At 42.8% G+C, this 121,264-nt stretch overlaps 6 protein-coding genes and 1 long non-coding RNA gene across 12 annotated transcripts; 4 read left to right on the plus strand and 3 right to left on the minus strand.

Annotated features, from left to right (window-relative positions):
• The first annotated feature begins 13,852 nt into the window (after positions 1-13,852).
• LOC110489688 (ribosome biogenesis regulatory protein homolog) lies at positions 13,853-15,300 on the plus strand. Its single transcript, XM_021562457.2, has one exon. It carries the CDS (start codon positions 13,891-13,893, stop codon positions 14,950-14,952), a length of 1,062 nt encoding a protein of 353 aa, XP_021418132.2. The 5' UTR covers positions 13,853-13,890; the 3' UTR covers positions 14,953-15,300.
• A 7,777-nt stretch (positions 15,301-23,077) lies between these two features.
• Positions 23,078-26,932, plus strand: LOC110489689. The gene is made up of 5 exons (XM_021562458.2): positions 23,078-23,237; positions 23,812-23,855; positions 24,465-24,635; positions 24,981-25,057; positions 25,807-26,932. Exons 1-5 carry the CDS (start codon positions 23,168-23,170, stop codon positions 26,063-26,065), a joined length of 621 nt encoding a protein of 206 aa, XP_021418133.1. The 5' UTR covers positions 23,078-23,167; the 3' UTR covers positions 26,066-26,932.
• Positions 26,933-29,335: 2,403 nt separating this feature from the next.
• On the minus strand, positions 29,336-52,834 carry LOC110489690 (myb-related protein A). 3 transcript variants are annotated; one of them, XM_036943865.1, is made up of 16 exons: positions 52,390-52,834; positions 47,004-47,103; positions 46,564-46,635; positions 42,826-42,918; positions 39,976-40,196; positions 37,498-37,696; positions 37,327-37,401; positions 36,838-36,948; positions 35,732-36,073; positions 33,351-33,701; positions 33,079-33,218; positions 32,833-32,947; positions 32,599-32,712; positions 32,404-32,508; positions 32,090-32,281; positions 29,336-31,701 (listed from the first exon to the last, which is right to left on the minus strand). In XM_036943865.1, exons 1-16 carry the CDS (start codon positions 52,410-52,412, stop codon positions 31,570-31,572), a joined length of 2,385 nt encoding a protein of 794 aa, XP_036799760.1. In that variant the 5' UTR covers positions 52,413-52,834; the 3' UTR covers positions 29,336-31,569. The 3 variants fall into 3 exon arrangements, with proteins under 3 accessions (XP_036799760.1, XP_036799759.1, XP_036799761.1); XM_036943864.1 differs by having other exon boundaries at positions 33,351-33,719; XM_036943866.1 differs by lacking the exon at positions 36,838-36,948 and having other exon boundaries at positions 33,351-33,719.
• A 3,700-nt stretch (positions 52,835-56,534) lies between these two features.
• Positions 56,535-93,001, plus strand: LOC110489691 (serine/threonine-protein kinase Sgk3). Of its 3 annotated transcripts, none has more exons than XM_036943867.1 (17): positions 56,535-56,773; positions 67,623-67,840; positions 68,037-68,120; positions 68,431-68,503; positions 68,826-68,901; positions 70,354-70,429; positions 72,219-72,268; positions 72,444-72,501; positions 78,716-78,799; positions 78,896-79,027; positions 85,198-85,310; positions 86,866-86,902; positions 90,006-90,092; positions 90,257-90,352; positions 90,478-90,633; positions 91,228-91,317; positions 91,435-93,001. In XM_036943867.1, exons 2-17 carry the CDS (start codon positions 67,763-67,765, stop codon positions 91,600-91,602), a joined length of 1,458 nt encoding a protein of 485 aa, XP_036799762.1. In that variant the 5' UTR covers positions 56,535-56,773; positions 67,623-67,762; the 3' UTR covers positions 91,603-93,001. The 3 variants fall into 3 exon arrangements, with proteins under 3 accessions (XP_036799762.1, XP_036799764.1, XP_036799763.1); XM_036943868.1 differs by having other exon boundaries at positions 56,537-56,773; positions 67,626-67,840; XM_036943869.1 differs by lacking the exons at positions 72,219-72,268; positions 72,444-72,501.
• A 70-nt stretch (positions 93,002-93,071) lies between these two features.
• On the plus strand, positions 93,072-103,171 carry mcmdc2 (minichromosome maintenance domain containing 2). The gene is made up of 13 exons (XM_021562461.2): positions 93,072-93,263; positions 93,522-93,652; positions 93,747-94,002; positions 94,091-94,213; positions 94,441-94,542; positions 95,111-95,239; positions 96,886-97,123; positions 97,321-97,526; positions 97,729-97,895; positions 98,383-98,562; positions 98,694-98,836; positions 100,907-101,016; positions 101,478-103,171. The coding sequence occupies exons 1-13, from the start codon at positions 93,167-93,169 to the stop codon at positions 101,645-101,647; spliced, it is 2,052 nt and encodes a 683-aa protein (XP_021418136.1). The 5' UTR covers positions 93,072-93,166; the 3' UTR covers positions 101,648-103,171.
• LOC110489693 lies at positions 102,103-105,645 on the minus strand. Its single transcript, XR_002468613.2, has 6 exons — positions 105,494-105,645; positions 104,117-104,178; positions 103,869-103,918; positions 103,412-103,647; positions 103,130-103,170; positions 102,103-102,912 (listed from the first exon to the last, which is right to left on the minus strand). It is a non-coding gene; the product is annotated as an uncharacterized LOC110489693 (long non-coding RNA).
• Positions 105,646-108,114: 2,469 nt separating this feature from the next.
• On the minus strand, positions 108,115-111,977 carry LOC110489694 (transcription factor 24). Of its 2 annotated transcripts, XM_021562463.2 has the most exons (3): positions 111,736-111,977; positions 110,398-110,860; positions 108,115-109,918 (listed from the first exon to the last, which is right to left on the minus strand). In XM_021562463.2, the coding sequence occupies exons 2-3, from the start codon at positions 110,839-110,841 to the stop codon at positions 109,811-109,813; spliced, it is 552 nt and encodes a 183-aa protein (XP_021418138.1). In that variant the 5' UTR covers positions 110,842-110,860; positions 111,736-111,977; the 3' UTR covers positions 108,115-109,810. The 2 variants fall into 2 exon arrangements, with proteins under 2 accessions (XP_021418138.1, XP_021418137.1); XM_021562462.2 differs by lacking the exon at positions 111,736-111,977 and having other exon boundaries at positions 110,398-111,703.
• Positions 111,978-121,264: the final 9,287 nt, after the last annotated feature.

The following is a 121,264-nucleotide window of genomic DNA, read 5'->3' on the forward strand; positions in this document are numbered from 1 at the left end:
TTCTTGTTCTACAGCTGTTAAGCTCTCCAGCTGAGATGATTTTTATGATGGTTTATGTGGGTGTAAGTGTGTTTAGTATGATGGTTTATGTGGGTGTAAGTGTGTTTAGTATGATGGTTTATGTGGGTGTAAGTGTGTTTAGTATGATGGTTTATGTGGGTGTAAGTGTGTTTAGTATGATGGTTTATGTGGGTGTAAGTGTGTTTAGTATGATGGTTTATGTGGGTGTAAGTGTGTTTAGTATGATGGTTTATGTGGGTGTAAGTGTGTTTAGTATGATGGTTTATGTGGGTGTAAGTGTGTTTAGTATGATGGTTTATGTGAGTGTAAGTGTGTTTAGTAGGTTACACACACAAGTCCAGTCATCTGAGTTGTGAGTGTTTTGATATAACATAGTCACACTTGCCACTGGGGTGCTCGTGGCTTAGTTGGACGGAAAGGCAGACCGAAAAGGAGACAAACCAAACCAACCAACCAACCAACCATGGATACAGCACATTGCCCCAGGCCGACCTAACGACAAGGAATAACGGCCGCTGCTTTGTCACAACCCTACCACACTCCTCTTCCCAGCCCATAATAATATCCATACACCCCAAATAGGAACGCTGGCACTCACTAACTGTTCCCACTCATCTGTAAGTATGAATCATCAGCTTTTATTTGCAGTACAAAATGCAAATGAGGCCTTGCGGCCATCACTGAGCGTTCCCTCCCTGCACCTCTGTTTGGAGACAATGAGGAAATGAATCACGTAGCTCAACTATAGGGTGAAATGTCCGTTAAAATACCGAGCTTCATAATGAGAAAGAGAGAGAGCCGAAACAGAAATAAACCTGTGAATTTGATTTGCAGCAGGTGCAACGAAGCAAACCCCTGGTGATGTCACAAAGGGACTGGCGGAGTGTTTACGTTATGCTGTTTTGATCTCATGATTGGGAATAACATAAAGCAAACAGATTTTTTATGTTGAATTAAATTCAGTGCAGAGCGCTTGTGAGTGTTCCCACGGAGATAGTTGTTGCTGGCGCCAAATAGTTAAAGTCTGTGTGTTGTTGTGTTTTCATGAGAGAGAATCCTGAGGTGTCTTTGAGTTTGAAAAGGAGCTAACGTGGACTCCATGGAAACCAATTAAACAATAGGTCAAACAGATGCGATTCTTGAACAGGTCTCTCTTTCAAAGTCCCATTGTTCAGAAAGAAGAAGACGTTCTTGTTTCTCTCCTCCCACCCAGTTCACTACCATGCAAAATCCAATTTGAATTCCAGTGAGTTCCCTCACTGACCACACTATATTTTAATTGCCGTCGTCCGTAAGTAGGGAGACCCCCTGCTACCCTCCCTCTAGCTCTCTCTCTCTCTCTGTCTTTCTCTCTCTCTCTCACTCTCTCTATCGCTCCTTCTCTCTTTCTCTCCCCCTGCCTCTCCTCTCTCTTTCTGGTTATGACAGTCCATTGTTCCACTGTGTGTAATTGTTAAGACTTCTCCCATCCCTGGTTTCTACAATGACCAGTCTGCATGACGGCCGGAACCCCACATATTTCCTCCCAGATATAGTGAGGAGTAATAAGTCTCTACCTCCCGTCCACCCCCACACTGACCTCCCCAGAGAGACGCAGTCAGTCAACTGGTACCTCACAATGTCAAAATGTATTTCACATAGCCTGTAAAGTTTATTCCAAATGATTTCTGAGGCTTGTGGTTATGGTAACTCAAGAAAATTATGTTGTCTGTATTATTTAGAGCCAAGGAAAGTGCCTCTGGATTTGTATTTTGGGCATCTGTCATGTTCAGGGAGGAGACAGTGGTAGAGCGAATGTCACCAAGACGTGTCCCATACTGTACTGTCTTCGTATGGATCCGAGCACACAGACATGGCATGTGTCGTTTAGCAGTGCCCGTCACGTAGGCTAGCACGGCATTGACACCCTGTTAGGAATGAGTGACAGGGAGCAGTCTGGGTGATAGCCACTGGAGGAAGTTTACTTCAGCCCTTTGGCTAATGAGCATCCCTAGCTCTGACAAGCCACAAAAACACATGGTGTAGGAAGGAAGCCACAGCGCTTCAGAATGACACATAAACTAAGATGCAATTCTGGACTCAATGGTGTAGGGGGACTTTATTTACCCTCACAAGCCGCCTTATCTCACGAGCTTACATGAATGTTCACTGTATGGATATGTACCCTGACTATACCAAACATCAGGAACACCTTCCTAATATTGAGTTGCACCCCCCCCCCCCCCTTTTTTTGCCCTGAGAACAGCCTCACTTTGGCGGAAGGTGTTCCACAGGGATGCTGGCCCGTGTTGACTCCAATGCTTCCCACAGTTGTGTCAAGTTGGCTGGATGTCTTTTGGGTGGTGGACCATTCTTGATACACACGGGAAACTGTTAAGCGTGAAAAACCCAGCAGTGTTACAGTTCTTGACACAAACCGGTGCATCTGGCACCTACTACACATACCCTGTTCAAAAACTCTTAAATATTTTGTCTTGTCCACACATACACAATCCATATCTCAATTGTCTCAAGGCTTAAAAATCGTTATGTAACCTGTCTCCTTCCTTACATCTACACTGATTGAAGTGGATTTAACAAGGTACATCAATAAGGTATTATAGCTTTCACCTGGTCAGTCTATGACATGGAAAGGTGTTCCTAATGCTTTGTATACTCAGTGTGTATGATACCACAGTGGTATTCAGTCTGGTAATCAGGAGGCTAGACTTTATTAGAGATCATTTAGCAACTGTACCTTTCTCTCTGCATACACACATTTCAAGTTACATCCCAGATTTTCTTAGCAGGTAAGTTGACTGAGAACACATTGTCATTTACAGCAACAACCTGAGAACAGTTACATGGGAGAGGGATGAAGGAACTAATAGAAAGCTGGGGATGATTAGATGTCCATAACTGTATGAGGGCCAGGAGACTGGGGTTGACACCCCTACTCCTATAATAAGTGCCATGGGATCTTTAGTGACCACAGAGTCAGGAAATCCATTTTACTGTCCATCCGAAAGATGACACCCTACACAGGGTAATGTCCCCAATCACTGCATCGGGATCTTTTTTTTGAACCAGAGGAAAGAGTGCTTTCTACTGGTCCTCCAACAACACTTCCAGCAGAATCTGGTCTCCCATCCAGGGACTGACCAGGACCAACCCTGCTTAGCTTCAGAAGCAAGCCTGCAGTGTGATGTAGGGTGGTGTGCTGCTGATGGTTCAACATGTGAGACAGGGCTTAAGCCACAGGATGGGGTGTGTGGCTATGGAGCTTGTCAAGCCTTGCTTCCTGTCCAAGCTGGCCAATGGAGGGTCTAGAGGAGGGGATGAGAGGGTCAAGGGTTCAGGTACAGTAGGGGTTCCACTGGAACAGCAGTGTTGGGGATGATCTTGAGTTAGGGATCAAATCAAATTGTATTTGTCACAGGTGCCGAATACAACAGACCAGTAGACAGTAGACCTTACAGTAAGCCCTTCCCAACGATGCAGAAAATATAAACACGAGAAATAAAATACAATTTAGAGAAGATGTTTAAGAAAATGGCAAGAGCTCTTCTTTAAAGCCAACCCCTGTGCTAACATGACCAAGCGCAGCTATCCTCAGAGTTCTTATTTCTGTTACCAACCATCACTGAAACTGCGACAGCATATTCCCACTAGCCTAATAGGCATCTTTCCGTTGACGTTCACAACTGATTAGGCCGTTTTAAAGGTAAATGAACAGATGAAAAAGTGTGAAAAATGTCTGCTCTCTTTTAATCCTCAAAGGTAATTCCCACTTGTACTTATTTAGCTTTTTCACAGTGAGTTGCTGAGGGCTTGTATTTTAAAGTGTTTCAGCTTTTCAGCCCTGTCTTCACACGCATGTCGCACACGTCAGCACCGTCCAGAGCTGCTTTGAAGAGTCAGAGAGAGAGAGAGAGAGAGAGAGAGAGAGAGAGAGTGAGAAAGAGAGAGAAAGAGAGAGACAGAGAAAGAGTGAGAAAGAGAGAGAGAGAGAGAGAGAGAGACAGAGAGAGTGTGAGAAAGAGAGAGAGTGAGAGTGAGAAAGAGAGAGATAGAGAGAGAGAGAGAGAGAGAGAGAGAGAGAGAGAGAGAGAGAGAGAGAGAGAGAGAGAAAGAAAGAGACAGATACAATTTCCCCCTTGGGGAAACACCAGAAGAACCTACATAAAGTCTTCAGTTCATCTCTCAAAATACCAATTTGTCACTGTAGATTTGGTGAGAAACAATTTGTATTCGGTTTCTGTCTTGTTTTCCTTCCCCATGGTCCAACGTCGTCAAACCGGATAGCGTCACATTGAGCAGCACTTTGACTCTTAAAAGCTTCACTGTCTTTGAGGAACTGTGTGAAGGTTTTGTCAGAGTGGGAGCATGCCGTGTGTTTCTCCAAGCGATAACTTCAAGATACGGTTCATCGCTAGCTCTTTATGGTTATTGATCTACCCCGACAAAAATATATTTTCAGGAATAATCGTTTCATAAATGTTTAACAACACATTTGTCGTCTGCCCATTTCTAATATATATATTTTTTTCTCATACAAACATGTAGGGCTAATATTAACCGGCCCTTGTGTAACATTTAAACTCTTCCCCCTTGTGTAAACACTCCGCCTTTACTTTTCAACTATTCCCCTTTGTGGTATCAGGCATAGTTTTCATTAGGCTCATTATGCACCTATGAGCGAATTAGGAGAGGATCAATACCGACCCTGGATGCCCCTCACAGATAACCCAGTAAAGGACCAGATCATAACCAGCGCTTCCAAGCGGCTTCAAAAGGGATTTCTGCAGGCCACACCCACTGGGTTATGATGGGGATGACCCATTGTAAAGGTTTTGGCAAAGTTGATATTTCCGTTTCTGTGTATTCTGATTCTAGAATCCGATTGAGGGTTGGAAAAAGATGGTAACCCCAGGGCTGTTTGGAAGGATGGGATATTTACAGACACTTTTAGAACTACTGAGAGCCAGTGAAGATTTGTCATGCTGTCAGATTTAGCAGCTTTATGAACTGGAGTAGGAAAGCTAAGGGGGATTTGTGATGAATGTGAACTAAAAGGGGGGCGTACTGTGTATGAACTGAAGGAGGGTTGTGGAGTTGTGTGTGGCATATTAACTGCCAGTGGGGTGGTTGAAATAATAAACATAGAAACAGAACCAGGGCTGTAGTTTTAACACATAAAGAGGTAGACGAGAAGTGGTATCATAACAGCTGAGCTTGGAGAGGGATTTTATCTTACATCAACTGAACTTTGACTACAGCCAGTGGATCCTAATGCGTTGTAAGGGTATTGACTGAGGTCTGTGGGTGTCCCTTCTATATGATGTCCTCCAACTCAGCTCCCACAGTGTAGAGTAGCGGGCTGAGGGATGACCTCTGTTAACTGCTGTGATCCCAGCCATTGACCAACTCTCTCTCCGCTTCCAAGCCCCAGCATGGAGTCAATGGATAATACTGCAGTCCACTCACACACACACACACACACACACACACACACACACACACTCCTTTACACACACTCACACAAAACTCAAAATGTTATCTCAAGGACTCTCCATTCCATGCTGTGTGTTTTCTAGGAACCAGGCCAGGTTTGGTGAGAGGCTGTCCATGGCCGGAGCAGCTTCTGTAGTGTTTACCGGACCCACAGTACTTAAGGGAGACCCCAGCTGTTTGTCTCCCAGCACCTCCTACACACAACCAAAACAGAACAGTGACACACCACTGTGACCGGGGCAGAGAGTGGTGTAACCCTCTCCGTTTAAAATAAAGGTTTTCCAACCAAACAGGTTCACCTTCAGTCCCTATTTGTCCTGTAATATGACATTATGCTTGAAGTCACAAGAGCTGGAACAATGTACCTTGAATCTGTGAAATGTATGGAAAGCTGTGTGCTTTCACAGAGAGAGGGCGGAATGTGTAGGAGGTGGTTTGTCTTCTCGCTCCTCCCTTTCAGGGCGTGAGCTGTCGTGCCGGGTTGAAAGTTGTTTGGAAGCAGCAGGTAGAGTCATGAGGTATTGACCAGAGTAAAACGAGGTCTCTGTTCACATCACACTAGCTCAGTACAGGCCTTGACCTCAGCTGTCATAGAGCCAACGACTGGCTCCCTTCCGGCACAGTCTGCTCATTGACTTAAGTCAAAGATGCAATTAGAATCATAGTCTAAGGAATTTTGGTCTGATATTGATAACAGCGCCACTAAATCAGTTTGCCATGCAGACCTAAGCCATTGAAGTTATTTAGTTTTTTTTGCTCTAATTCTCCTGAGAGCCATCCAAGGAGTGGATTTACAGAGTGACACTACAGTAGTGTTCTATTTGACGCTACTGACGCCACTGTACTGTTCTGTTCTATTTATGAAGGTGAGGTGCAGAGCACTGTGATGGATTGGGAGCTTTTCTGTATGTTGACCTTGCAAGCCGAGGGAATAGGAGAGATAAGCTCGCAGTGTGTCTTCACTTCCCTCTTACCCATGACCCACCAGGATGCGTCCTCCATCACTGACTGTCATCCACTATCTGTTAGTCTTGACAGCAATGTCAGACCAGTAGCTAGGAGACCTGACTGGCCCCAGCATACAGACTGACAATCAGGCTGGCAAAGCAGACAAGAGAAAAGTCAGCTCACCTTACTTTCAGAGACATTTCGAGAAAGTCAACTCCTGAAGGACCGATGGTTTACCTTCTTTTCAATTTAATTCAATTCAAGTGGCTTTTTTGGCATGGGAAACATATGTTAACATTGCCAAAGCAGGTGAAGTAGATAATATACAAAAGTGAACTAAACGTTAAAAATGAACAGTAAACATTACACTCACAGAAGTTCCAAAATAATAAAGACATTACAAATGTCATATTATGTATATATACAGTGTTGTAACGATGTGCAAACGGTTAAAGTACAAAAGGGAAAATAAATAAACATAAGTATGGGTTGTATTTACAATGGTGTTTGTTCTTCACTGGTTGCCCATTTCTTGTGGCAACAGGTCACAAATATTGCTGCTGTGATGGCACACTGTGGTATTTCACTCAGTAGATATGGGAGTTAATCAAAATAGGGTTTGTTTTCAAATTCTTTGTGGCTCTGTGTAATCTGAGGGAAATATGTCTCTAATATGGTCAGACATTTGGCAGGAGGTTAGGAAGTGCAGCTCAGTTTCCACCTCATTTTGTGGGCAGTGTGCACATAGCCTGTCTTCTCTTGAGAGCCAGGTCTGCCTACGGCAACCTTTCTCAATAGCAAGGCTCTGCTCACTCAGTCTGTACATAGTCAAAGCTTTCCTTAAGTTTGGGTCAGTCACAGTGGTCAGGTATTCTGCCACTGTATACTCTCTGTTTAGGGCCAAATAGCATTCTAGTTTGCAGTTTTTTTGTTAATTCTTTCCAATGTGTCAAGTAATTATCTTTTGTTTTCTCACGATTTGGTTTGGTCTAATTGTGTTGCTGTCCTTTCTCTTAATTTCTATCTGATTAATACCTGAGAAACCAACTGTGTGGACTGGACTCCTTAGCCAATCACTAGTCCTCCAGGACTTTTACTCTCCCGCTGGTGGCTTCTCTCAGGGACTGTTCTACTTCTCTCGGGGACTGTTCTACTTCTCTCAGGGACTGTTCTACTTCTCTCGGGGACTGTTCTACTTCTCTCAGGGACTGTTCTACTTCTCTCTGGGACTGTTCTACTTCTCTCGGGGACTGTTCTACTTCTCTCGGGGACTGTTCTACTTCTCTCGGGGACTGTTCTACTTCTCTCGGGGACTGTTCTACTTCTCTCAGGGACTGTTCCACTTCTCATGTCTATTAAGTCTCCCAGCCAAGTGGGCGACAGTGGTTTATACAATCCATAAATAAATATATAAGCTTCACTTACACACAACCAGCTGGTTTTGTGTAACTCTGTCAACAGCTGTTCTCTTCCATTTAGTCAAGCCTGCGATTATGCAATCATATCACTTGCTATACCATCCCCTACCTTCTTTACTCTATTTCTCTCAACTCCTGGAGGACTTCTCTCGCTCCCTTCCCCCCCTCCCTAACTCACTTCCGATCTTTCTCTCTCTCTCTCTCTCTCTCTCTGTTTTTGTGTCCCCCTCTCTCTCCATCTCTCTCTCCTCATCTCTCCGGCTGATACTGGGTCAGCTGTGACATAGAAGTGTAAAGCAGCAGGCTAATTTAAACTAAATGCATGCTCTTCAATCGATCGCTGCCCGCACCTGCCCGCCCGTCCAGCATCACTACTCCGTTCTGACTTAGAATATGTGGACAACTACAAATACGTAGGTGTCTGGTTAGATTGTAAATCCTCCTTCCAGACTCACATTAAACATCTCCAATACAAAATTAAATCTAGAATCGGCTTCCAATTTCGCAAACAAGGCATCCTTCACTCATGCTGCCAAACATACCCTCGTAAAACTGACCATCCTACCGATCCTCGACTTTGGAGGCAATGACATTGCCAGCAATCTACTCAACAAATTGGATGCAGTCTATCAAGGTGCCATCCGTTTTGTCACCAAAGCCCCATATACTACCCACCACTGCAACCTGTACGCTCTCGTTGGCTGGCCCTTGCTTCTTACTCGTCGCCAAACCCACTGGCTCCAGGTCATCTACAAGTCTTTGCTAGGTAAAGCCCCGCCTTATCTCAGCTCACTGGTCACCATAGCAGCACCCATCCGTAGCACGCGCTTCAGCAGGTATACAGTGCCTTGCGAAAGTATTCGGCCCCCTTGAACTTTGCAACCTTTTGCCACATTTCAGGCTTCAAACATAAAGATATAAAACTGTATTTTTTTGTGAAGAATCAACAACAAGTGGGACACAATCATGAAGTGGAACGACATTTATTGGATATTTCAAACTTTTTTAACAAATCAAAAACTGAAAAATTGGGCGTGCAAAATTATTCAGCCCCTTTACTTTCAGTGCAGCAAACTCTCTCCAGAAGTTCAGTGAGGATCTCTGAATGATCCAATGTTGACCTAAATGACTAATGATGATAAATACAATCCACCTGTGTGTAATCAAGTCTCCGTATAAATGCACCTGCACTGTGATAGTCTCAGAGGTCCGTTAAAAGCACAGAGAGCATCATGAAGAACAAGGAACACACCAGGCAGGTCCGAGATACTGTTGTGAAGAGGTTTAAAGCCGGATTTGGATACAAAAAGATTTCCCACGCTTTAAACATCCCAAGGAGCACTGTGCAAGCGATAATATTGAAATGGAAGGAGTATCAGACCACTGCAAATCTACCAAGACCTGGCCGTCCCTCTAAACTTTCAGCTCATACAAGGAGAAGACTGATCAGAGATGCAGCCAAGAGGCCCATGATCACTCTGGATGAACTGCAGAGATCTACAGCTGAGGTGGGAGACTCTGTCCATAGGACAACAATCAGTTGTATATTGCACAAATCTGGCCTTTATGGAAGAGTGGCAAGAAGAAAGCCATTTCTTAAAGATATCCATAAAAAGTGTTGTTTAAAGTTTGCCACAAGCCACCTGGGAGACACACCAAACATGTGGAAGAAGGTGCTCTGGTCAGATGAAACCAAAATGGAACTTTTTGGCAACAATGCAAAACGTTATGTTTGGCGTAAAAGCAACACAGCTCATCACCCTGAACACACCATCCCCACTGTCAAACATGGTGGTGGCAGCATCATGGTTTGGGCCTGCTTTTCTTCAGCAGGGACAGGGAAGATGGTTAAAATTGATGGGAAGATGGATGGAGCCAAATACAGGACCATTCTGGAAGAAAACCTGATGGAGTCTGCAAAAGACCTGAGACTGGGACGGAGATTTGTCTTCCAACAAGACAATGATCCAAAACATAAAGCAAAATCTACAATGGAATGGTTCAAAAATAAACATATCCAGGTGTTAGAATGGCCAAGTCAAAGTCCAGACCTGAATCCAATCGAGAATCTGTGGAAAGAACTGAAAACTGAAAACCAATTTTTCAGTTTTTGATTTGTTAAAAAAGTTTGAAATATCCAATAAATGTCGTTCCACTTCATGATTGTGTCCCACTTGTTGTTGATTCTTCACAAAAAAATACAGTTTTATATCTTTATGTTTGAAGCCTGAAATGTGGCAAAAGGTCGCAAAGTTCAAGGGGGCCGAATACTTTCGCAAGGCACTGTATCTCACTGGTCACCCCCAAAGCCAATTCTTCCTTTGGCCGCCTCTCCTTCCAGTTCTCTGCTGCCAATGACTGGAACGAACTGCAAAAATCACTTTGCACCCCAGTATCTCTACTTGCACATTCATCTTCTGCACGTTCTACCATTCCAATGTTTAATTGCTATATTGTAATTTCTTCGCCCCATGGCCTATTTATTGCCTTATACCTCCCTTATCCTACCTCATTTGCACATGCTGTATATAGGTTATCTTGACCAGGTCGCAGTTGCAAATGAGAACTTGTTCTCAACTAGCCTACCTGGTTATTAAATAAATAAAGGTGAAATGTAAATATATATATATATATATATTTTTGGAGGAAGTGCTCTTTAGACAAGACCTATCTGATGTCCATGTTTCTGCTGTGAGTAATACATCATGATGGCTGAAGGCTCCTGTACGGTGCAGCCTCTCATAAGATATTTAGGTGAGAGACTGAGGAAGGCACTGTAGGCAACACATGGCAGTCTGAGCCTTAGTTCGTCGTCCTCGTCTGAGGAGGAGAGATCGGACCAATATGCAGCGTGGTACGTGTCCATGTTAATTTATTCAACAGAACACTATACAAAATAACAAAGGAGAATGAAACGAAACAGTTCTGAAAGGTGACATACACTAAACAGAAAACATTCACCCACAGAACACAGGTGGGAAAAGGCAACCTAAGTATGATTCTCAATCAGAGACAACGAACGACACCTGCCCCTGATTGAGAACCATACCAGGCCAAACACATAAACACAACCTAGAAAAACGAACATAGACTGCCCACCCCAACTCACGCCCTGACCAAACTAACACAAAGACAAAATAAAGGAACTATGGTCAGAACGTGACACTTAGGGGGGTACTGTATAAGCCAGCACACACGACACTGATCCTCAGCAGTGATGCTCATACATGCGAGCTATACTGCAGCGTTCAGGCTCTGACAAAACTTGTACACACCAGTCCACCTTTTATTTGCACATGATTTTGAAATGTAATGATGCTGGTTTACATCAACTAGTGAATAATCAATATGAACATCCACGTTTTCTATTTCCATCTTATTTACCTATATTATTCGCTATTCAAAATAAAAAAATAACTGTCTCATTACAGAGCACCCTGTGGTAATTACAGAGCCCCCTGTGGAAATTACGGAGCACCCTATGATAATTACAGTGCACCCTGTGGTATTTATGCTGTAGTAGTTTATGTGTCTGGGGGCTAGGGTCAGTTTGCTATATCTGGAGTACTTCTCCTGTCCAATTCGGTGTCCTGTGTAAATTTAAGTGTGCTCTCTCTAATTCTCTCTTTCTTTCTCTCTCTCGGAGGACCTGAACCCTAGGACCATGCCTCAGGACTACCTGACATGATGAATCCTTGCTGTCCCCAGTCCACCTGGCCGTGCTGCTGCTCCAGTTTCAACTGTTTTGCCTTATTATTATTGGACCATGCTGGTCATTTATGAACATTTGAACATCTTTGCCATGTTCTGTTATAATCTCCACCCGGCACAGCCAGAAGAGGACTGGCCACCCCACATAGCCTGGTTCCTCTCTAGGTTTCTTCCTAGGTTTTGGCCTTTCTAGGGAGTTTTTCCTAGCCACCGTGCTTCTACACCTGCATTGCTTGCTGTTTGGGGTTTTAGGCTGGGTTTCTGTACAGCACTTTGAGATATCAGCTGATGTACGAAGGGCTATATAAATACATTTGATTTGATCACCCTGTGTTAATTACAGAGCACCCTGAGGTAATTACAGAGCACCCTGAGGTAATTACGGAGCACCCTGTGATAATTACAGTGCACCCTGTGGTAATTACAGAGCACCCTGTGGTAATTATGGAGCACCCTGTGGTAATTATAGTGCATCCTGTGGTAATTACAGAGCACCCTGTGGTAATTACAGAGTACCCTGTGGTAATTACAGATCACCCTGTGGTAATTATAGTGCACCCTGGGGTAATTACAGATTACCTTGTGGTAATTACAGATCACCCTGTGGTAATTATAGTGCACCCTGAGGTAATTACAGAGCACCCTGTGGTAATTACAGATCACCCTGTGGTAATTATAGTTCACCCTGTGGTAATTACATTGTACCCTGTGGTAATGACAGTGCACCCTGAGGTAATTACAGAGCACCCTGTAGTAATTACAGATCACCATGTGGTAATTATAGTGCACCCTGTGGTAATTATAGTGCACCCTGTGGTAATTACAGATCACCCTGTGGCAATTACATAGTATCCTGTGGTAATGAAAGTGCACCCTGTAGTAATTATAGTGCACCCTGTGGTAATTATAGTGCACCCTGTGGTAATTATAGTGCACCCTGTGGCAATTACATAGTATCCTGTGGTAATGAAAGTGCACCCTGTAGTAATTACAGAGTACCCTGTAGTAATTACAGATCACCCTGTGGTAATTATAGTGCACCCTGTGGTAATTACAGAGCACCCTGTGTTAATTACAGATCACCCTGTGTTCATTATAGTGCACCCTGTGGTAATTACAGAGCACCCTGTGGTAATTACAGAACACCCTGTGGTAATTACAGAGCACCCTGTGGTAATTACAGAGTACCCTGTGGTAATGACAGTGCACCCTGAGGTAATTATAGTGCACCCTGAGGTAATTATAGTGCACCCTGAGGTAATTATAGTGCGCCCTGTGGTAATTATAATTAAATTAATTATATTAATTATATAATTATATATTAATTATATTAAGCCACTATACAATTATTTTAGAGAGAGAGAGAGAGAGAGAGAGAGAGAGAGAGAGAGAGAGAGTGTGTGTGTGTGTGTGTGTGTGTGTGTGTGTGTGTGTGTGTGTGTGTGTGTGTGTGTGTGTGTGTGTGTGTGTGTGTGTGTGTGTGTGTGTGTGTGTGTGTGTGTGTGTGTGTGTGTGTGTGTGTGTGTAGCCACTTTAGCTCCTCATTAAGATTCCCCTCCTCACACTACCTGCAGTACATATAGCAATGTCACTGGTAGGCTCATTTCCATAGCTGTCAGAACCTTGACTCTCAGGGTGAGTCTCACACTGGATATAATTAGTGGGGTCCAAAATTATTTTGAAAATAGCAGTCTGTATGTATAGAGGTTGATAAAGTCTTTATAAAGTCTTGATAAATATCAACAGGTACAACTTGATAAAATGTAATAGATATAATGGCTCAACATTGTTACCTGTTTGTCCCTCTATTCTCTCTGCTCCTTCCACAGAAGACCGCTGTAAGATTGGGTATTCATATGCAACATCACAGCCAAGCTCTCGGAAAAGAGACAGTCTTATTGAGCATCAGCTATTCTGCCAAAAACCAATACACAGACCCTGAAAAGAAAGTGAGTTGGTTGTGCCATTCTTTAGTTTAGAGGTCTCAAGGTACATCAGGTATACATTAAATAATATTCTACTTTGATAGTGATAATCAAGTAATATAACTCAACTATTCACTTTCTTCAAGTGAAAGGCTGTATTTAAAATATATATATATATGTTTTTTGTTGTTGCCATGACTCAAGTAATACAATGACACCACCTAGTGGACACAAGTGGGGAAAAATAAATCAGAATGTGGAAATTTGAACCCGGAAATAAATGAATAACCTTTTCACGTGACCTGAAACACACGTGGGACCCGTTCTTTATTATACCTCAGTGCTTGAGACCGACATGCTTTCAGAAATCCAAAATGGCTGCGTGCAGTATAGAAGACTTGCTTGCTAAAGCTGAACAAGATGAGGCTGAAAAACTCAAAAGTATCACCGTTCAGAAAGAACTGGACCTCGAGTTTGACATCGGAAACTTGGTCGCATATGACAAGAACCGTATTGACATTCGACAGTTTCGTGAACAGAAGAAAGAGGATTTCCTGCGTTCGCTAGCTCGTGACAACACGCAGCTTCTGGTCAACGAGATATGGAAGCATCCAACTGAGAGGGTTGAGGAGGTAATCGTAGTCAAACTACCCGAGCCGACCACTCCACTGCCGAGAGAGAAGCCCCCGCCAAAGCCCAGGCCTCCAACCAAATGGGAGGAATTCGCCAAACTGAAGGGGATCCAAAAGAAGAAGAAAACTAACCTGGTATGGGACGATGTTGCCAAAGAGTGGAAGCGGCGTTGGGGCTACAAGCGTGTCAATGATGGCACAAAAGAGTGGCTGATTGAGGTTCCCGAAACGGCAGATCCTAACGAGGACCAATTCGCCAAACGCAACAAAGCAAAGAAGGAGAAAGTGGCAAAGAACGAGCTGCATCGCCTGAGGAACATAGCCAGGGCACAGAAAATCAAAGTACCAGGTGTTGGACTCACACCGATCGCCCAGCAATCCAAATCTGACCTGGCTAGGGCTGTCAATGTGGCCAAGTCATCCACCGCTTCCGCAGGTAAATTCCAAGACCGCTTACCTAAGGAGAAAGCTCCCAGAAACACCGGGAAGAAGAGGAAATTCCAGCCGGTCATTGGGAACTTTTCCAATGAAAAGCAGAGGCAGCTGGATCTGTTGAAAGTGATGGACAGTAAGAAACCTCGTCTGGACGTCAACAAAGCTGTAAACAAACAAATGCGAGAGGTTGACCGAGAGGAGGCTGCAGCCAAATTTAAGAAGGGGGGAAAGAAGGGACGCAAGGGTGGTAACTTCTCTGGAAAAGGAAAGGGTGGTGGTGGGAAGGGCAAAGGTAAAGGAAGAGCAGGGGGTAAGGGTCAAGGACCACCTAGTGGTAAAAAAGGAGCTGGGAAACCAGGGAAGCGCTAAGGAGGACCTTTTGGAACTTTGCATGTCATTCATAATAAGTGCCTTGTCTCAGATGTATCGGACTGCACAATATGAACTGACTACTTCATTATGTCTCCCACCTGCACTGTCATATTGCTGGGAGCGATTCCTGTTTTGTTTCTCTTTTATGCAGGTCAGGTGCAATAGGAGTGTAAGAGGGGAGGTGTCTTCTGTCCCATCATGCAAATTTCTAAATAGCTCACCCAGGAATACGGTCTTTATTTACCTCATCAGTCCTCAATTTGTTATAGATTTGTCAATGCAATGTACAACTTTTTGGTACAGGGTTATGTTTGATATTTCAAATTAAAATCAACTTCAAAAATATATGCTGTGTTTAAGATTTTCTAAGAATGTAGGGCACAGTGCATTGTTACTGCACACAATAGCAAGTGCACAACTTCCATGCAATGGTTACAGTAGGGCTTTCCATTTAGTCAATCATTATGTAGATTTTCCCACTGCACGTGTATGACAGACTGGATGCGTACAACACTTGGGGGCAGAGAGGAGAGGGAGGGGTGAACACAACTCTTTTTCATTATGCTCCTGTAGAAAAGTGCTTAGGAATCCACAAGTGTGGCTGCATATCAGTATGAATGTGCTCTTGTAGTAGACTGCCTCTCAGTCCCATCACTCCATAAGGGCCAGATGGAATTGACTGAGGCCTGCCCAGAAATTATGTAAAATATTAACAAATACAATTGTACTGAATACAGACAATGCTGTAAAGTAGTTAATTGATACGAAAATGTTTCCTGGAATCAGATTAAGCCTATTCCTACACTAAAAAGCATTTGAATATACATTTAGGCACGAGTGGACAGTTTTATTTAACTAGGCAAGTCAGTAAAGAACAAATGCTTATTTAAAATGACCGCCAAACACTAACGACACTGAGCTAATTGTGCGCCGCCCTATGGGACTCCCAATCGCGGCCGGTTGTGATACAGTCTGGAGCTGAACCAGGGTCTGTAGTGATGTCTCTAGCGCTGAGATGCATTGCCTTAGACCGCTGTGCCACTCGGGAGCCCAAAAGTTTTGCTGCCCCATGTGAGGATCATGGTCTGGGAAACTGACCCTGTAAGTAGTGTCATATGATGATATAAACAGAGAGCCTGTCTGTCTCTAATGCATTGCATGTAGACCTAATGACCAAGAATAGAGGTGATGTAATTGGACTTTCTTAGAAACATACAGTACAGGAGCTGGGCCTGCTTATCAGATTAACTGTGCTGTTGGTTATATAAAACTGGCTTTGGCCCCAGTGAGATAGGTGCCCTCTCAGGTCAGCTTTCCATTCACCTGGCCAGGACATTACACCTGGCCCACACAGGGAAAAAACAACCACGTGAGCCTGGGATCTGAATTAGTAATCTGCTGCTGCAAGGCAAAATGTGAAACCAAATTATATTTTCAGTGAATACGAAAAACTTACCTCGATTAGCAGCTCTTTATTATGCATAGCCAAAGTTATTTTCATAATGCATTACGTACTGTACATCTAGTCAAAATGACATCAAATAACTATCCACGCAGAAATAGTGGGGCAAGCTGAATTGTACCCTATTCCCTCTGGAGAGTACTTTCATCCAGAGCATGATATGCCTGTACTCAAGCATCACTCGGCGATAGTCTAGGGCAGGGGTCCCCAATTCAATTAATCCGTGGTCCCATTTTTGCTTGAGCGGGTGGTTGGAACATAGTGTTAAATCATTTGTACACTAGAATCAGATATAGTATTTGACAAAAACAGACTCATTTCAAACCTTTATTACATTGGGATCTGATCACGTGCCTCTATGCGTGGGAATACTTGGGAACAGATTTCCTAAATAAGAATCACTTTGAGCTGATTTCCTAGTGATTTTTCTGTCAGTTATGTCCAACAACAAAAAATGTAGCTCAGAAAACTTTGGGGACAAATAAAATGATCCGTGGGGGGTCGCCAATTATAGAACTCATGGTCTAAGACAGGGTTTCCCAAACTGCACCTGGGGGGCCCAAGGACCGAGTTTGAGAAACCCTGGTCTAAGGGAACAAAATCCTAAACGTGTTGTGTGCAAAACAAGGGAAAACTGAGGAGAGATTGAATTGAAGTTAGAGTTTAGTGTGTGCAATCTATAGGTACTTTAACACTAATACAAGACTAAGGAGGACAATGAGGTTAATCGTCTGTCAGATCAATTTACCAGGTGTGTCTTAACTTCTGCTCTGCTACTAAACTACACACCGCTATCACACACCACGTTTCCCCATTTGAAAGCAGAGCTATTTCTCAGCCCTTTTGGCTCCAGACAGGCAGCCATAGTCAGATCTATTTTCCCTCCCTATCAGGCCAAATACACTGGAAATAGGCAAATCAGGACGTGAGTTCTAGAGCTCTCCATTGTGAATGCAAGTGTTCTTTCATTTCTCTTGCATATCATGCCCAGAGACACAAATGGATCTTAGCACTAGATATACTTTTTAATGTCTACTCATTTGACCAAATTCAATGGAGAGTTGACAATTAATTTGCTCGTCACATCAACTTTCTCAAGCAGTTACCCTTACAAAAAACCTGATCGATTGCACTTGTCAATACAAGAACATACTGTAATTCTTACAATAGACAGATTGGGCACAACGTTACAGATAGGGTTGTATATACAGTATCCACCACATTATTGCTCTTTCATAGATGTGGTTGTTTTGTTTCTGACTGACTGCATAATCTCCCACATTTTTGATGGATGGTGTTTGACTGCTGTCACAAGCCAGCAGCAAAGCCCCTATGCACTGGGGAGGGAGGGGGCGAGGCAAAGGGTCTAACTAACCACCATCTGTTGACTGACTGGTCCATCTCCAGACCCACCCAGTCAAAACCCCATTCATCTCATGCCTATCCTGGCCACTGCTGGGACACACCACACACATCGTCATTGGTAAAAATCAATCAACCGCCCTGAAGTGAAATTATGAATTCTGTTGGGGCAGGGAACCAAGGCATCAATCCCGGGCCACCTCGTGCCTGTAGCCAGATGGAGGGAGGACAATAGGCAAATCAAATATAATCAAATCAAATATATTTATAAAGCCCTTTACACCAGCAGATGTCACAACGTGCTTTTGCAGAAACCCAGCCTAAAACCCCAAACATCAAGCTATGTAGATGTAGAAGCACGGTGGCTAGGAAAAACTCCCTAGAAAGGCAGGAACATAGGAAGATATCTAGAGGAAGCAGGCTCTGAGGGGTGGCCAGTCCTCTTCTGGCTGTGCCGGGTGGAGATTATAAGAGTACATGGCCAGATCGTTCTTCAAGGTGTTAATGTAGTCAAGCACCATAATGTAGTCAAGCACCATAATGTAGTCAAGCACCATAATGTAGTCAAGCACCATAATGTAGTCAAGAACTATAATGTAGTCAAGCACCATAATGTAGTCAAGCACCATAATGTAGTCAAGCACCATAATGTAGTCAAGAACTATAATGTAGTTAAGAACTATAATGTAGTTAAGAACTATAATGTAGTCAAGAACTATAATGTAGTCAAGAACTATAATGTAGTTAAGAACTATAATGTAGTTAAGAACTATAATGTAGTTAAGAACTATAATGTAGTTAAGAACTATAATGTAGTCAAGAACTATAATGTAGTCAAGAACTATAATGTAGTTAAGAACTATAATGTAGTTAAGAACTATAATGTAGTTAAGAACTATAATGTAGTCAAGAACTATAATGTAGTCAAGAACTATAATGTAGTCAAGAACTATAATGTAGTTAAGAACTATAATGTAGTTAAGAACTATAATGTAGTTAAGAACTATAATGTAGTCAAGAACTATAATGTAGTTAAGAACTATAATGTAGTCAAGAACTATAATGTAGTCAAGAACTATAATGTAGTTAAGAACTATAATGTAGTTAAGAACTATAATGTAGTTAAGAACTATAATGCAGTCAAGAACTATAATGTAGTCAAGAACTATAATGTAGTTAAGAACTATAATGTAGTTAAGAACTATAATGTAGTTAAGAACTATAATGCAGTCAAGAACTATAATGTAGTTAAAAAACTATAATGTAGTTAAGAACTATAATGTAGTTAAGAACTATAATGTAGTTAAGAACTATAATGTAGTTAAGAACTATAATGTAGTCAAGAACTATAATGTAGTTAAGAACTATAATGTAGTTAAGAACTATAATGTAGTTAAGAACTATAATGTAGTCAAGAACTATAATGTAGTTAAGAACTATAATGCAGTCAAGAACTATAATGTAGTTAAGAACTATAATGTAGTTAAGAACTATAATGTAGTCAAGAACTATAATGTAGTTAAGAACTATAATGTTGTCAAGAACTATAATGTAGTCAAGAACTATAATGTAGTTAAGAACTATAATGTTGTTAAGAACTATAATGTAGTTAAGAACTATAATGTAGTTAAGAACTATAATGTAGTCAAGAACTATAATGTAGTTAAGAACTATAATGTAGTCAAGAACTATAATGTAGTTAAGAACTATAATGCAGTCAAGAACTATAATGTAGTTAAGAACTATAATGTAGTTAAGAACTATAATGCAGTCAAGAACTATAATGTAGTTAAGAACTATAATGTTGTTAAGAACTATAATGTAGTTAAGAACTATAATGTAGTTAAGAACTATAATGTAGTTAAGAACTATAATGTAGTCAAGAACTATAATGTAGTTAAGAACTATAATGTTGTCAAGAACTATAATGTAGTCAAGAACTATAATGTAGTTAAGAACTATAATGTTGTTAAGAACTATAATGTAGTTAAGAACTATAATGTAGTTAAGAACTATAATGTAGTCAAGAACTATAATGTAGTTAAGAACTATAATGTAGTCAAGAACTATAATGTAGTTAAGAACTATAATGTAGTCAAGAACTATAATGTAGTTAAGAACTATAATGTTGTCAAGAACTATAATGTAGTCAAGAACTATAATGTAGTCAAGAACTATAATGTAGTCAAGAACTATAATGTAGTTAAGAACTATAATGTAGTTAAGAACTATAATGTAGTCAAGAACTATAATGTAGTTAAGAACTATAATGTAGTTAAGAACTATAATGTAGTCAAGAACTATAATGTAGTTAAGAACTATAATGTAGTCAAGAACTATAATGTAGTCAAGAACTATAATGTAGTTAAGAACTATAATGTAGTTAAGAACTATAATGTAGTTAAGAACTATAATGTATACACAGATGACTGAAAGTGGCATATATCACCGTGGCACATTTTTCAGATGTACGTGGTATATTTTCAAAACTCTTAGTACAAGATTCTAAACAGATAACACTTGTAATGCCTCCAATCATATGTTCAGAACCTTTGATTGTGCATTCATTGGTGTTTCACATATCTTTCACCCGTGAGTCATTCATGCAAAAACAAAGTTTTCTGTGAAATACCATGAGAACATTTAGTTTAGTCCCCAATACATCAGATAATGATAGGAATACCATTTTAACTAACATTTCATCTAATAGCAAAAAATCCAAGGTAGACATTTCAAAACGGTTATTTCTGTAAAGCATTCGGAAAGTATTCAGACCTTGACTTTTTCTCCATTTTGTTACGTTACAGCCTTATTCTAAAATGGATTAAATAAAATGCTTTCCTCATCAATCTACAACCAATATCCCATATGACAAAGCAAAAAAAGGTTTTTAGAAATGTTAGCAAATGTATTAAAAATAAAAATGGACATTCAGACCATTTGCTATGAGACTCGAAATTGAGCTCAGGTGCATCCTGTTTCCATTAATCATCTTTGAGATGTTTCTACAACTTGGAGTCCACGTGTGATACATTCAATTGATTGGAGTCCACCTGTGATAAATTCAATTGATTGGACATGATTTGGAAAGACACACACCTGTCTATATAAGGTCCCACAGTTGACAGTGCATGTCAGAGGAATTGTCCGTTGAGCTCCGAGACTGGATTGTGTCAAGGCACAGATCTGGGGAAGGGTACCAAAACATGTCTGCAGCATTAAAGGTCCCGAAGAACACAGTAACCTCCATCATTCTTAAACGGAAGGAGTTTGGAACCACCAAAACTCTTCCAAGAGCTGGCCACCCGGCCAAACTGGGCAATTGCGGGAAAAGTTCCTTGTTCAGGGAGGTGACCAATAACCCCAAGGTTTAAAAATAATTACTTAACCTATCTCCTTCCCTTCATCTACACTGATTGAAGTGGATTTAACAAGTGACATCAATAAGGGATCATACACTACATGGCCATCAATTTGGTGGATTTGGCTACTCCAGCCACACCCATTGCTGACAGGTGTATAAAATCGAGCACACAGCCATGCAATCTCCATAGACAAACATTGGCAGTAGAATGGCCTGTACTGAAGAGCTCAGTGACTTTCAACGTGGCACTGTCATAGGATGCCATGTTTCCAAAAAGTCAGTTAGTATAAAATTGCCCTGGTCAACTGTAAGTGCTGTTATTGTGAAGTGGAAACGTCTAGGAGCAACAACGGCTCAGCCGCGAAATGGTAGGCCACACAAGCTCACAGAACGGCATTGCAGAGTGCTGAAGCGCATATCGTGTAAAAAATGGTCTGTCCTCGGTTGCAACACTCACTACTGAGTTCCAAACTGCCTCTGGAAGCAACGTCGGCACAAGAGCTGTTCGTCGGGAGCTTCACGAAATGGGTTTCCATGGCCAAACAGCCTAGACTAAAATCACCATGCGCAATGCCAAGCGTCAGCTGGAGTGGTATAAAGCTCGCCACCATTGGACTCTGGAGCAGTGGAGACACATTCTCTGGTGTGATGAATTACGCTTCACCATCTAGCAGTCAGAAGGACGAATCTGGGTTTGGCGGATTCCGGAAGACCTGCCCCAATGCAGGGGGCCAACTGTAATGTTTGGGGGAGGAGGAATAATAGTCTGGGGCTGTTTTTTATGGTTCAGGCCCCTTAGTTCCAGTGAAGGGAAATCTCAATGCTACAGCAATACAATGACATTCTAGACAATTCTGTGCTTCCAACTTTGTGGCAACAGCTTGGGGAAGGCCCTTTCCTGTTTCAGCATGACAATGCCCCTGTGCACAAAGCGAGGTCCATAAAGAAATTATTTGTCGAGGTCGGTGTGGACTTGACTGGCCTGTACAGACTGGCCTGTACAGAGCCTTGACCTCAACCCCATCGAACACCTTCGGAATGAATTGGACTGCCGACTGCGAGCCAGGCCCAATTGCCCAACATAAGTGCCCGACCTCACTAATGCTCTTGTGGCTGAATGGAAGCAAGTCCCTGCAGCAATGTTCCAACATCTAGTGGAATCTCTTCCTAGAAGAGTGGAGGCTGTCATGTCAGCAAAGGGGGGGACCAACTCCATATTAATGCCCATGATTTTGTAATGAGATGTTCGACGAGCAGGTGTCCATGTAGTTTTGGCCATGTAGTGTAATCTTCACCTGGATTCACCTGGTCAGTCTGTCATGGAAAGAGCAGGTGTCTCTAATGTTTTGTACACTCGGGGTATATGACCTAGGCACTACATCATTTTGGTGAGGTAGTTATCAGTTTTGAGCAGATTGATGAAGTGATTGTTCTTTGAATTGTTAACAAATTACAATAAAATTGTATCAAAATTAAGTGAATACTGCATTTTAAAAAGCAGATACTTATATCGAATATGTATCTAAATTGGAAGAGTGATTTGGTGCAGCGAACAAGTGACTTTGTGAATTTGTTTGTTGTTCTCAGTCAATTGAAAGTGTGCTTAGAGTTTTGAAAAATGTGTCATTTTGATGGTTTGTTAGATTTCTTTGCTTAGAGTTGCGAAAATATGCCACATGCTTGTGAAAATGGCACCAAAGTGATTGAAAAAAACTAGATGGAGATAATGCCCGAATAAATCTGCCAGTCACAATTTGCTTGAACTATGTAACGTATGTGTGTGTGTGTCTCTGCTTAACTTTGTTTGTGTTTCTGGATATATGCTTACACGGGGGTGTGTGTGTGTCTGTTCCAGTAAGTGCTGCAGTGGATTAGTCACCTGGTTTATTTAAGGCAGAGAGAGGGTGCAGACACATCAGTGCATAACTGCCTAGTTGTACATAGAGTACATAGTTAATGAGAGACTGGGTTGCTTAGTCAGTTAGTCAGTGTGTATGACTTAGGTCCTAAGTCATTCAGTCAGCATGCAGAGCAACATCTACAGGCAACAGAATGAGCACTTTGAAGTCTTTACCACTGTCCTCTCCCCACAAGGTGAGTAGCACAGTAGCAAGTTACTGCTTACATCAATATGCATATATAGATATAGATATAGATATGTGTGTGTGTGTGTGTGTGTGTATATATCTATATATGTATGTGGGTATCTGCAGTGGGCTAGATGGGAGAAGCTTGGCAAGGAAATACACCCTTCTGAAAATAAGATGCTGCAATTACTGCATCCAAATTACCACAGTTGACTGTAGTTACTGCACTGTTACTGCAGTTTCAAAACTGACATCTTTTTTTGAAAGTGCGGTGCTTAACTTGTGTGTGTGCAGCACATTATTAGCACATTATTGTAATTATTAGCAACATTATTGTAATCATTAAGATTCATGATATTGACTTTTCAATGATGATTAAAATTCCATTCCATTTGATTTGTAATGTATACTGCAGTTGTTTATTTTGCATACTGTAATGGTCCTGGGTATTGATGGCAGACTGAAATACATCTAGAATCATGTTGTTCTTTTTTCCACCAACTTTTCATTCCCTGATGCTTTGCTATAGTTCTTTGTGATGGGAGCTATTTTTTGCTGATTCATCTCTCCTTGTTTACCAGTTCACCGGGGACGATGCCAATTCAGACAGGCAGAGGCTGACAAGGCAAGTTATTTTCCTGTTAATGCTCACTCTCAGATCCTCAATATGTATTAACTATGTTGAATGAAAATATGCTTGGATGAATTCAACTTGTTGATACAATTGGTAGATTTGCTCCGCAATTCACCCTCATATCCCCTGGATTCTGTTCATGCAAGCATGAGATATCTAATGTAGATTGTTTTTGTGTCTCCAGCTACACTTGTCTGTAGAGACAATTGCATTAGTTAGTTCAAATTAGATGCTGTCTGTTATGTCATTCATTACCATGAGACTAAAGAGAACAGATCATGGAGAACAGCAGGTGATTTGGTTTCTTTTTAACTGTGAGCCAGGTAATCCAGAGAGTTTTAGCCAGCCACCTAATCCTCTTCATTCATTCAGGCATAGACTCAATGTGAACGAGCTGCGGGAAAGGAATGGAACAATGAATTGGACATGTCATGACACCTCTTTGATCATCACAAGGCACACTATATCATATAAACTTACTGCAGAGACAAGCATATACTGTGACCGACATATGGAACACCGCTGCATGTGCTCAAATACTGCATCTGTCTTGTTACATATAAAATGTGTTGAAGTTGCATTTCTCGATTAATCCACTAGATGGTGGTAAAGCGCAGCTACAAGCCCCACTGGCCAGATGAGCTGGCGCTGACCCGGGGGGAGTTCATCCTGGTTCTGTGTAAAGATGATGAGGCCCGGTGGTTTGGGCGGCTGCAAAACGGACAGCAGGGATACTTCCCGGCCTCGCATGTTGTGGAGCTGAGCCACCAGGTTAGTGGCAAGTGGAAATGGTCTTATGCTAGGCAAAAGCAACATTCCGTCTCTGAGTGTGTAACAAGGCTCTAGTTCTACTCTATTCTATTTATAGTCATCAATCAAGACTTTGATTTGTTAAATCAATCGTGTTGGTGCTTGGCTGGAACAACAGCCTGCATACACACCTCGTATGCCCTTGCACTGCTCGCAGATATAAGAATAGCTCTGCTGATTTACAGAAAAGTATGTCTGGTTAGAATAGCATACCTGAGTTTTTGACAGGACAGAGGGATAGCAATACAGAACAGTCCCAGCAGTAATCCCACCCTGTCATTGACACACCTCTGTTTGTGTTGTTAGGACGATGAGCCAGCTAAAGACGTCCACCGCTTAGCGAGACGGGGTTCAGCTCCGGCCACGTATGCAGGTGGTACTGGGTGAGAGCAGCGCGCCCAAAACACACACACAGATACACACTCAGAAAGACACAAACACACACTATCCTCAATCAAACCCCCCTCCACAAGTGCGTGTACACAACTCATACACACACCCCAGCAGCTGCTCTCCACACACACACACACCCCTCACTGCCTCCACCTCCTCCAGTTCCCCTCCGCCCAGCACACCCTGAACAGGTGGCCCCTCTCATCCCTCATTAGTTGACAAAGCACACAGATTACACCCCCCCCCCCCCCACCCCCCCACCCCTCCCTCCCTGATCAATTCCCACTCACTGCACTGCTGCTCCCTCACACACTGGACCACAGTGGGGGCTCACAGTCACAGACCTGTGTTCAGGGGAGTAGATGAGGGCTCCCTCTTTCCCTCAAAAAATATTGTCTTTCATAATGTCAAACAGTGGAACAGAACTGTCTGTATAATCTGACTGAAGTGCCCTCAGTGAACGTGGAAATGTAAACAGTAGTTGGATGTTGTTTTAGAGATGATCCAAGATTATATATCTTAGTTGTGCCGTGTGACTTAGGCCCCTCCTAATGTGTGTAGAGGTGAACGTAGCTCCTTGAGCTGCAACAGCCTGCACACACACACACACACACACACACACACCAGAGCGAGCCCCCTGAACAGCCCTGCGCTTGTCTTGTCTGCGCTGAGCGCTGGAATTTGGGTCAGCGGGAATAAACATGTCCTTTGTGTTTGTTGTGTCTTCTTTGTTCTCCAGCGCACTCAGGCTGCAGGCCCTCCGCAGAGCCAGCAGAGCAGCGGCAGGAGGGGGGCCGGAGGGGGCCGAGGGGGAGAGAGAGGGCCCCATCCTGATACTGAAGTCCCAGATCTCTCTCCCTAACAGGCTGCCCCAGCCCCTGCCCCAACCCCAGCCACAGGCACACAGCTCCCCAAGCTTCCTCCACAGGATCCTATCCAAGCACCGTCGGAGGAGTGATTGTCATGGGTCCAGCAACACGGGCTACATGGCCGACTAAGATGCTACGATGGACGGTGGTGTGTGGGGAGAGAAACAGGCACAAGAGGGGAAAGGAGGGAAGAGAGAGGAGGAGATTGAGTATAGCGAAAAGTGACTACATTTTGTGCCCACCCCCAATGGGGCCAGGTAGGGTTGCCATAGTTACATCACTAATGCTAGTCTATGACTGAACTGCTGGCTGCATCATTGGAGAGCTGGAGTGATGGTAACTACTTCCCTGCCTCCTCTGTAAAGTGTTTAAGAAATATCAATGGTGTACCGTATATACATTTTCCGGGATTAAGATGTGACATTAAGCAAGCCGTAAATTGAAGGGTTGAATAGGGGGATCAGATTTATGACTATATTTTATGAAGCTAACTGTGTTTACTTCAGCCAAATAATGTTCCATGAGTCTGCCTGAGCTTTCTGTTCCATGAGTCTGCCTGAGCTTTCTGTTCCATGTTGTCATCCATATTAGGCTGTATTCTCTGCAACTACGACGTTCCAGAGCAGCACTAAATCATTGATATATTTCCTTTTGACTGTAAATTGTTCAATTTAATTTGTGTTAAACCCAACATCAGCCAAGAATGTATTTTTCATAAAAAATAATCAAACCCGTACTTGCGGCTGATATCCCTTAATTCTAGTTAGTAACATATTCCACTACAGCATGTACCACGGCAAGAGTCTTCCATTCAACAGAGCTGAAAAAAGCCCTGCGAAGTGAGAGGATGTGTGATTGAGGCGTGTTGAAAGGCACTGCCAAAGGAAATGGCATCATTATTGTGAAGGTTGCCCAGGCAATGGTAAAACAGCTCTCTCTCTCTGGGCTCCACACAGTCTTCAGTGGTACCTCCCAGCATGGCCACGACTGGAGTACGCTGTAGAATGTATCCTTTGAAAGGGCAACGCTGTGGAATGTATCCTTTGGAAGGACTAAAGCTCCAACTCTCTAATCCTAATCCTAACCTTGACCTCTATTAGATTTAGACACCACATCCACCAGCCCAGTGATGTGTCCACTGATAAACTTAGATCAGATCTATTCTAACAAGGACCATATCCCGGCCTGATATGTGAGATTATGGCACTAGCCATAACGGTTGCTGGTTAAAAAGGTAAGCGTTTAAAAAAATGCCTTCCTGTAATTTATGACTAGTTGCATGGTCAGTCTGAACCTCTGTGTTGTTGAGGTGGAAGCAGAAATAGTGTCTGAACAGTTTTCCAACATCTTGGTGTTCCCTCGCACATCTTCCTGATTTCTTAGTATGTGATACAGGATGTTTGATGCTGGAGGCCTGGCCGCCACAGCCATCTGCTGAGAAAGGCTTAGCACCTCTGAGAGAGGAGCAGCTTTCCCCCTCTGACTGGCCTCTCCTCTCTCTACTCTCCTTCATCCATTCATTCATTCATTCAATCAGTGCTTTAATTATCTTTAATCCAGGGTCAAACTCTGCCTCTCTCTAACTCCTGGAATAAAGCCTTGCTATGTGGATTATTGTGGTTGACATCCAGTGGGGACAGTGACAGCTACACACAGACTGACAGAGGCCCTACTCTCATAGAGGCTAGAGGCCCAGAGGGCTGGTGTGTGTGTAGAGGGGGGGTGTTCACTTGCCTGACACCTGGTCTTTCCCCTCCTCACCTGTGGAGCAGCAGATGCTATGCAGGAGAATGCTGAGCCCTGCCCCACCCCCAGTGAACACAGTCTGTACCCCTCATACACTGTCTTCCATGCCCATTCAACCAGGAAACCTTGACTAAGCGCACACACACACACACACACACACACACACACACAGACACACACACACACACACACACACACACACACACACACACACACACAAGTTACACCTCAGATACACACAGAAAGAAACACAAACCACACAGACCAACCCAGTCCAATGTATTGTATCACCCCTCATTGTGAATCTGTTGTTTGTTGCTAAAAGTGTAGTCAGGCAGCAGGCTCCTCTAGTATACCAGTTAGGTACTGCTGTTCATTAGTGAGCCTGTTTAACCTCACAGCACTAACATACACAGGGGAACTGGAGACCTAGGACCTCTTTACAGCAGAAAGGGACCAAAACACACACACACAATTTGGTTTTCCCGCCTAAAGTGTCTCATCCCCTCAGTGGTGCTGTGTGTTCAGCAGGACACCAACAGGGTGCCTGCCAGATGACTGCCCTGTCAGTGCTATAATGGCTGCCATCTGCTGTCTGGCATACACAAAGGCTGGCAGTGGCAGTATATATGTGTGTGTGTGTGTGTGTGTGTGTGTGTGTGTGTGTGTGTGTGTGTGTGTGTGTGTGTGTGTGTGTGTGTGTGTGTGTGTGTGTGTGTGTGTGTGTGTGTGTGTGTGTGTGTGTGTGTGTGTAGGGGAAATACGGGAGGGGGAGGGACCCTCGCTGCATTGAACACCAATTCACACAGCAAAGTTTGAGCACTGTACAACATAATGACTTGAAACAGTATATATATTTGAAGTAAAACATACTTCTCTAAAATCAATAAATGCTTTACCCATTGATTGATGTGCAACAGTACTACTAAAACAGATTCCTGTCAATACACTGTATAGTACACACGTCTGTATAGTACACATGTCTGTACTGATACCCAACAGGTGCATGTGTGGCCAAGCTAAGTCAATAAGGAGTGCCCTGTGCAGGACCAACACAATACACTCAGTAAACACAAGGCTTTACAGGCTGATGCCAACAACCAATTAAGAGGCAGTAAGCCTTTGACATGTCTCAAGCCAGTCCAGACCATCTGAAAGCAACAATAGCTCAAGTCCTGCCCAGACAAGAAACAGATTGATCTAGTGGATATTTGCGTGCGCGTTTGTCTGTACTGTTGATGCTGCCCCAGCAGAAGGCAAGTCGCCAGGCCTTGTGCCCCTCCTCTTGGGGGCAATTGAGTGAATGGTTCTGTAAAAGCAACAGGCCCTGGGGACAATAGCGCCCGGGGGCATTAAGTCACGGGTGACTGGGCGTCTTTAGGGCCAGCAGCTGACCCTGTGGAGAGGCCTCTTGTCCTGCCGGAGGGGGACTCGTGTCACAGACCCCAGGCCAAGCTGACAGCACACCGCCACACACACACGGAAGGGGGATTGTGTCCATGGTGAACCCAGGCCAAGCTGACACACACCACAGGCAACATATACACAGATACTGTTAATCTACTGCCATAAGGACTGCAGTGTTAAAGACAGGTGCACCAAGATCATAACATCATATTGCTGTTACATAACACAATGACAAAGAACCACAAACGCAATGCAATAACATTTTATTATTATCACATATTAAGTACATGGTTACAATGGCAGTTGGCGGGAATTCTATGGTACCTGGTTATGATTTCAGCAGAAAATACAGTCAACTTTGAAAATGACATAATGGAAGTGTTACGTCTGTGATTATTGTAGTTGCAGTAAAAACATGATCACTGAAAAGTTCAACGTACTGCTTATTGTTCATGCATGATTATGACAACAACTGCTACTATAAATATACTGAATTCCCTTATAACCTAGGGTTAGATGTCCAAGTGTTAACATACAAACATGTTACAAACAAAACATACTGAAGTCAAACCAACCGACAGAACAGAGAACAACCATATATCCATATTTACTGTAGCTGTTAGATGTCGGAAAATAAGAAAGTTCAGAAAGTGTGGTTCTGTGGAGTTCAGAGAGGGTGAACATACATGATCTTTCCACTTGATCTCTCCTGAGGAGATTCCCTTCTTATTCTCAAACACACTTAATGCTGGATAATCCCCATTATAATCTAGATTCTAAACAGCTGGAAGACTGTCGGAACAAATGACACCCACCATCACCACAGGGACCATAGATACTCTGCTGCATCCCTATTATTATAGAGGCAACCAATCAGAGCCATAGAAGACCGCATTGTCACATAAAGACGTAAAAGCTTTATCTTTCATTGTCTGTTGAATATCTTGTGTTGTACTTGTAATTGTTACTTATAAACAATGGATTTTAAACAGCTCTGTCTTTACATCTGTATGTCAGTGTTTAATAGTCACATGTCGTGAAACATTCATCCAATGGCACTAGATTTAAATAAACGAAACAAACAAAACACACACAAACAAATGAACAAAACAACACTTAAACGATGAGAAAAGTGCAATTTGTCTATTAGAGGTTGGAGACGGAATCCTGCTACTACCTATGGAGAATACAAAGAAACTCTGATTCCAGGGGAAACTGTTCTACCAATATCAACAACTCGGTGATGTCACAATACAATGGTTATTAACTAAATCGGATAGTTAAAACAATGACTGAATGAAAGAGATTAGTGGTAGTGCATGTTCGCTCGTTATGTCTAATTCGTAGAAATGAGTTGAAAGGTAGCCCAATCCTTTTTCTGATAGAAAGAAAATATCATTATTTGATCATTTATTTTTCCATTTTTTTGAAATAAATAAATTAGTAAACATTGAATAAATAGAACCTCAACTAAAATGCTTGCTTTAGCACACTGATGACATGAGCGCTATGTGTCTGCACCAAACATGACAACTGGATTCTGATCTAGGTTCAGTGTGGCAGAAGTGACCTTATAGGTCAAAGGGTTTCAGAAGGGTTTTAGACTGTCTGTCAGCAAAAGTACATTTCTCAATGGAAACTTTGTGTTCAATTTACACTTATATTAATATCTACGTTTTAGAGAACAGATAATAAATTAAATAAGATAAAAACAAACAAATGAACAAAAAAGGTACCCTTCCATTTTGAGTTTCTTCGCAGTTTCAAGCTATGAAATACATTCAACAAAAGTCTCAATTTGAGACTGCTAAAGGGAAGTATGGCCTTGGAATGGAAACTTCATTGTACTATCCAGTTACCTCCTCAACACTGACCGTTCCTCTGCAGCCAACCCCTACTCAGTAGTGCAATACTGACAGCTCTCTCTCTCTCCTCTCTTTCTCTCTCTCTCTCAAGACTTCATTACAACAGGTTTAGCAGTACAGGGTAGTTCTACAAACAAGCTGAATATACATATACATGTAATGTTACATCATAAAATGTATTTTTTCATTTTTGTTTAAACAATATATTAACAATATGAAACTCATAAGCAGTCACTGCTACAGTAGTAATACAACAACTATTTCTACAGCTTGCTACTTACTGTATGTGCAGGTTGTTCAGTTTTAACACATTATAAACTAGTGCAGGAAATCGAGTATTGTACAACCCTGTTACTTGGCTAGGAGGTCAACGGCTGGTGGGATTCAAAAGACAAACAAAGCAATTTATGACAACCAAGCAGTGTGACCCAGAAAAAACGACAGTCTTACCTTTTCTGTAAAGTATTCTGTGGCACACTTGAGTGTTCAGTTACCGATCTTATCAATACACAAATGTCTAAATGATTTGAGTAGATCTACACCAGATTGTCTAAGTATGTTAAGAGTCATTATGAGAAGGAGCGTGGACAGATGTAGTGTGTGAGGACGTAGGTCTCAGAGCACAAGCGCCCTCGAGGTGCAGCCGGTGGACGTGTAAGTGCTACTCAGGTACTGCCGGGCCTGCTCTGTCATAATCCGCTGGTCCTCCGTCTTCCCATAAACCACTGCTTCCCACTGGTTGTTGACCTGCAGGAGAAGAAGAGAGGACTATTCTCTCCCGCATCTCAACGCATTAGTCTATCCCCTTCTCACAACCAAGACCTTGATGCTCAATAAAAAAATGTTAACTGAAAAGTTGGCAGGTTTCTTTGACAAGGGACCAGCTGTACCTAATTTACTGTCCAATTTGAAGGGACCTTTCCCCTCTCCCTATCATTATATATATATATATATATATATATCGCCTGAGGAGCAATAATGTCAAGTTAGTATTTACTTAAATGTTGTTTTTATTTTTTATTTTATACATACACCAGATAGGGGCAGTGAAATGTGTTGTTTTATAATGAAATGTGTTGCTTTGTTTTTTAAAGGGTAGTTAGGAGTTACACCAAAGAGAGGTGTCTGTGTGTACCTGTCCAGGTGAATCGTGGTGGGAAATTCTGACCGAGGGGGGGTTCTTCCTCTTGCGGGGGCTGGGAAGGTGGCGCCGGGGGCCACAGGACCCCTCCTTCCCAGACGAGGGGGGGCAGGGGCGCTCTTCTCTGTCTCTCTCCGGGAGTGGGGTCATCAATAAGGAGCTGGTTAACAAACTCTCCTCTGGGACCTGGAGGGGGGCAAGGACGGGTAGACATTGATTAGTTGGTTGGTTCATTGGTTGACTGATGAATTGATTGATTAGTTGGTTGGTTGACTTATTAGTCTCATTGATTATATCCCAGAACCCACCAGTGCGTTATTGAGCTGGTCCTGGTATAGCTGGACGTTAAGACAGTCTTTCCCCCAGGAGTCCAGCACCAGGGACTTACGCACCTTCCTGGCTGGGCCATCCACCTGGGAGGGTCAGGGACAAGGTTGTGGTTAGACTGGATACCAAGTCAAACAGAGGTCATGAAAAGTTTAGTTGGTTACATGAACACCTACATCATGTTTCCATGTCCTGAAGTCTGGTTGTGGTTCTCTGGTGAAGATGTCTGATCCTATCTCCTGCTTCAGCACCTCCCTGATATCTTCCTCCAGAAAGGCCAGGGGCTGGGGCTGAGATAGACACACACACACATAACACACATTAATATGAGCACAGTAACAGAGTACACACACTCATAAGAACACACAGTGAATTATAAATACACACAGCTAGACCAACTTCACACTTACCACCATCTTTAGCGGCCCATGCATCTTCTCCTGGGCGGCCAGGGCGTTCTTAAATGGAGTAGGAGTTCTGGGAGTCGGAACCATTATGGTCTTATGAATCTTAGGGGTCCTGAAACTGAATGAGACAAAGAGAGATATTCTTACAACACCTGCCAAAATGATGAGATCGATACATCAAACACACACACATGTAATTTAGCCAATGAATCAAATGTGAAAATGTGGAGGAACCTGTAACTCGCTTACCCCATGTTCTCTTTCTGGTGTTTGGGCGTGGTCTCTTTCTGGAAGGGTGTGTTGAGGAGATAGTTCTGGCCACAGACCGGGGTGGAGGTCAGAGCAGGGTTGTCCAGGCTCAGATGCTCTCCTCCTGATGTGTTGAAGAACTGGAGGAAGACATGATCACAACAGTTAGAGACGGGAGATAAGACAGGGGGACTATAAAGAGAAGCTATACTGCCAGAGCCAGATGAGTTGCACCATCATGCCCTAGCTTGAGCACATTTCTAGCATCTTGCCTGGGAGAGGGTGAAAGGCCGTGCTTTTGTGGGGGTGTTCTTGGGCGAGTTGATGCTGGGTGACTCTAAGAAGGACGCACGGCTCCTATCAGGGGACTGGTCCACCCTCTCTGTCCTCTTCCTCCTCCCCAGGGACGGCAGGCCTGGTCTGGGCACGTTGTTCGGGGTGTGGACTTTCCGCTGACCCATGGGGGCACAGTGCTTTGTTGAGATGTCGTTGGAGGGGTCAATGGTATACCTCATCCCCTCTGTGGTCCTCCCCTGGGGTACGTAGCTCCCCTGTGTTTGTTTCGGGGGGGTCGTCGCCTCAGACACGTCAAAGCTGGCCGCCTCGCTCCACGTCATAGGGTCCTGTAGAGCCAGACACATCTACAATGGATTTTCAATACATTCATGCTCTGGGTCTGGTATATATAAACACACACAGCCATATACTGTACACACACATCTACACCGGGCCCTGCTCCACAAGGGGGAAAAAAGAGGGCTTAGCCCCGTCAGTTGAAACTTGTGCCATCTCAGTTTTAGTCTTATGTCTCTATATAAAAATGATTGAGTGACAGGTTGGTGAAAAATCTGTATCTCCACTGCGCTGTGTCAGCACAATGGACAGAGCGCTGCGGTGTGTGTAGGGGGCTATGGAAAGCCACTGGGGAGTTTAGGTTTGACTCCTTCAGGTTTATCGTTGAAGCTGCTTCACTCAACTCTGCCTCACGCCCCAACACTACAGAGTTTAGTTAGCTTCTTAGCTAGCTGTAGAAACCGTTAGTGTTATTAGCCTTAGCCTATTTAGCTAGCTCTAACCAGGTAGTCTGCCACAAATGATATCAGAAATTGGCTTTGCCAAAGCACCCAGACAAAGCTAAAGAAGGAGAACGATGAGCAGCAGCATCAAACCACGAGGCCGCCGCCAAGCCCAGCAGAGATGATGCTGCAAAGCCTACACAGCCTTCTACAAGTGCCGCCAGGATAGCCTATTGGTTTTCATTGTAGCCTATTGTTTGTCTTGGTAGCCTATTGGTTGTCTTGGCAGCCTATTGGTTTTCATGGTAGCCTATTGGTTTTCATGGTAGCCTATTGGTTTTCTTGGTAGCCTATTCGTTTTCTTGGTAGCCTATTCGTTTTTGTGGTTGTAAAACTTGTCCCGAGTGGTGTTTTTAAATCATTGATGAAGGATGTTGAGTCTGATTCCTTAACCTGTCAATGTTTGAAATTTGCTGTTATATGATTCCGTTTAACTAGATGACTTGTAGTGTTCATGCTGTCTGTCTGTAATTGTGTAATGACTCGGTGCTGCCTATCAGGGCCAGCACGCTCTTGAAAAAGAGATTTACAATCTCAATGAGCCCTTCCTGGTTAAATAAAGGTCAAAAATAAAGGTAAATGTAACTAGCTTAAATATATATATTGTGTCATGCTTTTATCCATCTGATATTTTGTTGACTAGGCCTACTACTTGTTATCACTGTTCTGTTCTGTTCACATTCATTAGTTCTCATTTGCAGTTGTGTCCATACTCTAAGCCAAACTGCTATTCAGTATTTTTGTTTTGCATGCATGAAAAACTAGGTTACTCCTTTCAGCATTTAGTTTGCATTTTGGTAAGACAGCTGTGTGTACATAGTGTGTAATAAGTGAGTTACCCTATCTATCTTGTAGCCTATATTCATTACCCAAACGGAGCTGTCCATTGTGCTGATACAGCACAGCGGAGATACAGATTTTGTGCTAGCCTGTCACTCAATCATTTTTATAGACATTAAACTATTTATATATATACTTTATACTTATATATACTTTTTTTTACTGTGATATAAGCAGAATTCAATATAATTCCAATGAAAGAACACTCCAAAATAGTCATCTTATCCTGGCTCTGGGTCTGATCTGCCCCCTAGTCAACTTATCCTGGCTCTGGGTCTGATCTGCCCCCTAGTCACCTTATCCTGGCTCTGGGTCTGATCTGCCCCCTAGTCACCTTATCCAGGCTCTGGGTCTGATCTGCCCCCTAGTCACCTTATCCTGGCTCTGGGTCTGATCTGCCCCCTAGTCACCTTATCCAGGCTCTGGGTCTGATCTGCCCCCTAGTCATCTTATCCTGGCTCTGGGTCTCATCTGCCCCCTAGTCACCTTATCCTGGCTCTGATCTGCCCCCTAGTCACCTTATTCTGGCTCTGATCTGCCCCCTAGTCATTTTATCCTGGCTCTGGGTCTGATCTGCCCCCTAATCAACTTATCCTGGCTCTGGGTCTGATCTGCCCCCTAGTCACCTTATCCTGGCTCTGGGTCTGATCTGCCCCCTAGTCACCTTATCCTGGCTCTGGGTCTGATCTGCCCCCTAGTCACCTTATCTTGGCTCCGGGTCTGATCTAGACACTCACCGAGTCGATGAGCTCCATGGTCTCTGCGAACTCGGGGATGGTCTGCAGGGTGGAGAGCACAGAACTAGCCTCCACAGCCAGGAACTTACTGGGGGAGACATGGCGCTGAACCTGGTGCTGGCCCTCCTCTACCAGCCTCCAGCCCCCCTCAGCCAGCTCCACTGGTGGCCCTTGGCCTTCCTCTGCCCCCCTCCAGCCCCCCTCAGCCTGCTCCACTGGTGGCCCTTGGCCTTCCTCTGCCCCCCTCCAGCCTCCCTCACTCTGATCCTCCAGACTGCTGCTGCTGGTGGTCATGGTGTCATCTGACACACTGTCTGCCCAGCTGGAGTAATGCTCCACACTCTGAGAGAGAAGAGAATGGGGTTAGGGTGCTGCTGATGCTGGGGTTGGACACCAACCAGGTCAGTAAGGCTGACTGGATTCGGAAAACACCCAATGAATGAAGTTTTGACGTTTCAAGGAAGTTCAATCAAGTTTAGACGACAAGGCAATGTAACGAAATTCATACCCAAAAGTCTCCCAACACCCAAACTTGTTCCCTCAGTCTAAAACGTCATTGAACCTCATTGAGAAGTCAGTGGTAGGCATGTGTTGTAACACACCAAGATATTGTATCATTTAAAATCTGAACCACTGACATCATCATAATAGTTTGTTCTGCAACGCAGGTTAAAATGAGATAAATGGATGGAGTGAATAGATGAATGAAGAAAGGCAACGAGGGGGGGGGGGGGGGGGGGGGGGGTTCTGCTATGGAAGCCACAGTGGTGTGGTGAAAGAAGGGAAAAGGTTTAAAAAGAAGAAGAAAAAGGAGGAAACACATGTTTGGTTCCAAACCGCTGGCTGAAGTGACACCGTGCACTACTGCTGTGAGGAGCAGATAGGAGGCTGGAGGAAGTGAGAGGAGGTTAATGGTGGCGGCCGCATGGCGAGATGGCAGGAAGCACTGAAAATGGGGATGGGAGGGGTAGAACTACGAAGCGTAACGGGAGTGTGGGGAGAGGGGTGAGATGGGTAGGCTACTATGACATCACTACAGCATAACTACAAGCTCAAGTGGACTAGGCTACATCATCACACACATACACACTGAGCGTGTGTCTTACACATGGGTCTCGGCACTGGGCCTGTCTCCGGACCTCGGTCTCTGCTGACATAAGCAGCAGCTCAAGCTCCTTAATTCTCTGCTCTTTGTCTGGATCATCATGGCAGGACGGCTGGAGTAAACACACACGGGAAGGAGAGGAGGAGTGGACGGAGGGAGTGAAGAAAAGGTTGGCAGGGAAAGAAGGAAGGAGAGAACAAATTTACTCACAAATTACTCATATCAGACTCAGGCTTACTCTGATTAACACCAAACCAAGACACAGAGAAGAAACAGAAATTCAGGCAGGTCATTTAGTTGTTTGATTCAGAGGGTGATTAAGACAAATTAGACTCAAGTTAGTACGGTGGAAAGATACAAAAAAGGGGATGGTAAAGTGGACAGGAAGACACTTCTACTGATTTAGCTCCATGCTTCAGTCCAAACCTTGAGCTTTTGAGTCAAACAACATACCGGACTCTTGGCCAGCTGTAAAGGACAGGTCACTCACCAATAAGTAGCTGGAGGAGTCTGGGAGGCTGTCCATCAGCTGGCCACAGTGAGGGCTATAGAGGTAACCCCCAAGCTACAACCCACAGGAACATTAAACACGGATCCTTTCAATATGCCAATAAACCTTGTTTGAATGAAACGGAACAGAAATGTCTGAGAGGCCTCTCACCTGAGTTGGTCCAGCTATGCCTAGAGGGCTGTGCCCACCGTGGGGGGTGTCTAGTTGGGGGACACAGGGTCTGTGGTGGCGTCGCTTCAACCCCCCATGCTCTGAGCTGAATCCCCTGCAGCCCTCCTGGAGGTACCCCTCGTGCTCCACTTTCCTCCTCATGGTGGAGTTCCAGTGATTCTTGATGGAGTTGTCTGTCCTATAAGGGAGGTTGTTCAATTTTTAACATTTATTTTAAATTGATCCGTTATTTTACCAGGTAAGTTGACTGAGAACACATTCTCATTTGCAGCAACGACCTGGGGAATAGTTACAGGGGAGAGGAGGGGTATGAATGAGCCAATTGTAAACTGGGGATTATTAGGTGACCGTAATGGTTTGAGGGCCAGATTGGGAATTTAGCCAGGACACTGGGGTTAACACCCCTACGATAAGTGCCGTGGGATCTTTAATGACCTCAGAGAGTCAGGACACCTGTTTAACATCCCATCCGAAAGGCGGCACCCTACACAGGGCAGTGTCAATGCCCTGGGGAATTGGGATATTTTTTTTTAGACCAGAGGAAAGAGTGCCTCCTACTGGCCCTCCAACACCACTTCCAGCAGCATCTGGTCTCCGATCCAGGAACTGACCAGGACCAACCCTGCTTAGCTCCAGAAGCAAGCCAGCAGTGGTATGCAGGGTGGTATGCTGCTGGCATACTTTAAATACTAAATACTTTAGATTTGTCCAAAAACCTAAAAAAAAAAATATGCTTTTGCCCTTAGCCTTACACCTTTGGTAATGGGACCAGATACTGTAGGTGTAGGAAATATGACGGAAAGCTGACCAGGAGAAGAAGGGAAGCCACTTTTACTCTATTGAGATGTAACCACCCACTTTTACTATTTTGAGATGTAACCACCCACTTTTACTATTTTGAGATGCAACCACCCACTTTTACTATTTTGAGATGCAACCACCCACTTTTACTATTTTGAGATGTAACCACCCACTTTTACTATTTTGAGATGGAACCACCCACTTTTACTCTATTGATATGTAACCACCCACCTTTACTCTATTGAGATGTAACCACCCACCTTTACTCTATTGAGATGTAACACCCACTTTTACTATTTTGAGATGCAACCACCCACTTTTACTATTTTGAGATGTAACCACCCACTTTTACTATTTTGAGATGCAACAACCCACTTTTACTATATTGAGATGTAACCACCCACTTTTACTATTTTGAGATGGAACCACCCACTTTTACTCTATTGATATGTAACCACCCACCTTTACTCTATTGAGATGTAACCACCCACCTTTACTCTATTGAGATGTAACACCCACTTTTACTCTATTGAGATGTAACCACCCACTTTTACTATTTTGAGATGTAACCACCCACTTTTACTATTTTGAGATGTAACCACCCACTTTTACTCTATTGAGATGTAACCACCCACCTTTACTCTATTGAGATGTAACCACCCACTTTTACTATTTTGAGATGCAACCACCCACTTTTACTATTTTGAGATGTAACCACCCACTTTTACTATTTTGAGATGCAACAACCCACTTTTACTATTTTGAGATGCAAAAACCCACTTTTACTCTATTGAGATGCAACCACCCACTTGTACTCTATTGAGATGTAACCACCCACTTTTACTATTTTGAGATGCAACAACCCACTTTTACTATATTGAGATGTAACCACCCACCTTTACTCTATTGAGATGTAACCACCCACTTTTACTATTTTGAGATGCAACCACCCACTTTTACTATTTTGAGATGTAACCACCCACTTTTACTATTTTGAGATGCAACAACCCACTTTTACTATATTGAGATGTAACCACCCACTTTTACTATTTTGAGATGGAACCACCCACTTTTACTCTATTGATATGTAACCACCCACCTTTACTCTATTGAGATGTAACCACCCACCTTTACTCTATTGAGATGTAACACCCACTTTTACTCTATTGAGATGTAACCACCCACTTTTACTATTTTGAGATGTAACCACCCACTTTTACTATTTTGAGATGTAACCACCCACTTTTACTCTATTGAGATGTAACCACCCACCTTTACTCTATTGAGATGTAACCACCCACTTTTACTATTTTGAGATGCAACCACCCACTTTTACTATTTTGAGATGTAACCACCCACTTTTACTATTTTGAGATGCAACAACCCACTTTTACTATTTTGAGATGCAAAAACCCACTTTTACTCTATTGAGATGCAACCACCCACTTGTACTCTATTGAGATGTAACCACCCACTTTTACTATTTTGAGATGTAACACCCACTTTTATATTTTGAGATGGAACCACCCACGTTTACTCTATTGAGATGTAACACCCACTTTTATATTTTGAGATGCAACCACCCACGTTTACTATATTGAGATGTAACCTCCCACTAACTCAGGCAAAGAGATGTACGGTATATCATTCCGTTACCTTCCAGGCAGCAGCTTGGAGATCTCGGCCCAGCGGTTGCCCAGGCGTTTGTGGGCCTGGTAGATGATGCTGTCCTCTTCCTGGGTCCAGGAGGACTTCTTCACCTCAGGGTTCAGATGGTTGTGCCAGCGCTCACGGCACTGCTTCCCGATCCGCCCCTGCAGGTGCTTGGCAATCACAGACCAGCGCTTGGGGCCATATTTATGAACCAGGTCAATCACCTATACACACAGGAGCAAAGAAGACAGGGACTTCTTACAAAGCAATCCTCTGGACTTAAAAAATATGCATACTGCAGGGGTAGGCAACTTTCGGGGTGCCCGAAACATAATTCAAATCATTTGTACACTGCAAATTGACCACAACTAAGCCCAAAAAGTGATTGTATTTGAAAATAACAACAATTTCATACCTTAATAACATAACACAGTCTCTTTTTTTTGTGTGGGAATACTTGGGAACATATAGGGAGGTGTGGGGGAATTGGAAATGGAAGGAATCACACCGCCTGTTCCCGACCCCTGGCATACTGTATAGTATCTATTACTGGAGGGATTCACGCCGCCTGCTCCCGACCCCTGGCATACTGTATAGTATCTATTACTGGAGGGATTCACACCGCCTGTTCCTGACCCCTGGCATACTGTATAGTATCTATTACTGGAGGGAATCACGCCGCCTGCTCCCGACCCCTGGCATACTGTATAGTATCTATTACTGGAGGGAATCACGCCGCCTGCTCCCGAGCCCTGGCATACTGTATAGTATCTATTACTGGAGGGATTCACACCGCCTGTTCCTGACCCCTGGCATACTGTATAGTATCTATTACTGGAGGGAATCACGCCGCCTGCTCCCGACCCCTGGCATACTGTATAGTATCTATTACTGGAGGGAATCACACCGCCTGTTCCCGACCCCCTGGCATACTGTATAGTATCTATTACTGGAGGGAATCACGCCGCCTGCTCCCGACCCCTGGCATACTGTATAGTATCTATTACTGGAGGGATTCACACCGCCTGTTCCTGACTCCTGGCATACTATATAGTATCTATTACTGGAGGGAATCACACCGCCTGTTCCCGACCCCTGGCATACTGTATAGTATCTATTACTGGAGGGAATCACGCCGCCTGTTCCCGACCCCTGGCATACTGTATAGTATCTATTACTGGAGGGAATCACGCCGCCTGCTCCCGACCCCTGGCATACTGTATAGTATCTATTACTGGAGGGATTCACACCACCTGTTCCTGACCCCTGGCATACTGTATAGTATCTATTACTGGAGGGAATCACACCGCCTGTTCCCGACCCCTGGCATACTGTATAGTATCTATTACTGGAGGGAATCACGCCGCCTGTTCCCGACCCCTGGCATACTGTATAGTATCTATTACTGGAGGGATTCACACCGCCTGTTCCTGACCCCTGGCATACTGTATAGTATCTATTACTGGAGGGAATCACGCCGCCTGCTCCCGACCCCTGGCATACTGTATAGTATCTATTACTGGAGGGATTCACACCGCCTGTTCCTGACCCCTGGCATACTGTATAGTATCTATTACTGGAGGGAATCACACCGCCTGTTCCCGACCCCTGGCATACTGTATAGTATCTATTACTGGAGGGAATCACGCCGCCTGCTCCCGACCCCTGGCATACTGTATAGTATCTATTACTGGAGGGATTCACACCGCCTGTTCCTGACCCCTGGCATACTGTATAGTATCTATTACTGGAGGGAATCACACCGCCTGTTCCCGACCCCTGGCATACTGTATAGTATCTATTACTGGAGGGAATCACGCCGCCTGTTCCCGACCCCTGGCATACTGTATAGTATCTATTACTGGAGGGAATCACGCCGCCTGCTCCCGACCCCTGGCATACTGTATAGTATCTATTACTGGAGGGAATCACGCCGCCTGTTCCCGACCCCTGGCATACTGTATAGTATCTATTACTGGAGGGAATCACGCCGCCTGTTCCCGACCCCTGGCATACTGTATAGTATCTATTACTGGAGGGAATCACGCCGCCTGTTTCTGACCCCTGGCATACTGTATAGTATCTATTACTGGAGGGAATCACACCGCCTATTCCCGACCCCTGGCATACTGTATAGTATCTATTACTGGAGGGATAAATGCCATTACCACACAAACAGAGGTGCCACATCGTCATTGGCAACACTAGAGAATGTCAAGAATGCAGCTGAAGAAGTAGAACTAGTTGCCACTACACTTCTGTCATGGAGCCAAACATGTCTTGTCATCTCTTAGCAGGCCCACACTACCCAGTGCTATTATCTTCCTGAATATCTTACTTCTGGCATGTCACTAAGGCCAAGCCAGAGCAATACGATCACTGGCGTGTTGTGATGTAAGGCCTAGATGTTGGAGGAACAAAATATCAATCTTGACATTCCAGTAGGCGAGGCATCATGTAGTTCTATTTAAGGAATGTATTGTTCACCTTCCAACTATGAGATATGACCCTAAAGCCTGGCTGAGGAGGGGCTCAGGACCAGGGAAACTTGGAGAGCTTTGGTTGTTCTAAAGCATGAGGTAGTGAGTCGTATGCACAGCCAATGAAAACTACTGCAGGGTCTATGGGCTACAAACAGGGATAGAGAGTGGGAGAGGAACCTGTGTACTGTATGTTCCTTTCAATGTTTCAGATTACAAAAAAAAAAAGGTCTGTGATGTTCATCCTGCAGATTGTTTGTATTGTGTTATCAACGAGCCGCTCCAATAAAATTCAGAACAATACATGTTCTCGCTAGCTCTTTATCTACTTCTTTTTCCACCCCAGGTTGGGGTAACTCCCATCTCCACTTACCTTCTGATCCTCCTCTTTTGTCCAGGGTCCTTTCACCAGCTCTGGGTTGAGCACCTTCTGCCAGCGGTGCTGACACTGGCCATCTGTCCTACCCTGTGACAGACACAACGCAGAGCACAACACCTCATTAACACACAACCCCACCTGCAGCTGTCCCTCCCTGAGTTATCATATTCATATACACACACTTGCTAATAACCCGACCTCACACAACACCTGTGAGTGCCACTAATAACCCCACCTTACACAACACCTGTGAGTACCACTAATAACCCCACCTCACACAACACCTGTGAGTACTACAAATAACCCGACCTCACACAACACCTGTGAGTACCACTAATAACCTCACCTCACACAACACCTGTGAGTACCACTAATAACCCCACCTTACACAACACCTGTGAGTACCACTAATAACCCCACCTTACACAACACCTGTGAGTACCACTAATAACCCCACCTTACACAACACCTGTGAGTACTACAAATAACCCCACCTCACACAACACCTGTGAGTACCACTAATAACCCCACCTTATACAACACCTGTGAGTACCACTAATAACCCCACCTCACACAACACCTGTGAGTACCACAAATAACCCCACCTCACACAACACCTGTGAGTACTACAAATAACCCGACCTCACACAACACCTGTGAGTACCACTAATAACCCCACCTCACACAACACCTGTGAGTACCACTAATAACCCCACCTTACACAACACCTGTGAGTACCACAAATAGCCCCACCTCACACAACACCTGTGAGTACCACTAATAACCCCACCTTACACAACACCTGTGAGTACCACTAATAACCCCACCTCACACAACACCTGTGAGTACCACAAATAACCCCACCTCACACAACACCTGTGAGTACCACAAATAACCCCACCTTACACAACACCTGTGAGTACCACTAATAACCCCAACTCACACAACACCTGTGAGTACCACTAATAACCCCACCTCACACAACACCTGTGAGTACCACTAATAACCCCACCTTACACAACACCTGTGAGTACCACAAATAACCCCACCTCACACAACACCTGTGAGTACCACTAATAACCCCACCTTACACAACACCTGTGAGTACCACTAATAACCCCACCTTACACAACACCTGTGAGTACCACTAATAACCCCACCTCACACAACACCTGTGAGTACCACTAATAACCCCACCTCACACAACACCTGTGAGAGTCACTTGTCATATCACTTTTCTTATCCAGATAATAAAATAAAATGTTATTCATCACAAGCTTCGTAAACAACAGGTGTGGACTAACAGTGAAATGCTTAATTGCGGGCCCCTCCCAACAATGCAGAGAGAAAGAAAATAGAGAAATAATAGAAAAATAAATCACGTAATAATAAAAGTAATAATAGATACATAATGAGTAATGATAACTTGGCAATATACAAGAGGTACCAGTACTGAGTCAATGTGCAGGGGTACGAGGTAATTGAGGTAGATATGTACATATCTCAATAAAGTGGAATAAAGTGACAGATGGTTAAACAGTAGCAGCAGCACGAGTCAAAAATGTGTGCACAAAAGGTCCATGTAGATAGTCCGGGTAGCTATTTGGTTAACTATTTAACTAACTATTTAGCAGTCTTTGCATTGGTACCGCTTGCTGTGCGGTAGCAGAGAAAACAGTCTATGACTTGGGTGCTTGGAGTCTTTGACAATTTTTAGGGCCTTCCTCTGATACTGCCTGGTATAGAGGTTCTGGATGGCAGGGAGCTCAGCCCAAGTGATGTACTGGGTCGTACACACTACGCTCTGTAGCGCCTTGTGATCGGATGCCAGTAAGTTGCCATAGCAAGCGGTGATGCAGCCAGTCAAGATGCTCTCAATGATGCAGCTGTAGAACATTTTGAGGATCTGAGGGCCCATGTCAAATCTTTTCAGCCTCCTGAGAGGAAAGAGGCGTTGTCGTGTCTTCTTCACGACTGTGTTGGTGTGTTTGGACCATGATAGGTCCTTAGTGATGTGGACCTGGTCCACTACAGCCCCGTCGATGTGAATGGGGGCGTGCTCGGCCCTTCGTTTCCTGTAGTCCACGATCAGCTCCTTTGTCTTGCTGACGTTGAGGGAGAGGTTGTTGTCCTGGCACCACACTGCCAGGTCTCTGATCTCCTCCCTATAGGCTGTCTCATCGTCGTCAGTGATCAGGCGTACCACCGTAGTTTTGTCAGCAAACTTATGATGGTGTTGTAGTCGTGCGCGACCACATAGTCGTGGGTGAACAGAGAGTACAGGAGGGGACTAAGCATGTACCCCTAAGGGGCCCCCATGTTAAGGGTCAGTGTGTTGTTGCCTACCCTCACCACTTGGCGGCGGCACATCAGGAAGTCCAGGATCCAGTTGCAGAGGGAGGCGTTCAGTCCTAGGGTCCTTAGCTTAGTGATCAACTTGGAGGGCACTATGGTGTTGAACGCTGAGCTGTAGACAATGAACAGCATTCTCACATAGGTGTTCCTTTTGTCCAAGTGGGAAAGGGCAGTGTGGAGTGATAAAGATATTGCGTCATCCAGGAAGTCTGGGATGTGTGGGGTGTTGATGTGCGCCATGACCAGCCTTTCAAAGCATTTCATGGCTACAGATGTGAGTGCTAAAGGGAAATAGTAATTTAGACAGGGACTATGGTCGTCTGCTTGAAACATGTAGGTACTACAGACTGGATCAGGGAGAGGTTGAAAACGTCAGTGAAGACACTTGCCAGCTGCTCTGCACATGCTCTGAGTACACGTCCTGGTAATCCATCTTGCCCTGCGTGCTTGTGAATGTTAACCTGTTTAAAGGTCTTACTCACATCGGCCACGGAGAGCATAGTCACACAGTCGTCTGGAACAGCTGGTGCTCTCATGCATGTTTCAGTGCTCCTTGCTTTGAAGTGAGCATAGAAGGCATTTAGCTCATCAGGTAGGCTTGTGTCACTGGGCAGCTTGCGGCTGAGTTTCCCTTTGTTATCCTTGATAGTTTGCGCTGCCACAGCTGACGAGCGGGAGAGCTGGTGTAGCAGGATTCGATCTTAGTCCTGTATTGATGCTCTGCCTGTTTGATGGTTCAATCGGAGGCCGTAGTGGGATTTCTTATAAACGGCCGGGTTAGTGCCCCGCTCCTTCAAAGTGGCAGCTATAGCCTTTAGCTCAGTGCGGATGTTGCCTGTAATCCATGGCTTCTGGTTGGGATATGCACGTACAGTCACTGTAGGGTCGACGTCGTTGATGCACTTATTAATGAAACCGGTAACTGATATGGTAAACTCCTCAATGCCACCAGATGAATCCCAGAAAATATTCCAATCTGTGATAGCGAAACAGTCCTGCAGCTTAACACACAATTCATCGGACCACTTCCGTATTGACCGGGTCACAGGTACTTACTGCTTGAGGAGTTTTTGCTTGTAAGCAGGAATCAGGAGGATAGAGTTATGGTCAGATTTGCCAAATGGAGGGCGAGAGAGAGCTATGTGTGTGGAGTAAAGGTCCATTTTTTTTCACCTCTAGTTGCACAGGTGATGTTGGTAGAAATAAGGTAAAACAGATTACAGTTTTCCTGCATTTTCCCCCATCGCTATTACATATCATCAATATATAGACATGATTTTTGTTAGTGTGTTACTGTGCTTATTACAGAAAGCTTTGTATCTTAACACCATGTTCTTACAGTGTGTAATGATTAAGGGGAAAAAATGTTTTACTTACTTGAAAATTATTAGCTACTAATTTCCAGGAGTCTGCTCCATGCTGCTCCACTAACTTCTTCAGCCTCTCATCCTGCAGCGAGAAGGGGGGGGGGGCAGAGAGAGACAGTCAGGAGCCAACCTTCCTGAGACACTCCCTTCATCCTCAGTGCTTCCATAAGGTTAACACCCTTTACACTTTTTTTTAGCAGGGGACACAATAGGGCTTCCTACATATCATGCCATAGAAAAGCAGCAGATTGCTGCAGACAATACATTTGTAAACAAACAGACTGTTGGACCACAGCACACTTTCACGCACATGCTATTCTCAATCCATTTGAACACTAAAACAATGCAAGACAGGTCCAATAAATAATGGTTCAACAGTGAGCGCAATAAAGTAACTAGCACACTTGACCAAACTGGCCCGCTCATATGCCTCTAATAGAATTAGCCTACCTCATCGCGAGACCATTTGCCTTTGCACAGTATCTTCTTGTCTTTGCTCTTGTCCTTACTCTCAGGATCTGTGGAGTGTAGATCTTCATCCTCAGACTCACTGAAAAAGGAGAGATGGAGAGGTAGAGGAAAGAGAGAGAGAGATACTCTTATTTATTGCTCTCTTTACATTTCATTATAGTCAATCACTAATCAACACAGCCACTTAAGTAAAACAAGAGCATTGACATAATCATGACACAATATTACAGGGTGGACTCAGAACTAGTGACATCAATAAAACATAAAAAGACACAAGCAGGAACAATACATCATTCATGCCACAACTGAGTCACATACAGCGCCAACCCACTGATAGCCAATTACAAATACCCGTCCAATATCCAACTGAATCAGAAGTCAATGGATCGAGCAGGCAGTCATTCATGGTGAAGCAGGATTGGCAGTAGTCTCAGTCTCAGTACGTGGCGTGCAGAGACGGAAACAGAGTTGAGACTCATATTAAACAGAACATTCCTGACCATAATTAGAGTAGCCTAGCCGTCCCTTGTTCCCTGCTAGATTAGGCATTATGATGCCAACCCTGACTGTGGCAGACTGCCTCTATACCTAGGTGGTAAAAGGGTAAAAGCTAGTCTTATTGGGTATAGTGAAACAACTGTTGCCTTTTTTGGGGCAAATCCACCTTCACACAACTGCCCCTTTTTTGCCTCGAATGTTGATTTTAGGAAAATAGGGCCAACTTAAACACCTATAACTCACAATCTATAAGATTTAATCAAGACAGCAAAAAGCTGTAATAGTGGACACAGCTTTCCCTTCTCCAATGTGAAACTCTGCCACCAGAGAAAGTAGTTGTGCACACTTAGCTCTGTCCATAGAAATGTCTTGTTGCTGGGCAACACTTCCTTCATGGCGTCACGTTGTGCCAGGGGTAGAACATCTAATAAACAGACAGGGAGGAGGGTTGAGGACAGTGGTTACCCAGAGTAATCACAGAGCACGTTCACACTGACACTGTTCCAACGGCTGAGACGCACCAGAACCAGAGCTATGTAATAAATCTACAATACAGCTGTCAACAGAGACATACTGAGCTATTGGTCTCATTGCATTCCAGACATTGTCAAATAAGAGTCTGAAGTTAGATACTATCAGAGCACAGTAACATAATATGGGCCTACATGCAATTGAGTGATTCCAAGGCCAGCCACAGCCCCATACAATCCCAGAGACTGAAGGACAGGGGCTGCATTCAGAAGAGCACAATGTGGTGGGAACGTTTAGATACACAGTACCAGTCAAACGTTTGGACACACCCACTCATTCAGGGGGTTTTCTTAATTTTTTACTATTTTCTACATGGTAGAATAATAGTAAAGATATCAAAACTACAAAATAACCCATATGGAATCATGTAGTAACCAAAAGGGAGGCAGGGTAGCCTAGTGGTTAGAGCGGTGGACTAGTAACCGAGCTGTCGTTCTGCCCCTGAACAGGCAGTTAACCCACTGTTCCTAGGCCGTCATTGAAAATAGGAATTTGTTCTTAACTGACTTGCCTAGCTAAATAAAGAAAAAATAAAGTGTTAAACAAATCAAACAATATTTGAGATTCATCAAAGTAGCCACCCTTTGCCTTGATGGCAGCTTTGCACACTCTTTGCATTCTCTCAACCAGCTTCACCTGGAATGCAGCAGTCTTGAAGGAGCCCTTGAGGGGTGTTTTTTGCAACAGTCTTGAAGGAGCCCTTGAGGGGTGTTGGGTCATTGTCCTGTTGAAAAACAAATGATAGTCCCACTAAATGCAAACCAGATGGGATGGCATATCGCTGCATAAAGCTGTGGTAGCCATGCTGGTTAAGTGTGCCTTGAATTCTAAATAAATCACTGACAGTGTCACCAGCAAAGCACCTCCTCTTGGCCTAAGCAAGTCTCTACTTCTTATTGGTCCTTTACTAGTCGTTTCTTTGCAGCAATTCGACCATGAAGGCCTGATTCTGAACAGTTGATGTTGAGATGTGTCTGTTACTTGAACTCTATGAAGCATTTATTTGGGCTGCAATTTGAGGCTGGTAACTCTAATGAACGTATCCTATGCAGCAGAGGTCTTCCTTCCCTGTTGCGGTCCTCATAAGAGCCAGTTTCATCATTGCGCTTGATGGTTTTTGCAACTACACTTCCGCAACTACACTTCCGCATTGACTGACCTTCATGTCTTAAAGTAATGATGGACTCTCGTTTTTCTTTGCTTATTTGAGCTGTTCTTGCCATAATATGGACTTGGGCTATCTTCTGTATACCCCCTTACCTTGTCACAACACAAGTGACTGGCTCAAACGCATTAAGAAGGAAAGAAATTCCACAAATTAACTTTAAACAAGACACACCTGTTAATTGAAATGCATTCCAGGTGACTACCTCATGAATCTGGTTGAGAAAATGCCAAGTGTGCAAAGCTGTCATCACAACACAGGGTGGCTATTTTGAAGAATCTTAAATATAAAATATATTTTCATTTGTTTAACAATTTTTTTGGTTACTACATGATTCCATATGTGTTATTTCATAGTTAATGTTGGCTTCACTATTATTCTACAATGTAGAAAACAGTAAAAATAAAGAAAAACCCTTGAGTGGGTGTGTCCAAACTTTTGACTGGTACTGTAAATATATTTTGTAGGATTAACATGCATCTCGTACATGTTCATTGCATTTTTTTCCACATTCAGCCTGATGCCATCCTCCTGGTTTCGATGAAATGTTGGGTGGATTTACAGCAGTCTTTCTCCATTCTCTAAAGAAGGTCAAAGTATGAAGTTCCTAAATATGGCTCTGTTGTTTTTGTCTCTGAAATGCACACTCACATGCGCCACCAGCACAGCAGATGCACACACACACACGCACACACATTCAAACACTCTAACATGTACACATGCTGTACACATTCGAACACACACACTGTGGTGAGGAAAACAAGGCCTCCCACAGGTTTCCAGTACTGGCCTGTGATGAAAGGGCTTCTTCAGTGGTGACTGGGACATGCCAATTGAATTTCAGCATAATTCCCTCACTACAGGAAAGAGAGAGGTGGAAGTGGGTCTGAGCCCAGGGTGTGTGCTCCCACATAAACAGGCTCTTTGTAATATCTAGGTGTGTGGCATAAAGGTGTGTGTGTGTGTGTGTGTGTGTGTGTGTGTGTGTGTGTGTGTGTGGGGCGCGGGCTGCAAGGAGGCAGGCCCGGGGTGTGGCTAAACTAATAGGTCAGACCTAACGGTCCAGGCTGAATTAAACAGGAGTTTCAAAATCGACTCAGGGGGATTGGTATGATTTCTTATATAAGAACTTGGCCAAGGTGCCTGAGCCAGTACTGTGCCGAGTCTTACGTTCTCTCAAACAACTTCTTCATAGACTACTAAAGTCATCTTAATCTATGTGTAATACCTACGTAATATGTGTACAATGTTGGCGAATGCACAAAAATATATTTTCTAAATCAAGCGTGTCATATTCTTCATATGCTTTTTCAATGCCTCATTTATTATGTGAATAAAATATAAAACTGAAATAATGGCCTCTGTAGACTGTGTTCCCACAGGTTTCTTCAATTCAAACTTGAACTTCCATGTGAAATGTAAAGCAGAGGGAGAGGTAGAAAGGACCATCCTCCACCACCCTGGCCCTCCCCTATCACCACCAGATGGGGCACACTGAGGGGGTAGGGTCTAGGAGGGGTAGAGGGTGGAGGGATACACACACGCCACTGAGTTGTTCGTTCAGATGGAAATTACGTCATTGTCATGTTTGTGTGTTTAAGGGCAGTTAGCAGGCTCCAATCAGCCTATAAATCAATAGTTAATTCAGCCATCCAGGGCGGCAGGTAGCCTAGTGGTTAGAGTGTTGGACTAGTAACCAAAAGGTTGCAAGATCAAATCCCCAATCTGTCATTCTGCCCCTGAACAAGGCAGTTAACCCACTTTTCCTAGGCCATCATTGAAAATAAGAACTTGTTCTTAACTGACTTGCCTAGTCAATTTTTTTAAAATCAGGCTCAAATTCACAAATACTAATAACACACAGCTGTGTCATTCTAGCCTTACCTCAGAGGGAAAATATCTCCATAAATGAATACATTCGTGCTCTGATTATCCTATATACATTATTTTTCATATATATATAATTAACAAACTAAATCTGATTTGTGAAAACAATAGACATCTTTTAGATGCCTAGCCTACAGTAGTAAAATTCTCTGTTTACCATTTTATGGGACTCTCTGTTATAGGGGATTTTCCAAACATGTACCCACACAATGTGGCAGAATGGTGCACAAAACAATCACAATCCTATGTTGGACTATGTTTTTTTCTAAATCAATACATCTATTTTATTTCCCTTGGACAATAATGTCCATACTAAAACAACAGAGGGCTGGGCCATCTAATATATTTTTTCTGTAGCCTTAGATGAAAATAGCAAGTGCTCTATCTGTTCAATAGTCTTACTCGTGCTACGTCTCACGGTAATGGCTAGAAGGGATCCAACTTTTGTCAAATTGACGTCACATTTTACTTTTCGTAGCAGGTTAGGATAATGTACGCAGCAATGCAGCAGGTTAGGAGAATTAACGTATCCGGTTAGGATAATTAGGTGAAGGTTAGGAAAAGAGCTAGGGTTAGCTAAAAGTCCCCCAAAAAACTAACTTTTGACGTTAATTTTACGAAAGTTGGATCTCTTCTAGCCAAGACCACATCTCACAGACTGTCAGCCATGTTTTCTGTTCGAGGGAAAGATGGCAATGAATGGGTGTTGAATTGAGCAACAAAATACAATACAGACCAAAGCAGTTACATAAACCCCCGAACAACTCAAATCAACGTTTTTTTATTTGTTTTATCAAAATTAGCATGACCAAAAGGGACATAGCCTTGTCTACTACAAAATAAGCAACTCAAACAGCTGTGCTGGTTCACAAGCTCGCGACATGCTTTGGTTATTCACTGAAGAGTGCCACATGCACTTTTATGACTGTTCTATTCCCATACATTTTGCACAAACATCCAGCTAAATAAAGTATTGATGGAATTGATTCAACTATTTTAATTAACCTTTAGAATCCTAACTAGGCTGTAATTTGCTGTAGCCTACTGTATTTCAATATCTAACTAACACGTTATGTGACCGTGAGCAGGTGCTCGTGATGTGTCAACGATCAACGTGACATCTGGCTCAATATAATGCCATGCCTGAGCAATGGGTTTCACTATGTATTGCATCTTTACTATAGCTATTTTGTTGCAACATTTTTGTATCATATCTGAAACCATTCAAATGTAGCTAGTACGCAGCCAAATGAACTACAGATTTAGCAGCAATGTGTCACCTACCTGCGCGACTTTATGTTGGCCATAATGACAGCTGATCAAAGCTTTTCAAATAAGAAATCCTCTATTTGTAGTTGGTCTAAAATCCATATAAAAGAGAATTAGATGTTCTCCATGGACAGTTATCCATGCAGTCCGATGTCTGTCATCTTCCAGTTTATTTTCTGACAGTAGCCTAAAATACAGTGCCACACTTTCGCTGGTTAGCTAGCGGTTCACTTTCATGTCAAACTCTTTCTTGTTGTAGGAATTGTATGCAATCGTAAATAAAAACGCATCTCCTTATATTTTGCATGTCACCGCGATGCATGCAATGTCAATATCCGATCGAATAGGATGTGAACATGTATAGCTAGCTAACCTGCCTTGTAGGCAACACACTGTTCTCCCTCCCACTGTACTTCTATTTTGTTATTTTCGCATTCAGATTTTGTCGATCCCGCCGAATCTCGCGCCCAGCCTCCTTCTAGAAGGGTGTTTGAATCTGCGCAGGCGGCCTCGCACCTGATTGGTTAGAATCAGGGGAGCGCTCCAAAAGAGCCTTTCGCTTTGAGCGCAAATGAACATTGTGACAATTAATACGACCGTATTGTGGTGATAAAAACCTATATATATTTTTTTATCTGTCTATTCTACAATCATCATACAAACCTGGTGTAAAAATCTAGACGATTATGAAGGTAAAGATAAGTATTTATAAAAACGTTTTTTTTACAATAACAACAATATTCAAGTTATGTTCAATGCAGAACAAAACATTAGGCCTACTGTAGTAATAATTAACAGAGGCTGGCAGACAGTGTGCCTTTCTGCATGCATAACAACAGCCGTGGAATGACAGCTCTATTTCAAATGGTGTCCTGCTGCCCCCTTGTGTACAAATACTCTGTGACATACATTACATGATCTGAACAACTGTAGGCCTACATGTACTGTATTATGGATCTACACTACCATTCAAACGTTTGGGGTCACTTAGAAATGTCTTTGTTGTTGAAAGAAAAGCAAATTTTTGTCCATTAAAATAACAAATGACTATTATACAAATTACTATTATAGCTGGAAACGGCAGATTTGTTATGGAATTTATACATAGGCAAACAGAGGCCCATTATCAGCAACCGTCACTCCTGTGTTCCAATGGCACGTTTTGTTAGCTAATCCAAGTTTATCATTTTAAAAGGCTAATTGATCATTAGAAAACCTTTTTGCAATTATGTTAGCACAGCTGAAAACTGTTGTGTAGCAATAAAACTGGCCTTCTTTAGACTAGTTGAGTATCTGGAGCATCAGCATTTGCGGGTTCGATTGCAGGCTCAAAATGTCCAGAAACAAAGACCTTTCTTCTGACTCGTCAGTCTATTCTTGTTCTGAGAAATTAAGGCTATAAGCGAGAAATTGCCACGAAACTGAAGATCTCAAACAACGCTGTGTACTACTCCCTTCACAGAACAGCGCAAACTGTCTCTAACCAGAATAGAAAGAGGAGTGGGAGGCCTCGATGCACAACTGAGCAAGAGGACAAGTTCATTAGAGTTGTCCTCTAAGCTGCCAGTTGAGGACTTGTTCTGTTTCTCAAACTAGACACTCTGATGTACTTGTCCTCTTGCTCAGTTGTGCATCAGGGCCTCCCACTCATTTTTTAAAAATGTAAACATTTATTTTACCTTTATTTAACCAGGTAGGCTAGTTGAGAACAAGTTCTCATTTACAACTGCGACCTGGCCAAGATAAAGCGTAACAGTGTGAACAGACAACAACACAGAGTTACACATGGAGTAAACAATTAACAAGTCAATAACACAGTAGAAAAAAAAGAAAAAAAGAGTCTATATACATTGTGTGCAAAAGGCATGAGGAGGTAGGCAAATAATTACAATTTTGCAGATTAACACTGGAGTGATAAATGATCAGATGGTCATGTACAGGTAGAGATACTGGTGTGCAAAAGAGCAGAAAAGTAAATAAATATAAACAGTATGGGGATGAGGTAGGTAAATTGGGTGGGCTATTTACAGATAGACTATGTACAGCTGCAGCGATCGGTTAGCTGCTCAGATAGCAGATGTTTGAAGTTGGTGAGGGAGATAAAAGTCTCCAACTTCAGCGATTTTTGCAATTCGTTCCAGTCACAGGCAGCAGAGAACTGGAACGAAAGGCGTCCAAATGAGGTGTTGGCTTTAGGGATGATCAGTGAGATACACCTGCTGGAGCGCGTACTACGGGTGGGTGTTGCCATCGTGACTAGTGAACTGAGATAAGGCGGAGCTTTACCTAGCATGGACTTGTAGATGACCTGGAGCCAGTGGGTCTGGCGACGAATATGTAGGGAGGGCCAGCCGACTAGAGCATACAGGTCGCAGTGGTGGGTGGTATAAGGTGCTTTAGTAACAAAACGGATGGCACTGTGATAAACTGCATCCAGTTTGCTGAGTAGAGTATTGGAAGCTATTTTGTAGATGACATCGCCGAAGTCGAGGATCGGTAGGATAGTCAGTTTTACTAGGGTAAGTTTGGCGGCGTGAGTGAAGGAGGCTTTGTTGCGGAATAGAAAGCTGACTCTAGATTTGATTTTAGATTGGAGATGTATGAGTCTGGAAGGAGAGTTTACAGTCTAGCCAGACACCTAGGTACTTATAGGTGTCCACATATTCTAGGTCGGAACCATCCAGGGTGGTGATGCTAGTCGGGCGTGCGGGTTCAGGCAGCGAACGGTTGAAAAGCATGCATTTGGTTGGAGACCGTTTGCGCTGTTCTGTGAAGGGAGTATTACACAGCATTGTATGAGATATTCAGTTTCTTCGCAATTTACCACATGGTATAGCCTTCATTTCTCAGAACAAGTATAGACTGATGAGTTTCAGAAGAAAGGTATTTGTTTCTGGCCATTTAGAGCTTGCAATCGAACCCACAAATGCTGATGCTCCAGATACTCAACTAGTCTAAAGAAGGCCAGTTGTATAGCTTATTTAATCAGCACAACAGTTTTCAGCTGTGCTAACATAATTGCAAAATGTTTTTCTAATGATCAATTAGCCTTTTTAAAATTATAAACTTGGATTAGCTAACACAATGTGCCATTGGAAGATAGGAGTGATGGTTGCTGATAATGGGCCTCTGTACACCTATGTAGATATTCCATTTAAAAAATCAGCTGTTTCCAGCTACAATAGTCATTTACAACATGAACAATGTCTACACTGTATTTCTGATCAATCTGATGTTATTTTAATGGACCAAAAAATTGCTTCTCTTTCAAAAACAAGGACATTTCTAAGTGACCCCAAACTTTTGAACGATAGTGTAGTTTAAAACAATTAGTGGATATACCAATTTCTTGATCTCTTTCCAAAACAAATGTATTACAATACAAATGCCTACCTTGGTTGAGCCCAATCTCCATAGATTTCCACCGATAGGCCTACATAGAAGGGCCACCATTGTGCCCATGGGAATACTTGTGTCAGCCAGCCAGTATCACTGTACTTACATGGAAAGAAGTGTGGTATTTATCATCATGAACATTCATTCATAAAGTGATGATGAGTAGGCTAGATGTATCCACTATTACCGGTAGTAGGAAATATCTGTTAGATGAGTCAATATTTCCTGAAGAGGAGGTCAGGACCCTGTATAGTTCCTTGGCAGACGTCCACTTTCCTTGAGCACTTTGATGCAGACCTCAAGCTACAGCTGCAGCCTGCAGGACCGTTCTCTTCCCTCACAAAGCCTCCATGAAGAGGTCAACCTTCAGTCACAGTCATGATGTCAGTACCTTCAAACGTGTAGAGACAGTTTCAGGAGCGGACGGGACACCTGCTAGATAGTTAGAGCAAAAGGATGTCCAAGTGCTATCAAATAATAGAATAGAACATAACTGAATATAATACAATAGAATAGAATATAAAGAATACAATATAACAAAAGTTACCGGGAATGAACAAACAGACGGACAAATGGACATTAAAGATGACGCTCTACATACATACTGTACAGTGAGTGAGCTGTAAATCTCATGTCACAGAGGGACGTGCGGTACTAATTTCACATGGAACAACGTGGTTGTGGCCCTGCCCACGTTCCACCGCTAGGGGTTACTGTTTGCTGCTGTTTCCACCTCAATGTTTTCATCCTCTTTATGTGTGTGGTCCCGTGACTAATTTCATTGGAACTTACAGGACAACCGTCTTGATGTTTCCTGCTTCGAGCTACCCCTTGACAGACGCTCAGAATGGTATTAGAAAGTACAGGCTGTGACTTGGAATCTTCCTCCTAAATAATTGAGTCAAAGTCACCGGATTTTGCTCCATTTTTTACTGACACATTCCTTTGCCTTCAGCGCAACACGCCATTGGAGTTAGTTGGATTAAAAACCCGACAAAATAAGGTACATTCACACTTATACTTTTCTGTACTGTTGTCGTGCAGGATCTTTGCAACAACCCCTATCGTTTCCTTCCAACTGTGAGCCATATACAGACATAAATCTGTTAAATTGTCATTACGTAACTTTTTCTTCTACTAGAACTGTCTAATTTAAAGCATAAACAAAACGTCCAGCGCTCTCTCTCTCTCTCTCTCTCTCAAAAGTTGTTCCATTAAGAAACGAAACTATTTTATCCTGTTCTTTCCCGTATGTCTCTGTCTGTTCATGGAACATCCTCATGTTTGCTTTAACTTCCTTTCCACGGCCAGTTAGTCAATGTGAAGACATCTCGGTGTACTTTTCCACTTGTAATTTCACATGAGTGTTCCATGTTGAGACTATAGTCTTGTTATGGGACTTTATTTCTATACAGTCGTAGATTAACTCTAGGCTACAATGTAATCACTTGTTAGGCTACAGCAGGAATGCGTAGGTGCAGAGCCATGCAATTGTGTAACAAGAAAACCAGGGTGTTTTCTGGGGGTATTGTATCTGGGCATTTCCATGTAAAAGGACCCATGAGCACCAGCATGTGAAGTTCATAGGAGCATGTCAATTGAAAGTTGTCTTTTTTTTTTTAAATGTTAAGCGTATACATTTTTTAAAACCTTTTTCCATCCTCCACATTTGGAATAAGCAAAGGCTTTGCTATCTGGTCAAACAGATGGAAAACATCTACCAACAAAGTATTAAAATGTATTATAAATACATCAAAAGACAATACTGTTGAAGTAAAGAACCCTGCCAACTTCTATCAACACTTACAGTACGTTTATTTTTGGATACATTTTTATGCCTTCTGCAAGTTTGGGAAACATTGTACCTTGAAATTCCAGTACCAAAAACCCAAATCTCTTTAAGATAATTTCAAATGTCTCTCCCTCATGAGGAGGGAGGGTAATGAAAGTTGACAGAAGTAACAGGTAAAGGAAAACCTATTAATTAGTTGTGTATATATATTTTTTAACTTATATGCCTTTTGTTTCGGTAACGGAATTTACGAAAAATCGGTAACGGAGTTTCTGAAATACAATTGGCTGAAATGGGAAATCATAGTGGTCACAAACCACAATTGGGTTAACAGTACATTAAAGCACAGCACAGTAGAGTACAGTTAAGAAAGGTAGAGTATAGTTCAGCACATAGCAGAGCACACTAGAGCTGAGTACACTGTACTGCACTCTAGTGTACTGAACTCTACTGTGCTGTACTGTACTTACTGTATTTGTACTTTGATGTCCAAAATTGTGAAACATAGACATCTATGATTGGTTCAGATTTGGTCCGGTCTGGATCAACCAAATTTGGTCTTGTTTGGGGGCAGAGCTCATTAAAACAATTACCTAGGGTGTAGAATAATACCCAAATATGCAACAGATAATATTGCATATTTGTACCTTTTGTGTACCTATTTAGGATACATCACCATGAAAAGAATGATATTCATATCTACAATTATGCATTTCCATGTAGTACAGATCAGGGACCCAAGGGAAGAAATTCAATTACAGCAATTCTGTTACTGGGTGTAAATCCACTTCACTTACTGTTTAATAACCCAAAGAGATGTTTTCAAAGTCAATGTGTCACACCATAGCTGACACCCCATTCTTTATGAAGACATAGTTGAAACTTAATTCAGAACATATCATTTTTGGGAAAAAAATGTTTTAACCTGAAGGAGATTTTACTGAAATTCTGTTACACAATTTTGCATGTTCACAGTTTTTCCAGTAAATGTGTGTTTGTAAAATGTTCAGAGTTGTATGGTTTGTTAAACATAACCATGAATGAGGGGGTGGCAGGAAACACACCCTAAAATGACTGCCGTGTGATAGATCCACCAGTCTCAATACACCAATGTCAGTTCTACATTTTCAACTGTTAGGCCTATTTGCAGACCAAATGCGCCAGTGTCCAAATACTGTAGTTTCACTCATCAAGTTCTGTTCTGTTAGTTCTCGGCGGTGCTGTTTACAGCCATACTTCCCAAGCCTGAGAAGTAGAGTTAAGAGGAGAAGTTATGTGAGTGTGTAGTAGTAGTAGTAGTAGTAGTAGTAGTAGTAGTACGGAGTTCCTCAGCTAGCTGTGGACAGCCAGTGTTGTTTGTTAATCAACAGTGAAGGTTTGCGGCGTCTGTATTGGACTGCTGGTTAGGCATTAGTCCAGATGCTTTCTCGCACTTCCTTTTTTTTAGAGAAAGCTTTGTCATTATCAATTCTTCCCTGGGACGATGTTTGTCTATTGTAGATGAGTGTCTCTGTGTGAATTTATAGCCCACAGGCTAACAATGGCGTAGTTGGCCCTTTTAGAAATAATCCATACTGTTGCATAACAAATAGATCTCTCACCAATTAAACAACACATAGTCCTATTCATAAAAACAGCTATTGAAATGGCTCAGTAAAGTCAAATGCCTATTTCCATGGCCATCCTTGTACTGCATTTCCATTCTTTTATACCAGCAGAAAAGAGGACACTCTTGTTTAGTCAGGCTATGTCCCCCAATGTCTACAGCAGCTGACATGGCTCTCCTGGCTGGTCTTTCACTGCTGTTTATCCAGAGTTTCCTGACCTCTAGGTCTGACCGCTGACAAGACACATCGGGCTGCTGAGACTAATGATAATGCCATTCAGGTTGTTCAACATCCTCAGAGGATTTTCCACAGGCAAGGATGTGTGTGTTTGAACAAACCAGGAAGAGGGCTATTTTTGATAGTAACATATTTGAGCTTGTCAGCACAAGTTAATTCAAGCCCAGTGTTGTAACGCGGCGTGCAACATCTGGCGATCAGCAGTGAATGTGTTTGTTTTGTTGAATGTGACATTAAACAGAAAATGTATTTATTTAGTGACCTAAAACCCCTGAACACGAACTTAACCTCTACTTTCCCCTTATGTGATTGTTCTTGTGATATTGGTTTGAGGATGCGGATTGGTCAGGACTTTATGTTCTGCATTCCAAATGAAGGAGTATGTTATAGCTTAGGTTCATTTGAACAAAAGTATTTCTGGAATGTTAAAAAGCGGTTCTGCCTCGGGATGCTCAGTCATTTTGCCATGCTTGCATGATTTGATTTTGAAACAAGCCCAGTGGGAGAATATTTATTTAGAATATCCCAGTCAAGCCTATGGGCTCTCTGCTCTGCTCTCTGTGGGAGGGGAGGGGGTGCGGGGGGGGGGGGGGGGGGGGGGGGGGACTGGAACTGAAGGTCTCTCAGTTGCACTTGTGCATTTTAAGAGGCTTTCTCCCTTTATGCGTCTTTACTACTACGTGAGTTGAATTATCTCTATGTGAAGACATTCAGTACAGCACAGTTTACTGGAAGTGTTGAATTATCTCTCTGTGAAGACATTCAGTACAGCACAGTTTACTGGGAAGTGTTGAATTATCTCTCTGTGAAGACATTCAGTACAGCACAGTTTACTGGGAAGTGTTTAATTATCTCTCTGTGAAGACATTCAGTACAGCACAGTTTACTGGGAAGTGTTGAATTATCTCTCTGTGAAGACAATCAGTACAGCACAGTTTACTGGGAAGTGTTGAATTAGATCTCTCTGTCAAGACTTTCAGTACAGCACAGTTAACTGGGAAGTGTTGAATTAGATCTCTCTGTCAAGACTTTCAGTACAGCACAGTTAACTGGGAAGTGTTGAATTAGATCTCTCTGTCAAGACTTTTAGTACAGCACAGTTAACTGGGAAGTGTTGCATTATCTCTCTGTCAAGACTTTCAGTACTGCACAGTTAACTGGGAGCTGTTGTGTGAGAGAGAGCCAGCATGTTGTAAACTACACAGAGCACCGAATGGCAAGGTCTGAAAGAAATTACTTAACATGCTAGCTGACCTCACTATGAAACAAAGGACAAGTCACAGTGTCACGCCACCAAACAAAAAGCTTTGTTTCTAACAGGAAAACAGACACAACACGATCAGCAATTAACCAGCATAGTGCTTGACATGAACTTTCTTAGGACTGATTTGTTTTTATTACTTGTCTGAAAGCTCAAGTCACTTGTCCCCCCCCCCCCCCCCCCCCCCCCCCAAAAAAAAACACTGTAACACTGTTGGCCTAAAAGGTGACTGAAAATTGTGTTGTATGATGCAAGGAACCACTTCCCAAAATAACATGAATTATTATCACTGGTATTGACAATGGAAGGCTGCTGGTCTCTGATCCCGTGTGCAGTGCCTTCAGAAAGTATTCACACCCCTTGACTTTTCAGTTTGTTGTTACGGTCTGAATTTAACATTTATTAAATTGAGTTTTTACGTCAGTGGAATGATGTTAAGACATTTTTACAAATGAATAAAAAACCAAAAAGCTGAAATGTTATGGCAAGCCAAAATAAGTTCAGGAGTAAAACTGTGCTTAACAAGTCACATAATAAGTTGCATAGACCGCAAAAGTGTTAAACATGATTTTTGAATGACTACCTCATCTCTGTACCCCACACATACAATTATCTGTAATGTCGAGCAGTGAATTTCTAAAAACGGAATCGACCACAAAGACCAGGGAGGTTTTCCAATGCCTCGCAAAGAAGGGCACCTATTGGTTGATGGGTAACATTTTTTAAAAGCAGACATTGAACATTTAATATTGAGCCTTGCAGCATATCAACATTAACACATTTTAACATGAAGAAAATACATTTGATTGAGGTGGCATTTGTAATTTCTCCATATCGTTTCAAGGCATCAACAGGCTTTGATTGAGGCTGATGAAATTCTCTTTTCTCAATAAGGTCTTCAAGGTGATTTCATAATAGGCTACTACTACCTCTCTAGAGTGTTCACTACAATGGCACCTCTTCCTGTCTTGGGGATCCCACTGGGCAGCTTCCTACAGGTCTCTACCTAGCCTGTGTGCTTCAAACTTCAAAGACCCAGCGGAAGGTTATCTATAAATACCTCCAGTCCTCCATGCTGTGACAGGAGCCAGGGAGAATGTCACAGGCCCAGCGTGCGAGCGGGAGTGTGTGTGTGTGTGTGTGGGCGGGGGGTCGCGAGCAGGAGTGTGTGAGTGTGGGGGGGGGGGCGAGCAGGAGTGTGGGTGAGCTGTATGTGAGAAGAGGAGGAGCGGGAAGAAGAGAGTGAAGTCATGCAGCTCTGAGTGCATCTGTTTGGAGAGAGGGGCTGAAGAGAGGATGGGGAATGGATAGTAGGTGATGTGGGGATGAGAAGAGGTGGATAGTAGGTGATGTGGGGATGAGAAGAGGTGGGTAGTAGGTGATGTGGGGATGAGAAGAGGTGGATAGTAGGTGATGTGGGGATGAGACGAGGTGGATAGTAGGTGATGTGGGGATGAGACGAGGTGGATAGTAGGTGATGTGGGGATGAGAAGAGGTGGATAGTAGGTGATGTGGGGATGAGAAGAGGTGGGGATGAGAAGAGGTGGATAGTAGGTGGTGTGGGGATGAGACGAGGTGGATAGTAGGTGATGTGGGGATGAGACGAGGTGGATAGTAGGTGATGTGGGGATGAGACGAGGTGGATAGTAGGTGATGTGGGGATGAGACGAGGTGGATAGTAGGTGATGTGGGGATGAGACGAGGTGGATAGTAGGTGATGTGGGGATGAGACGAGGTGGATAGTAGGTGATGTGGGGATGAGACGAGGTGGATAATAGTGAGGTATGTAAGAAGAGCTGTATGTGAGAAGAGGAGGAGCGGGAAGAAGAGAGTGAAGTCATGCAGCTCTGAGTGCATCTGTTTGGAGAGAGGGGCTGAAGAGAGGATGGGGAATGGATAGTAGGTGATGTGGGGATGAGAAGAGGTGGATAGTAGGTGATGTGGGGATGAGAAGAGGTGGGTAGTAGGTGATGTGGGGATGAGAAGAGGTGGATAGTAGGTGATGTGGGGATGAGACGAGGTGGATAGTAGGTGATGTGGGGATGAGACGAGGTGGATAGTAGGTGATGTGGGGATGAGACGAGGTGGATAGTAGGTGATGTGGGGATGAGAAGAGGTGGATAGTAGGTGATGTGGGGATGAGAAGAGGTGGGGATGAGAAGAGGTGGATAGTAGGTGATGTGGGGATGAGACGAGGTGGATAGTAGGTGATGTGGGGATGAGACGAGGTGGATAGTAGGTGATGTGGGGATGAGACGAGGTGGATAGTAGGTGATGTGGGGATGAGACGAGGTGGATAGTAGGTGATGTGGGGATGAGACGAGGTGGATAGTAGGTGATGTGGGGATGAGACGAGGTGGATAGTAGGTGATGTGGGGATGAGACGAGGTGGATAATAGTGAGGTATGAGGTAAAGAACTAAACAGGATAGAGTGGGCGTGTAGGCGACAGAAAGCATGGAGAGACTCGAGGGGGGGGTGTAGGAGCGTAGCCTAATAGTCTGTCTTTCCAGGATGAGGTAACCTACTGTTGACGCTCAATGACCACAATGTGGGTTCTCCTCTGTCACCCTAGTAGCTACAAACAACAACTCCCTCCACAACTGCTGAGAATCTGTGCTCTGCAATCAGCTCCATGCAGGATCAATGTATGAGGGCAGAAGGCAGAACTGTAACATGATAGAGCAGGTATGCTCATTCTCTCATATGGAATAGAGTGCAGTATCATTTCTCTATAGTACCTCTATACTGAACAAAAATATAAAACGCAACATGTAAGGTGTTGGTCCCATGTTTCATGAGCTGAAATAAAATATCCCAGAAGTTTTCCACATGCACCCAAAAAACATTTGGGTACAAATGTGTTTACATACCTGTTAGTGACCATTTCTCCTTTGCCAAGATAATCCATCCACCTGACAGGTATGGCATATCAAGAAGATGATTAAACAGTGTGATCATTGCACAGGTGCGCCTTGTGCTGGGGGCAGTAAAAGGCCACTTTAAATTGTGCAGTTTTGTCACACAACGCCACAGGTATCTCAAGTTTTAAAGGAGTGTGAAATTGGCATGCTGACGGCAGGAATGTCCACCAGAGCTGTTGCCAGATAATTGAATGTTAATTTCTATACCATAAGCCGCTGCCAACATCGTTTTAGAGAATTTGGCTATACACCTAATGCATTTATTTCAATTGACTGATTTCCTTAAATTAACTGTAACTCAGTTAACTCTTTGAAATTCTTGCATGTTGCATATACAGTGCCTTGCGTAAGTATTCGGCCCCCTTGAACTTTGCGACCTTTTGCCACATTTCAGGCTTCAAACATAAAGATATAAAACTGTATTTTTTTGTAAAGAATCAACAACAAGTGGGACACAATCATGAAGTGGAACGACATTTATTAGATATTCCAAACTTCTTTAACAAATCAAAAACTGAAAAATTGGGCGTGCAAAATTATTCAGCCCTTTTACTTTCAGTGCAGCAAACTCTCTCCAGAAGTTCAGTGAGGATCTCTGAATGATCCAATGTTGACCTAAATGACTAATGATGATAAATACAATCCACCTGTATGTAATCAAGTCTCCGTATAAATGCACCTGCACTGTGATAGTCTCAGAGGTCCGTTAAAAGCACAGAGAGCATCATGAAGAACAAGGAACACACCAGGCAGGTCCGAGATACTGTTGTGAAGAGGTTTAAAGCCGGATTTGGATACAAAAAGATTTCCCACGCTTTAAACATCCCAAGGAGCACTGTGCAAGCGATAATATTGAAATGGAAGGAGTATCAGACCACTGCAAATCTACCAAGACCTGGCCGTCCCTCTAAACTTTCAGCTCATACAAGGAGAAGACTGATCAGAGATGCAGCCAAGAGGCCCATGATCACTCTGGATGAACTGCAGAGATCTACAGCTGAGGTGGGAGACTCTGTCCATAGGACAACAATCAGTCGTATATTGCACAAATCTGGCCTTTATGGAAGAGTGGCAAGAAGAAAGCCATTTCTTAAAGATATCCATAAAAAGTGTCGTTTAAAGTTTGCCACAAGCCACCTGGGAGACACACCAAACATGTGGTCAGATGAAACCAAAATTGAACTTTTTGGCAACAATGCAAAACGTTATGTTTGGCGTAAAAGCAACACAGCTCATCACCCTGAACACACCATCCTCACTGTCAAACATGGTGGTGGCAGCATCATGGTTTGGGCCTGCTTTTCTTCAGCAGGGACAGGGAAGATGGTTAAAATTGATGGGAAGATGGATGGAGCCAAATACAGGACCTTTCTGGAAGAAAACCTGATGGAGTCTGCAAAAGACCTGAGACTGGGACGGAGATTTGTCTTCCAACAAGACAATGATCAAAAACATAAAGCAAAATCTACAATGGAATGGTTCAAAAATAAACATATCCAGGTGTTAGAATGGCCAAGTCAAAGTCCAGACCTGAATCCAATCGAGAATCTGTGGAAAGAACTGAAAACTGCTGTTCACAAATGCTCTCCATCCAACCTCACTGAGCTCGAGCTGTTTTGCAAGGAGGAATGGGAAAAAATTTCAGTCTCTCGATGTGCAAAACTGATAGAGACATACCCCAAGCGACTTACAGCTGTAATCGCAGCAAAAGGTGGCGCTACAAAGTATTAACTTAAGGGGGCCTAATAATTTTGCACGCCCAATTTTTCAGTTTTTGATTTGTTAAAAAAGTTTGAAATATCCAATAAATGTCGTTCCACTTCATGATTGTGTCCCTCTTGTTGTTGATTCTTCACAAAAAAATACAGTTGTATATCTTTATGTTTGAAGCCTGAAATGTGGCAAAAAGTCGCAAAGTTCAAGGGGGCCGAATACTTTCGCAAGGCACTGTATATACACTGCTCAAAAAAATAAAGGGAACACTTAAACAACACAATGTAACTCCAAGTCAATCACACTTCTGTGAAATCAAACTGTCCACTTAGGAAGCAACACTGATTGACAATACATTTCACATGCTGTTGTGCAAATGGAATAGGCAGGAGGTGGAAATTATAGGCAATTAGCAAGACACCCCCAATAAAGGAGTGGTTCTGCAGGTGTTGACCACAGACGACTTCTCAGTTCCTATGCTTCCTGGCTGATGTTTTGGTCACTTTTGAATGCTGGCGGTGCTTTCACTCTAGTGGTAGCATGAGACGGAGTCTACAACCCACACAAGTGGCTCAGGTAGTGCAGCTCATCCAGGATGGCACATCAATGCGAGCTGTGGCAAGAAGGTTTGCTGTGTCTGTCAGCGTAGTGTCCAGAGCATGGAGGCGCTACCAGGAGACAGGCCAGTAACTCAGGAGACATGGAGGAGGCCGTAGGAGGGCAACAACCCAGCAGCAGGACCGCTACCTCCGCCTTTGTGCAAGGAGGGGTAGGAGGAGCACTGCCAGAGCCCTGCAAAATGACTTCCAGCAGGCCACAAATGTGCATGTGTTTGCTCAAACGGTCAGAAACAGACTCCATGAGGGTGGTATGAGAGCCCGACGTCCACAGGTTGGGGTTGTGCTTACAGCCCAACACTGTGCAGGACGTTTGGCATTTGCCAGAGAACACCAAGATTGGCAAATTCGCCACTGGCGCCCTGTGCTCTTCACAGATGAAAGCAGGTTCACACTGAGCACATGTGACAGACGTGACAGAGTCTGGAGACGCCGTGGAGAACGTTCTGCTGCCTGCAACATCCTCCAGCATGACCGGTTTGGCGGTGGGTCAGTCATGGGGTGGCATTTCTTTGGGGGGCTGCACAGCCCTCCATGTGCTCACCAGAGGTATCCTGACTGCCATTAGGTACCGAGATGAGATCCTCAGACACCTTGTGAGACCATATGCTGGTGCGGTTGGCCCTGGGTTCCTCCTAATGCAAGACAATGCTAGACCTCATGTGGCTGGAGTGTGTCAGCAGTTCCTGCAAGAGGAAGGCATTGATGCTATGGACTGGCCCGCCTGTTCCCCAGACCTGAATCCAATTGAGCACATCTGGGACATCATGTCTCGCTCCATCCACCAACGCCATGTTGCACCACAGACTGTCCAGGAGTTGGCGTATGCTTTAGTCCAGGTCTGGGAGGAGATCCCTCAGGAGACCATCCGCCACCTCATCAGGAGCATGCCCAGGCGTTGTAGGGAGGTCATACCCTGCATACCACTGCTGGCTTGCTTCTGAAGCTAAGCAGGGTTGGTCCTGGATGGGAGACCAGATGCTGCTGGAAGTGGTGTTGGAGGGCCAGTAGGAGGCACTCTTTCCTCTGGTCTAAAAAAAAATATCCCAATACCCCAGGGCAGGGATTGGGGACACTGCCCTGTGTAGGGTGCCGTCTTTCGGATGGGACGTTAAACGGGTGTCCTGACTCTCTGAGGTCATTAAAGATCCCATGGCACTTATCGTAAGAGTAGGGGTCTTAACCCCGGTGTCCTGGCTAAATTCCCAATCTGGCCCTCAAACCATCACGGTCACCTAATAATCCCCAGTTTACAATTAGCTCATTCATCCCCCTCCTCTCCCCTGTAACTATTCCCCAGGTCGTTGCTGCAAATGAGAATGTGTTCTCAGTCAACTTACCTGGTAAAATAACGGATAAATAAAAATACAGGGACGTGGAGGCCACACACACCACTGAACCTCATTTTGACTTGTTTTAAGGACATTACATCAAAGTTGGATCAGCCTGTAGTGTGGTTTTCCACTTTAATTTTGAGTGTGACTCCAAATCCAGACCTCCATGGGTTGATAAATTTGATTTCCATTGATAATTTTTGTTTGATTTTGTTGTCAGCACATTCAACTATGTAAAGAAAAAAGTATTTAATAAGAATATTTCATTCATTCAGATCTAGGATGTGTTATTTTAGTGTTCCCTTAGTTTTTTTGAGCAGTGTATTTTTGTTCAGTGTATAATCTAATCTCTCATCTCTTGTCCACAGCAGTCAACCAGGATGAGGATGGTTCAGTTGTCCACGTGAGCTCTGTCCAGGACCGGACGCTGTGGAAGGGTGCTGAGAGGCTTGACCTCTGACCTACGCTTTGGCCTCAAATCTCTGAACTCTGACTGCTCCAGCTCAGGATGGAGGAGCAGTCCAGCTTCCCTAATGTCAGCATCCCCTGCTACAACGAGCAGAGGGACAAGAAGAAGCGCTACACTGTGAGTAATGAGTATAGTATAATAGTGTTGCTGTGGCAACGGCTGTTCAGCAGGCAGTATTACAGACTGCAGTATATCTTGTATAGACATTATACAGAATGGTTATTAGAGAGCGTTTATTATCTGTAGAAAGTAGGGCATCTGTGTCATTTGTCTAGGTCTATACTAAAATGTGTTTTCCTCTACATTTGTCCAGGTTTACAAAGTGATGGTCAACGTAGGAAGACATGAGTGGTTTGTCTTCAGGCGATACGCAGAGTTTGACAAGCTCTACAACACAGTAAGTGAAAGTGTTATAGTGTGATAAATGCATGTTGTCGTGAGACTCCAGGCTTCCTTTCTTACTGAACCTTTTCATCAGAGATCTGCTGACTAAACTGGGCAAAACTCGATTTTAATCAAAATAGAATCTTATCCGATGTTTTAAGGAGTATTTTTCAGGCTGTGAGTGGGGATTTATGTTTAGTTGACATTTAGAAAATCAGGCAATTCATTGGGAAAATGAAAGTAGAGTCATTTTGGTCCCTGTGACATCTATTTTTATATATACTTTCTATAATCTGATTTGTCTGTCTTTTCTATTTATGCAGTTGAGGAAACAATTTCCATCTTTGAACTTGAAAATCCCAGCTAAGAGAATATTTGGGGACAACTTTGACCCAGGTACCGTATTGATTAATCTGATAAAAGTACAGTATACTGCCTGTAACTGCACTCTATTATAAAAATGTATTCAGTAGATCAGAATTCAGTACTCTGAACTCTGTTTTCCACTGACCTTCAGCCAACTATTTTGTTTTATTTAAATTGTAAACAAATTAGCTTATTTGGGTATTACAAACTAGATTACGGATGATATGAAACTACACCAGAAAAACTTTCTATCATATCTGCTCGTGTGTCTCTAGGTTGTCTTTAATTTGTGATACCGGGTCAATATCAAATATTCTATTTATGAAATTGTCCATTTCTTTTTTTTTTTTAGAGTTTATCAAGCAAAGAAGAACAGGTTTACATGAGTTCATTCAGAGACTGGTCTCACATCCTCAGCTTAGTATCCAGTAAGTATTGTATAACTGATCAGCTAGCTAAATACGTTATTGAATTAAATTGAAAATGAACCAAATCAATCTGCCTCACTTTATGCAAGTGTGACGCCCCCTATACAAGTAGGAAGTTACCCCTAGAAACGAATCTAAGGTCAGTTTTGTGTTTCCTCCCCTCTTGGTTACAGTTCTCCCTATTGGTTACGGTTCTCCCTATTGGTTACGGTTCTCCCTATTGGTTCCGGTTCTCCCTATTGGTTACGGTTCTCCCTATTGGTTACGGTTCTCCCTAATGGTTACGGTTCTCCCTAATGGTTATGGTTAGGATCTGGGTATGATAAGCTCAGAAGGGAGCATATGTAACCCTGTCGCATCATGGCGGTATCTCCTGAACAGTGTTGAGATTCGTTCCTTGAAAAAGTAAATATTACTTGTTACATTTCGCAAAAGTAACATATTACTTTACAATATTGCTTTGTGTGGAAAGTAACATGTTATATTACTTTCTGTTACTTTCATGGAAAAAAATCGAAATCTCACAGTTTGTTTGACTGTCAGAGGGAGCAAGATCTGCGTGTGCTCTACCAAAGATAGTAAGTAGACTAACTCAGGTTTGATCACTAGTTTCTCCTTTCATCTGTGGTGATGCTTTCCTGTGCTAGTCTACAAGTGCTGTGCTATCATACGGGCTGCTTATTTAGCCATATACTGTAAACCAAAAATCTGTACAGATTTCTTATCTTTTCATTCGAAATCTTTCTCTCGAGCCGCCAGTTCTGGTTTTAGACCACACAGACCCGTAGAGATGTATAGAGGGTCACTTGCCACTAGATGGGAGAGACCTCTATGGGCCTTGCTATCACAGATGTGATGGCAAAAATCTACATTTCACGTTTTAAAGTTTATTCGCAACTTGCACAGGACGTAAAACTTTACAGTATAATTCTTACCTTGAGTCCTCTTTCCCAACAATGCAGTGATAATAATATAGATCATTTTTACTTTATTTTTTATTTAAATAGACAAGTCAGTTAAGAACAAGTTCTTATTTTGATGGAAACATGAATGTAAGTACCTTATTCAATATGCAGGGGTACTGGAGTGGTTGGGGTGGGTTTCTACATTTTTATGGATGTAGCTGTCGTGACATTTCTCAGCCTTTTTCCACTCGCTGGAGAACTAAATGAGGAAACGAGTCGAGATCGGGTCAAGGAAACATGCGCCCGGTAGAGAGATGATTCTGAAAGTAACACACGTTAGTTGACAAAGTAACTAATAATATTACCCAAAAGTAACATGTTACTCATAAAAGTCATTTGTGACACGTTACCCCCAACACTGCTCCTGACCCAGTGATGTTTAACATGGAGTCTAAAAGCAGTGGTTCTCTAACAGCAGTGGCTTTGTGTATGTCTCAGTTAGACCCTTAACGTGTGACCACTCTGCCCCTCTCTATCTATCTGATAGGCCTGATGTCAGAGCATTCTTGCAGATGGACAAATCTCAAAACTTCTCAGACGCATCCGAGGACGAAGATGACAAGGTAGGGGATGACATGACAGTATGATGTCTGTGGAAAGGAGATAAGACTGTTTTATGGATTTAGTTGTCACCTCTTGAAACTGAAGAAATATGTCATATATGGCCTTGAGGGAGCATTGAATAACATCTCTGCTCTGATTTAGCATGAATGAGTACTTGATTAAGTATTCTATGTATTGGATATTGTATTATCAACGTGTGATAATTTATTACATTCTACAACAATAACGCAGCAGTGTACAGTTGTCATTTGAGACTTCAAATTAAAGTGTATTTGTCACGTGTGCCAAATACAACAGGTGTAGAACTTACAGTGAAATGCTTACTTACAGGCTCTAACCAATAGTGGAAAAAAGGTATTAGGTGAACAATATGTAAGTAAAGAAATAAAACAACAGTAAAAAGACAGGCTGTATACAGTAGCGAGGCTATAAAAGTAGCGAGGCTACATGCAGACACCAGTTAGTCAGGCTGATTGAGGTAGTATGTACATGTAGATATGGTTAAAGTGACTATGCATATATGATGAACAGAGAGTAGCAGTAGCGTAAAAGAGGGGGTGGTGGGTGGCGGGACACAATGCAGATAGCCTGGTTAGCCAATGTGCGGGAGCACTGGTTGGTCGGGCCAATTGAGGTAGTATGTACATGAATGTATAGTTAAAGTGACTATGCATATATGATAAACAGAGAGTAGCAGCAGCGTAGAAAGAGGGGTTGGGGAGGCACACAATGCAAATGGTCCAGGTAGCCATTTAATTACCTGTTCAGGAGTCTTATGGCTTGGGGGTAAAAGCTGTTGAGAAGCCTTTTTGTCCTAGACTTGGCACTCCGGTACCGCTTGCCATGCGGTAGTAGAGAGAACAGTCTGACTGGGGTGGCTGGGGTCTTTGATAATTTTTTCAAAGCACTTCATGGCTACGGACGTGAGTGCTACGGGTCTGTAGTCATTTAGGCAGGTTGCTTTAGTGTTCTTGGGCACAGGGACTATGGTGGTCTGCTTGAAACATGTTGGTATTACAGACTCAGTAAGGGACATGTTGAAAATGTCAGTGAAATCACCTGCCAGTTGGTCAGCACATGCCTGGAGCACACGTCTTGGTAATCCGTCTGGCCCTGCAGCCTTGTGTATGTTGACCTGTTTAAAGGTCTTACTCACGTCGGTTAGGGAGAGCGTGATCACACAGTCGTCCGGAACAGCTGATGTTCTCATGCATGCCTCAGTGTTGCTTGCCTCGAAGCGAGCATAGAAGTGATTTAGCTCGTCTGGTAGGCTCGTGTCACTGGGTGTAGTATGATTCAATCTTAGCCCTGTATTGGCACTTTGCCTGTTTGATGGTTCGCCACAGAGCATAGCAGGATTTTTTGTAAGTTTCCGGGTTAGAGTCCTGCACCTTGAAAGCGGCAGCTCTACCCTTTAGCTCAGTGCAGATGGTGCCTGTAATCCATGGCATCTGGTTGGGGTATGTACGTACAGTCACTGTGGGGGTGACGCCTTTGATGCACTTATTGATAAAGCCAGTGACTGATGTTGTGTACTCCTCAATGCCATCGGAAGAATCCCGGAACATGTTCCAGTCTGTGCCAGCAAAACAGTCCTGTAGTTTAGTATCTGCTTCATCTGACCATTTTCTTTTAATGGACCGAGTCACTGGTGTGTCCTGCTTTCATTTTTGCTTGTAAGCAGGAATCAGGAGGACAGAGTTCTGGTAGAATAAAGATTTAGACTATGGCCTCGTTTACGTACGTCTGCGTTTTTAACCTAGATCCTCTGTTCTCTCTGGTTTGCAGAACAGCTCTACCTCCAGAAATATTAACCTGGGACCGTCTGGAAATCCACAGTAGGTTACACAGTCCCACGTTGAATTGAGGCCTGCAGATATTTCTGTTGTGATAATGTGTTTTCTGGATGTCATTTTCCTTTTACGTAACCTTTGCAGGCCTTATCGTAGTCATTCATTTGTTCTAAAAAGTTCACTTATTTTGTTTGCTTACCTTATGTTTTCCACATTTTAGTGCAAAGCCCACAGACTTTGACTTTCTCAAAGTCATCGGAAAGGGGAGCTTTGGAAAGGTATGTGATTATGCATAATACAGTATATATACACACTACCGTTCAACAGTGTAGACATTAATATTGTATTGGAATATCTACATAGGCGTACAGAGGCCCATTATCAGCAACCATCACTCCTGTGTTCCAATGGCACATTGTGTTAGCTAATCCAAGTTTATCATTTTAAAAGGCTAATTGATCATTAGAAAACCCTTTTGCAATTATGTTAGCACAGCTGAAAACTGTTGTGCTGATTAAATAAGCTATAAAACTGGCCTTCTTTAGACTAGTTGAGTATCTGGAGCATCAGCATTTGTGGGTTCGATTACAAGCTCTAAATGGCCAGAAACAAAGACCTTTCTTCTGAAACTCGTCAATCTATTCTTGTTCTGAGAAATGAAGGCTATACCATGCGGTAAATTACCAAGAAACTGATGATCTCGTACAACGCAGTGTACTACTCCCTTCACAGAACAGCGCAAACTGTCTCTAACCAGAATAGAAAGAGGAGTTGGAGGCCCCGATGGACAACTGAGCAAGAGGACAAGTACATTAGAGTGTCTAGGTTGAGAAACAGATGCCTCACGTCCTCAACTGGCAGCTTCATTAAATAGTACTTGCAAAACACCAGTCCTAACGTCAACAGTGAAGAGGCGACTCCGGGATGCTGGCCTTCAAGCCAGGGCTGCAAAGAAAAAGCCATATCTCAGACTGAAAGAAAAGATTAAGATGGGCAAAATAACAGACACTGCACAGAGGAAGATTGGAAAAAAGTGTTATGGACAGACAAATCTACGTTTGAGGTGTTCGGATCACATTTGTGAGACGCATAAAAAATGAAAAGATGCTGGAGGAGTGCTTGATGCCATCTGTCTAGCATGGTGAAGGCAATGTGATGGTCTGGGGGTGCTTTGGTGGTGGTAAAGTGGGAGATTTGTACAGGGTAAAAGGGATCTTGGAAGAAGAAAGGCTATCACTCCATTTTGCAACGACATGCCATACCATACCCTGAGGACGGTGCTTAATTGGAGCGAGTCTCCTCCTACAACAGGAGAATGACCCAAAGCACAGCTCCAAACGATGCAATAACTATTTAGGGAAGAAGCAGTCAGCTGGTATTCTGTCTATGATGGAGTGGCCAGCACAGTCACCGGATCTCAACCCTATTGATCTGTTGTGGGAGCAGCTTGATTATATGGTACGTAAAAAGTGCCCATCAAGCCAATCCAACTTGTGGGAGGTGCTTCAGGAAGCATGGGGTGAAATCTCTTCAGATTACCTCAACAAATTGACAACTAGAATGCCGAAGGTCTGCAAGGCTGTAATTGCTGCAAATGGAGGATTCTTTGACGAAAGCAAAGTATGAAGAACACAATTATTATTTCAATGAGAACTCATTTCATGTATGTTTTCATGGAAAACAAGGACATTTCTAAGTGACCCCAAACTTGAATTAGCAGCACAGATGCGCTAAACAGTTGCCAATAGCCTTCTAGTAGCTACCCTTTTCCCAGTTAGGAAACACAAGCTGCTATACAAAATTAAAAACAATCGCGGCATTGAGATTAATTGTAAAACAGCGGTCAAGCTATGAGGATAGAAAAGTAGGCTGTCTTTGAATTTGTAGTCTTGCTCAACCCTCCCACTTTCCCCACTGCATTTCATAGCCAGGTACTGAATCAGATCCTGGATCAGATTCTGTAGCCAAGTCTCTTTCTTTTCCTCAGAGAAAACGCCTTGATTCTAGCCCTTATGGCCCATAATACTGGCGCTAGGTACATATTTGTTTGTGCATTGGCGGGTCACATTTTATATTTATAAAGCGTATTGCGGGGCGTTCTAAAGATAGGCTACTTGCGGACCGGACCATTAACCATTTGATAGGCTACACCTTATTCAGCCATGTTACCTCATTACCTAGCTATAGCTAATAACCTGCAGGACGCAATGTTTTGGAACATTCAGATAAAAATATGATTTGTTGAGCAAACATGCCTCGTTGACATGTTGAATAAGGAATAACGTTTGCTCTAATCATAGGATTTCTATCTGCAACATATGAGAATGTTTTGCAACTGAACGTGGCCCTGGTAACCTTACCAGTAGCTTATATGCAAACAGTTGGTGGCACAGAAAGAAAGGGAACTGGATAGCAGACAAGTTGACTAAATTCCTCCAGCCACTACGCTATATCTGACTAGATAAATGACTTTATTTTGAGTTAATGTGAACTGAGAGACTCCTACTTGAGCACTGGGACTCGGACTTCAGCCATAGGGACTCGTGACTCGATTCAAACTCGAGGATTAGTGACTCGACTACATCACTGGGCAAAACAGTCACTATCTCCCTTTCGAAGTCATTAGCCCGGTTCTACTTTAGGGCACCAATGTGGCTGTGGAGTCTGTGGAACTTTGATAACAATGTCAATGATGTGATGGAGGTGCAGCCCAGACTACTTTGCCTAGACTTTGCGGCACCATCTGGTGCTTGTGCTTGTCTCTATCTCTGTGTCTCTGTCTGTCTGTAATGTACAGTATCCATGTAGGCTGAATTTGGAATTTACATGGCCAAAAATTGTATATACATTGCATTTGTTTTTTTTGTTACAGCCTTATTCTAATATTGATTCAATTGTATTTTTTCCTGGTCAATATACACAGACAATACCCCATAATAGCAAATGTAATTATTATTAGATTTACAGATCACATTTACATACAGTAATAGTCAAAAGTTTGGACACACCCACTCATTCAAATGTTTTTATATTTACTCTTTTCTAAGTTGTAGAATAATAGTGAAGACATCAAAACTATGAAATAATACATGTGGAATTATGTAGTGACTAAAAAAGTGTAAAACAAATCTAAAAATATTTTATATTTGAGATTCTTCAAAGTAGCCACCCTTTGCCTTGATGACAGCTTTGCGCAATCTTGGCATTCTCTCAACCCGGATCATGAGGTAGTCACCTGGAATGCATTTCAATTAACAGGTCTTGTTAAAAGTTTATTTGTGGAATTTCTTTCCTTAATGCGTTTGAGCCAATCAGTTGTGTTGTGACAAGATAGGGCTATCTTCTGTATACCACCCCTATTTGGTAAAAGACCAAGTCCATATTATGGCAAGAACAGCTCAAATAAACAAAGAGAAACGACAATCAATCATTACTTTAAGACATGAAGGTCAGTCAATCCGGAACATTTCAAGAACTTTGAAAGTTTTTTTTCAAGTGCAGTCGCAAAAACCATCAAGCGCTATGATGAAACTGGCTGTCATGAGGACCGCCACAGGAAAGGAAGACCCAGCGTTACCTCTGCTGCAGAAAACAAGTTCATTAGAGTTACCAGCCTCAGAAATTGCAGCCCAAATAAATGCTTCAGAGTTCAAGTAACAGACACATCTCAACTACTCAGAGGAGACTGCATGAATCAGGCCTTCATGGTCAAGTTACTGCAAAGAAACAACTACTAAAGGACACCAATCAAAATAATAGACTTGCTTGGGCCATATGAGAAATGGACATTAGACCGATGGAAATCAGTCCTTTGGTCTGATGGGTCCAAATTTGAGATATTTGGTCCCAATCGCCGTGTCTTTGTGAGACGCAGAGTAGGTGAACGGATGATCTCCGCATGTGTGGTTCCCACCGTGAAGCATGGAGGCGGAGGTGTGGGGGTGCTTTGCTGGTGACACTGTCAGTGATTTATTTAGAATTCAAGGTACACTTAACCAGCATGGCTACCACAGTGTTATGCAGCGATATACCATCCCATCTGGTTTGCTCTTGGTGGGACTATCATTTGTTTAAGAGGACAATGACCCAAAACACATGTCCAGGCTGTGTGAGGGCTATTTGACCAAGGAGAGTGATGGAGTGCTGCATCAGATGACCTGGCCTCCACAATCGCCGACCTCAACCCAATTGAGATGGTTTGTGATGAGTTGGACGAAAGAGTGAAGGAAAAGCAGCCAACAGGTGCTCAGCATATGTGGGAACTCCTTCAAGACTGTCGGAAAAGCATTCCTCATGAAGCTGGTTGACAGAATGTCAAGAGTGTGCAAAGCTGTCATCAAGGTAAAGGGTGGCTACTTTGAAGAATCTAAAGTCTAAAATATCTTTTGATTTGTTTTATACTTTTTTTGGTTATAACATGATTCCATATGTGTTATTTCATAGTTTTGATGTCTTCTACAATGTAGAAAATAGTAAAAATAAAGAAAAATCCTTGAATGAGTGGGTGTGTCCAAACTTTTGACTGGTACTGTAAGTTTTCAGACCCTTTTCTCAGTACTTTGTTGAAGCACCATTGGCAGCGATGACGGCCTCAATTATTCTTGGGTATGACGCTACAAGCTTGGCACACCTGTATTTGGAGAGTTTCTCCCATTCTTCTCTTCAGATCCTCTCAAGCTCTGTCAGGTTGGATGGGGAGTGTCGCTGCACAGCTATTTTCAGGTCTCCAGCGATGTCCGATCGGGTTCAAGTCGGGGCTCTGGCTGGGCCAGTCAAGGATATTCAGAGACTTGTCATGAAGCCACTCCTGGGTTGTCTTGACTGTGTGCTCAGGGTTGTTGTCCTGTTAGAAGGTGAACTTTGTCCTGTTAGAATGTGAAATCAAGGATCTCTCGGCACCTTGCTCCGTTCATCTTTCCCTTGATCCTGACGAGTCTCCCAGGCCCTGCCACTGAAAAACATCCCCACAGCATGATGCTGCCACCACCATTCTTCACCGTAGGGATGGTGCCATGTTTCCTCCAGACGTGACGCTTGACATTCAGGCCAAAGAGTTCAATCTTTGTTTCATCAGGCCAGATAATCTTGTTTAACATGGTCTGAGAGTCCTTTAGGTGCCTTTTGGCAAACTCCAAGCAGGCTGTGCCTTTTACTGGGGAGTGGCTTCTGTCTGACCACTCTACCATAAAGGCCTGATTGGTGGAGTGCTGCAGAGATGGTTGTCCTTCTGGAAGGTTCACCCATCTCCACAGAGGAACTCTGGAGCTCTGTCAGTGATTATCGGGTTCTTGGTCACCTCCTTGACCGACCCTCTTCCCCGATTGCTCAGTTTGGCCGGGCGGCCAGCTCTCTGAAGAGTCTTGGTGGTTCCAAACAACTTCCATTTTAGAATGATGGAGGCCATTGTGTTCTTGGGGACCATCAATGCTGCACAACTATTTTTGCACTCTTCCCCAGATCTGTGCCTCAACACAATCCTGTCTCAGAGCTCTACGTACAATTCCTTTGACCTCATGGCTTGGTTTTTGCTCTGACATACAATGTCAACTGTGGGACCTTATATTTATAAAGGCAGATGTGTGCCTTTCCAAATCATGTCCAATCAATTGAATTTACCACAGGTGGACTCCAATTAAGTTGTAGAAACATCTCAAGGATGATCAATGGAAACAGGATGCACCTGAGCTCCGTTTTGAGTATTATAGCAAAGGGTCTGAATACTTATGTAAATAAGGTATTTCTGTTTTATATTTTTAATACATTCGGTAAAATTTCTAAATCTTTTGTGCCTTTGTCATTGAGGTATTGTGTGTAGCTTGATGAGGAAAATGTTTTCTTTAATCCATTTTAGAGTAAGGATGTAACGTAACAATGTGGATAAAGGGAAGGAGTATGAACACTTTCCGAATGCACTGTATTTGTGTCATGTTTCTGCTGTTGGGAAAAGAATACGATGTTATGCAGAAAAATATGTTGGTTGGACAAGACTATTTATGTTGGTGGACATGGAAGCCAGTGATTTATGTTTACTATAGTTTGAGGCAATACAAATGCACTGTGACTCAAATGTAAGGCATTTAGTTGACTAAAATGGCCAACTGTGTCATTTTGACAGTAACTAGATTAAATCATTATTCAAATGACAATGTGATTAAGACCTTAATTATATTTTAGTCTAAATGAATAAAACTAGACAAAATCAACAAAAGTGCCACAATTAGCACTGCTTTTGTCTTAAAGTAGTTCACTGTGAAGAGAAACTCCACAGCAACACAAACAATGACATTTTTTGTTTGCTCTTACCAGTGTGGTAAGGAATGCTGTTTTACTTCTTTGTCTATCAGTAGATGGCCTTTCCATTTGGGAAGCGATAGTGTTACAGTTCTGTAATTTCACTGCCTCATTGTTGGACGTGTATTGTCCCTGATGTGGTAACTGAGGGGTTTTAACTAAAATTTAACACCATACTTTTATATTCTCTCCCACGTGAAGGTTCTCCTTGCAAAACGGAAACTGGACGGGAAGTATTACGCAATCAAGGTCCTGCAGAAAAGGGTCATTCTCAACAGGAGAGAGGTAATTTATTCTGAAGTGTTATTACTCTGTTTCTCAATGTTGGGTATGTTATTTCTATGTTCACCCCACCAATACCATTTCTCCTGTTTCCACCAGCAAAAACACATCATGGCGGAGCGCAACGTGCTACTGAAGAATGTCAAACACCCATTCCTGGTCGGCTTGCATTATTCCTTCCAGACAACAGACAAGTTGTACTTCGTCTTAGATTTCGTCAACGGGGGAGAAGTGAGTAGTTTCACTCCTATGAATAATGGAGAACCACAGTGTTGTCACTGAGCTCAAGTAGGGAAACTCAGAATAATACAACACCGGAACCCTGCTGAAAATGTCCCTAGGAAATGACCCCTGACCTGAGTCCCAGTGGTGCTGACCAGGGGTTGGAACTTATTGTCCAATCGTTTCGTTCCGTTCTGACCAGGAAAATAAAGTTCTGAACCGTTTCGTACCAAAAGAAAGTAGCGGTTTATATCGTTCCTTTTTAAACCTTTGAAATTGTATTTTTTTAATTTTTCAGGTGTGGAGAGAGGTTGGAGGAATCTTGCCTTGATGGGCATCTTGTTTATGGCATACATTATCTTAATTAGGCCCACATAATTATACCAACGGAGGAGTGGCTTCTATGGATGAACTTTGAACTTCCGAGTTGGTTTAGCCATGGGCCAGAGCTAGTTCTAGTGCTGGAACTTAAACATGTCTAACCGATCCCAATCAAAGGTGTTCTCACGTGCTCCACTAAGGCAGTTATATATAATTTGTCCTTGTGGTAAAAAATGTGTGTAATACAAAGCGCAAAGTAAAAGTAAGAATCTCTGAGCATTTTGCACCATTAGTTGCAAAAATGTGATGTACCCAGTTGCAGCCCACTTTTTGGAAGCGAACCACTCTTTCGTCCCTTCTCTGTATCACCATCAAACACGTCACCCTCCCTTGGAGAGGGGGTGACCTTGACAATTTCTTGTTAAAACAAGAGGCTGCCTGGATCTTTAATTTAAAGACACTTGCTCCCGTCGGTCTCAACGTAGAAACTGATCTGAAGCCATTCTTGTGATTATTGTGTTTTTGCTATCCATTGTAAGTGTTTGTAGGCTTATGTAGCCACATTGTATCTATGATCGTATGTTATTCATTCATGCTTTTTACAAGTTCTATTTATATCTGTAAATCAACCAAGCCACACCTGGCCATGATTACAGACACCTGTCTGTGTCCTTTCAAAGTATATAATCTAGTGACCCGCAGTGTTTCTCATTATACCCTGATGAAGGCGGCTTGTCTGTCAATGTCGGTTATAAAATGATTGCATCTGAGCTCCTAGAGTGTGAGGCTCTCCTTTTCTTTTTCAACTATTGTAGCCTTAACTAGCATTAAAAAAGTGAATCTATTATTTTAAACATCTCTCCCTAATTTCCGAATCAGGCTTGTAACATTGTCAGTAGGCTACAGTAACCTATATAACATTGTCAGTAGTCTACAGTAACCTACATTGGGCTCCAAAATTACTGGCACCCCTGACTGGCAATGCACAAACAATACTTAAAAAAATATAAACAATATAATTATAGAGAGAAACTCAAAATACCAACGTGAGAAATACTGTACTTTATTAATGTTTCAATGGAACCCACCAAAATAATTTATTGAGTTAATAAAAAATCAATGTCCTCCAAATCAAGGTTTCACAATGAATGGCACCCTTAAAGATTATTGTAAATAACCTCTACCAAAATTAAACCAGGAATTAAATTCCACTTATTTAAGTGTATCTAAGTCTTAAGGAACATTACATCACTTCCTGTTTCACTAGGGTATAAAAATGAGGTAACACGCATGCAATATCCCTGTCATCCAACACCATGAAGAAAACAAAAGAACTGGCAGTTCAAAAGAGACAGATGGTCGTAGACCTTCATAAACCTGGTAATGGCTACAAGAAGATCCACAAACGATTGAATATACCACTGAGCACTGTCAGGGTAATTATTTTAAAAAATCAAAAGATATGGAACTGTTAAACCTCACGGGTAGAGGACACATGCATTTTGCCCCCCAGGATAGGGAGGAGGATGGTGAGAGAAGCAACACAATCCCCAAAAATCACTGTGAGAGAATTGCAGGCCTTGGTGGCGTCTGGGGTCACCGTCTTGTGGTCACCAGGTTTCAAAAAGCACCATCAGATGCCACCTCCACAGGCTCTTTGGAAGGGTTGCCAGAAGAAAGCCCTTTCTGACCCCAAGACACAGACGCAAGCGCTTGGAGTTTGCCAAACGTCATTTAAATTATGACTGAAAGAAGGTGCTCTGGTCAGAAGACCAAAACTGAACGTTTTGGTCAGATACAGCAATAGCATGTTTGGCGTCGAAACAGAGATGTATACACCTCATACCCACGGTGAAATATGGTGGTGGGTCAGTGACGTTTTGGGGCTGTTTTAATTCCAGAGGTCCAGGGGCACTGGTTAAGATTGATGGCATAATGAATTCCACCAAGTATCAGGCAATTTTGGCTGACAATCTGGTTGCCTCTGCCAGAAGGCTGGGACTTGGCCGTAGGTGGACTTTCCAACAAGACAATGACTCAAAACAGTTGATAACCGCAAAACCAAGAATGTGAAGGATCTTGAAAGGATCTACATAGAGGAATGGTCCAAAATCCCTCCAAATGTGTTCCTTAACCTTGTCAAACATTACAGGAAAAGACTCTGTGCTGTTATCCTTGCCAGAGGTGGTTGCACTAAGTACTAAATGAGGAGTGCCAATACTTATGAAACCTTGATTTTGGTTAAATGTATTTTGTATTAAATAATTGTATGATTTTGGTTGGTTCCATTGAAATTTTAAGTACAGTATTTCTCACATGTTGGTATTTTGAGTTTCTCTCTATAATTACACTCCCTGTCAAAAGTTTTAGAACACCTTCTCATTCAATGTTTTTTCTTAATTTTTTACTATTTTCTACATTGTAGAATAATAGTGAAGACAGCAAAACTATGAAACAACATGGAATGATTTAGTAACCAAACACGTGTTAAACTAATCTAAATATATTTTATATTTGAGATTCTTCAAATAGCCACCCTTTGCCTTGATGACAGCTTTGCATACTTTTGGCATTCTCTCAACCAGCTTCAACTGGAATGCTTTTCCAATAGTCTTGAAGGAGTTCCCATATATGCTGAGCACTTGTTAGCTGCTTTTCCTTCACTATGCGGTTCAACTCATCCCAAACCATCTCATTTGGTTGAGAGCGGGGGATTGTGGAGGACAGGTCATCTGCTGTAGCACCATCACTCTCCTTGGTAAAATAGTCATTTTCCAGCCTGGAGGTGTGTTGGGTCATTGTCCTGTTGAAAAACAAATGATAGTCCCACCAAAACCAAACCAGATGGGATGGCGTATCGCTGCAGAATGCTGTGGTAGCCATGCTGTTTAAGTGTGCCTTGAATTCTAAATAAATCACAGACAGTGTCACCATCAAAGCACCCCAACACCATAACACCTCCTCCATGCTTTACGGTAGACACACACGCAGATCACCCGTTTTACCCACACCGCATCTCACAGACACGGCGGTTGGAACCAAAAATCTTCCATTTCGACTCCAGACCAAAGAACAAATGTTCACCGCTCGTGTTTCTTGGCCCAAGCAAGTCTCTTCTTATTATTGGTGTCCCTCAGTAGTGATTTATTTGCAGCAATTTGACCATGAAGGCCTGATTCACGCAGTCTCCTCTGAACAGTTGACGTTGAGATGCGTCTGTTACTTGAACTCTGTGAAGCATTTAATTTGGCCTGCAATTTCTGAGGCTGGTAACTCTAATGAACTTATCCTCTGCAGCAGAGGTAACTCTGGGTCTTCCTTTCCTGTGGCGGTCCTCATGAGAGACAGTTTTTTTTCATAGCGCTTGATGGTTTTTGCAACTGCACTTGAAGAAACTTTCAAAGTTCTTGAACTGTTCCGTATTGACTGACCTTCATGTCTTAAAGTAATGATTGATTGTCGTTTCTCTTTGCTTATATGAGCTGTTCCTGCCATAATATGGACTTGGTCTTTTACCAAATAGGGCTATCTTCTGTATAACCCCTACCTTGTCACATCACAACTGATTGGCTAAAACACATTGAGGAGGAAAGAAATTCCACAAATTCACTGTTAATTGAAATGCATTCCAGATGACTACCTCATGAAGCTGGTTGAGAGAATGCCAAGAATGTGCAAAGCTGACATGAAGGCAAAGGGTGGATATATGAAGAATCTCAAATATAACATATATTTTGGTTACTACGTTATTTCATAGTTTTGATGTATTCACTATTATTCTATAATGTAGAAAATAGTTAAAATAAAGAAAAACCCTTGAATGAGTAGGTGTTCTAAAACATATCCAGGATATGCTACTTGCCCCTATCCCAATATTAAACCACTGATCCAGGATATGCTACTTGCCCCTATCCCAATATTAAACCACTGATCCAGGATATGCTGCTTACCCCTATCCCAATATTAAACCACTGATCCAGGATATGCTGCTTACCCCTATCCCAATATTAAACCACTGATCCAGGATATGCTGCTTACCCCTATTCCAATATTAAACCACTGATCCAGGATATGCTGCTTACCCCTATCCCAATATTAAACCACTGATCCAGGATATGCTGCTTACCCCTATCCCAATATTATACCACTGATCCAGGATATGCTACTTGCCCCTATCCCAATATTAAACCACTGATCCAGGACATGCTGCTTACCCCTCTGCCAATATTATACCACTGATCCAGGATATGCTGCTTACCCCTATCCCAATATTAAACCACTGATCCAGGATATGCTGCTTACCCCTATCCCAATATTAAACCACTGATCCAGGATATGCTGCTTACCCCTATCCCAATATTAAACCACTGATCCAGGATATGCTGCTTACCCCTATCCCAATATTAAACCACTGATCCAGGATATGCTGCTTACCCCTATCCCAATATTAAACCACTGATCCAGGATATGCTGCTTACCCCTATCCCAATATTAAACCATTGATCCAGGATATGCTGCTTACCCCTATCCCAATATTAAACCACTGATCCAGGATATGCTGCTTACCCCTATCCCAATGTTGACAGTAAACTGTAAACATTTACATAGTTTATTGATTTACATTAGTTTATACACTTCAAAAGGAATCAGCTGCGACCCACTCCCAATCTACCATTTAAGTGTTAAAAAACCCATACATTTCAAAGCTTCCTTTTCAATAAAAGGAACTGTGCAGTGTAGGTGGTGGGAGCTGAATTTCTACATTTGAATAAGCACATCCTGGCCATTAGTGCAACGTTGGCCAATGTAACTCCATAAAAATATTTATTAGCATTTTTATGCCATTCTGGGACTGTCAGAAAGAGCCAAAACTAAGAGTGATTGACAGGATGATTGAAGGTTTGTAATGTTTCTCTAACCTTGGTATAATGGCAAGTCTGTATAAATATTTTGACAGTATTAAAATATTATAGATATCTACAAAAAAGCTACTGAGGTCTATGGATTTCCCTTAGCCTGATCCCAGATTTGTAGGCTATGTGCTTTAGCTAACTCCTTTCATTATCGTTGTCATCAGTATGTGCTTTAGCTGTAGGGACTAGGCTCTATCTCCTCCGAAACCACTGAAACTTTGTTGCCTTTCCAGTTTTCGAGAGTGCAGAGGCTAATCTCATAGTTCATGTCATGTTGATGCTAGCACTTAACTTGCTGCTTGAGTCAATTGTAATTGTGATGTGGAATTTGCAGACAGGGCAGGAAGTTTGACCCACGGCTCTGTGTCAAGACTCGGCTACAATTGTTGTTAGCAACCTGGGCTAAATATCACTCCATACTCTGTCCATTAATTTATTATGATGTACTGCCAAAATAAAGGAAACACTTGAGTAAATGAGGGATACAAAGTCTTTTGAAAGCAGGCGCTTCCACACAGGTGTGGTTCCTGAGTTAATTAAGCAATTAACACATCCTATCGTGCTTAGGGTCATGTATAAAAATGCCCAGTTGTGCATTATTTTGGCTTACCATGGCTAGAAGAGGACATCTCAGTGACTTTGAAAGAGGTCTCAAAGGAGCATAGGGTGTTTAAAGGGTGTGTGTGTGTCAGTCACCAGATCTTAACCCAACTGAACCAGCGTTTTCCACCGCCATGAGCAAAACTCCAAATTATGGAATTTCTCATGTAAGAATGGTGTCATATCCCTCCAATAGAGTTCTAGACACTTGCGAATCTATGCCAAGGCACATTGAAGCTATGCCCTATTAAGACATTTTATGTTGGCGTTTCCTTTTATTTTGGCAGTTTCCTTTATTCCTCTGTAATGTCTCACTGGCACTGTGGCTGTATTCTATCATTCCAGCTTTTCTTCCATCTTCAAAAAGAACGGACCTTTCCGGAACCCAGAGCCAAGTTCTACATCGCAGAAATGGCAAGCGCACTGGGCTATCTGCATTCTCTCAACATAGTTTACAGGTACATGGATGTATGTATACAAAACATTAAGAACACCTGCTCTTTCCATTATATCGACTGACCAAGTGAATCCAGGTGAAGGCTATGATCCCTTATTGATGCCACTTGTTAGATGAAGGGGAGGAGACCGGTTAAAGAAGGATCTTTAAACCTTGAGACATGGATTGTGTATGTGTGCCATTGAGTGTGAATGGGCGAGACAAAGGATATAAGTGCCTTTGAACGGGGTATCGTAGTAGGTGCCATGCGCAAAGGTTTGTGTCAAGAACTGCAACGCTGCTGGGTTTTACAAGTTCAACAGTTTCCCGTGTGTATTAAGAATGGTTTACCACCCAAAGGACATCCAGCCAACTTGACACAACTGTGGGAAGCATTGGAGTCGACATGGGCCAGCAACCCTGTGGAACGCAATCAAAACACCATGTAGAGAAGAGTCATGCCCTGAAGAATTGAGGCTCTTCTGAGGGCAAACTCAATATTTGGACGGTGTTCCTAATGTTTGGTATACTCAGTGTATTCTATTCTACTGTATTTTAGTCAGTGCCACTCTGACATTGCTCGTCCTAATATTTCTTAATTCCATTATTTTAGATGTGAGTATTGTTAGATATTACTGCACTGTTGCAGCTAGGAACACAAGCAATAATATTTTATTTGAATGTTAGACACATTCTAAGGTTTCGTGAAACAGTTTCCACATTAAATATCCTGAATGAACACATCCCCTTTTTAATTAGTGGGAAAAGTCCAACTTCAAATAGCGTCTTTTGTGAAATTCCTGGAACTTTGATATTTGAAGTGTTCCTTTTTCAAGAGGTCGGCTGTAGTAATGTCACTGCTGTCATGGTTGCAGCACGTGTATAGTCGTTCATTAACTGACATGTATTGTTCTCTCTCTACCTTTTTTGCCCTTCGTTCTGTTGTCTGCGCCTAACAATGTTTATACCATGTGCAAGTTTTAGTTGTTCCATTTGTGTTTGAGGTCGGACTTTAGTACGTAGGGTGTCACCTCATTTGTCAGTATGTGTTACACCTGTGCTGGTTGCCATCTTGTTAGTGGGAAAGCCCTACATGTTTTGTTTTGGTTGTTGGTGAGTGACTGTTAGTTCCCATTCTGTTTGAGCTGGGGAACGTAACGCATGTTTGTGCTGGTCTGGTGTGTAGTGTAGTGTGGTGGTGTCTCTTGCCTTTAACTAGGCAAGTCCAGAACAAATTCTTATTTTCAATGATGGCCTACTGGGGAACAGTGGGCCATCTTGTTCAGGGCAGAATGACAGATTTTCACCTTGTCAGCTCAGGGATTCGATCCAGCAACCTTTTGGTTACTGGCCCAGCGCTCTAACCACTAGGCTACGCTCTAACCACTAGGCTACTCATGTAAATTGATATCAACTGGATGCAAATCGCTAGGATTAAAGAAACCTCTCTTGATGATTGTTTTGATATCCTCTGTTGCCCAGAAGTAGGAAGATAATAGCTCTTGTAATCCATTAAGCACAGTTCTATTATCCAATATCAACATCGTTGGATAATGTTCATGTTTGTTTTTTCACAGGGACTTGAAGCCAGAAAATATCCTTCTCGACTTTGAAGTAAGTGTGACATTCTAACTCATTTGCAGTGCATAAGTAATCTGTTTTATATGTGGAGTAGCTTAGGGCTGTATTCAATCGAAACTGCATTAGCAATCTTTTTGCTTAACAACTGCCTTCGTACAAATGTATCTTGACAACTGAAATCCTCCTCCCATGAATGTAGTCTACCTGATATTTTAACGTTACCCAAAATAATTCTGCATATCAGTTTAACCTCAAGGAAAGTGTTTACTTTAGTTTAGCCTTTACTACACTGAAACAAATATATGAATTCAACATGTTGGTCCCATGTTTTCATGAGCTGAAATAAAAGATCCCAGAAATGTTCCATATGCACAAAAAGCCTATTTCTCTCAAAATGTGTGCACACATTTGTTTACATCACTGTTAGTGTGCATTTCTCCGTTGCCGAGATAATCCATCCACTTGATAGTTGTGGCATATCAAGAAACTGATTAAACGGCATGGTCATTACACAGGTGCACCTTGTGCTGGGGACAATAAAAGGCAACTCTAAAATGTGCAGTTTTGTCACACAACACAATGCCACAGAGGTCTCAATTTTTGCGGGAGTGTGCAATTTGCATGCTGCCTGCAGGAATGTCCACTAGAGCAGGAATGTCCACAGAGAATTTAATTTCTCTACCATAAACTACCCCTTACGTTATTTAAGAGAATTTGCCAGTACTTCCAACCGGCCTCACAACCGCAGATTATGTGTAATGTGTCGTGTGGGCAGGCGGTTTGCTGATGTCAACGTTGTGAACAGAGTGCCATGTGGTGGCAGCGGGGTTATGGTATGGGTAGGCATAATCTACGGACAACGAACACAATTGGATTTTAGCAATGGCAATTTGAATGCACAGAGAAACCGTGACGAGATCCTGAGGCCCATTGTGCCATTCATCCTTCGCCATCACCTCATGTTTCAGCATGATAATGTCGCAAGGATCTGTACTCAACTCCTGGAAGCTGAAAATGTACCATTTATTCCATGGCCTGCATACTCACCAGACATGTCACCCATTGAAAATGTTTTGGATGCTTTGGCTCAACTTGTAAGACGGCGTGTTCTAGTTTGTGCCAATATTTGTTATTGTTAATTTGTTACTTTTTATTTTATTTTTTACTTTAGTTTATATCTTAAATATTTTCTTAACTCTATTTCTTGAACTGCATTGTTGGTTAAGGGCTTGTAAGTGCTACTACACCGGTTGTATGCGGCACGTGACAAATAAAATGGATTTGATATCCAACAACTTCGCACAGACATTGAAGAGGAGTGGGACAACATTCCACAGACTACAATCAACAGCCTGATCAACTCTATGCGAAGGAGATGCGTTGCTCTGCATGAGGCAAATGGTGGTAACACTAGATACTGACTGGTTTTCTGATCCACGCCCCTAACTTAAAATAATTATATATTTTTTTTTATCTGGGACCAACAGATGCATATCTGTATTCCCAGTTATGTAAAATCCATAGATTAGGGCCTAATTATTTGTTTCAATTGACTGATTTCTTTAGATGAACTAACTTTGTAAAATCTTTTAAATTGTTGTGTTTTTATATTTTTGTAGAGTTTAAATGTTTTCAGTGTTTACTACTAAACTCAGAAAAAAAAGAAACGTCCTCACACTGTCAACTGCTTTTATTTTCAGCAAACTTAACATGTGTAAATATTTGTATGAACAAGATCCACAGACATGTAACTAACAGAAATTGAATATTGTGTCCCAGAACAAAGGGGGAGGGGGGCTGTATGGCTGGTGGAATTGTCATGCTGGAGGGTCATGTCAGGATGAGCCTGCAGGAAGGGTACCACATGAGGGAGGAGGATGTCTTCCCTGTAACGCACAGCATTGAGATTGCCTGCAATGACAACAAGCTCAGTCCGATGATTCTGTGACACACCACCCCAGACCATGACGGACCCTCCACCTCCAAATCGATCCTGCTCCAGAGTACAGGCCTCGGTGTAACACTCATTCCTTGAAAGATAAACGCGAATCCGACTATCACCCCTGGTGAGACAAAACCGTGACTCGTCAGTGAAGAGCACTTTTTGCCAGTCCTGTCTATTCCAGCGACGGTGGGTTTGTGCCCATAGGCGACATTGTTGCCAGTGATGTCTGGTGAGGACCTGCCTTACAACAGGCATACAAGCCCTCAGTCCAGCCTCTCTCAGCCTATTGCAGACAGTCTAAGCACTGATGGAGGGATTGTGCGTTCCTGGTGTAACTCGGGCAGTTGTTGCTATCATGTACCTGTCCCGCAGTTGTGATGTTCAGATGTACCGATCATGTGCAAGTGTTGTTACACATGGTCTGCCACTGCGAGGACTATTAGCTGTCCGTCCTGTCTCCCTCTTAGGTGTCTCACAGTACGGACATTGCAATTTATTACCCTGGCCACATCTGCAGTCCTCATGGCTCATTGCAGCATGCCTAAGGCACGTTCACGCAGATGAGCAGGGCCCCTGGGCATCTTTCTTTTGGTGTTTTTTCAGAGTCAGTAGAAAGGCCTCTTTAGTGTCCTAAGTTTTCATAACTGTGACCTTAATTGCTTAAGCTGTTAGTGTCTTAACAACCGTTCCACAGGTGCATGTTCATTAATTGTTTATGGTTCATTGAACAAGCATGGGAAACAGTGTTTAAACCCTTTACAATGAAGATCTGTGAAGTTATTTTGAATTTGACAAATTACCTTTTTAAAGCCAGGGTCCTGAAAAGGGACGTTTATTTTTTTGCTGAGTTTAGTCATTGGAAAAAAATGATGAGATGAATGTCTCAAACTAACCAATCCAACAGGTTATAAAGAAAGCAAGTGTCTGTGGTGAAGCCTAATCCTTCACCAGCTAACACATCTCACACGAACGGCAGTGTCATTTTCAGTTTAGAAGAGAACGTTTGTGATTTGATTGTTTAACTAATGCGTTTCCTGACCGGCCTTATTGAGACTGAGGAAATTGCGAGTGTCCTGAGAGTTGGCTACTCTGGCCAAAATTCCACAAAGAAAATGTATGTTATTCTGTTATGACTGAGGATAATGATGGCAAACACTGTCTAAAATTGTCCCTGACTCCCCTTCTTTAAAGGGACATATAGTTTTGACGGACTTCGGATTGTGCAAGGAAGGCATTTCCCAAGCCGAGACGACAAGCACATTTTGTGGGACACCTGAGGTAATGTTGAACATGTTTTCCAGGATAGCATATGTAATAAGGCATAATAACCTTTTTTAATGTCTGGACCACTGTTCTGGATTGAGACTGAAAAGGCCTGTCATTGCTAATTTATTTAACTCCCCCCCCCCCCCCCCCCCCCCCCACCCCCCCCCCACCCCTAGTACCTAGCTCCAGAGGTCCTGAGGAAACAACCGTATGACAACACAGTGGACTGGTGGTGTCTAGGATCAGTGCTCTATGAAATGCTCTTTGGCCTGGTGAGTTACAGTAGTAGACATTGAAAACAGGCACAATATGTACAGACAGAACACACCCTTGACATAATGCCTGATCACACACTGTCTTAACAGTAACACACATCTATCTCCCCTCTGTTCCACAGCCTCCGTTCTACAGCAGAGACACCCATGAGATGTATGAAAACATCCTCCACAAACCCTTGATGATGCGTCCCGGAGCGTCCAACACGGCCTGGTCCCTCCTGCAGGCTCTACTGGAGAAGGACGGCACACACAGACTGGGCTCCAGAGACGACTTCGTGAGTGGTGACCCTCACAGCATGGCAGTGGTTTATGGTTTTATGTCACCCATCTCATTTAGTTAGAAAATATTCCAGTGACCCAAGACTTTTTAAATACTCCAAACTCACTAAATACACACAAATTGACCTTCCTCGAAGTCACAAGAGGTTGGTGGCACCTTACTTGGAGAGTGCGGGATCATGGTGTGAATGGAGCGGAATAGTTGGAATGGTAACAATTACATAAAACCTATGGTTTCCAGGTGTTTGATGCCATTCCATTTGCTCCGTTCCGTCCATTATTGTGAGCTGTTCTCCCCTCAGCAGCCTACAGTGCTCTAAATCCCAAGCTACCATTTATTTAAGTAACACAGCAGTATGCTTCATAGTCTCACAACTGTGACTCATGTATTGCTGTAGCTGATGGCATCTGACTCTCTCTGGTGGAGAAAAATTGTCATGACCAGGAGTTGCTCAATAGCTGCAGTGTCTGGCAATGTTCATTTCTTCTTGGCAAGATGGATTGCATTACATCGCTTTCAACAGTATGAAGTAATAGCATTTGCCTTGGTTGTTCTAGAACTGAAAAATATCTATTCTGTTTTTTTTCAGAATGAGATCAAAGCACATAACTTCTTCTCTGCGATCAAGTGGGATGACCTGGAACAGAGAAAGGTTCCACCTCCATTCACTCCCAATGTGGTAAATGTTCTCAGGGTTACATGTGATTCTGATGTATGGCAACACACGGCAGATGCAACACCAGACCACAAGCATGAATGAACTGATGTTTGTTTTTTCCTCTTTCCTGTTTTGCAGAATTCTCCTTACGACATCACAAACTTTGATCCAGAATTCACAGATGAGACCGTTCCAAACTCTGTGTGCTATACTGAACATGCCATAGTCAATGCCAGTGTAATGGAGGCTGATGATGCCTTCCTAGGTTTTTCCTACGCACCCCCCTCAGATGACTCCTTCCTATGAAAGACTTGCTGTGAGGACCTGCCCCAGAGTTCTGTGAAATTGCCTTAATTGTTATTTTATTTTTACAAGGAGCACGTGTGCACCTAAGTTGAAAAATGTAGGTGCACACAAAGAAATGTAGGACCACATTGAGAAATATTTGAGGTAAGAAAGCTAGAATCCTTAATTATTCTAGGTGAACTGGTGCTCCTAAATAAAAATTCCATGTCGCACAGCAAAATCTTAATGCGATCAAAATGGATGCACTGTAGAGCCTTGGCCTTAATCCAGTATTATTCTATCCTGGTCCTGGAAATCTATAGGGTATGCAGGATTTGTTCCAGCCCAGTAGCTTGTTGATTAGTGTATTTAGGTGTGTTAGTGCTGGTCTGGAACAAAGCCTGCACACCCTGTGTGTCTCCAGGATCAGGACTGAAAAACACTGCCTTACCCTGTCCTAAATATTTTGAATAAAAGGGAAGAATTTATATTGTGGATGAACCCGTTTTGAGAAAAGCTAAAGTGAGCAGAAGTTGTGATCAGACAGCACTTATGAAAAGGGTTTGGGTTGCAGACTGTGTCAAGAAACCTTTATTTTTACCTAATGATATTTATATAACAAATTATATTTTTAAGAAATGTCGGCCATATTTCTTTCTTGACACATGTATTGGTTGTTGGCTCATGTCCATTTTGGTTCTTTGTTTGAAGAAATGAGGACATTCAGTGTGATGTTGTCCGGGTGGGGTGGGTTAAAAAAAAAAAAAAAAGACCCCGAAATAAAATCCTAAATTTAAGTGGCGAATTGGGATGAAAGCGCTTCCTCAAAATCTTTTCGTTCCACTTTAAAAGCAGACTTTGTGGATTTAATTAAATGGCAGTAAACATGTCATTTATATGCTTTCAAAACAGCTAAAAGGAATTGTTTTGTCTCTTCCAATATCAAAAGATTTGTTATCCTAACAAGATCACTGGTTAATGGTATATTTAGAAAGTGCTTGTAGTAGGTTTATTCATAGATTCATTGTTAATTTGTGGTGGGAGGGTTCTCAGTCGGAAATACTAGGTCACGGAATATAGTCTTGTGTTGACAGAGGTCATTTCAGTTCAGATTTTCATTGTGTGTGTTTATATAGACCTTTTCTGTAATGGCTCCAGTGACTTTACTTTGCAAACAGGTGCTGCGCCATCTGATTTATTTCTGTGGTTTGCTTGCCTTTCTGTGTTATAGTTTACAAACTCATAATCTTGCCTTAATTGACACTCAGATATTCCTTAGAAATCCTCACAGAAAACCTCAACCACCAGACTAGGATTTCCATACCATTTCTAACTAACGAGTGTTGTCAACATGCCTCATTGTTCAATACAATGCCTTGGATGTACTGTACATTAAAATAATAATTAAATGAACCAACAAGTTTGTTTTCGATGTCTTGTTTATTACGGAGATGGGGGGACTTGTCTGTCTGTGCTCTCAAATTAGCGAGCACAGTTCAAATGTTCAAGTCGCGTGATATCTTGACTGTGTGACTAGTCTCTTCAGACAACGCTTTAGCTAACGTTAGTCAGTCGGTAACAGAAAATGGAAAACGTTCTCTTACTGAAAGAGTCAATTTTGTCTTTTCTAGACAGAAGTGGAGCTCTTCTTCAACTTGCCGAAGACTGCAAACCATTCAACGGTAAGTTTTAAGGGCCAGTGGTAGGCTAGCTAGCGAGAGCTTTCGGTCAGTGTTAGCTAGCTAGCTAATGGGATTGTGTGACTCCTGAGGAAAGGGTAACCTAGGCAACCCTGTACCCACTTGGAGGATGTGGTGACACGTGAGACGCAGTCCTTCATAGATGACAGCAAACTGTTAAATAACTGATATGGTTATGTAAATTGATAGAGTTGACTTTATAACAGCTACATCAATCACCCAAGTACCTATTCCCTTCAGACATCCAGCGAAATGAAGCTGTGTATCGGTTCTGTATCCGTGTGAACCCTTCAGACCTAATCGAACTGGATCCTAGATTGGGTGATTGTGTTCTCAATGACCCCCTCAAAGCTACAGCACTGTTTCAATCTGTAAGTCCAAAACATCTCCCATTTACATTACCCCTTATTCAAACCTTGAATTTTGAACATACTGTTTTTTTATTTATTTTTGTCACTCTTTCAGGTTTGTTTTCTGTCAATAAAGACACTCTCCCTCATAGAGAAAATCCACACAGAAAGTCAGGTGAATGTGATCCTGAAGTTTACACACCTACCTCCGTTCCCTGAGTACACCTTGGACCTCTGTGAGTTTCCCTGTGGTTATGGCCCCATGAGGCCTGTTGCCATGGAGGGCTTGGCCATCGCGATGACTAGGGTCTCCAAGTACACTCAGGGAGCCAGGTTTCTCTGTTCTGAGGAGGACTGTCCCTGCTCAACAGGTAGGCCTGATTACAAGTAACCTATTTCTGTTTTCATAACATCACGGTAATGCCATTTACAAATTCTGTAATATGATGTTATCCTCAGGGTTCCATCACATCAGAGTGCACGCACCCGGAGCCACTGAGTCAGCCACAGTGAGGAGTGACTTCAGCTGCCTGCTCTGCTCCTCTCACCTCAAAGAGGACATCAAGTTCCGGGTCCTGGGGGGTGAGAATGTCCCTAAATGATACCTGATGAAGTAGCCTCACATGCCATTCTTACATGTAGCTCGTCGTTTCTTACTAGCTCTGATTTTGCTGACAGCTACTTTATTGAAGAAAATGTACTTGAATGTGATTGTCTCATCTAGCTACCTTAAGATGGATGCACTGGATAAGAACATCTGCTAAATGACTGACCTTTTGTAATGTAAATATAATGTGGTTTGGAAACAGACAAGCAGCTTGTAGAGCTGATCCATGTTAAAGCACTGGATGTCCTGAAAGTCCATCCTCCCAGTGCCCTCAGGTACCAGTCTGTCACCCTGTTTCTCAGAGGTAAGCTCACATAATGATAATTTTGCCCAAACGTTTTGTAATGTTCACATATTGCAAGTCAAGATTTTGTTTTATCTCCTTAGAAAAGTAACTTAGAAGTTTGTTAGGAATTTTCTCTTTTCCATGACAAATGTAATTTTGGAGCCAAAATCCAATGGGGGAAGAGTTAAAATAGAGGTTTGAGTAGCCAGCCACGCAGTAGTGCCCCTGGGTGAGATATTAGGTGTTCCTGTGCCCTCCAATAACATTGTCCAGCCATTACCCCTGAGAGAGCAGTGATTCTCAGTGCCAGTATTAGCATATTCTGTTGACCTAGTCTTCTGGAGGAATTCAACACAGCTAGATCACGTTACTAAACATATATGTTAATAAGTGTAAGAAACACTCATTAGTTGGGTCACACAACGCACACACAGTGAGATCTTTGTTCCAAGGGCCTGGTTCCTGTGTTGTTCTTGGCAGGGGTGTGTAGGTGCCTTGCATGTTCCTCAAATAATTAGGAAAAAGCAAGACAGAACCGGACAACCCCTCAGAGTGTTATGGTTCTGTTTCCCCCACAACATCGTAGATGAGCTGTGTAACTCCATGAGGATTGGACGTCTGTACAGGGTGCTGGGCATACCGGCCCATGTCCACCAGTGGCCCAACGTCACCTGGAGTGTGGAGGCCAATAGCGTTCAACCGTGGGAGCCTGAATGTAAGGACCTATATGCATGCTTACAATGGTACAGATCAGCTTACATTAAATCCTATTCATAATCTATAGGTCTGATTTTCAGCTACTCCGAGAAAGCCATTCATAAGGAACATGTATGTGTGTGTCCTTGTGTGTGAGGACTGTGACCTCTGACTTGCTTATACCAGAACAGTACAGTACAGTCAAAAGTTTGGACAAACCTACTCATTCCAGGGATTTTATTTGACCTATTTTCTACATTGTAGAATAATAGTGAAGACATAAACAACACATATGGAATCATGTAGTAACCAAGTGTAAAACAAATCTAAATATATTTTGAGATTCTTCAAATAGCCACCCATTGCCTTGATGACAGCGTTGCACACTCTTGGCATTCTCTCAACCAGCTTCATGAGGTAGTCACCTGGAATTTCAATTAAATTGTTAAGTTAATTTGTGGATTTTTTGAGCCAATCAGTTGTGTTGTGACAAGGTAGGGTTGGTATACAGAAGATAGCCCTATATTTGGTAAAAGACCAAGTCCATATTATGGCAAGAACAGCTCAAATAAACAAGGAGAAACGACAGTCCACCATTACTTTAAGACATGAAGGTCAGTCAATCCAGAAAATGTGCAGTCGTAAAAACCATTAAGCGCTATGAAAAAACTGGCTCTCATGAGGACCGCTACAGGAAAAGGAGACCCATTGTTACCTCTGCTGCAGAGGATAAGTTCATTAGAGTTACCAGCCTCAGAAATTTCAGCCCAAATAAATGCTTCAGAGTTCAAGTAACAGACACATCTCAACATCAACTCTTCAGAGGAGACTGTTTGAAACAGGCCTTCATAGTCGAATTGCTGCAAAGAAACCACTAGTAAAGGACACCAATAAGAAGAATAGACTTGCTTGGGCCAAGAAACACGAGCAATGGACATTAGATCGGTGGAAATCTGTCCTTTGGCTCCAAATTGGAGATTTTTGGTTCCAACCGCCGTGTCTTTGTGAGATGCAGAGTAGGTGAACGGATGATTTCAGCATGTGTGGTTCCCACCGTGAAGCATGGAGGATGTGTGATGGTGCTTTGCTGGTGACACTGTCAGTGATTTATTTATAATTCAAGGCACACTTAACCAGCATGGCTACCACAGCATTCTGCAGCAATACTCCATCCCATCTGATTTGAGTTTAGTGGAACTATCATTTGTGTTTCAACAGGACAATAAACCAAAATACTTCCAGGCTGTGTAAGGGCTATTTGTCCAAGAAGGAGAGTGATGGAGTGCTGCATCAGATTACCTGGCCTCCACAATCCCCCGACCTCAACCCAATTGAGATGGTTTGGACCACAGAGTGAAGGAAAAGCAGCCAACAAGTGCTCAGAATATGTGGGAACTCCAAGACTGTTGGTGAAGCTGGTTGAGAGAATGCCAAGAGTGTGCAAAGGGTGGCTACTTTGAAGAATCTAAAATAAAATATATTATGATTTGTTTCCATAGTTTATGTCTTCACTAATATTCGACAATGTAGAAAATACAACAAATAAAGAACTCTTGAATGTGTAGGTGTCCAAACTTTTGACTGGTACTGTATATTCAATGACAACACCTCACAGTCCAGTAGATTATTTCCACCCCTCTTCTTTTCCTTCAACCACACCCCCAGACACGGGCACCATCAGCTCTAACTTCCAGGCCCTGTTGACGGCAACAGCCTGTTCCCCCTGGAGGTTCTCTGCCATTGTGGCTAACACGTTTGGATCCCCTGTGGTTCCCCCGGGCTTGTACAGCACTCTGAAGCTGGGCCTGCTGCTCAGCCTGGTCCAGGGCCGGGAGGACAACCCAGACTCACTGCACTGCCTGGACCTGCTAGCCCTGACGACTGACACACTCATACTGGAAAGGTCCTGCATTATAATGCTTCAGTCAGACAGTCAATTAATCAATCTCTGAATCAGTCAATCAATCAACCATGTTCTTAGAAAGCACAATACAATGGCCAAAACAATAACATTACTACAGTAAAATTATACTATGCCTATATTCAAGTCAACAGCATAAATAAATAGTTGAGAGCCAGCCTCCGTTACCCCCGTCTTAGGCTGATGACGTACAGCCTGGGTCTGGCTGGCCGTGGGGTGAGACACCCTGCGACAGGGGAGATGTTTGCCTCTCTTTCTCGTGATGAACACGGAGCAGGCACGGCTAACATCCACGCTGGCTCCGCCCTGCTGGCCACTGGGGGCGTCTGCATGCTCGGGGACCTGGGCCACCACAGGAAAGATAAGATGGACGCCCTTCAGTCAGGTACAGAGCCCTGCTTACCTTGTAGCCTGGAGCCAGTCTGATACAGCTGTAGCAATGCAACATTATGGCACCTCCTGTGACACAAAGTATAGAGTAAGTTATTTGAGTGTATAGCCCAAAGAACTGGTTTCACACGGGGCCTTTGCCTTCTATCCACCCCCAACAGTTAGTTCACCTTTGACCGCTCTCCTTCCCCACCCAGCTCTGGAGAGTCGGACAGTGTCTGTGATCATCCCAGGGAAGAAGTATGGAGAGGATGCTGACCAGCAGATCTCCTTCCCTGTCCAGTGCAGCTTCTGGGCCTTGGCAGACTCCACAGCTCCCTCAAACAAGACCACCAGGACTGACAGTACAGTGCTGGGAACAGTGGTGGGTCATAGTTGTTTAATTTACATTACATTCAAATTTATTGGACTACTGCACTTGATAAATGTGAGTGCCCCCATTGGGTTGTTGTCTGATATGGTGATTCTGCAACGATGCTATTCCATGTGAGCAGTTTGAAACCTTTTCTCCTACCACACAATGCCAATAGTACTCAGCACTGGCAAATATGTGTTCCCGAAATGTCAAATCTGAGCCAGCCAATTGTCTGTTTAGGCGTTTGCTTTATGTAGGCAAAGCAGGAAGGGGAGACAATTTACTCTCTTCAGAGGAAGTAGTTAATTGTTCCACTCATGGAACAGACTGCTGTCCAAACAAACGCTTTCAGGTTCTCTTCCACTTTGGCCTGTGCCTATTCAGGATGGACAAGAAACAGTACTCTAGTGGTAAGTATAGTACTTCCATGTTAAGGTATTTTAACAAAATTAGCTACCAGCCACATGAAAATCTGTGATCCATTGTGTGTGTGTAGGACATGGGCTCGGTCCCTGCCCAGTTGGCTGAGGCCTTTGGTCTGGTGATCCTGTGTCGGGAGGCAGGGGGAAAGCAAGCCCTGCTAGCCCAGACGGTGCACACCCTCAGACAGGCAGTGCAGCCCGGAGAGCCCCTCTACCCATCCTGCATGCAGTTCACCACACAGGACTATAAGGAGGTAAAACCACACAATACTGTACACACTATAATGATATTTACCTTTATGTTATTTATGGCACATATAAAAAATACATCCGCACACTTTTAGATGCTTTGTGACAGACCATTGTGCTCTCTTCCTTCCCCTAGCTTCTGGCCCACACCCAGAGGATCCAGACAGAGCTGAGCCCCGGGGCAGAGATGATGATACATGGCTATTACATGGCCAGCAGAAGGGTCCGCTCAGACTCGGGCCATGGTGCAAAGGTGTCTGTGGCCTCCATCAAGCTACTGTAAGGGCCTACTACATGCTGAGGGTTATTCATAAAAAAAATACCATGTTTAATATTTATACACATCACCCTTTTACTTATTTTAGTGTTTAACTTGGGCATTTGTCAAATCCGATTTAACTATGTGTAAGAGGCTGCGGCTTTTGTGGAGCGATGGGTAACGACGCTTCGTAGGTGTCAGTTGTTGATGTGTGCAGAAGGTCCCTAGTTCGCGCCCGGGTATGGGCGAGGGGACGGTTTAAAATTATACTGTTACATTGGTATCGATAAGAAACATTACTGTGCAGCCGTATTCATTGATCTGGCCAAGGCTTTCGACTCTGTCAATCACCACATCCTCATCGGCAGACTCAACAGCCTTGGTTTCTCAAATGATTGCCTCGCCTGGTTCACCAACTACTTCTCTGATAGAGTTCAGTGTGTCAAATCGGAGGGTCTGTTGTCCGGACCTCTGGCAGTCTCTATGGGGGTGCCACAGGGTTCAATTCTTGGACCGACTCTCTTCTCTGTATACATCAATGAGGTCGCTCTTGCTGCTGGTGAGTCTCTGATCCACCTCTACGCAGACGACACCATTCTGTATACTTCCGGTCCTTCTTTGGACACTGTGTTAACAACCCTTCAGGCAAGCTTCAATGCCATACAACTCTCCTTCCGTGGCCTCCAATTGCTCTTAAATACAAGTAAAACTAAATGCATGCTAAATGCATGCTCTTCAACCGATCGCTACCTGCACCTACCTACCTGCCTGTCCAACATCACTACTCTGGACGGCTCTGACAACTACAAATACTTAGGTGTCTGGTTAGACTGTAAACTCTCCTTCCAGACCCATATCAAACATCTCCAATCCAAAGTTAAATCTAGAATTGGCTTCCTATTTCGCAACAAAGCATCCTTCACTCATGCTGCCAAACATACCCTTGTAAAACTGACCATCCTACCAATCCTCGACTTTGGCGATGTCATTTACAAAATAGCCTCCAATACCCTACTCAACAAATTGGATGCAGTCTATCACAGTGCAATCCGTTTTGTCACCAAAGGCCCATATACTACCCACCATTGCGACCTGTACGCTCTCGTTGGCTGGCCCTCGCTTCATACTCGTCGCCAAACCCACTGGCTCCATGTCATCTACAAGACCCTGCTAGGTAAAGTCCCCCCTTATCTCAGCTCGCTGGTCACCATAGCATCTCCCACCTGTAGCACACGCTCCAGCAGGTATATCTCTCTAGTCACCCCCAAAACCAATTATTTATTTGGCCGCCTCTCTTTCCAGTTCTCTGCTGCCAATGACTGGAACGAGCTACAAAAATCTCTGAAACTGGAAACACTTATCTCCCTCACTAGCTTTAAGCACCAACTGTCAGAGCAGCTCACAGATTACTGCACCTGTACATAGCCCAAACAACTACCTCTTTCCCAACTGTATTTAATTTATTTATTTAGCTCCTTTGCACCCCATTATTTTTATTTCTACTTTGCACATTCTTCTATTGCAAAACTACCATTCCAGTGTTTTACTTGCTATATTGTATTTACCTTGCCACCATGGCCTTTTTTGCCTTTACCTCCCTTCTCACCTCATTTGCTCACATTGTATTATTGACTGTATGTTTGTTTTACTCCATGTGTAACTCTGTGTCGTATCTGTCAAACTGCAATTGTAAATGAGAACTTGTTCTCAACTTGCCTACTTGGTTAAAGAGAAAAAGCCCTTAATTCTCAGGGCACCTGCAATGTCATTTCTCCACAAGGTGGAGCACAATCATTCATTTACAGAACCAATAAATGGGTGCCCGAGTGTAGACTATTTTTTGTGTAGGCTGGAAAATATTTTCAGTGGTATCAGATTGGGTTTATTTTTACACAATTTCATCAGTGACCCCCAAAGATATAGAAAAGGCTTATCACTAAGACAGGTTTTTCCAGATCTGATGGTCTGTTCCTACATGGTGCATTTCATTGCCAGTTAGTAACTGTACCATTACTCACAGTAAATTCTGCTTAGCTAAAAACTAGACATTTGTTTACTTCTAATTGTCTTTATTGGCATGTTTCTTCCAGGATCTCCCTGGCTGAGGCCCACAGTAAGCTGTGTCTGAGAAGCACAGTGCTGGAGGAGGATGCAGTGATCGCTGTGTTGCTGTGTGAAAACTCCATCACTCTCAGACATGGTATGACACACAGGACCGAAGACCAAGTCAGCAGCCAAACTCATAGATCCCATTTGCTGCCATGTTGAAATCAAACCCCTCCAGACTCGGCACCATTTCTAGTGATGTCGCAGTCCAACCTTTCTTTTGTCTAGGGTGCCACACCCCTAGGTCCATAGCCGTGCTACAGCCCCCCCCCCCCCCAAACTAGTGCAAAGTCTTTAATACTCCTGTATATGGGGAGAAAAATACATCAGCAGAGCATGGTGAAGACTCCCGCAGTCATGCCTAGGTCTTGCTTTAATGTCAGTGAGTGGGGATTTCTACAGTCAAATCACATTTATATCAGTCACATGCAGGTGTAGCTACAGGCAAGAGTATCCTGGCCATGATCTTCTTTGCTCTAGTAATAGCAGCCAGTGTGGACTGCAGTCTAGATTTTCCCTGATAGTTGGTCTGGGGACTGCTCCCTCTACCTACAGGAGCCTCAGCGCTTGTTATCCCACCCGACGCAGCATTTCCCTGTGACCTGTGTGACCTGGAAGCTCTCCACAGGAGAGACCTTATCCTGGAGCAGCTCCAACAAAGCATCCTGCACTTTGTCTACGCCTACGCACCCGGGGCCACCAGCTACATCACTGAGGAGGAATAGGACCACAGCTAAGTTAAAGGATTTTTCTATATTGAATTGCAATGGTGAAATGAGCTACTCAGAAGAAGAAACGTTCCATAAGCACAAAGCGCTTCAAATTGAGCGTTTCTCCTCTGCCAAGATAATCCATCCACCTGACAGGTGCGTCATACCAAGTAGCTGATTAAACAGCATGATTGCTGTAGCCACATATCAGGTTGAGGGAGAGTGGAATTGGCATGCTGACTGCAGGAATGTCCACCAGAGTATTGAATGAGAATTTGGCAGTACATCCAACCGGCCTCACCGGTGATAAAACTAATTCTGACTGGGTGGGCCTATTCCCTCCCAGGCCAACCCATGGCTACGCACCTGCAGTCAATTGAAATCCATTGATTAGGGTCTAATACATGAACTGTAACATTCATATTTTTCAGTGTAATTCAATGTAGGCAGAAAAAAGATTGCGATTAATGTACCATAAAATATTTTATTTCATAACGGGGCAGAATAAAATCTGATTAAAACAAACATTTAACCTTAAGCAGGGGAGTCAGACCAAGGTTGTGCTTTTTTTGACAGGCAAGAATGGTGAAAATAGGGTGATAGTTTAGGTCTCCAGGGTCATATTTGTGAAGGAGTTCATGCACTGCTTTCCAAACCTTGTGAATTGTCAACGAATAGAAGAAATCAGTTAAATAAATGACCATTGTCTAATAAGATTAGCCATCAACCTACAACTTTCTACCATCGTGGGTTTAGTTACAATGCTGGTAATTCAAATGAATGGCTTTTCAGCAGGGTAAATTAGCAGAAATGTCAGAAAGGGCATCAATTCCATTTAAAATGAATGGACACCTCTCAACCCAGGAAATAACTCCCCTACTGCAGGCCTAACAATCCTGCATGATGAAATAAGAGTCTCAAACCGTAGTCAGGGATTGCAGGTTTAATGATTGCAGGTAGCCCCTGCCACGAGGTGCACCGCAGATATTGAGCTAAGCAAGATGCTCACGCTTCAACACTCTTAGTTGTGGAAATTGACCCCTTTACTCACTGCATCTATACCATATCGCTGCGTCTACCTATAATGATCAATGCTAATATTGGCAGTTCAGTTAGTCACAGCATCCCAATTTAGTCAGATCAGTAAATAGCAAAAGTGAGAAGTCATCACAACTCCAGTAGAAGACTGAAGGAAACCAGTTGGCTATTTAGCCCTCACACTCACCATAGGGTTGAGATTTAAGTCTTCATATTCCACATACTGGATCATCAAACCCAATCTAGGAGAGAACAGTCTATTAGCATGACTATCATTTGATTGTAGTTAGGCAAAATATACAAGCAATTATACTGTAGTTCAGGAAGTCTCTCTCAGCATCCCAATTTAGTCTGATGGGTAAACGGCAAAATGTAGAACTCATCACAACTCCAGTTTCGTGCACATTTGCCGATCAAAGACATGTTGGGCCCTCAGATTAAAAATAATATTTTACTCACCACAGGGCAAGATCTTCAATATACATCCTGGCCCATTAACTCTATGAAAGAACAGAATTATAATTTGATAGATAATGTAAAAATATATCTCAGAATAATGGTAGTTCAGTTAGTCACACTGTCAGCACCCCAATAATGGTCTGATGGGTAAACGGCAAAAATGATAACTCATCACAACATTAACCAAAGGGAAAACAGATTTCAAACAGGCCACTCAAGTGGGCTGGTTGTATACTAGTTGGTTAATGCCAGTGGAAACGAGAAGGTATAGGCCTAACTCACCAAAAACAAGATGTAGATTGCGTGTCAAACTCATTGCACGAAGGGCAGAGTGTATGCAGGTTTTCACTGCTCCCTGTACTTGATTGACGAGTTAAGGTCACTCCATCACCTGGTTGTCTAAGCCTTAACTGAAAGGAAAACCCAAAACCCACAGACACTAGGCTCTCTATGGAATGAGTGACACCCCTGGTGTAGATCTCTTATAGCGTCTTCAGTACCCTGCCAGCCAATCAAATCTGTGGGAGAAAAAAATTGTTATACTGATGATCATTGGCCTCCAATCGAGATGTGGGTTGAAATTGTATTCTTTAGTTAGAATAATGCTGGTGGTTCAGTTAGTCACAGTCTCAACACCCCAATTTAGTCAGATGGGTAAACGGCAAATGTGTGAAGTCATCACAGTACCAGCAGAACAACCGACTAGCAGAGCATAGCTTATAGTTAGGAATGAACTCACCTCAGTACACTACTGGCATAGCCAGCACCATCTGTCCCCAAAAGAAAAACCTGTGAAAAAAACTGAATGAATTTTGTGACAAAAAAAAGTATAAATCAAATTGGACTGACAGTTGTGGTATGGTCATTGTTGTGATTTTACTGGTAGTTCAGTTAGTCTCAGCAACCAAATTTAGTTAGATGGGTAAACGGCAAAAATGATATTCTAGGCCTTTTAATAAACCTTGGGTTTAAGAATGGACGACTCACTCCAGTACAACAAAGGATGCATCCGTGTCTGGATCCTTCAACACCCTTCAAGTCCATGAACGCTATAAGAGAAATACATAAAACCTGAAGTGAAATTCCTGCTGCTGTATATTTAAAAACACTGTCATAAATCAGCCTACACAGCTGTCGAATTTAACAAATTCAAGGTTCAGCTAATTCTGGGATACAGATCGCACACAACTCTACTGCTCAGATATTCAAAGATATTAAGAGAGCCACATTCAGAGCTATGGGAAGCATTCTGCACTTTGAAAAAGTCTGAGTGACATCCAAAAATAGTACTCCCAAGTAATTGCCAGGTAACTGGTGTGGCACTATTGGTTTTTATCTTGCATGGATAAGCTGTACTGAAGGAATAGCCAATGCACTCCGAACACAACTAGACAGCTAAAATGAGTAATGAACTTAGGGTCAGGGGGCACATTTAACACAGCTTGGGAGTACTGCACAATGAAAGCCCACACTGCAGCCTTTCCAAGGAAGGTTCAACAGCAGATCACGACCTTAACCAAGACCTTTACTCCTTTGAGACGTCCAAAGTCGAGATTCCACAATGAAGTCATTGCGAAGACAATTAACAGACCACCGTGGTATCCGATGATCGGTGACCAGAGCAGGTGTGCAGTAACCTAACTAACAATAGGGGCCGAAATGACAAAGGGGCCATTTATCATCGGATCTGGGACAAGCAGCAGACAGTATGATTTATTACAATACTGCTGGGACATTTAGGCCCAAATACACCGTTCGATAAGTCATTTATTCCATTCCATTCACACATGATACTAAGATCCAAGAGTAAACCGTCAATTTATTTTGGTAAAATGATCCATAGTATGATTGCCAACAGCTCACATGCACCGACAAAAGTGCCTCAAATGTCTGCGGGATGCACCAATTTGAGCATAAACATGAGGGAGTGGTTAATTAGCAAACTAAATGAATGATTATTAAATAATTAATGAGCTGCACCCTTTGCCAGACAATATCCATACATTACCAGTCTCTCGCTTACCCTAGCGCTAACTACATTATGGCCACGACAGTCTGCCTACTCACGTGATCAGTGGCATTGATTCGTGGCCCTCGAGCGCAGCGCACCAGTGACAAGGAAACGGTTCGCTTACTAACCTAGTCAATAAAATTGTATAATTGAAACGGGACGATTATATTACAGAAAACTACGTAAATGATTTCGAATCCATTTTTAGAGGGAAGGATATAATCCTTATTTTGACGGCGGAAACGTCAGGTTAGCTAACATGCTAGTGTTCTGGTATTTTATATAGCCAGCTAAAACACCAATTTGCATTATTATTGAATAAAACCGACTGCCTAATGTTATTAGCAACCTACCTGTTGCCTGAACGGGGAACTCAACAAGTTGTTGCTCATAAAAATAATATGGGTGCGAGAGCATACAACCTCCATGCGTCCTCCTTCGTTGTTCTTCCACAGAGAAAGATAAGACTTCCTGCTTCATCGTTATTGGCATGCGCAGTCTGAGCTCACATCACGCAGGCAACTACCAAAAACACCCTACAAGGTTTTACCTATTATTATGAGGCAGCTAATAGGTATATTTTATAACTTTTGAAAACTGTGTTTTAATTGTATTTGTGTTTTGGCCATTTTCATTTGAATTAAAAGGTCCAATGCAGCCGTTTTGATCTCAATATCAAATAATTTATGGGTAACAATTTACGTTAAGTACCTTAATGTGGGTTTTCAATTAACATTGTCAAAAAGATGGCTTAGCAAAGAGCAATTTCTCAAACAAATTGTTTTTCTAGGACTGTCTGGGAGTGGTCTGAGTGGGGAGGGGAAAGGTGAAAAAAAAGCTGTTATTGGCAGAGAGGTTTGGAACTCTCTTTCTTATTGGTCTATTAACGGTCAACAGGCAGGCCAAAACTCCATCCCACCAAAACAGGCAGAAATGTCAGGCAGTCTTTTCAGACAGCTCTTACACTAAAAGGGCATTATCATCGTAGTGTGGAAATACACACTCAGTGGCCAGTTTATTAGACACATCACCCCGTTCATGAAAACGGTTCGCTCCTACAGACAGCGAGTCACATGGCCGTGGCTTGCTTTATAAAGCAGGCAGACAGGCATCTGGTTACTTGCTTCGATTAAACGTTAGAATGGGCAAAACGGGTGACCTAAGCGACTTCGAGTGTGCTATGATCGTCGGTGCTAGGCGCGCCGGTTCCAGTATCTAAGTAACGGACGGCCCCCTGGGCTTGTCATACACGGCAGTGTCTAGGGTTTACCGATAATGGTGCGACAAACAAAAAAACTTCCAGTCAGTGGCAGTCCTGTGGGCGGAAACAGCTCGTTAACGAGAGTGATCAAAGGAGAATGGCAAGAATCGTACAAGCTCACAGGCGGACCACAAACAGGCAAATAACGGCGCAGTGGTGTGCAGAATGGCATCTCGGTGCACACAACTCGTCTGTCCTTTTCACGGATGGACTGTTGCAGCAGACAACCACACCGGGTTCCACTCCAATCAGCTAAAAATAAGAAGAAGCGTCTCCAGTGGGAACGCGATCACCAACACTGGACAATTGAGGAGTGGAAAAACATTGCCTTAGTCCAATTAATCCCTGTTCCTGTTGCGTCATGCTGAAGGCAGTCAGGATTTGGTGTAAACAGCATGAAACCATGGCCCCATCCTGCCTAGTGTCATCGGTACAGGCTGGTGGCAGTGGTGTAGTGGTGTGGGGGATGTTTTCCTGGCACACGTTAGGTCCCATGACACCAATTGTAGCAAATTGTATCAATTGTACCTTGATACCAAACGTTGGAATGTTTCTGACACCTTGTAGAATCCATTCCCTTGAAGAATTCAGGCTGTTCTGGAGGCAAAGGGGGTCCAACTCGATAGTATACTGAAAAAATATATAAATGTAACATGCAAAAATTGAGTTACAGTTATTCTCCTGTTTTTTTCTAGTATTACATTGTTACTGATTATTGCATTTTGGGGTTTTGAGTTTGCAAGAAAGGCATTTCACTGTACTTGTGCATGTGACATTAACTTGAAATCAGTCAATTGAAATAAATCTATGGATTTCACATGATTTGGCGGGGACGCAGCCATGGGAGGGCATAGGCCAATCAGAATTATTTTTTTCCTCACTAAAGGGCTTTATTACAGACAGAAATACTCCTCAGTTTCATCAGCAGTCCAGGTGGCTGTTTTCAGACAATCCTGTAGGCGAAGAAGCTGAATGTGGAGGTCTTGGGCTGGCGTGGTTACACGTGGTCTGTGGTTGTACATACTGCCAAATTCTCTAAAACGACATTGGAGGTGGTTTATGGTAGAGAAATTAACATTAAATTCTCTGGCAACAGTTCTGGTGGACATTCCTGCAGTCTGCATGACAATTGCACGCTCCCTCAAAACTTGAGACATCTGTGGCACTGTGTTGTGACAACTGCATAAAAAAAAAATATTATCCCAACACAAGGTGCACCTGTGTAATGATCATGCAGTTTAATCAGCTTCTTAATATGCCACACCTGTCAGGTGGATGGATTATCTTGGCAACGGTAAAGATTTCACTTGACTGGGCAGGGGCGCAGCCATGGGTTGGCCTGGGAGGGAATAGGCCCACCCACTGGGGAGCCAGGCCCAGCCAGTCAGAATGAGGTTTTCACCACAAAATGGCTTTATTACAGACATGTTTCATCAGCTGTCTGGATGGCTAATCTCAGACGATCACGCAGGCGAGGTTACACGTGGTCTGAGGTTGTGAGGCCGGTTGGACGTACTTCTAAATTCTCAAACGACGGAGAGAAATGAACATTGACTTATCTGGCAACAGCTCTGGTGGATATTCCTGCAGTCAGCATGCCAATTCCACGCTCCCTCAACTTGAGACATCTGTGGCATTGGGTTGTGACAACTGCACATTTGTGTTGTTTTAAAAAAAAATCCCCAGCACAAGGTGCACCTGTGTGATGTGCATGCTGTTTAATCAGCTTCTTGATATGTCACACCTGTCAGGTGAATAGCTTATCTTGGCAAAAGAGAAATGCTCACTAACAGGGATGTAAACAAATTGGTGCACAAAATTTGATAGGAATGGACATTTTCTGGGATCTTTTATTTCAGCTCATGAAACATGGGGCCAACACTTTGTTGTGTTTATATTTTTGTTCAGTATAGATGAGTGTACCTAATAAACTGGCTACTGATTGTATATGAAACACAGGGAAATCAATTGTTTTACTCCACTGGGCCTTTAAACCCATAACTATCAGTTTTTCTTTTGAATATTGTGCTAAGTTTCCAATTTGCACATTTCAGAAGTGTAACAGTGTCTGAGTAGCCTACATAAAAGTGCACTTTCTAAATTGATCTCTGAACATTCGATATCAACTTCATAAAGCTAAAATTCTCAAAAGTTATGCTTTGGTTTAACGGGATAGTTTGGGATTTTGGCAATGAGGCTTACTTAAAACTGAACACAGAGACATACAAATTATATCCAGTTCATCTGACTCTCGGGAAGTAGATACATTTTTTAAAATTAATTGCCCAAATCCCGAACATTCCCTTTAATAGAAGTGGCCTCTTGCCGAGTTGAAAACAACTGGGAGGTCAAATCATGACTTCAGTGATCTTCAGCTCGGGAAGTCCGAGCTCTAGAAAAGGCCCGACCTCCCGAGTTGGAATTCGGAATTGGATGACGTTCAAATCGATTTCCCAGTCAGAGCTAGTTTTTTTCCGAGTTCCCAGTTGTTTTGAACACACTGAAGTCGGAATTCAGAGATTTCCGCGTTCCCAGTTCCCATTGTTTTGAATTCGGTATCTGGACACACTATACACCACACTGAAAGAGTCACTACCATTTTGAATAGACTTAGGGCCCATTCCACAATATGTGCCTTGAAATGCATTAACATGTATTGTAATTAGGAGTTTGTTGTGGTTGCAAAATTGTGCATTTGTGTAAAATATATATCTGACTGCAAAAAATGAATGTCAACTCATAATTCCCTTTTCATGCAAATAATCAAATGGAATCCCTCTTGATTGTTAAGAGATAAAACTGGACTTAAATGACAGAACATGATTATTTAGGCCACTTAGAACAAATACATCTCAGTAAACTTATTTACAACCGATGGAATGGGAGACATGTCTTATTTCTATTCCTCAAGTCATTATCAAAACACTGATGAAGATGAAGAGGCTCCTACCACTGTTGAGATTCTGACAGATCACTTCACATGACAGATGTTAAGTTATTCACACATGCATTTAGTGCAAATGTTCATTTCACCAGACACGGAATTTCTAAAAAGTACACATACACACGTTAATATCTCCAACAGGCACAGAACAGCAGAGCAGAAACACAGCATGGCCAAAATAAGAGCAACAATATTCAGGCTTTCTCAGATTTTATATACATAATCACATAATATATTAATTTACAATGTGTTTCTACTATTGAAAGAGTCGTGACTGTCTCCTTTACATGAAAATACTGAAGTCGAAAGCAGAGACTTCAGTTGTTTGATAAATAAAAAATAATAAGCACTGTCAGATGACGAATCTGCTGTCCATTTCATAAGTCCTCATTGGTGGATTTAGCTGAAAGAGTCTTACTAATTAATGGTCGTCTGAATTAGAAGTCCCTTATGCCGTGGATAGATTTATGTCTGCGAGGTCGACGATGATGCGCCTTGATTTTCTGTCGGTTTTGAATTGTTCAGAAACTGACCGCTGGCGCCGACGTATAACCTGGATCGCATTGGCCACTTCTGTTAAGATAAAAAGATAACAAATCATTTAGTGAGTGCAGTTAACTGATTTCAATGCACCTGAAAATATAATTAAGAAATGAAGAAACAAATATGTTGCTAAGTTTATTTTAAGTAATTATTCAGTTGAACACACATACATTAAGCAATATATTAATTTAAATTTTTAATTTTACACAATTTATGGTGCAAATTGGTGCTTTCAATTACCAATAATAGCCATTCCTCTCTGTATAATTGTATTAAACATAATAGGAAGCCTACTCATTTTAAAGATCTGTGTAATATAAAAAGTTGTGCAATGATGGCTAAATGCATTTTATGCATGTATGATTGATAATTGTTAGCCAAATATTTTTTTTTATTATCATGTGGTATATCGAATAGAGCTGAGACACAATTATCACACACTTTGTCAGGTTAGTTTCAAATGGAATTTCGATATCAATTCAACGTCAAAATGTGTTGGGCCTACTTACTTTCACAGGGTGCAGGTAACCTTCACCTTTCAGCGAGTGTAAGGCCTCTGTTTGTCTATTGCTCTCTCCCTCCTCCATCCCCTCCTCTTGCAAGGTCCGAGTCAGATGGGCAATATACGTGGTGGCCAAAATCAACACGTCGAGCTTGGACAGTTTTGTGTCCGGTGGCACCGACGGAAGAGTCCTCTGTAGCTCCAGGAATGCGCTTCTCAGGGTCTGCACTCGACTCCTCTCCCGTGCTGCGTTGGCTGCTGCCGGTCGCCCTCTGCCACCGAGCCCACCGGCCTGGACCACCCTGGAGTGCTGCAGGGCCTCCGGACGCCGACTGTCGATGGTCAGCATGTCAGGACTGGGGCTGGAGCTGGGGCTAGACGTGGGACTCTCATCCATAACTGTCACTGGGCCATTTCCACTATCCATGCGTATCGTCTGTCTTCCAACCATATAGGGAGCACTTATAAACCTGACGGGTAACATATGTCTTGTTGATGAATGCACATTTTCACTTGCCTATTAATTACATAAACAAACTGAAAATGCCAAGACTGTAATTGAAACAAAAAAAATATGTATTACATATTTTATAATAAGCCTACATTAGCCTACAGATATAGTACAAGTTTATGTAGGTCTATTGACCAGTGTGCGCAAATGCATTGAAATTATCTGCAACAGGCCAAGTTAGTTGCTGAACATAAATGAAGGCAGGCATATCAAATCCTCACCCTTGTCTTGAACTGTGCGCATTTTGAACTTGTGTATAAACACGCCGTTGAATATTTAGGCATTTTGAAAAAGATTAATGCTAAAATAGTATTGCAACAAATTCTGTATCCAATTAGGCCTATTGAGTAAACTTAAATTTGCAATACCCATATAAAGCATTCATTGCGCATATTGGCAACATGTACTTAATCAACATGCAATAAAAACATTACTAAATTGTTGTGAAGAATGTCAATCAAATATCAAAGAAAATATAATCACATGTTATTGTTCCTTCATTATTGCAATAAAGCATTTGAAAAAGAATTATACTGAGACCCACGTGTGTTAACCTTGACCTAAGAAGGCTGCTTTCCCAAGTTTAATTTGACATAAGAATGTGAAACATATAATATATAGTTCTATGGCGGTTGCGTCATTATTTGGTGTGGTGCAGACTCATGTAAATAATACCAATTATCGTGCAAGTTCCATCACCATCATTAAATATGTTTACATAACTGACTGTGCTTGATGGTGTTATCAAGAAATCAAAACACCTCATAACCCTCTGAAAATAATATTACTTTGAATGTATTCCAAGCCATGTCTATGAAAATAAGGAGAACTTACCTTAAAATTTCCCCAAAAACGCCGCCTTGAGTAACGACATCAAGGCAATGCAGAGAGGTATCGTGCACCGCACAGACTCCACTGCTGCTACAGTAGGAGGTGGAGAAAAGTAGCCCTGCCGCTCCAAGTACAGATAATCTTTATAAAGAGGCGCGGCCGCGGAAAAAGGTGCGCAGTGGTCCGCGTCTATGCGTGCTCACCTGAGTGTGTGCTTAAAACTCTCAGGAGCTTCTAATTTATTGGATACCCAAAGAGCTGACAACTCTTAGACTCCGGAGTAATTAATCATAAGCCCTTAAGACTGCCTGGCAGTGGGAGAGACTCTGCTCTTTCCCTTTCACAACTTGTTTGTGTCAGAGGGGAGAGAGAAGTGACCCCTTTTCAACACCAGAGGCAGCATTTTTTCTAGCGAACACCATTTTGGGGACGGTATTTCTCTCAAAACCATATATATGTGAGCAAACCATGTATTTTTTGTCATATTATGGTCACGTCAATAAAGAGAGGTCATCTGTATTATTACGTTGATATGGGTCGTCAACTGGTATACCTGCCTTTCTACCCAAGTGCTCGGTCACTGCTTTGCTTTCTAAAGGCTTCAAGGGGGCTATATCAGGTACATGCCCAAATAAACAGTCCCTAATATTTTGGTGCTAATGTTGCAGACGCCAATGGTTGCAGCAGACCATGATGACAAGATGACTAGAGGGTAAGGTGATATGCAAAATTGACTAATTGCCAGGGTGCCTTGAGTTGCAGGTAGAAAAATAGTCTGATTTCCATGAAACAGCTAGGGCTAATAAACAAACTTTGAACAATGCAATCAACACAGGCCTACATGAGGAAATACTTGCGACACATAAATTAATCACTGATTTCCAGGGTCCGCAAACGGAGATGTCGGCAAATGAATGATTGCAATTATTCATAATATAGGCTATATCCTTAGACGGTTCTTAATAAACATTATTTTTGTTAGGATGGAGTAACAGAATTGCTTCGGGGAGGACCACTAATTATGAGGCAGAGCAAAAAGGGTTAAGTAAGCTTCGTTCCCTAATTACCCCACATCTTTCAGGGGTTATACTTCGACATACTTTAAAAAGCCCATTTAGACGTGCGGAGGGAATTTAGACAGGGACTTATAGCATACAATAACCAACCCAATATCACTCCTAACTCGGCGAGGATTTGTTGTGTTGGCTGTGTTGTGTTGGAGGATTATTTCCACATTATGAGAGAGGGACTGCAGGCAATATGCAATTAATATGTCCTTTGCTACCGCTCAGCATGCGGTACCGATGCACGAATGGAACCAACAGGACCCTGAACAGCTTCTACCCGAAGACACAAGGCTGCTAAATAGTTAGTTAAATCGCTAACCAAACAGCTTCTACCCGAAGACACAAGGCTGCTAAATAGTTAGTTAAATCGTTAACCAAACAGCTTCCCAGACTACCTTCATTGACCCCGTTTGCAAATGTTTTTACTCATCACAACCGTTGCTGCAATACTGTTAACTAGCTCTCACTTTATTACATGTACAGTGCATATCTACCTCAATTACCTCGTACCCCTGCGCCTCTACTCGGTACTGGTACCTCATGTATATAGCCACGTTATCTTTACTCATTGTGTATTTATTCAAACTTTTTTATTGCGTGTTATTATTTTTCTATTATTTCTCTATTTTCTCTCTGCATTGTTGGGAAGGGCCCGTTAGTAAGCATTTCACTGTTGTTCACGAAGCATGTGAAGAATACAATTTGATGCTCTAAAATTACTTTTTTTTGTTTTTTAGTAAGTATTGATCAATTAACCAAGGCTTCTGTTGAAATGAAAACATTCACAATTTATTATACAATAATCTTATAAATGACAATGGTGCGCAATCAAGTGCATATCTCCCGAGTGGCGCAGCGGTCTAAGGTACTGTGCTAGAGGCGTCACTACAGACACCCTGGTTCGAAAACATAGGGCTGCACACAATTGGCCCAGCGTCATCCAGGTTTGACCGGTATAGGCCGTAATTGTAAATAATCATTTGTTCTTAACTGACTTGCCTAGTTATTTATTTATTTATTTATCTGACATCATTACATACCGTCGGTGTCCCACAAAACATGTCCTTTACACAACGGGAACAGACAAAATAGACTGCCAAAGACACCAGATAGTAACAACTCAAATTGAAGCTATTCCAAGTGATTTATTTGGAATAAAACAAATTCAGATTGGATTTATTCGATATAGAGTTATGGGATATAACTTCCCAAATTGGTGATGTTATTTGAAAAATCAAATTTAAAACAATTATAAAGTGAAATTGAGACTTTCCAGCATGGACACACCATAGGAAAACACCCTTATTTGGCATTCAGGGGAATTCATAAATAAACACATCGCACTCTAAAGTCTTACACTCCAAAATCCAGGTATTTTAAACATTCCTATCAAGTACACTTAGGTACACACAACAAACAGGCAAAACCAACTATCATTGATGTACAAAATATTTAAAAAACGAAATTACCTTTATTTACACTGCAAGACATAAAACAGAATAATTGTTGTCACTTTTCAACAGGGCAAATATTGGCGAGTATAATTTCAATAGACTCCATTGCCATGGGCAAAGAGTGCAGGTAGTAGATATACAGTACCATGCATAAAGTGCCTCTACCACAGTCCATCAGTCACTAACAGTAGACTCCTTCCTAGTGAGCGTTTTAGGGGTCAGGTCCGCTCAGGTCCGCTCCTGATGTGTGACGACAGCAGTCTTAGGCTATGTGCTGTGTACAAGGTAAGGGTCAGACGTGAGAGGGTCATCAGAGTGTGTGTGTGTGTGTGTGTGTGTGTGTGTGTTAGCGGAGCTGGCATGTCAGACTTTCTTCAGGTTCCGTGGCCTGGGAGAACCGAGAGAAAGCTGACCAGTAAGTGATCATCAACCTCTTTAATGTTGTATAAGTGGCATATGTTTAAGTAGGATATGGTATGAAAAAGTATCAAGCAATGTATATTAAAGAGAAAGCCACTGTATAAACTTTTTATAGTGTACTGATGGTCAACCCCAGGCCGACAGCAGGGAAGAAAAGTGTTTATTTGCTATTTTATTTTTTTGACAAATAGCAGGCCATTCGTGAAGCATGTATACAAAAGGAAACAAACAGTTAAGTGAAACATGTTGATGTTTAAATCACTTATACCAACTAAATACACGTTCTTATTCAAACATACATTTGGCTCTCATTTTTGTATGAATGAATGAAGAAATAAATCAATTATCAAACATGGGTGGGAAGAGCCACTGTATTCTAAATCTGTTATATTGAACAGTCTAAAAACACTGACTGTTTCCGCAATTTTGTGTCCCATATGGATGTATTAAAAAACGGTACTAATAAATGACCAAAGAGACCATTTCATTGATTGTATTGGTGACAGGCAATGATGATATCTTGATCTGAAACCTTTGCTGCTGCTGCCACTTTATCTTCCTACTTTTCCACTACAGTACTGTTTCCCCTTTTAAAGGCCATTTTTCTTTCTTTTTGACCATTTTACTTTTACATTTACAAACAAACACAGTAAGGTACTTAAATTGTTCCCCGGAAATGATTTTGAGATGTAATTTGTTTTTTTTTAAACGACTGCATTGGACCTTTAATAAATATGCAACATCCAGCAAGATTTTGACTCGCTCAATCTCTTTTTCATGAATGTTTCATATGGACGATAGGAATATACAGTGGGGCAAAAAAGTATTTAGTTAGCCACCAATTGTGCAAGTTCTCCCACTTAAAAAGATGAGAGAGGCCTGTAAGTTTCATCATAGGTACACTTCAACTATGAGAAAAAAAATCCAGAAAATCACATTGTAGGATTTTTAATTAATTTATTTGCAAATTATGGTGGAAAATAAGTATTTGGTCAATAACAAAAGTTTATCTCAATACTTTGTTATATACCCTTTGTTGGCAATGACAGAGGTCAAACGTTTTCTGTAAGTCTTCACACGGTTTTCACACACTGTTGCTGGTATTTTGGCCCATTCCTCCATGCAGATCTCCTCTAGAGCAGTGATGTTTTGGGGCTGTTGCTGGGCAACACTGACTTTCAACTCCCTCCAAATATTTTCTATGGGGTTGAGATCTGGAGACGTTTCATCTTCAATGCCCTTGCTGATGGAAGGAGGTTTTCACTCAAAATCTCACGATACATGGCCCCATTCATTCTTTCCTTTACACGGATCAGTCGTCCTGGTCCCTTTGCAGAAAAACAGCCCCAAAGCATGATGTTTCCACCCCCATGCTTCACAGTAGGTATGGTGTTCTTTGGATGCAACTCAGCATTCTTTGTCCTCCAAACACAATGAGTTGAGTTTTTACCAAAAAGTTATATTTTGGTTTCATCTGACCATATGACATTCTCCCAATCTTCTTCTGGATCATCCAAATGCTCTCTAGCAAACTTCAGACGGGCCTGGACATGTACTGGCTTAAGCAGGGGGACACATCTGGCACTGCAGGATTTGAGTCCCTGGCGGCGTAGTGTGTTACTGATGGTAGGCTTTGTTACGTTGGTCCCAGCTCTCTGCAGGTCATTCACTAGGTCCCCCCGTGTGGTTCTGGGATTTTTGCTCACCGTTCTTGTGATCATTTTGACCCCACGGGGGGTCAGATTATCAGTGGTCTTGTATGTCTTCCATTTCCTAATAATTGCTCCCACAGTTGATTTCTTCAAACCAAGCTGCTTACCTATTGCAGATTCAGTCTTCCCAGCCTGGTGCAGGTCTACAATTTTGTTTCTGGGGTCCTTTGACAGCTCTTTGGTCTTGGCCGTAGTGGAGTTTGGAGTGTGACTGTTTGAGGTTGTGGACAGGTGTTTTTTATACTGATAACAAGTTCAAACAGGTGCCATTAATACATGTAATGAGTGGAGGACAGAGGAGCCTCTTAAAGAAGAAGTTACAGGTCTGTGAGAGCCAGAAATCTTGCTTGTTTGTAGGTGACCAAATACTTATTTTCCACCATAATTTGCAAATAAATTCATTAAAAATCCTACAATGTGATTTTCTGGATTTTTTCCCCTCATTTTGTCTGTCATCGTTGAAGTGTACATATGATGAAAATTACAGGCCTCTCTCATCTTTTTAAGTGGGAGAACTTGCACAATACCTCATTGCTGCACTGTCCAGTTGTGAGTGTTCCAAGTGGACCTTCCTGCTGGGTCGCCCCCTCCAGAGGATTCTTCTTACCACGGGTGTTGCCGCAGTTATAGTTGTATGAAGGATGGGGGCCCATGTGGAAGTCTGATGCAACACAAACAAAGTCACACACACACACACCATGTCACAGTTCTGACAATACTTCGGACACACACACAACAGGACCAAAGTAGGGACTGCGGTGCGGTGGACCTTAGAGAAAAGTGTATGGCGGAAACATGGGATATTAACTTTTTAAAGTTCTGACAAAGTGAGTGTCTCTTAAATATTTGTAATAAGAGGTTCTTCATTACGGCTATCAATAATATGGAGGTTTAAATATTTGTTCTGTATGTCTCTATTATCAGAAGGATGCAAAAATATATAACAGTACATTATCTTACCAGTAAAGGGATAGGTGATCTGGCCGGTCATAAAGATATAACAGTAAATTATCTTACCAGTAAAGGGATAGTGATCTGGATATAACAGTACATTATCTTATCAGTAAAGGGATAGGTGATTTGTGTAAACAAAGTGGCACTATAACCTTTGAAGAAGTGAATATGGAGGACTCGAAAGTATCCATTTATAATGCATCTACAGACTGTAAATTCAACAATGTATAAGAAGTCAAACAATGAATGTAATCAACAAACCACTCTCCAGTGGGAAAGTCATACTATCAGCAAAAACAACAACACGATTCAAAGGTTGTCCTGCCAAGAGCAAAGTCCAAGAGAAAAGGTGCAAACACATCAGCTTGTTTTAATAAACAGTCGCTGGTGTCATGTGACTAATAAGCGTGTTGCCTGCCCCGCAGTGTATGTTTATCTAAAGGCACATTAATCCAAGCCTGGAAATATGAATACTCTCTGGACACGCTCTGATTGTTCATTGCCTTCCTGTCTCGGCCAAAGCGCTTCCACTTTTCTAGCCCGCGCTGCAATCAGTTCAGAGGGGACCCCTCGGCGCAGCGCGCTCCCAGGCTTTGATAAATGATCGTGTCATGGCCGTCACTCACAAGGGCCCTGGCGAGGAGCGGCCCAGCGCCAAATTGCCCCCCACGCGGGGGCGCGAAGACTAGAACAGCCCAGGCTGGATGAGCACTGTGCTGGGCTCTGGTTCCTCACTGGACTTAATGATTGGCCAGTTATGAACCTGTATTTGACCAGCACTTCGCTTCCTCGTCCTCTCTGGTCCTCGTGCAGTGCTAACAGCCTCGGTAGATACCAGCCCATTTGTCACCCTGGCTGACTGCCTGTCATAATCTATTTTAAAAATCCATAATGCTTCCTGGGGATTCTGACCACACTGGGCTGAAGGAGGGATTGATCCTTCATGGTGCTGTCTTTGCAGGATCAATAGTGGCAGAGGGGTTGTATAAATTAAAGGAGATATCCACTAAATATGAGAACATGAAAGCTCCCTCTGACACATGTACAGCAATTACCTGCAGAGGGCTGCTCTTCTCAGTGGAATATCATTTATGTTGAGTGCCAATGTTACCCACGCTAACAGTGTGCTTCCAATGCCATGTCCCAAAGTGACATTATAGTGTGGATCAAAAAATGTATTTTTAAAAGAATTCAGCCATCAAGCCTTTCAGATCCATAAAGAGAGAGATTTTTTATTTTTTTAAATACCTCAGAAGTGGAGCCTCAGGAACGCACAGCAGGTCGTTTTTCAAGGTCAACACAGCGAGCAGAAACCATATCTTTGCTTTTAATGAATCTCCCATCAAGTTCAGTGGTACTGCTGGGGAGGTATCAAATGCTGGACTCACAGAGAAATAGGAAAAATCAGCCTCCTAAGAAAGGAGAGAAACTTGCGCTTGTTTTAAAGCTGTCAGCGAGGGCAGTCCTGGGGGACCAGGCCGCTGATTTGTTGAATAATTCTGACCCTGTGCGAGTCGCAGAGACTGGGAACCTCTGGCGGGATTTGCAGGATTTGGTTCTTTAGCACTCTGCTCTCCATATCATTTCACACATCACTTACAGAGGGCAGTGCTGCTATGTTCATGTTACCCTGATCCGCTTAAAGCGAGCATGTTGATTTTGATACACAACGCCACGCATAGTTGCTGTGATGTGGGTAATTATTTTGATCGCACAACATTCTCACAGTTTACACTTTTGTCACATTGGTAAAGAGTAGAGTAAGTGGCAACTGGTATTAGTTCCATCAGTAGTAGTGCTTTCATGAGGAAACGTACCTGCATGTCCTGTAGCTGGTTGTCTGCAGCAAAGTGTGTTTCTTTAGATCATCTATGTTGTTCCTGTTGATATTCAAGACACCTAAAGATTCCTGCAAAGATAATCTACTTTGTAAATACAATGGCAAAACATTTGAACAACTACTTAAATAATATTTATAACCAGTATATATGATTGATCCCTGATTAACACTGTAAAATGGTACAATAGATTGCTTTGGTTCTATTAAATGCTGTTGTATTAAATACGCCTGTCCAAATTTGGTATTCATCTTAGCTTCAGTTCCTGGAAGCATTGATAAAAAGCTGGAGCTCTTACATTTGCGCTGCAATTTCTTTAATTATCAAAATAAACAAGAATGTGAGATTTGCAGTTTGTTTAACCAGAGTCTGAGGAGTAAACAGCCCTGGTTGATCTGTGAGACCAGAAAGTGCCACAGAGCTCTCTTTAACATCATCAAACTCAGAACAATACCGCTTTTACAGGGACCAGTTTCCTTATGGAAATCTGAGAGACCATTTCCAGACAAGGACATAATGCAGATTGTGAACATATACATATGGTCTGATTGCGCAGAGATGGAAATGATGACATCACCGATAAAGAGCAACATTAGATCAATGGTGGAATCCTGGTGCACAGGCACAACCTGCATTTAAATTGTCAATTGTGGTGTGAAATGAGCTAAAACAATCTTATTTACAATCCCAGTTGGTTTGTTATTGGGTCTTACAGCGAGGGAGAAGAAAGTCCTGGGGTCAAAGAGTAGCTTCTCCCCACTGGGCAGTCTCTGGCCCTCTAGGTAGAGCTCCTTCAGCTCCCCTAACCCCCCCACCACCGTGATGCTGTTTCCCTCTAGGTAGAGCTCCTTCAGCTCCTCTAACCCCTACACCACTGTGATGCTGTTTCCCTCTAGGTAGAGCTCCTTCAGCTCCTCTAACCCCCCACCACCGTGATGCTGTTTCCCTCCAGGTAGAGCTCCTTCAGCTCCCCTAACCCCCACCCCCCCCCACCACCGTGATGCTGTTTCCCTCTAGGTAGAGCTCCTGTCAGCTCCTCTAACCCCCCCCCACCACCGTGATGCTGTTTCCCTCTAGGTAGAGCTCCTTCAGCTCCTCTAACCCCCCCACCACCCTGATGCTGTTTCCCTCTAGGTAGAGCTCCTGTCAGCTCCTCTAACCCCACCACCGTGATGCTGTTTCCCTCTAGGTAGAGCTCCTGTCAGCTCCTCTAACCCCCCCACCACCATGATGCTGTTTCCCTCCAGGTAGAGCTCCTGTCAGCTCCCCTAACCCCCCCACCACCGTGATGCTGTTTCCCTCTAGGTAGAGTTCCTTCAGCTCCTCTAACCCCCCCACCACCGTGATGCTGTTTCCCTCCAGGTAGAGCTCCTTCAGCTCCTCTAACCCCCCCACCACCGTGATGCTGTTTCCCTCTAGGTAGAGCTCCTTCAGCTCCTCTAACCCCCCCACCACCGTGATGCTGTTTCCCTCCAGGTAGCTGATATGGCACAGAGAGAGACACACACACACAAACATAAGATTGAGATGTACACACATGCACGGAAAGACAAACACCCACGAATTGAGAAACATGGACATTTGAACACAGACAGTCAAAAACAGATGAATGTATCGCCAAAGCTTTAGCACAGACGGCAAACATTTAAACTGGATACATAGGACAAGCTCCTACTCACAGCTTGGAGAGCTTCTGTGGGTTGGAGAGGTTATCACGTGAGTGATGTTGTTGTTCTGCATGTATAGGTGTGTGAGGTTTGAGGCAAAGCCCAAGTTGCAGATCTGGGTGATCTTATTGTCGTACAGGTAGAGGACTGTAAGGTTTCTGCACATGGAGAGATCTTCCTGCAACACATATGTTCACAAACAAAGACGATTTCCCTACCATTAGAACATTGGAGGCTGCCGAGGGGAGGACGGAGCAAATGGAATGGCATCAAACAACAAGGAAACCATGTGTTTGATGTCTTTCATACCATTCCACCTATTCCACTCCAGCCATGACCACAAGCTCATCCTCCCCAATTAAGGTGCCACCAACGTCCTGCGCATTAGAAGCTAAAAGAGAGACGCACAGAAACAAAACA

Source organism: Oncorhynchus mykiss, chromosome 15 (genome assembly GCF_013265735.2).
Source record: "Oncorhynchus mykiss isolate Arlee chromosome 15, USDA_OmykA_1.1, whole genome shotgun sequence".
NCBI lineage: Eukaryota > Metazoa > Chordata > Actinopteri > Salmoniformes > Salmonidae > Oncorhynchus > Oncorhynchus mykiss.

What these genes read in the sequence shown, in the direction of transcription:
- LOC110489688 (XM_021562457.2), top strand. Translation starts at nt 13,891, where the DNA reads ATGGCTGCGTGCAGTATAGAAGACTTGCTTGCTAAAGCTGAACAAGAT.
- LOC110489689 (XM_021562458.2), top strand. Translation starts at nt 23,168, where the DNA reads ATGCAGAGCAACATCTACAGGCAACAGAATGAGCACTTTGAAGTCTTT. An exon ending in GACAGGCAGAGGCTGACAAG is followed by an intron (nt 23,856 to 24,464) that starts GCAAGTTATTTT and finishes TTAATCCACTAG; the next exon opens with ATGGTGGTAAAGCGCAGCTA. An exon ending in TTGTGGAGCTGAGCCACCAG is followed by an intron (nt 24,636 to 24,980) that starts GTTAGTGGCAAG and finishes TTGTGTTGTTAG; the next exon opens with GACGATGAGCCAGCTAAAGA.
- LOC110489690 (XM_036943864.1), bottom strand. Translation starts at nt 52,412, where the DNA reads ATGGCCAACATAAAGTCGCGCAG. An exon ending in GCATAGCTGGACCAACTCAG is followed by an intron (nt 37,402 to 37,497) that starts GTGAGAGGCCTC and finishes TGTGGGTTGTAG; the next exon opens with CTTGGGGGTTACCTCTATAG. An exon ending in CCATGGAGCTCATCGACTCG is followed by an intron (nt 33,720 to 35,731) that starts GTGAGTGTCTAG and finishes AATCCATTGTAG; the next exon opens with ATGTGTCTGGCTCTACAGGA.
- LOC110489691 (XM_036943867.1), top strand. Translation starts at nt 67,763, where the DNA reads ATGGAGGAGCAGTCCAGCTTCCCTAATGTCAGCATCCCCTGCTACAAC. An exon ending in TGGGGACAACTTTGACCCAG is followed by an intron (nt 68,504 to 68,825) that starts GTACCGTATTGA and finishes TTTTTTTTTTAG; the next exon opens with AGTTTATCAAGCAAAGAAGA. An exon ending in CATCCTCAGCTTAGTATCCA is followed by an intron (nt 68,902 to 70,353) that starts GTAAGTATTGTA and finishes TCTATCTGATAG; the next exon opens with GCCTGATGTCAGAGCATTCT.
- mcmdc2 (XM_021562461.2), top strand. Translation starts at nt 93,167, where the DNA reads ATGGAAAACGTTCTCTTACTGAAAGAGTCAATTTTGTCTTTTCTAGAC. An exon ending in GGACTGTCCCTGCTCAACAG is followed by an intron (nt 94,003 to 94,090) that starts GTAGGCCTGATT and finishes TGTTATCCTCAG; the next exon opens with GGTTCCATCACATCAGAGTG. An exon ending in GTACAGTGCTGGGAACAGTG is followed by an intron (nt 97,896 to 98,382) that starts GTGGGTCATAGT and finishes GTGTGTGTGTAG; the next exon opens with GACATGGGCTCGGTCCCTGC.
- LOC110489694 (XM_021562462.2), bottom strand. Translation starts at nt 110,874, where the DNA reads ATGTTACCCGTCAGGTTTATAAGTGCTCCCTATATGGTTGGAAGACAG. An exon ending in GTTACCTGCACCCTGTGAAA is followed by an intron (nt 109,919 to 110,397) that starts GTAAGTAGGCCC and finishes TTATCTTAACAG; the next exon opens with AAGTGGCCAATGCGATCCAG.